General features: G+C 43.7%; 2 protein-coding genes across 2 annotated transcripts; both read right to left on the bottom strand.

The window, feature by feature from the left end:
- Positions 1-5948: 5948 nt before the first annotated feature.
- LOC126282314 (cell surface glycoprotein 1-like) lies at positions 5949-9478 on the bottom strand. The gene is made up of 2 exons (XM_049981971.1): positions 9393-9478; positions 5949-7101 (listed from the first exon to the last, which is right to left on the bottom strand). Exons 1-2 carry the CDS (start codon positions 9476-9478, stop codon positions 5949-5951), a joined length of 1239 nt encoding a protein of 412 aa, XP_049837928.1.
- Positions 9479-28784: 19306 nt separating this feature from the next.
- Positions 28785-118814, bottom strand: LOC126282315 (myogenesis-regulating glycosidase-like). The gene is made up of 7 exons (XM_049981972.1): positions 118490-118814; positions 90278-90388; positions 79993-80978; positions 47556-47990; positions 38172-38328; positions 29197-29388; positions 28785-29088 (listed from the first exon to the last, which is right to left on the bottom strand). Exons 1-7 carry the CDS (start codon positions 118812-118814, stop codon positions 28955-28957), a joined length of 2340 nt encoding a protein of 779 aa, XP_049837929.1. The 3' UTR covers positions 28785-28954.
- Positions 118815-144179: the final 25365 nt, after the last annotated feature.

The following is a 144179-nucleotide window of genomic DNA, read 5'->3' on the forward strand; positions in this document are numbered from 1 at the left end:
TCAATTTTATCCCAGTCTAACTGAGCGTGCTGATTCTGCAGCTCCCCGACTGTCCTATTCTCTGATTCACCGTCTGTCCTATTTTCAGGTTCACCTTCTCTCCTGTTCTCAATAAGCTCGTTTACTTGCTGTCTATCTGGTTGATTCTCCCCCATCTTGTCTACTTGCTGTCTCTCACATAACCTTTTGGCTTGTGCTCTCGTTAACATGGAAATTCTTTCAACACACCACAATCCTATCTACAAAACTGTACGACCACTTACCAGTTGGTTGAACCAACAACAACAACCACATCGTGACTTCTCAGCTAATGTTTGCTCTGCTACAGTCTCCAATCTCTACCTGTGCGCTTGCAAAGGGAGAAAAATGTTATTTCTTAATTCTAATCAATGTGCTGCTGCGTCACACTGCGTCTCTGCATCACTCTGCGTCCGTGCCTATCACCTGAAAATTCTATGCCCTAACAGCTACACAAGATTAGCAAAAAAAAAAAAAAAAAAAAAATATTTGCAAAATTTTCCAACACAATAACACACGCCCTTTTCCCTACAATTCTGCTTTCTTCACTACCTGTATCTATTCTGATCGCAATCTTTGCAAATAGCTATTTAATACATGAAGGAAAGTTCTTCAAAGTGCTGCTACTGCAACGTGCCATACCTAAGTATCCTGACACTTTACCATCATGGTAGCTTACCTATTTTACCTATCCTGTCAATTTACCTATTTTACCTATCCTGGCAGTTTACCTATTTTATCTATCCTGGCTGCGTCGCCATTTTCTGAGTGCATGTGGGGTTGATCTGTTATTATGTTATTCTGCGCAACAGATTAATGTGAGATGTACCCTTTACCCTGTGGCTCCTGCAAGATGCAATTTACACCCTTACACTACTACAGAAGTCAGACAGATGCTCCTAACTTTCTTCTAAAGAGAAATGTCTGAAGAACTTTCAGCAATAAATATCTTCTGGAGTCGTCCGCTGTAAGGAAATGACACAAAAATTCACAAAATTTCTTACGTAACTAGTGGGATACTTGGGTACTGGAGTAGTGCTGGTTAGTGTAAGAAAAAAATCTAACTAGCGAAAGTTATTATTTATTTTGCAAAAATTCTGAGAAATCACAATGGCACTTTTAGTTATGAATTGAATAAATTATATCCTGGTTCTTTTCGGAATGTGAAGTTTCCTTTCAAGGACAGGATTCGCTAACGAAATTTCTATACAAAGTTTAAAATGCTTGTTGCCTTGGCAGAATGGCTGAGAGGCGTGCCTACTCAATTTGAATAATTATCCTCTAGAATGTTGTTAGGTACGGTGGAGGCTGTCGCGTGAGAAATGCAGTGAAGTATACTGTTGTGGAGGAAATATGGGGCTCACAATAGCTTTAGTGCACAATACTGTAAGCTGCGAGGCCGGCCGCGGTGGTCTCGCGGTTCTAGGCGCGCAGTCCGGAACCGTGCGACTGCTACGGTCGCAGGTTCGAATCCTGCCTCGGGCATGGATGTGTGTGATGTCCTTAGGTTAGTTAGGTTTAATTAGTTCTAAGTTCTAGGGGACTGATGACCACAGCAGTTGAGTCCCATAGTGCTCAGAGCCATTTTTTTTTGTAAGCTGCGATGACTGCTGTCTGCGCCGCTCGTTGCTGACAAATAAGGTAACTCTCGTTCTATCTGGATTGACCTTCGCCAATCAAACTCTCCCTATGCCTTGATGAAGTCAAGGATTCCTATTCGCCCCTAGTCTAACTATTGGCGTGGTACACCGGTCAGATAACCAGTCCACCGTGATGCCACTCAAAATTCGCTCGCAGGCGTTTAGCTATAACTCTGTCCGTTCATACCGCACAATAAGTGTGTCAGCCAACACAGTGAACATCACTTAATCGCAAGGACTCAATATAGAGTATCCGATTCGCTCTCTACAGAGGTGCTCTCCCAGTGAAGTACTGAGGAGAGACTTGTTCCTCTATCTTTCGTGTACACGTACGAGCATGCACGCTCTCGTTACATGTTCTCGCTCCAAGGGCGACAACGGAACGGTGCTTCACCACACCAGACGTGAAGCGTTTATCTTTCGGTCTCTTCCATTATTCCTTCATCTGAAGGCGTCAGAATATCGTCCGCCAATCGGCATTGCTCTTCTAAAACGGGAGAATGACGTTTCATTTAAGACGACCAATCCGAAAATTTGTCGCTTAGATGTTTGGCGTTTGCTGTCTCCCTGTGAAAATCTCTGAAACTGCGTGCTATGTGTAAAGAATGCGTAGGCTGGCCGCTTCCACACAATCTAGCGGAATTTGCTTTAAAGCCGAACACGGGGTTGTTCCCCCCTTTCACTCGGACACACACTGTCTGCTACCGACGGTCACCGGCCGACATGGGCTGGGTCGTCCTCTGAAGGGCCTGGCGTCCCGCAGTGCAGCCTCTCTCCCGAACTAAAAGCCTCTGTGACCGTCGTGTCTGGAATGTATGTGTGCACGCCAGCTTCGAGTATTTCAACCATGGTGCACTCACTTGTCAATTGCGTATTGTGTACATGAATTCTTACAACACAGACTTTATCTTATCGAGTTTGGGTTCGAATGAAGCATCTTGATGTGCGGAATATGACTGTGGAGGCGGAACATGTAAGCAATGAAGGAGACCGCGACATCTTACAACAGAAGAATGCTGAAGATTAGATTGGTAGACCACATAACTAATGAGGAGGTATTGTATAGAAATGGGTAGGAGTCTGTGGCACAACTTAACTAGAAGAAGGGATCGGTTGGTAGTACATGTTCTGAGGCATCAAGGAATCACAAATTTAGTATTGGAGAGCAGCGTGGAGGGTAAAAATCCTACAGGGAGACCAAGAGATAAATACACTAAGTAGATCAGAAGGATGTAGGGTACTGTACGTACTGGGAAATGAAGCAGCTTACACAGGATGGAGTAGCATGGAGAGTCGTTTGATGCAGTCGTTTGTTGTGGTCTTCAGTCCTGAGACTCGTTTTATGCAGCAGGACTGAAGACCACAATAACAACATTATTTTTATGTTGTAATTTCATGTACTGACACAATCCATGACCTTGGAGATTTGCTCCTCAATTTGGTCCTATGAAACTTGACGTGTAAATAAAGGAAAAGTAAAATTTTGGAAGACTATTGGTGTTCCAGATATAGCACGCAACATCAAAACAACAGTGGAAAGCCAATTAAGAACTGTTCCTATAACATTGTTTGACATAGCTCAAAATGGTGATTCTACATATAACTAATGTTACAGTAAACGTACTTCACATCCAATAAGCTTGTTATGCGTCATGGATCTAGATTATGGTGAGTTCATCATGACAAGTTTACACCTCAACTGTTCTCTTTAGTCACCCATATATCACTGTCCAAGAGCTGAACCCCGTTCATAACTACACTACTGGCCATTAAAATTGCTACACCAAGAAGAAATGCAGATGATAAAAGGGTATTCATTGGACAAATATATTATACTAGAACTGACATGTGATTACATTTTCACGCATATTGGGTGCATAGATCCTGAGAAATAAGTACCCAGAACAACCACCTCTGGCCGTAACAACGGCCTTGATATGCCTGGGCATTCAGTCAAACAGAGCTTGGATCACGTGTACAGGTACAGCTGCCCATGCAGCTTCAACACGATACCACAGTTCAAGAGTAGTGACTGGCGTATAGTGACGAGCCAGTTGATCGGCCACCATTGACCAGACGTTTTCAATTGGTGAGAGATCTGGAGAATGTTCAAAATGGGTCCCAGCACTATGGGACTTAACTGTTCAAAGTGCCATCAATGCGAACAAGAGGTGACCGAGACGTGTAACCAGTGGAACCACATACCATCTCGTCAGGTGACACGCCAATATGGCGATGAGGAATACACGCTTCCAATGTGCGTTCACCGCGATGTTGCCAAACACGGATGCGATCATCATGATGCTGTAAACAGAGCCTGGATTCATCAGAAAAAATGACGTTTTGCCATTCGTGCACCCAGGTTCGACGTTGAGTACACCATCGCAGCTGCTCCTGTCTGTGACGCAGCGTTAAGGGTAACCGCAGCCGTGGTCTTCGAGCTGATAGTCCATGCTGCTGCAAACGTCGTCGAACTGTTCATGCAGATGGTTGTTGTCTTTTAAACGTCTCCATCTGTTGACTCAGGGATCGAGACTTGGCTGCACGATCCGTTACAGCCGTGCTGATAAGATGCCTGTCATCTCGACTGCTAGTGATACGAGGCCGTTGGGATCCAGCACGGCGTTCCGGATTACGCTCCTGAACTGACCGATTCCATATTCTGCTAACAGTCATTGGATCTCGACCAACGCGAGCAGCAATGTCGCTCTACGGTAAACCGCAATTGCGATAGGCTACAATCCGACCTTTATCAAAGTCGGAAACGTGATGGTACGCATTTCCCCTTCTTACACGAGGCCTCACAACAACGTTTCACCAGGTAACGTCGGTCAACTGCTGTTTGTGTATGAGAAATCGGTTGGAAACTTTCCTCATGTCAGCACGTCGTAGATGTCGCCACCGACGCCAGCCTTGTGTGAACGCTCTAAAAAGCTAATCATTTGCATATCACAGCATCCTCTACCTGTCGGTTAAATTTCGCGTCTGTAGCTTTTCATCTTCGTGGTGTAGCAATTTTAATGACCAGAAGTGTAATTATGCCACGTAACCTCTGTAGCAATTAATTTGCAGCTTAATTACAGGCGCTACAACAAAATGAAAGCCACAATATGCATTTCTTCTCTGACGACCAACATATATGAAGAAATTGCAACCACATAGAGTGAAGAAGACTCGTAAGGTTCATAGTTACAAATTATCTCGTGTTGTCAAATCAACTGCAGAAACAATTGTCAATAAATGTTCTGCCTCTTTCTATAACAAGTCTGTGAAACATTTTCAGCTAACCAGAATGAGACGTGCTAGAGCTTATAGCTATAGCGTACACAGTTTATATGATTCGACAACTGCAGATGACTCAGTTACTCGCTGACGTGAGCGCATGTGGGTAGGCCAGTGCCTTGCACTGCAGTCAGCACTCTCACAATCCTTCCAACACTCACGACTGACTGGCCAATCGCAAGACGTGGCTCTGGGTAACACCCCGCGGCCGCTGGCCCTTTTTGCATGCTCTGACGTCATCGCTGTTAATTTACGCCACTGTCACTCACTCATGAATACCGCATGGGGCGTAGGTGTGTCGCATGTCATGGCTGCTCAGAGGTAGCGGGCATGGATGAATGGTCGGGGCTCCTCGGAGGTAGCGGGTGTCGATGAATGGTCAGTGCTGCTCGGAGGTAGCGGGTGTGGATGAATGGTCGGGGCTGATCGGAGGTAGCAGGTGTCAATGATTGGTCGGGGCAGCTCAGAGGTAGTGGGTGTCGATGAATGGTCGGGGCTGCTTGGAGGTAGCGGGTGTCGATGAATAGTCAGGGCTGCTCGGAGGTAGTGGGTGTCGATGAATGGTCGTGGCTGCTCAGAGGTAGTGGGTGTTGATGAATGGTCAGGGCTGCTCGGAGGTAGCGGGTGTGGATGAATGGTCGGGGCTGCTCGGAGGTAGTGGGTGTCGATGAATGGTCGTGGCTGCTCGGAGGTAGTGGGGGTTGATGAATGGTCAGGGATGCTCGGAGGTAGCGGGTGTGGATGAATGGTTGGGGCTGATCGGAGGTAGCAGGTGTCAATGATTGGTCGGGGCAGCTCAGAGGTAGCGGGTATCGATGAATGGTCGGGGCTGCTTGGAGGTAGCGGGTGTCGATGAATAGTCAGGGCTGCTCGGAGGTAGTGGGTGTCGATGAATGGTCGTGGCTGCTCGGAGGTAGTGGGTGTTGATGAATGGTCAGGGCTGCTCGGAGGTAGCGGGTGTGGATGAATGGTCGGGGCTGATCGGAGGTAGCAGGTGTCAATGATTGGTCAGGGCAGCTCAGAGGTAGCGGGTGTCGATGAATGGTCGGGGCTGCTTGGAGGTAGCGGGTGTCGATGAATAGTCAGGGCTGCTCGGAGGTAGTGGGTGTCGATGAATGGTCGTGGCTGCTCATAGGTAGTGGGTGTTGATGAATGGTCAGGGCTGCTCGGAGGTAGCGGGTGTGGATGAATGGTCGGGGCTGCTCGGAGGTAGCGGGTGTCGATGAATGGTCGTGGCTGCTCGGAGGTAGTGGGGGTTGATGAATGGTCAGGGATGCTCGGAGGTAGCGGGTGTGGATGAATGGTCGGGGCTGATTGGAGGTAGCAGGTGTCAATGATTGGTCGGGGCAGCTCAGAGGTAGCGGGTATCGATGAATGGTCGGGGCTGCTTGGAGGTAGCGGGTGTCGATGAATAGTCAGGGCTGCTCGGAGGTAGTGGGTGTCGATGAATGGTCGTGGCTGCTCGGAGGTAGTGGGTGTTGATGAATGGTCAGGGCTGCTCGGAGGTAGCGGGTGTGGATGAATGGTCGGGGCTGCTCGGAGGTAGCGGGTGTTGATGAATGGTCGTGGCTGCTCGGAGGTAGTGGGGGTTGATGAATGGTCAGGGCTGCTCGGAGGTAGCGGGTGTGGATGAATGGTCGGGGCTGATCGGAGGTAGCAGGTGTCAATGATTGGTCGGGGCAGCTCAGAGGTAGCGGGTGTCGATGAATGGTCGGGGCTGCTTGGAGGTAGCGGGTGTCGATGAATAGTCAGGGCTGCTTGGAGGTAGCGGGTGTCGATGAATGGTCGTGGCTGCTCGGAGGTAGTGAAGGTTGATGAATGGTCAGGACTGCTCGGAGGTAGCGGGTGTGGATGAATGGTCGGGGCTGCTCGTAGGTAGCGGGTGTGGATGAATGGTCGGGGCTGCTTGGAGGTAGCGGGTGTCGATGAATGGTCGGGGCTGCTCGGAGGTAGCAGGTGTGGATGAATGGTCGGGGCTGCTTGGAGGTAGCGGGTGTCGATGAATGGTCGGGGCTGCTCGGAGGTAGCAGGTGTCAATGAATGGTCGGGGCTGCTTGGAGGTAGCGGGTGTCGATGAATGGTCGGGGCTGCTCGGAGGTAGCAGGTGTGGATGAATGGTCGGGGCTGCTTGGAGGTAGCGGGTGTCGATGAATGGTCGGGGCTGCTCGGAGGTAGCAGGTGTCAATGAATGGTCGGGGCTGCTCGGAGGTAGCGGGTGTCGATGAATGGTCAGGGCTGCTCTGAACAGGTAGCACTCCTAAGAGCCGGCGCCCTTCAGCAGCCGCCGTAAGCAGCCTTGTCGTCCCTTATCCCGCATGAGCCTTTCACAACACATACATAGACATCAGGACACAAGCTTAACATGACTTCCTTATGCAAACTCCTGAGTTTTAGTACATACTGAATATTAAAAGTCGTAGCCACTTATCACTGAAGTTTGCAGTGATAACAAAAACATAAACTCAGAAAAGAATCCTAAGCTAGTTTACACGAATGAAAATTAATGACCTCCTGTTAAATGACTTTACAAAACGGGAGGAAACTTAATACTATTAATATAGAAATATTGTAACACAAGATTACCTTAGCTACCTCATTAAATGAATTTACACATGATTGAAGTTTCAAGAAGGAATATACACTATGTGGTCAAAAGTATCCGGACACCCCCAAAAACTTACGTTTTTCATATTAGCCGTATTGTGCTACCACCTACTACCAGGTATTCCACATCAGCGACCTCAGTAGTCATTAGACATCATGAGAGAGCAGAATTTTCACGGAAATCACAGACTTCGAACGTGATCAGGTGTTTGGGTGTCACTTGTGTCATACGTCTGTACGCGAGAATTCCACACTCCTAAATGTCCCTAGGTCCACTGTTTCTGATGTAATAGTGAAGTGGAAACGTGAAGGGACACGTGCAGCACAAAAGCGTACAGACTGACCTCATCTGTTGACTGTCAGTGACCGCCGACAGCTTCAGATGGTCGTAATGTGTAATAGGCAGCAATCTATCTAGATCATCACACAGGAATTGCAAACTGCGTCAGGATACACTGCAAGTACTGTGACATTTAGGCGGGAGGTGGGAAAACTTGGATTTCATGGTCGAACGGCTGCTCATAAACCACACATCATGCCAGTAAATACCAAATGACGCCTCGCTTGTTGCAAGGAACGTAAACATTGAACGATTGAACAGTGGAAAAACGTTGTGTGGAGTGACGAATCGCGTTACACGATGAGGCGATCCGATGGCAGGGTGTGGTTATGGCGAATGCCCGGTGAACATCATCTGCCAGCTTGCGTAGTGCCAGTAGTAAATTTCGTATGCGGTGGTGTTATGGTGGTCGTGATTTTCATGGAGGGGCTTGCACCTCTTGTTGTTTTGCGTGACACTACCACAGCACAGGCCTACACTGATGTTTTAAGCACCTTCTTGCTTCCCGCCATTGGAGAGGAATTCGGATTTGGCGACTGCATCTTTCAACACGCTCGAGCACCTGTTCAATTGCACGGCCTGCGGCCAAGTGGTTACAGGACAATAACATCCCTGGAATGGACTGGCCTACACACGGTCCTGACCTGAATCCTATAGATTACCTTTGGGATGTTTTGGAACGCCGACTTCGTGCCAGGCCTCACAGACCGACATCGACGCCTCTCCTCAGTGCAGCACTCCATAAAGAATGGGCTGCCATTCCCCAAGAAACCTTCCAGCACCTGACTGAACGTACGCCTGCGAGAGTGTAAGCTTTCATCAAGGCCAAGGGTGGGCCAACAACATATTTAATTCAGGCATTACCGATGGAGGGTGCCACAAACTTTCATTTTCAGCAGGGTGTCCGGATACTTTTGATGGCATAGTGTATATAGATACTTTACATAAATAGGTGCCACTAATATGTCACAGACCTTCGTGTTTCCTGCACTAACCTCAAGAGAAGCTCAAACATTACATCAGCAAAAACGTGAGGGGAACCTATATTCTGTGCTCTGGGGCATTCTTGTTCAAGAAATTGGTATTCGCCATCACAACAATTCAGATTACCCTCGTCAGTAACCATCTTATGGTTACGTTCTCAGATATGCATGATAATTAAGAAGTCTGTGAATTATCTTCAGTTAGTGACATTAAAGTTTGCGTAATTGAAATCGTAATTTACAGTTACCTATGTTACGGTGGCTAAACAGAAGTAACACGTGATTCTGTACATAATAACACCATTACAAAAAGATCAAACATTCCAAGTGTCCTTTACTCCTACTACTGATAGGCGTGGAATGTCTTTATGCATCGAAAAATATGACGAAAATATTTGACTTGAAAGAGACACATGATTCCTTCGTCTGAGTAACAAAACAGGAAACAAATTAATGAAACTGCATATTACCTTTCAACATACAAAGACTACACACAAAGTTTTTCTCTATTTTTTTTCTTTTTACCTGCCGGTCATCTGATCTTCCTTTTTGTTACAACAAAGAACTGACTCGCCCATGTTTAGATCAGCTGATTCTTTGGTTGTCAACATCTCTATTCCTGCTCTGTCTTACAAGTAAGATTCTTTACGTTCCTCCAAGGTTCAACGTCTCTAACGTCTTTCAATTACTCTGCTTGGTAACAAGTTATCTCTCAACATGAAAACAACACGTGGATATTTCACACATTACATTCCCATTTATTCTCAACACAGTCAAAATAAGTTCTCTTAGACTTTCCATATACACTCCTGGAAAATGAAATAAGAACACCGTGAATTCATTGTCCCAGGAAGGGGAAACTTTATTGACACATTCCTGGGGTCAGATACATCACATGATCACACTGACAGAACCACAGGCACATAGACACAGGCAACAGAGCATGCACAATGTCGGCACTAGTACAGTGTATATCCACCTTTCGCAGCAATGCAGGCTGCTATTCTCCTATGGAGACGATCGTAGAGATGCTGGATGTAGTCCTGTGGAACGGCTTGCCATGCCATTTCCACCTGGCGCCTCAGTTAGACCAGCGTTCGTGCTGGGCGTGCAGACCGCGTGAGACGACGCTTCATCCAGTCCCAAACATGCTCAATGGGGGACAGATCCGGAGATCTTGATGGCCAAGGTAGTTGACTTACACCTTCTAGAGCACGTTGGGTGGCGCGGGATACATGCGGACGTGCATTGTATTGTTGGAACAGCAAGTTCCCTTACCGGTCTAGGAATGGTAGAACGATGGGTTCGATGACGGTTTGGATGTACCTTGCACTATTTAGTGTCCCCTCGACGATCACCAGGTGTACGGCCAGTGTAGGAGATCGGTCCCCACACCATGATGCCGGGTGTTGGCCCTGTGTGCCTCGGTCGTATGCAGTCCTGATTGTGGCGCTCACCTGCACGGCGCCAAACACGCATACGACCATCATTGGCACCAAGGCAGAAGCGACTCTCATCGCTGAAGACGACACGTCTCCATTCGTCCCTCCATTCACGCCTGTCGCGACACCACTGGTGGCGGGCTGCACGATGTTGGGGCGTGAGCGGAAGACGGCCTAACGGTGTGCGGGACCGTAGCCCAGCTTCATGGAGACGGTTGCGAATGGTCCTCGCCGATACCCCAGGAGCAACAGTGTCCCTAATTTGCTGGGAAGTGGCGGTGCGGTACCCTACGGCACTGCGTAGGATCCTACGGTCTTGGCGTGCATCCGTGCGTCGCTGCGGTCCGGTCCCAGATCGATGGGCACGTGCACCTTTCGCCGACCACTGGCGACAACATCGATGTACTGTGGCGACCTCACGCCCCACGTGTTGAGCAATTCGGCGGTACGTCCACCCGCCCTCCCGCAAGCCCACTATACGCCCTCGCTCAAAGTCCGTCAACTGCACATACGGTTCACGTCCACGCTGTCGCGGCATGCTACCAGTGTTAAAGACTGCGATGGAGCTCCGTATGCCACGGCAAACTGGCTGACACTGACGGCGGCGGTGCACAAATGCTGCACAGCTAGCGCCATTCGACGGCCAACACCGCGGTTCCTGGTGTGTCCGCTGTGCCGTGCGTGTGATCATTGCCCTCTCGCAGTGTCCGGAGCAAGGATGGTGGGTCTGACACACCGGTGTCAATGTGTTCTTTTTTCCATTTCCAGTAGTGTATAAGTTATCATACTGTAGTACAGATAATTTAAGTGACAATTTTTGGATACTCCCTGTATTCACTGCAGATATTTTCTTGTTCCTACTGGATCGATGGACTGTCTATCCTTTAATAATTTCTTTGGCAAGCATCATCTCTGTTGAAATATTTCTTTCTCGGGGCTACTCAGATTCGCCATCATGTAAGTCATCTTCACTTCGCATCGCTAAAACCGCATACAACTAGTGTAACAATAGAAACACAACTTCCCGAACTTTGTCACCGTATGAAGGACCGGGGCAGTAATGACGCGAGTCTGGTTTATAACATGGACACATCTTTGGCGCACCAAAAAGTCTCATAACGGGCTACTTCCCCTGAGTTATTGCAGCTTCAAGTCGCTCCCCTTTCAATCGGCTCTGACTCTATTGAGACATTGCACTTCCAAGATCGGAGTATTCTATTCCGACACATACTCATTCTCTTATATAAGTTGTACAATAACTCTTGATGGAATTAGGAAAATATATACACTTTGTTCTAACGTGCCAACTAAAAGCTTGCTCATGATAAATGAACTGTGTTTTGACAACTTATGGGTCTTGACCAATATTTTGTTTCCTACATTGAGACTTGATCTCTTTATATGACCGCCCTGATTCTTTGCCTTCGCAAGGCCTCCTTTGTGATGCGCTTAGTTGCCCATCGAATTAATTCTTTATGGCACCTTCAGCTACTGGGGGCCAATCCACTCTCCTTAATTCCGTCAAGTGGTGAGTGAAACTTCCTGGCAGATTAAAACAATGTGCCCGACCGAGACTCTAACTCGGGACCTTTGCCTTTCGCGGACAAGTGCTCTACCATCTGAGCTACCGAAGCACGACTCACGCCCGGTACTCACAGCTTTACTTCTGCCACTATCTCGTCTCCTACCTTCCAAACTTTACAGAAGCTCTTCTGCGAACCTAGCAGAACTAGAACTCCTGAAAGAAAGGATATAGCTGAGACATGGCTTAGCCACAGCCTGGGGGATGTTTCCAGAATGAGATTTTCACTCTGCAGCGGAGTGTGCGCTGATATGAAACTTCCTGGCAGATTAAAACTGTGTGCCCGACCGAGACTCGAACTCGGGACCTTTGCCTTTCGCGGGCAAATGCTCTACCATCTGAGTTACCGAAGCACGACTCACGCCCGGTACTCACAGCTTTACTTCTGCCAGTATCTCGTCTCCTACCGAGTTCGAGTCTCGGTCGGGCACACAGTTTCAATCTGCCAGGAAGTTTCATATCAGCGCACACTCCGCTGCAGAGTGAAAATCTCATTCTGGAAGTGGTGAGTGGTTCGACAGTGGCATTTTATCCATGACTTCCTGGAAATCTTTCAGGTAGTGTGCCCAGTTTTAGTGTTGCCGATGGCAGTAAATAAGACATTGTTCTATGTAGCCATCCCACGTCTCATAAGACTGCAACCGTCTGTCCTGTTACACCTCTGAGAGGAGTGAACGTTGTGTACTTTGACACGAGATCTATGACAACGACTACACACTTGCATCCCTCTACCGTTAGGGTGCATGATCTAGAAGGTCGTCTGCTGCGGAAAACCGTTCATAGTGACAGAAGTGCCATCCTTCGCAAATTGCTGCAGACTTCCATGCTGGGCCATAAACAAGCGTCAGCGTTCAAATCATTCAACGAACCATCATCGACATGGGTATCCTTGATGACTGCACAACACAAAGCTTTACGCCTCGTTGGGCCCGTCAACACCGACAATGGATTGTCCACGATTGGAGATGTGTTGCCTGGTCGGAAGAGTCTCATTTCAAATTGTATCGAGCGGATGGACGTGTTCGGGTATGGAGACAACCTCATGAATCCATGGACCCTGTATGCCAACAGGTGACTGTTCAGACTGGTGGAGGCTACGTAATGGTGTGGGACGTGTGCAGTTGGAGTGATATGAGGCCCCTGATACGTCTAGATACGACTCTGACAGGTTTCATGTACGTAAGCATCCTGTCCCATCATCTGCATCCATTCACGTCCTTCGCGCATTCCGACAGACTCGTTCAAATCCAGCAGAACAATGCGACACCCCAAACGCCCAGCATTGCTACAGAGTAGCTCCAGGAACACTCTTCTGAGTTTAAACACTTTCCCTGGGCACCAAACTCTCCATACGTTAACATTATTGAGCATATTTGGGATCCTTTGTAACGTGCCCCCCTCCCCCTCTTCCCCATCGTACTCATACGGATTTATGGACAGCCCTGCAGGATTCATGGTGTCACTTCTCCCCAACACTACTTCAGACATGAGTTGAGTCCATGTCATGTTGTGTTGCGTCACTTTTGCGCGCTCGCGGGGGACTTACACGATATTAGGCAGGTACAGCAGTTTCTTTGGCCCTTCAGTGCATACAGGGTGGTCCACTGATCGTGACCGGGCCAAATATCTCACGAAATAAGCGTCAAACGAAGAAACTACACAGAGCGAAACTTATCTAGCTTGAAGGGGGAAACCAGATGGCGCTATGGTTGGCCCGCTAGATGGCGCTGCCATAGGTCAAACGGATATCAACTGCGTTTTTTTAAAAAAATAGGAACCTCCATTTTTATTACATATTCGTGTAGTACGTAAGGAAATATGAATGTTTTAGTTGGACCACTTTTTTCCTTTGTTATAGATGGCGCTGTAATAGTCACAAACATATGGCTCACAATTTTTTTAAATTAAAATACATAACGTAGGTACGTTTGCACATTTTATTTCGGTTGTTCCAATGTGATACATGTACCTTTGTAAACATATCATTTCTGAGAACGCATGCTGTTACAGCGTGATTACCTGTAAATACCACATTAATGCAATAAATGCTAAAAATGATGTCCGTCAACCCCAATGCATTTGGCAATACATGTGACGACATTCCTCTGAACAGCGAGTAGTTCGCCTTCCGTAATGTTCGCACATGCATTGACAATCTGCTGACGCATGGTGTCAGGCGTTGTTTGTGGATCACGATAGCAAATATCCTTCAACTTTCCCCACAAAAAGAAATCCGGAGACGTCAGATACGGTGAACGCGCGGGCCATGGTATGGTGCTTCGACGACCAATCCATCTGTCATGAAATGTGCTATTCAGTATCGCTTCAACCGCACGCCAGCTGTCTGCCGGACATCCAACATGTTGGAAGTACATCGCCATTCTGTCATGCAGTGAAACGTCTTGTAGTAACATCGGTAGAACATTACATAGAAAATCAGCATACATTGCACCATTTAGACTGCCATCGATAAAATGGGAGCCAATTATCCTTCCTCCCATAACGCCGCACCATATAGTAACCCACCAAGGTCGCTGATGTTCCACTTGTCGCAGCCCTCGTGGATTTTCCGTTGCTCAATAGTGCATATTATGCCGGTTTACGTTAGCGCTGTTGGTGAATGACGTTTCGTCGCTAAATAGAACGCGTGCAAAAATCTGTCATCGTCCCGTAATTTCTCTTGTCCCCAGTGGCAGAACTGTACACGACGTTCAAAGTAGTCGCCATGCAATTCCTGGTGCACAGAAATATGGTACGGGTGCAATCTATGTTGATGTAGCATCCTCAACACCGACGTTTTTGAGATTCCCGATTCTCGCGCAATTTCTCTGCTACTGACGAGCGGATTAGCCGCGACAGCAGCGAAAACACCTACTTGGACCTCATCATTTGTTGCAGGTCGTGGTTGACGTTTCACATGTGGCTGAACGCTTCCTGTTTCCTTAAATAACGTAACTATCCGGCGAACGGTCCGAACACTTGGATGATGTCGTCCAGGATACCGAACAGTATACATAGCACACGCCCGTTGGGCATTTTGATCACAATAGCCATACATCAACACGATATCGACCTTTTCCGCAATTGGTAAACGGTCCATTTTAACACGGGTAATGTATCACGAAGCAAATACCGTCCGCGCTGGCGGAATGTTACTTGATACCCCGTACTTACACGTTTGTGACTATTACAGCGCCATCTATTACAAAGCGAAAAATGTGGCCCCAGTAAAACATTCATATGTCTTTACGTACTACACGAATATGTATTAAAAATAGGGGGTTCCTATTTTTAAAAAAACGCAGTTGATATCCGTTTGACCTATGGCAGCGCCATCTAGCTGGCCAACCGTAGCGCCATCTGGTTTCCCCCTTCAAGCTAGACGAGTTTCGTTCTTTGTAGTTTTTTCGTTTGATACCTATTTCATGAGATATTTGGCCCGGTCACTATCATTGGACCACCCTGTATAATATCACGATAACAGCAATTACGATATATCTCCTTTCTGTGGTGACTGTGAACTAACCTAACCTCCGTTTTTGAGGCAGATGAGATGTGAATTGTTACATTACGCGTAGACGAGCTAATCGGCCACCTAGAACTGCTACGAGGTTGGGTGAATTTGTTTCATGACTGAATGCAAGCGGGCCCGGTTCTCAGGGCGCACCGCAGCAGTTCTGGCCTCCAGCTAGGTGACCGGTACGAGCGAGTCCAGCTACGAAGACTAGCAGCGTCGCCTGAAATGCGAAAATCCAGAAGTTGGGAATTTGGACGGCTGTTACCCGCATGGCCTTTCTACAGGAGACGCTCCAAGAAATGGCGGAGTGTCAGAGAGTCCTAAAGATGACCAAGCTACAGCTCCTGAGATTGGACAATAACTCACTGTCAAATATTAGTGCATATCTGAATACATCCAATGACACAACAATAATTTCAACATCTATAGAACGACAGGAGTTAATATTTCACAGTGTATAAACATTTTCACAATGAACCTCTGAATTACCAAATTTAATAGCTTCATGCGGTTTCAAAGAACGATATCTCAGATGACAGCATTGCACTACAGCCTTCATCTGTGAAAGTTGCATATCTGTATCTACTTTATTTATTGATTAATTACGACTTTAATATCTATCATATTCTGCAATTCTCTGTCAGAACATTGTATCCGCCACAGTCACGCCAAATGAACACAGTGTAAATACCGCTTATTTTGTCAATAATTCTGTATTTGTTTTATAAATAGTTTACTATTTGGCAGTAACTTCGTTTAAATGATGATTGGTAGTGTTATTAAAAAACTGCGCTAATTTAAAAGTGGTCAGTCACATGTGTTAGCGGACACCACAACTGAAAAGAGAACCTGAAAACAGAATCAAGAAAGCATAAATAATTGTTTAGGTGATAATTAATGACAATCTATTGTCATTTATAGCGAGTGCACTTGCGCAAGGGTACTGGCTTATTTATTTATGGACAAATGCCGGCTGGAGTGGCCGTGCGGTTCTAGGCGGTGCAGTCTGGAACCGAGTAACCGCTACCGTCGCAGTTCGAATCCTGCCCCGTGCATGGATGTGTGTGATGTCCTTAGGTTAGTTAGGTTTAAGTAGTTCTAAGTTTTAGGGGACTGATGACCTTAGAAGTTAAGTCCCATAGTGCTCAGAGCCATTTGAACCATTGAACTAATCTTTATTTATATTTATTGTGAATGGTTTGAATTTGACTCAATCAGTATAACATTTCTCTACTTAAATATTCTGGTAATTTATTAGTTTTGTCCTTGAAAGTGGTAATCTTGAGTCAGGTAACTCCTGTAGAACTTAACGACAATGTATTTTTGGTGCGACGACCTTCAGCTAATGGAAAAGCGCACAGTAGCAGAACACTGCGGCAGTCAAGTAGAGACTTAACTTTTGGAGTGCAGAGCTCAAGGGAGCGATTGTAGACACCTTGTGTCGAGTGCTCAGAGGAGTCAGAACTGTCTACTATAACGAGTAGTATTCGTTACTATTCTGGACCGTGAACGGCCGCTACTATGACTTCTGAAGGGATTTTAAATTCCAAGAGGTTTGAATGTGGTCCAGTGTAGGACTCTATTTCTGCTTGATCTACGGAATTTAGAATGGACAATATATCAGTTACTATCCTTTGAATCACGTGTGTTAATTTGTAATTCATCATGTTGAATTATCAACAGTTTTCAGCTGGTGAATATTTCGTGTATTGTTATCACGAAATGGGGTTAGTTTTCACGTATCTTTGATGACTGTTTGGCTTTGAGATTTCGCTACCATTCTCGTAACGCTCTCAACATAACGTTGCTGCATTTGATAAGGGTACTTTTTTGTTTGTACTTTAACTGAATATTGTAGGACCACTTCCCGTTTGTTTGAGATTTCTGTTCTTGAGAAAATAGTGTTCAACATTTCTCTGTTGTCTACAACTAGAGATGTTAGAAAGGAACCCTTGTTATTAAATTATAGATTTAACTTTTATTTTGTAGTTCTGTGTATTTTATTGACTCGCAGTTCTAGCCAATGCATAGGCTATTTGACGGCAGGATCACAGCTCCAGGTTATCATTTGCAGTAAATTAGCTGCGGGTCATGAAAGCTGACGTGCGTGCCTCGATCCTATGACTACATCGAGCCATTCTTATTAAAACAGAGTCGTACAAAGCGCAAGTACTTGACGTACGAGTGACTGCAGGTAAAGACGCAACGGGTTTGCTTGTATGGGATGTTGTTTGGAAAATCAACTACGCAAGCTGTAACCGTTAGGTACTGGGACAGAATTTATCATAAAATCTTCACCAATCGACCATTAAAATCAAATAATTTCTTTTACTAATCGTGTGATTGTAATGTTTCGTTAATAATTTCAGTTAGTTCTGGTTGATAAAGTTATCTTTGGTGAACAAATTTCATTACGCAGAATATTCGATCTAAAATCAAATAAAATGTAAAAAGTTAATTACAGACCACTGGTGATGCTTTACCTCAATAAAGCGAAACGCGTCTGGTGAAACATGGTGCATCGCTACCTCCTCCCCTAAACTAGCTGTTAATGTAGCGCACCATTTCTGAAAGTCGTCTGATTACAAGAGTTCAGTTTATACACCACTAGCGGAACATAACCTCAAGGCTGCCTAAAATCGGACCTAATGAAAGTAAAACAGAAATGTATATTAGCCAGACAGCTACGCAAATTACACATATTGGAAAGATGTGTACTTGTGTTACTATTATTATTATTACTGAAAACTTATTCAGCCTTTAAGAACATATTAGCTACAGTCTATCAGACTGTAACATGCCATAACTTCATTATCATTAGTCTGGGTCTTCCAGCTACAGTTCCCCACGCCCCCTCCTTTCTCTTTCAGAATTACAGACTCGAGTTTACGTTCAAGTTTAAAGAGACGTCGTCTTACAGATACAGGATTACCTACAAGCCTTACCGACACCGTCTAATAGGGGGCTGTGAATATAAAACTGGAAAGTAAGATTCATAGAGTACTGCAAATTCTGTGTGAACATACAAGCTCCATGAATGGACGCTTAACGATATCTCGCATAAATCTAAGTGTTAGAGTGAGAAAACTAGAATCTATACGAGTAAAGTAGGCAGGTTCACGCACAGATCAAGAGGTAAAGAGTTTTATGGATACTAATTGTCCAGCGACTTCCACTGCTGACAGCCCAGCATTATTCAGTATTAACTAATTTTTGTTTCATTATGAAATAGTTATTTTCACTTATTGTTTTACTGATTGAAGTATGTCTTGCCGGATCTATTAATTTCATTTGGTAGTGGTACACGAAATCTTTTTACATAATCCGGTTAATTACCACCTCTGACATGGCGACATGGTTCATCATGAAAAATAGAAAACTATTTGCTAAAATATGCAAAATCCGCGTGTTATCAGTGTATCATTCAATCCTGTTATTTATGAACTACACCATTTCATCACATAACCTTATAAGCCTGTTGACGAAAAAGGATACGATGTAGTTTGATTCAAGGTTCGCGAATTTATCTTAAATCCGAAACGTACTCAAGTAGAGAGAAGTTGTAGACTTCAATATAAGAATGCTTGTAGCCCAATATCTTGGAAGTTTACCTGTAACCTTAGACCATAATCTATTACAGGGAATTGTAAAGAACACAAGATTTTCCTGAACTTCCTAAAAACTAGTTGTTTAGGGTAAAATATCGTTTAGCCCAGTTGGAAAGTGGTGTTTAAAGTCTTCTTGTAATCGCTGTGCTTTTGTATACAAAAACATTTTTACGAACTGCACATAAAGGTAGTTCAAAATTTTCAAAATTTGCTACCTCGTTCCTGTAACATTTTTGAGAAACCATTGAAACGTCTCCTTAGAAAAATTAATGAATTACTGTGCTGATAAACCTCTTACATTCTTTAATTTTCATACAGCTGAGCAGAACTGAACGTACTCAGATATTTCGCTCTTTACCTATTCTGATCAACACTAAACTGACACACAATATATTTAGCGCAACGCAATCTGACTTTCAAAAATCCCTACAAAAGAATGGCCCTGACTAACATTAACCTATACCTTTCACAAATCACTTACCTCAGAAAAATCTTCCTTACTCGATCTACTGCAATACAGCGAGCGCCACTACTGCCAGCTTAATAGTGCTCAAAAGTCATAATATATATAGCAGTCCATGACATCCAGTCTTACAAATTTACTGTCTCTGATGGACACACATCCAGATCATCCGCTCTCAAAACTCCGCCATCTCTCTCCCCACATTCGCCACTGCTGGCAGCTAACCTCCAACCAGTGTTGCCAACTCTAAAAAATCCGAGTCGCTAGATTCAATATCAAAAATCGCCAGAAAGTCGCTAAAACTGATTTTACTAGGAGTAATTTCGTGCTGTGAATGGTGCAATAAGCCAGTGGGAGGGGGGGGGGGTAATAAAATATTAATAAAAATGTCTCATATTGTCTTAATTAAATGACACATCGCTTGCAACAAAATACATATAAAATACGCTAATGTTTAATTAAATATGTTATCATAATTGATGGAACACATAAATTGTTCTTTCAATCACAGTAGTTCAATAATCTAGAAATATACAACTATATTCGTAACAAAAGAAAGCAAGATCTCAAATTAGGTTACAAAATATATGCATACCAGTATGTGAGCTAATCATCGTCGTCACTCAGAAGATCGAAGAACTCTTCTGTTTCATGCTCTGACAGAACTGTAGTTGATGTAGAGGGTTGAACGACTCTCAAAAGATGATGTTGCAGTTCGACTGGTTTTGTCGCAAAAGAGTAATTTTTGTTCATTTCAATAAGCTCCAATACGTCTGACGGTATGTCAAAAGATGCAGAATCTTTATTTTGTTTCTTCAGCTGGGCTCTCAATATGATCAAAGCAGTAATTGTCTTTAACGATAATCTGTTACGTTGTTTAGTTTTTATAATGTTCATAGAACTGAATATTCTTTCCACTTTTGCATTTGAATGCGGTAGGCATAGAACAGTCATTGCTAGCTGTGAAATCAAAGGAAAAGGACTCTCCCCTGCGGTATTTTTATACTGCAAAACCTCACTCCAAAATCGAACAGTGTTAGTAGTGTTATTCCACCTAATGAAGTTGATATTATGCCATTCTTGCAGCTTACCGTCAATGAAATGGCCACTATAACCCAATTCTTTGGCTACATCCGCTACAGCATTATTTTTATTCACTTTCAGTGTTTCTTCAACATTCAGCATTGACATTTTTTTCAGGACGGTAACGTTACTTGGCATTCTTTGTTGAATTTCTTTTATGAGTTTCAGACTAAACTGAATGCATCTCTTCTTCAAATAAACTTTATTTTCTTCAGACAAACTTGACTCAGACAATTTCTGTTGAAACATAAAGCCAAGGTTCGGATTTGCGTACATACATTCGCTTGGAACTGGTGTTGCCAGTAAATTAACAGTTGGAAAAACTATGTTTTGTCCGAGTGACTGCATGAGAAATACAAGTGTATCTAGTAATTTAGTTGGGTCATTGTCTTCTCCTTCAAAAGCTTTTATTGCTATTTGTACGTCTTTTAAAGCATGTTTAAGGTAAAACATGTAAAGATGATTTGAGTCGTCACAATACATCTTGTACAAAATATCGGCAGTGTAACAATTGTCTTGAACCATGGCAAGTGAAAAATGTAGCGTTAGTTCTTCCCATTGCTCCAGAATTCTTCGTATTGATGGTTCAATTGAAAGCCAACGTGTTGCACAGACCTTCAAAATTTTTAGTGGCTGTTTACCACAATTTATTGTCTCATAAACCTTTTTATATTCCTCTTGTCTTTTGAGTGAAATGAAGAACCAATTGTAAGTTTCCCGTACAAGAAACTCTATGTTTCTAGGTATGGTGTTCACTGAGGCGTGCGAAACTGAAAGCTGAAGAGAGTGACAAATGCAACGGATCAGTACCAAATGCTTCAAACCATATTCTCTTTTGAGTTGTTCGAAAAGCCCGTTGTTTATTCCAACCATTGCAGAATCATTATCTGTGCCAATTCCTACCATATTAGCGACTGGAAGTTTGAGATCTTTCAAAAAATTCACAAGCACAGCACCCAGATTTCTTGCATCTGCAGTTTCTACTACAGCGAGTTTGAGAAACGCTGATCTAATCGTTTGGTTGTTTAACTATAGTACAGTACAACGATACCTAGCATTTTAGATATTGATACATCTGTGGATTCATCTATTAATACACTGTATTTTTGGTTACCTATATCTTCAACCAATGATTGTGTAAAATATGGAGCCAGAACTTCAGTTATAATGTTAGTGCACTTTGCACGATGTAATTGCATATTGTTAGCGCCCTCATCATCGGAAAACACCTTCTTACACAGTATTCCTAAATGATCTACAACTAAAATAGAACAATGTTCAGCAATAAATAAGGAAAGGGCGCCTTCCGCTCTGCTTGCTATTCTAACTATAGTTTTCGGAACAATTTTCACAGGTAAGGTGGTTTGTGTTTTTTGTTAAATCAATTTTTTGTTTATGCTTAATAGTTTTCGAATGCTTTCTAATATCACACAATTTAGCATAAAACTATGTTGCACATATCTGACATCTTGCTTTGGATAAATCTCCAACGACTGGTTTCAGTCACCCATTGAATTCAGATTTTGCTTCCCACGCCTCCCGATATTTTTGAGCATACTGCTTCTTCTTCTGAGGTAAATCCATTTTATAAGACACCACAACATAAGTTTCACGAGTTTATAATCACTGAAAATACATTAAAACTCAGGCGAACTAGGTGTCATGAAACAACCTACTCACTCGCTAACTCGATATCAGTCCTATTGTTCATTGTTTAAAACGTAATAATGTCTGAGATACCCCCACCGAATTGTTCTTGCGTTACCATTGTGCATATGGTGATAATTTGACTGCGAGTTAACATTTCGAAAAATTAGAGATTGCTGGACAGAAACATATTTTATAATATTTAATATTACGTATGTTTTTTGTCAATCAGAAAAATGAAGAGAGTTCAAAAGTTGAAGAATTATAGATCGATACGCTATCGACGATAACAGGCTAGTGGGTAATGAATAACGAATTGTTCTATAGTCAAGGTTTTCTTACTCTGTAGGCAGTTCCCACATTCAGGTTTACTAAATGCTGAACAATGCTACATGATCTGCTAAGAACTTAATTTAACTTAGTAAATCTAGAACAAAGTCAGTGTAGTACCCATTCTATAATTAAAATCTTAGTTTTGTTAATGAAAATGCTGACCCGAAATAGTTTTGATTTGTACTTCAAAAGTTGTCAGTACTCCAAAAGTCGCCAGATAAGTCGCTAAGTAATTTTTGTGGCTAAAAGTTTTTTTGTCGCTAAGACGAAGGCAAAAGCCGCCATTTCTAGCAACAAAGTCGCTCAATTGGCAACACTGCCTCCAACTGCGCAACGCTACGCGTTCTTAACAGCCAACTGCCCAACACTACAATAGCCAACAATAAAGCAAACCAGCCACAGACTGCACACAGCACAGCCAGTGATTTTCATACAGAGCGCTACGTGGCGTTACCAATAATGAAAACCTATACAGCCTACTTACACCATGAAGTCAGAATCAGAATCAGAGATAATCGATCTCACAATGTACTACAAATTGTTGACATTTCTTTTCCTTCACTGTAAATTCGAAATATTTCTCGTTGACCTGTAACCAGGGGGGGGGGGGGCAAATGGCCTGCGCAGATCGGCGAATATTTCGTCTTTCAGCGCATGACGTCAGCATAGGAGCACGTTGTGTCGAGGCGCCAAAAGAGCTGTTTTACCGGTGTTGTTGATTTGCTTTAGTTTGTGGTGTTGTTGCGGCGATTTGTAAAAGTGTTGCGTTAAAATGCCTGGGTGTGCTGTAACAGGGTGTCTGTCATACAGCCGAAAGACAAAAGGCACGGATATAATTTATCATTCGTTCCCAAAAGACGTTAAAGTGCAGAAGGCCTGGATTATGAAGTGCCACCGAAAAGATCGCTTCAATGTTGCGACGTCAACTGTTTGTTCATTGCATTTCACATCCGATGATTATCTACGTGACTTGCGAGCAGTACTTCTCAATCTACCGCCGAAGAAAACACTTAAACCAGACGCAGTGCCGAGTGTGAATATACCAGGAAGTGTTCCCAGTGTTAGTGAAAATTCAGGCCCTGATGACACAGTTTCTCCGAATAAGGCAGACAGGTTGCAGGCAAGAAAGACAATGAAAAATGCAATTGAGCACCTGGTTAGTGTGTCTCCGAAAAAAAGAAAAATAGACCAGTCAATAGCGACAGATGACTGTGACACTGATAGTATACAGATCAGCGAACTCTGTAAACTTTAGAAGAATTAGAATACAGGAACCGCAGACAGACAGCTATGTGTGCAAATCTCAGGTGTAGTGAGAAGCTTTTAAAACTCAAAGTAAAAGCTTGTGGTGAGAAAATAAAATATCAACAAAAGTGTCAAAAGAAGTAAGTGCAGGAGAAAGTGACTAAAATATTAGACAAATTGTTCTCAAAAGCACAGATAATCTGCTTGTTGAGTACAAAGAAACGAGCAAAATGGCAAAGGGAAGATATTTGTAAAGCGGTTACACTTCGTGCTGTGTCTAGGAAGTGTTACTTGTTTTTAAGAAATCAGGTCGATTTCCCACTTCCAGGACTGTCAACACTTAAGAGATGGACGTCACGCTCTTTCAGATGCTTTACTGGTGTGCTGATAGACGTTTTGCAACTAATGAAAGCCCACTCATCTGTATTGACAAAAACTGAACGTGTGTGTGCTATCATTCGACGAAATGAATGTAGACAGCAATATTATCTATGATCCTGTTGAAGATCGTGTTGTAGGGCCACACAGTAACGTTCTATTTGTTATGGTACGTGGTTTGCTTTCTGGGTGGAAGCAACCCATTTACTATGATTTTGACACACAAATAACAGCTGATCGGTTAAATAGTATTATCTGCTCTGTACAAGATGTTGGTTACGATGTTGTTGCGGTAGTGTGCGATCTGGGAACAAAAAATCGATCTGTGTTGAAAGATTTTAATGTGACAGAAACAAATTCCTGCTTTTCCAATCCGCAGTATGAAAATAAACGAATCTGGGTGTTTTCAGATGTACCGCATTTGTTTAAATTAATGAGGAACCACTTTCTGGATGACGGACTAAAGCTTCCAAGCGGGAAAATTGTTAATAAATCGATTGTAGAAAGACTGCTCGCATTAGATAGGAGTGAAATGAAGTTGTGTCCTAAACTGTCACAGCTTCATCTCAGTGTCAAGGGGAGAGAGCGTCAAAGGGTTTATTTGGCAATGCAACAGCAAAAGCCATAAAGTACCTAATGCCTGAACAAGAGGAAGCAGCAAATTTTTTTCAGTTAGCAAACGACGCATTTGACATTCTGAATGCTTGGAGGTACAATAAGAATGTGTTATCATGTGGTTATGGAATACATAAGGATGTTCAAGAAAGAATATTGAGAGAACTGTATACGTGTGCCGAAAAAATGCGCGTAGGCAATGCAAATCACTTGCTCCCATTCCAGAAAGGCATTATGACAACTGTTCGGTCATTACTTGGACTGTTTTCAGATCTCCAGTCACTACAAAAAACATATATTTTAACTGCAAGATTGAACCAGGATGCACTGGAAAATTTTTCTCACAGATGAGAGGAATTGGTCATTTCCATTTGAACCCTTCTCCAACAGAAGTAAAATATCAATTACGGCTGTTACTGCTGGGACACAATGCTCGTGACATTCCTCTGTCAAGTGACACATCAGTAGAGGCAGATAAGTGTGATGGATTTTTGCCGTCACATCTGTTCACAGGAATTTTGCCTGACATGAGCGAAGCACTGCAAATGATAGATGGTGGAAAAGAGCTACGAAATACTGACTTTCCTGTTCAACCTGCACCAGAAGAATCTGCTGTCAAAGAGGGATGTGACTGCTCTGAAGAAGGATTCCGTTACCTGGCTGGCTGCATTGCATATCGTGCAAAGAACTGTGACAAGACACTGGGAACGCCGTGTGCTGATATTTTAAGTCCTCCAACAAATGAAAATTATGGTTGGATTGAATTTCTATCTCGCGGTGGGCTTACAGTTCCAACAGATGAGTGGCAACATAAGGTGCCTCAGTTTGAACTAATTTTTAATGAATTTAGTGGATTGGATAGTATTTCCAAGGAAAAAAATATGGTGAGAACAATATGCGCTGCCGTCCAAACTAAATATCCGGAATTTTCGTCACGTTATCAAACTGTATGTCAGAACACGACTTTACATTCGTATGCGGTTCCTCAATACGAAGCATAAAATGCAGAAAGCAGCAGCACAGAAGCGGAAACCAAGACAGTGGCACTCTTCTCCTACTGCAAACATCTAAACAGGTAAATCAACTATTTGAAATCATTTCCTGAGAACTTATTGGTGTTACAAGTAGTTGCTTGTCCTTAGTAAGAGTCGCTTGTTGCGCTAGCCGCTGCCTCGCTTTGCTCCTACAGTGACGTCACTGCGCCAGCCAATCACAGCCGATTTAGCTTCGGGCCCAACCTCCCTTTTAAATAACCTTGACCTGTAACGTACTGGCCGTGTGTAGTAGTAGTGTCACACCTGAAGCCAATCAACCCGCTTTCTCCACGGCAATGGCTGCAGCGGTCGGCCTAGGACGCAGTCGTTTACTCACACCAGCTGCTCGCAACGTCTTGTTATGGGCAAGTACTCTACACAGCTTGAAAGTAGCACCTTGGAAGTGGTACAAATTTGCGTTAATACATATGAAGAACTTAGTAGCTCGTAACAGATCGTGATGACGCATCGTGATAACAAGCAACAAAATTGCTGTTGTTCTACATTACTGTGGTAAAGTGCAATGGAAATACACACATGTGTCTGAAGCAGTTTCGCGATATTATTATCTCGTTGTGCGATAACTTCTACGAGGAAAAGGTTAAGCAGTGCGAAGATGTGGCCCTTTGTATGGAGCTTCAGCTCTGCGTTGGACTCGTTACAAACGTATAAATTCAGGTCACTTTCTGTGAAAATGTCTATGATCATTCAAAAAGATGAATTTTCTTCCGATATGCTCGTGGTAATGCCTGCAGGAAATTCGTAACTGAGTTTGATAAGATTTTTGCACAAAGTTACCTGCTGATAGTGGATCACTAACGCGAAAGAAATCTGTGATTTAAGTCGCTGTATGACATTGAGTGCAGTGATTATTTTAATGAGCTTAATGGCAGAGTTTCCGTCCCTGCAGCACATTGGAATTGTAAACATTAAGTGTCGGCTTCCTCTTGTCAAATTCGTCACATCTTCATCGGACACTAAAGACAGCGCACTGTCATCATAGACTTCCTTCCCTGCTTATCGCCATACTTAGCTTTCGGTTGTAGTTAGTGCAGCTCATTCCATTCTCATCACTTTTTGATGCTAATGTTTTGGGTCTGCCTCTTGATTCTTTCCAATGACTTTTCTTGCTTAGATTAGTAGTCTGCTATATTCTAGGGGAATCAGGTAGCAGACAGTACTCCTAACCTCACTGTCATCTTCTTTCATCATGCTCTTCTTTGTGTCCTTCATACTGACAACTAACAGCCGTCTTCATTTAAAGCTCATCTTTCAAACAAAAATTTGAATTACAGATAAGCGCTCACGACAGTTTTTCCAGCAAGCCCTATCGTAATTTGTGTCGCTACTATATTTAATCTTTGGTAGCGCAACGGAAAACAGACTCGTGAGTTCAAATAAAAATGCTTAGTTACTACTACAAAAAGGGCTAAGTCATCTAGATGTGCACAGATTATGAACCGTTAGTGTGACTGAGGTCGCTTTATAGAGTACCGCCCGTGCAATGCACATGTTTCTGCAGTTTTTATAATATGTAACATCTTTGATCCTTACTGAAATACAAAACGCTAACCTTTGAACACAAAGCGAGAATTTGTCGGAGAATTGAATGTGATCTGAAGTAAGTGCTGACCGTTCTGCTGCCTTTACCAACTGTGAACTGTACGGTTGTTGCTGCCTTCAGTCCCTCCCCACTACTCTAACGTGTGCAAGCCTCTTCATCTCCGACTATCTACTGCAACCCACATCCTTCTGAATCTGCTTGCTGTGTTTATCTCTTGTTCTCCCTTTACGATTTTTACCATCCACATTTCCCTTTAGTTGTAAACTTGTGATCTCTTGATGATGTCTCAGTATGTGTCGTATCAAACGGTCTCTTCTTTTACTCAAGTTAAGCCACAAATTTCTTTTCTTCCCTGTTATGTTGAGTACCTCCTCACCGGTTATGTGATCTATCCATCTAATCACAGCATTGCCTATAGCGTCAAATTTCAAAAGCTCCCACTCTCTCCTTGTATGAACTGTTTATTGTCCACGTTCCAGTTCCATACAAGACTACACTCCAGGGAAATACATTCAGAAAAGACTTTCTAAAACTTAAATTTATATTCGATGTTAATAAATTTCTCCTCTCGCAAACGATTTTCTTACGATAGCCAGTCTATACTTTATGTACTGTTTACTTCGGCCATCATCGGTTATTTGACAGCGATAGCAAAACTCATCTTCTAGTTTTAGCATATCGCCTGATTTAATTCGCCTATGTTCGGCTTCAGTTGATATGCTTTGAGATGTTCGTCTTATATCCTCCTTTCAAGACACTGTCCATTCCGCTCGACTTCTGTTCCAAGTTCTTTGCTGTTTCTGACACAATTACATTGTCATCGGCAAGCCTCAAAGTTTTATTTTTTCTCCCTGAATTTTGATCACCTACCTAAAAATGTAAGTCTAGGCTCAAATGGCTCTGAGCACTATAGTACTTTACATCTGAGGTCATCAGTCCCCTAGAACTTAGAACTACTTAAACCTAACTAACCTAAGGACATCACACACATCCATGCCCGAGGCAGGATTCGAACCAGCGACCGTAGCGGTCACGTGGTTCCAGACTGAAGCGCCTAGAACCGCACGGCCACACCGGCCGGCAGTAAGTCTAGAGACCAATAACGTCATCAGTTTGGTCCCTTGGGAATTCACTCACATTTGAGCATTTAAAGTAGTATTTGCACCTTATCATTTGTTTATGTAATCCAACCGCTGTCTTTCCACACGGTTTTTACCCGCTACTACCATACCATATAAGTTATTCCCTGAAGACACGTATCCTACAATTGCATCCCTTCGTCTTCGCAGTATTTCCCGTTTGTTCTTGTGGCACAGGAAATTGTGAGGGTGGATGGTGGGTACCTCCAAATCCTTGACAATTATTAAATACATTTATTGATTACATTCAATGACTCCAGACTCATACATAAGATAACGTAAGTGAAGTAGTCAGTGGTCAGACTACCAAAATTCAAAACTTAATATCTAACACAATAGAACTCACACAATTTAAAATGATTAAAGCACTCTCAGCATCATTTTAAGGATAAGAGTTGATGCTGATAGCATATTATTGAATGAGACTGACAAGAGAATTATGTAAATAGGTGGTGGAACGTAGGCAAACAAATGTAGAAAACTACAGTGCTGGTGACCCAACTACAAGCTGTTGCAGGAATGAACAGTCGAAGCTGTGAGGAGCCCCCATTGTCAGGGAGATCAGAGTAATCTGTAAAACGGAATGATTTTATGAGAAATGTTGTAGTGTCGTTGCATTTCATAAGAATCTGTATTTCTGACTTGAGGTAGAGGTCTTAAGAGTATGAGTCATGCCTACCGGAGAGTCGGGTGAAGTAAGGCAGGACGGTGAGTGGAGCCGAGTAGTTGGTGAGCCAGACGGGGCCCTCTATGACTGGGTGTTTTGGGTCCGCCTCGTCCCTCCAGATGCCCCTGGGCAGGTAGATGTCACGGCTGGCTGCGCCCTCCTCCAGCACCGGCGCCACCAACAGGTCCTCTCCCAGCAGGAACTCTGCACCGAAGACACGGAACACGTTACAAACGTTGCAAAGTCCAGTCTCTCTAGCATCAAAAGAGCGGCGTAGAAATGTTTGACATAGTGAAGGCACAAAATAACGTATGTCTCCCTCCGGATTTACCAGTCCAGTGTCTCAAACTATGCTGTCCAATATTCTCAAATCCAATTTCTGATGTTCTCTTAGTTGATTACTAATTGTATCTTTAATTTGAGAGGTTGCTTCCTGTGCTGTGCCTACTTCATCACCTTTACATAAGTCACAGGGCGTGGAGAAAGTAGATAATCAGTTTTTAATGTGCTGACAGAAAAAAGTTTTCAGTGAATAGAACAAAATTCAATTAGAATCTGTATTACACTAAGAACCACTTAAATTGTTAGTGAAATAAAACAGTTGGTGCGATGATACATTAAATCTGCAGTAAGGCAAATAGTATCAGCTCTTTACTTAAGTTTATGAATAAGGCGCATCAAGAAATCGAACTATCTAACTGGAACGACATTTACTCGTATAAATGCTACCACGAAGGGCTAAAGTATAATTTGAGTGATATTTCGGCTGAGATGACTATTTTTTATTGATTTGTGATGATGCCTACAACGTGCTCACATGAGGAAAGTTTCCAACGATTTCTCATACACAAACAGCAGTTGACCGGCGTTGCCTGGTGAAACGTTGTTGTGATGCCTCGTGTAAGGAGGAGAAACGCGTACCATCACGTTTCCGACTTTGATACATTGTAGCCTATCGCGATTGCGGTTTATCGTATCGTGACATTGCTGCTCTCGTTGGTCGAGATCTAATGACTGGTAGCAGAATATGGAATCGGTGGGTTCAGGAAGGTAATACGGAACGCCGTGCTGGATCCCAACGGCCTCGTACCACTAGCAGTCGAGATGACAAGCATCTTAACCGCATGGCTGTAACGGATCGTGCAGCCACGTCTCAATCCCTGAGTCAACAGATGGGGACGTCTGCAAGACAACAACCATCTGCGCCAACAGTTCGACGACGTCTGCAGCATCATGGACTATCAGCTCGGAGACCATGGCTGCGGTTACCCTTGACGCTGCATCACAGACAGGAGCACCTGCGATGGTGTACTCAACGACGAACTTGGGTGCACGAATGGCAAAACGTCATTTTTTTCTGATGAATCCAGGTTCTGTTTACAGCATCATGACGGTCACATCCGTGTTTGGCGACGTCGCGGTGTACGCTAATTGAAAGCGTGTATTCGTCATCGCCATACTGGCGTATCACCGGTCGTGATGGGTGCCATTGGTTACACGTCTCGGCAACCTCTTGTTCGCATTGAAGGCATTTTGAACAGTGAACGTTACATTTCAGATACGTTACGACCAGTGGCTCTACCCTTCATTCGATCCCTGCGAAACCCTACATTTCAGCAGGATAATGCACGACCGCATGTTGCAGGTCCTGTACGGGCCTTTCTGGATACAGAAAATGTTCGACTGCTGCCTTGGCCAGCACATTCTCCAGATCTCTCACCAACTGAAAACGTCTGGTCAATGGTGGCCGAGCAACTGGCTCGTCACAATACGCCAGTCACTACTCTTGATGAATTGTGGTATCGTGTTGAAGCTGCATGGGCAGATGTACCTGTACACGCGATCCAAGCTGTGTTTGACTTAATGCCCAGGCGTATCAAGGTCGTTATTACGGCCAAAGGTAGTTGTTCTGGGTGCTGATTTCTCAGGATCTATGCGCACATATTGCGTGAAAATGTAATCACATGTTAGTTCTAGTATAATATCTTTGTCCAATGAATACCTGTTTGTCATCTGCATTTCTTCCTGGTGTAGCAATTTTAATGGCCAGTAGTGTACATGCCACAATTGCAGGAAATGGCACAGACACGAGCCTTGCGCAAGATCACCCTTAACGAAACCTAAAAGAATCCTATTCCTAGATGGAGGTAGGAAAACACATTTCACATGACATTTCCCCAAAACAAGACCAGTCTTACTGGAAATGCTCCGGGCAGAAGACCGACTTCGGTGACAAATCAGTGTATTATAATCACTCACCTGGTGCACGGTTGGTCAATAGCACAACGTACGTCTGATCTACCATTCAGTATATCCATACCGACGAAAGGTGATCTCAAGATGACTCAATTGATGAACTGTCAGGTTCAAATTGGTTCAAATGGCTATGAGCACTATGGGACTTAACATCTGTGGTCATCAGTCCCCTAGAACTTAGAACTACTTAAACCTAACTAACCTAAGGACATCACACACATCCATGCCCGAGGCAGGATTTGAACCTGCGACCGTAGCGGTCACGTGGTTCCAGACTGAAGCGCCTAGAACCGCACTGCCACACCGGCGGGCGAAGAACTGTCAGGATCTGATATGATGTGGGCTTTGCGTACCAGTGTAATAGGGGCCCCTTAGGCTTATTCCGCAGACACAGCTCATTGTGAGTAGGCATCTTGTAAATACCTTGTCCCAACATACTGTCAACCATTCTTCTGACCAACACATCAAGAAAGAGAAGGGAGCCATGGAATGAATTCAGGTGTTCTAAAATGTCGCTCAAATTCTCACAAACATGAGACCAAACAACAAAACCACTTTGGTTTCAAAGCCGAGATCGGGCTTCCCATTGCGACTCCATCTATATGATATTTGTGCTAATCGTTGAATAAAGAATAAGTTAAAGTCAACACAAGTCGAAATTGCTTTAGTAATTCAACATTAAGCCTACCTCTATGAAACGTGACGAATGACAGAGAAACAAGAGTGAAAAGAGATTCCACCTCAAAACTTAACAGAATACTAGAGTTTTTTTATACGCATTGCTTCTAATCAAAGCAAGAAATCCGCCGTATCCTTAACGTAATGCTCACACCGACTAACTTGAGGGCTCAACAGGTTGTTGTTGTTGTTGTGGTCTTCAATCCTGAGAATGGTTTGATGCAGCTCTCCATGCTACTCTATCCTGTGCAAGCTTCTTCATCTCCCAGTACCTACTGCAACCTACATCCTTCTGAATCTGCTTAGTGTATTCATCTCTTGGTCTCCCTCTACGATTATTATCCTCCACGCTGCCCTCCAATGCTAAATTTGTGATCCCTTGATGCCTCACAACATGTCCTACCAACCGATCCCTTCTTCTAGTCAAGTTGTGCCACAAACTTCTCTTCTCCCCAATCCTATTACATATCACCTCATTAGTTACGTGATCTATCCACCTTATCTTCAGCATTCTTCTGTAGCACCACATTTCGAAAGCTTCTATTCTCTTCTTGTCCAAACTAGTTATCGTCCATGTTTCACTTCCATACATGGCTACACTCTCAACAAATACTTTCAGAAACGTACTTCCTTATACATAAATCTATATTCGATGTTAACAAATTTCTCTTCTTCAGATACGCTTTCCTTGCCATTGCCAGTCTACATTTTATATCGTCTCTACTTCGACCATCATCAGTTATTTTACTTCCTAAATAGCAAAACTCCTTTACTACTTTAAGTGTCTCATTTCCTAATCTAATTCCCTCAGCATCACCCGATTTAATTTGACTACATTCCATTACCCTCGTTTTGCTTTTGTTGATGTTCATCTTATATCCTACTTTCAAGACACTGTCCATTCCGTTCAACTGCTCTTCCAAGTCCATTGCCGTCTCTGACAGAATTACAATGTCATCGGCGAACCTCCAAGTTTTTACTTCTTCTCCATGAATTTTAATACCTACTCCAAATTTTTCTTTTGTTTCCTTTACTGCTTGCTCAATATACAGATTGAATAACATCGGGGAGAGGCTACAACCCTGTCTCACTCCTTTCCCAACCACAGCTTCCCTTTCATGCCCCTCGACTCTCATGACTGCCATCTGGTTTCTGTACAAATTGTAAATAGCCTTTCGCTCCCTGTATTTTACCCATGCCACCTTCAGAATTTGAAAGAGAGCATTCCAGTCAACATTGTCAAATGCTTTCTCTAAGTCTATAAATGCTAGAAACGTAGGTTTGCCTTTTCTTAGTCTTTCTTCTGAGATAAGTCGTAAGGTCAGTATTGCCTCACGTGTTCCAACAATTCTACGGAATCCAAACTGATCCTCCCCGAGGTCCGCATCTACCAGTTTTTCCATTCATCTGTAAAGAATTCGCGTTAGTATTTTGCAGCTGTGACTTATTAAACTGATAGTTCGGTAATTTTCACATCTGTCAGCACCTGCTCTCTTTGGGATTGGAATTATTATATTCTTCTTGAAGTCTGAGGGTATTTCGCCTGTCTCATACATCTTGCTCACCAGCTGGTGGAGTTTTGTCATGACCGGCTCTCCCAAGACCGTCAGTAGTTCTAATAGAATGTTGTCTACTCCTGGGGCCTTGTTTCGACTCAGATATTTCAGTGCTCTGTCAAACTCTTCACGCAGTATCTTACCTCCCATTTCGTCTTCATGTACATCCTCTTCCATTTTCATAATATTGTCCTCAAGTACATCGCCCTTGTATATATACCTTCCACCTTTGTGCCTTCCCTTCTTTGCTTAGAACTGGGTTGTCCTCTGAGCTCTTGATATTCATACACGTGGTTCTCTTATCTCCAAAGGTCTCTTTAATTTTCCTGTAGGCAGTATCTATCTTACTCCAAGTGAGATAAGCTTCTACATCCTTACATTTGTCTTCTAGCCATCCCCTGCTTAGCCATTTTGCACTTCCTGTAGATCTCATTTTTAAGACGTTTGTATTCTCTTTTGCCTGCTTCACTTACTGCATTTTTGTATTTTGTCCTTTCATCAATTAAATTCAGTATCTCTTCTGATACCCAAGGATTTCTAGCAGCCCTCGTCTTTTTACCTACTTTATCCTCTGCTGCCTTCACTACTTCATCCCTCAGAGCTACCCATTCTTCTTCTACTGTGTTTCTTTCCCCCATTCCTGTCAGTTGTTCCCTTATGCTCTCCTTGAAACTCTGTACAACCTCTGGTTCTTTCAGCTTATCCAGATCCCATGTCCTTAAATTCCGACCTTCTTGCAGTTTCTTCAGTTTTAACCTACAGGTCATAACGAATAGTTTGTGGTTAGAGTCCACATCTGCCCCTGGAAATGTCCTACAATTTAAAACCTGATTCCTAAATATGTCTTACCATTATACAATCTATCTGATACCTTTTAGTATCTCCAGGGTTCTTCCATGTATACAACCATCTTTTATGATTCTTGAACCAAGTATTAGCTATGATTAAGTTATGCTCTGTACAAAATTCTACCAGACGGCTTCCTCTATCATTTCTTACCCCCAATCCATATTCACCTACTATGTTTCCTTCTCTCCCTTTTCCTACACTCGAATTGCAGTCAGCAATGACTATTAAATTTTCGTCTCGCTTCACTACCTGTACAATTTCTTTTATCTCATCATACATTTCATCAATTTCTTCATCATCTGCAGGGCTAGTTGGCATATAGACTTGTACTACTGTAGTAGGCATGGGCTTTGTGTCTATCTTGGCCACAATATTGCGTTCATTATGCTGTTTGTAGTAGCTTACCCGCACTGCTACTTTTTTTATTCATTATTAAACCTACTCCTGCATTACCCCTATTTGATTTTGTATTTATAACCCTGTATTCGCCTGACCAAAAGTCTTGTTCCTCCTGCCACCGAACTTCACTAATTCCCACTATATCTAACTTTAACCTATCCATTTCCCTTTTTAAATTTTCTAACCTACATGCCCGATTAAGGGATCTGACATTCCTCGCTCCGATCCGTAGAACGCCAGTTTTTTCTCCTGATAACGACGTCTTCCTGAGTAGTTCCCACCCGGAGATCCGAATGGGGGACTATTGTACCTCCGGAATATTTTACCCAAGAGGACGCCATCATCATTTAATCAAACAGTAAAGCTGCATGTCCTCAGGAAAAATTACGGCTGTAGTTTCCCCTTGCTTTCAGCCGTTCGCGGTACCAGCACAGCAAGGCAGTTTTGGTTAATGTTGCAAGGCCAGATCAGTCAATCATCCAGACTGTTGCCCCTGCAACTACTGAAAAGGCTGCTGACCCTCTTCAGGAACCACATGTTGTCTGGCCTCTCAACAGATATCCCTCCGTTGTGGTTGCACCTACGGTACGGCCATCTGTATCGCTGAGGCACGCAAGCCTCCCCACCAACGGCAAGGTCCATGGTTCATGGGGGGGCTCAACAGATTAGCAAGGTGATTTGGTAAACGATATGTCGGAGCATGTTGCTCAGAATCAAATTAAGAGGAACTCGTTGTTTGTGGCTCTTCAGAAGGCCATATAACCAAGGAGCAGTAAGTGTTACGACTGTTGATACCCTCCAGCGACAAGCTATATTCCTTTATTTTAGTCTTTCTCTCAGCTCTTTTCTTGAGCTCAGCACCGATATGCTGAACCAGATAGTAAATACTGGATCTTTTGAACGTACTCAGTGACTGCTGGCATCGGTTATCTTTAGTTTGTATGGTGACGCTAGTGTTTACAGTGTGTGCATGCATGTGTGTGTGTGTGTGTGTGTGTGTGTGTGTGTGTGTGTTATATATGTTATCTTTCCGGAATTTCTCTGCAAACCGAAGTTTGAAATTTCTTGGATAGCGTTTTCCTGTTGAAACTTTACTTTGAAAATGATAGGGTGGCCTCGTGTCCAAATTTCGGCGATTGTCGACGACGTCATCCAGCTACATTCCTGAAAGTTATCTGAAAATGATATACGCCAGGAGAAACTCAAGTCTAACACTGTATTTGTCTGCAAGGGCACAAAACTATGCGTAAGCAGCATGTTCAGAAGTTAAAAGTGATGAGGGGAAATACAATTAAGCAAACAATGCAACAGTAAGTGAAATATAATGTAAATTGAGGGAGTAGGGGGAAGGAAGGAAAGGAAAGGGTAAGAACTATTGGCGTCAGCTTCCTCAGGAATCAATTGTGACGAGTGAAAATGTGTGCCAGACCAGTATTCGAATATGAGATCTCCTGCTTCCTAGGCAATTGCGTCAACACTTTGCCATGCAGACACAGTGTTCGTCCCTATCTCTGCACACCTCCAGGCCGACTCTCATTCCCACTCAGCGCCACCTATAAGCAGTCCCCATGCATGTCTTCCATGCTCGCTACTTTGAGATTTTCACACGAAGTCGAACGTAGTTGGGCAGCGGCACTGAATGTGGTGGTTTCATTGCACATTGAGACAAATCGGTTATATAAAGTCATGGTGTCTGTCCATTCAGACGTGTCCAAAAGGAAACACACCGTGGATTCATATAAATAATTAAAATGTATCCTTTTGAAATATCAACCACTGCAGATTCAATATAAGTCTCTTTCTTTCATTTCCCTGCCGGCCGCGGTGGTCTCGCGGTTCTAGGCGCGCAGTCCGGAACCGTGCGACTGCTACGGTCGCAGATTCGAATCCTGCCTCGGGCATGGATGTGTGTGATGTCCTTATGTTAGTTAGGTTTAAGTAGTTCTAAGTTCTAGGGGACTGATGACCACAGCAGTTGAGTCCCATAGTGCTCAGAGCAATTTTTTTTCATTTCCCTCAAACGTCCCCACTCTTTCCCCGCCCCCCCCCCCTCTAGCACCACCCCTTCCTCCCCTTTCTTCGCTTCTCCCTCTTGTCCCTACCCTTATCAAATCCTCCCAGTTTGTTATTCGTCATCAGTGTGCTACATCAGTGTTGAGTTCGGTGCCGTTCTACAGTGACGTCAAGTGCTGTGGTTTTAATTGTGTCCCTGACTGGTACATAGTGTTGCTTTCCGTGATCGTTTTGTGCTATGCCACCCATAGCAACTTTTATGCTCCGGCCGTACATCGCCTTGCAGTGTGTTTTTTTGTGTAATTAACTTTTTTGGATTTTTATCTCCGCCGGCCGCGGTGGTCTCGCGGTTCTAGGCGCGCAGTCCGGAACCGTGCGACTGCTACGGTCGCAGGTTCGAATCCTGCCTCGGGCATGGATGTGTGTGATGTCCTTAGGTTAGTTAGGTTTAAGTAGTTCTAAGTTCTAGGGGACTAATAACCACAGCAGTTGAGTCCCATAGTGCTCAGAGCCATTTGAACCATTTTTATCTCCATTTTTACATTCACCCCCCTTCTTGTATGCTCTCTTCCATTTGTTACCCCCTTTTTATCTATATATAGCCATATTTTTCTCTTTTATATCGTTTTAAATGTCTTCTGTTATATATTTGATGTCTTACAGTTGCAGAGCAGCGCCTACGCTGCTGCCAACCGGTCCCAGATGGGGAACTGAACTACAATAACAAAAAACCACTCCGTCTTCAGGCCACGAGTGGCCTACCGGAACCATCCGACCGCCGTGTCATCCTCAGTAGAGAATGCGGATAGGACGGGCGTGGGATCAGCACACCGCTCTCTGTCGTTATGATGGTATACTTGACCGAAGCCGCTACTCTTCGGTCGAGTAGCTCGTCAATTGTCATCACGAGGCTGAGTGCACCGTGAAAAATGGCAACAGCGCATCGGGGCCTGGATGGTCACACACCCATCCAAGTGCCGATCACGCCCAACAGCGCTCAACTTCGGTGATCTCACGGGAACCGGTGTAGCCACTGCGGCAAGTCCGTTGCCGAACTACAATAAAGGAAACAAAAATTCCTTCAAAATTGTGGATCATACTGTCGCACCTTAAAATTTAGTCATTTCCTTTCAGACTCAAGAGGTGTGGTAGTGTATAGTCGACGCAGGATGCTAGATAGGAAAGTGTAGCAGTGAGCCACAAAGTTTAAAGACAGAGACGCCTCTCTCGCCATACCTGAGTTTATGCCGAGGGCCGTGTCGTCGGTGGGGGCGATCCACCAGACTGGGGGGTTGACGGGGCTGCCGTCCCTCACTGCCTTCTTCATCAGGTCTGTGATGCGCGGAGCGTGGCGGGCGTGAAGCGCAGTCAGATGCCGGCTCAGACCCACCGTCTGGAACAGAACGAACACTGCCAGCACTGGCTGTCCCGTCCACCCACACTTCACAGAGGAGGAATAACTACAGTCCTGTACGATCTAATTCTTCAGTTGAATGGAACATGAATACAAACTATGCATAATAAAGCTATTTGGTACAATGCTATGTCCTCTTGAAGAAATTGTGGAACTGTGATAGATCCTATTTTCTTCAGTTACTTTCCACTCACATATCACTTTCACTTTTGTCGGTACAGTATAGTTGGTCTGAAAAGCATTCAATTCTCTTCTATTAGACCCTTAAAATGCTCTCTATAAATGTGATATGATGCATTATCTTGCTGAAATGCTGCTACTTTCTCTGGGAAGGCAACTGTGAGATGAACATAATCTCTATTTGAGTATTTTTCTCTCACATCACGTCCGTGATCGTCATAACAGCTATTAAGTAAAAGGAATGACTTACTAGAGAATGGTGGTGGCTTCAAGTATGCAGTAGAATAGCTTCGGACCTGTCATGCTTTTCAGCCCTTGTGGTTCGCACCATCCTTCAGTGTGATCACAGAAAGGTGGAACACTGACATGTCCTTGAATAAAACGGTAGAGGGTCGGTCTATGACACCTGCTCAGCAACACCCTCAGTGCCACGCACAAACCTTCGTTGAGCATTTAAAAAATCTACCTGTCAGGAACTTCGACACCTATTCAACTGAAAGATGCTTAACAGTCTCTCTGTTCTTTATCAAGAACAACACCAAGAATTTTTACAAAATTTTCAAAGAAAGCCTAACAGGGTATCAACCACCTAATCTGTGCTTTCGCCCGTCCGATGGATCACTGGAAACCAGCCCTAAAAAGAACTGTCAAATTTTAGATAAATACACTCCTGGAAATGGAAAAAAGAACACATTGACACCGGTGTGTCAGACCCACCATACTTGCTCCGGACACTGCGAGAGGTCTGTAAAAGCAATGATCACACGCACGGCACAGCGGACATACCAGGAACCGCGGTGTTGGCCGTCGAATGGCGTTAGCTGCGCAGCATTTGTGCACCGCCGCCGTCAGTGTCAGCCAGTTTGCCGTGGCATACGGAGCTCCATCGCAGTCTTTAACACTGGTAGCATGCCGCGACAGTGTGGACGTGAACCGTATGTGCAGTTGACGGACTTTGAGCGAGGGCGTATAGTGGGCATGCGGGAGGCCGGGTGGACGTACCGCCGAATTGCTCAACACGTGGGGCGTGAGGTCTCCACATTACATCGATGTTATCGCCAGTGGTCGGCGGAAGGTGCACGTGCCCGTCGACCTGGGACCGGACCGCAGCGACGCACGGATGCATGCCAAGACCGTAGGATTCTACGCAGTGCTGTAGGGGACCGCACCGCCACTTCCAAGCAAATTAGGGACACTGTTGCTCCTGGGGTATCGGCGAGGACCATTCGCAACCGTCTCCATGAAGCTGGGCTACGGTCCCGCACACCGTTAGGCCGTCTTCCGCTCACGCCCCAACATCGTGCAGCCCGCCTCCAGTGGTGTCGCGACAGGCGTGAATGGAGGGACGAATGGAGACGTTTCGTCTTCATCGATGAGAGTCGCTTCTGCCTTGGTGCCAATTATGGTCGTATGCGTGTTTGGCGCCGAGCAGGTGAGCGCCACAATCAGGACTGCATATGACCGAGGCACACAGGGCCAACACCCGGCATCATGGTGTGGGGAGCGATCTCCTACACTGGCCGTACACCTCTGGTGATCGTCGAGGGGACACTGAATAGTGCACGGTACATTCAAACCGTCATCGATCCCATCGTTCTACCATTCCTAGACCGGCAAGGGAACTTGCTGTTCCAACAGGACAATACACGTCCGCATGTATCCCATGCCACCCAACGTGCTCTAGAAGGTGTAAGTCAACTACCCTGGCCAGCAAGATCTCCGGATCTGTCCCCCATTGAGCATGTTTGGGACTGGATGAAGCGTCGTCTCACGCGGTCTGCTCGTCCAGCACGAACGCTGGTCCAACTGAGGCGCCAGGTGGAAATGGCATGGCAAGCCGTTCCACAGGACTACATCCAGCATCTCTACGATCGTCTCCATGGGAGAATAGCAGCCTGCATTGCTGCAAAAGGTGGATATACACTGTACTAGTGCCGACATTGTGCATGCTCTGTTGTCTGTGTCTATGTGCCTGTGGTTCTGTCAGTGTGATCATGTGATGTATCTGACCCCAGGAATGTGTCAATAAAGTTTCCCCTTCCTGGGACAATGAATTCACGGTGTTCTTATTTCTATTTCCAGGAGTGTATTTTCACTCACTTCTCAACTGTGAGCCTCCGACAAGAACAACTAGATTTCGAAAAACCCACATCCAATCCCGATTCAAATCCACCATCACTTAAAGAGGTAAAGAAAATAATCTATTCTTTGAAGAACAAAAAGTTTCCATGGGAAGACGGAATCATAGCAGAAGTAAGGAAATTAAATGACAATAATCTCACACAAGCAACCCACAGAATTATATCAAATATTTGGGAAACTGAACAAATACCTGCAGAGTGTAAATGTGCATTAATTCATCCTCTCAACAAAAAAGGTGCAAAAACCGATCCAAATAACTGCAGGCGAATTTCACTGCTCCCTGCAATATACAAAATTCTTTCAAAGGACCTGTTGAACAGACTAGAGGAACAAGTGGACCAGTTAATAGGGGAGTATCAGACAGGGTTTCGCAAAGGTTGATCTTGCATCGAACAGATGTGGAACTTAAAAACAATTTTGTAAATGAAAAAAATGTAGGAATACTGTGGTAACTTTTGTCGATTTTAAAAAGGCATACGATTCAAAAGATAGACAAACCTTATTTCATACCTTAGAGGAGTTCAGGATTGACAGGGAAACAAAGTTATTCAACAGGCATTAACAGATACAACCTCCAAAGTTAAATTCATGGAAGAAACATCACAAGCATTTCATATCCATACCGGTGTTCGCCAGGGAGATGGAATGTCCCCACTTCTGTTTAACATGGTTCTTGAAAAATTGTGAGGATATGGGAAAAGGAAATAAAAGAAATTCAGCTTGGAATTAAAAAGAACAGAGAACTAGGGTGAAGTGTCTGGCTTTCGCGGACGACCTTGCCAATCTAACGAACAATAGAGAGGAAGACAAAGTAGCATTGGAAAAACTACACGAAATCTCTCAGAAACGTGGGATAAAAATCTCCTACGAGAAAACACAGTATATGGAAAACAACCTACAGATAATCTCCCCATTACTACTCAAAACGGCAAAGTTACCCACTTCAGATATCTGGGAGAGATAATCCAACCATCAGAACTGAACGCAATAGCCAATAAAAATAGAATCTCCAGATTACAAAACGCAAATAAGCTCACTTGGAATCACTTTAATAAGAAATCTATTTCTGTCAATGCGAAATAAAGGAATTGCAACACAGTAATCCTACCAGAAGCACTTTTACTGCAGAAACTACAATGATTCATGGTCATACTAAGATCGGAGAGATTGAAAAGCAGGAAAGAAAAGTTTTGTGGAAAATTTTTGGACCAGTATTACGGGAAGGAATTTGGGTGAAGAGACCAACTAGAGAGATTTACAAAGACATAGAAACAATAACAGACACCACTGAAAAGAGAAGGATGAAATTTTACGTATATATCAGCAGGATGAACAAAAGCAGGCTCACAAGACAAATCTTTGAGATAGTAAAAAAGAGCAAAAACAAGACATAGTGGATCACTGAAGCAGAAGAAGAACTGGGGATCACACAAGACAACATAAACCATAGAGAATAGTTTAGAAACATCGTACAGAAACAAACACTTAAACAAGAACATACGGAGAACAGAATGGAGAAAAGGTGGTAGGAAGAACGCAAGAGATAACACAGTGAACGTATGGAGAGAATTTGGGAAGAAAGAAAAAGAAATAATGACTACTTAAGTTCAATCGCTCTCTCATAAGGGAATAATCGAAGAAAATAATAATAATATATGGGTGTAGGTGGTGCGTAGCGCAACAGGCATAACAGTATAACAAAATGTGTGTCAAAAGTGTGGGAGGGCCTAAAGTTCCAACAAAGGGTTTGGTTGACCACCATTAGGCGTAAGAGAAAGGTGCCCTGGCATATGACAGTTAACTAGGTACATTGCAAAAGAAAGTATTTGGAGTGGCAGCAGAATCCGCTCGTAATTGCAAGTGAGACTAATGGGATCTCGTGTTTGTGTGTAAGTTTTGGCTATAATTCATTCAGGTGTACTACACCGATGGTATGCACAATAGAGTGACCACTTCAGTGTAGCTTCGTCGGAACTTCCTCTTCGCATTCGAACAGGCTGTGTACAACTGAGCGCAATACAGTGGTAGCACGCAAGATTCTGTTCTTCGCCATATAGTCCCAGCACGGGTGATAAAGGGTAGTCTACAGAACCTGACCTCTCACAACTACGAGAATCTTCCGTGAACCCGCAAATCAGTGGCATCGCCCAAAGACCGCGGTGCCACACCGATATCAAAGACATTAGCTATGTCTCGCTGCTAATTGCAACGGCGAATGGGAAAGGCTGAAGAAGATGAATCCTCTCTGTGCACTGAGGCGCCCTCACAAGGAGGCAAATATAAAGCAGAAATTTGGTGTGCTCTGCCCAGCTGAAGCAGTGAATATCATCGACTAGGTGTGACGGTACGTCACACAAATATTGACATTTGTATCGCTTGTAAACCGTAGTTAACGTATTTTATGAATATAATTAGTATAAAAGATACAGTTAATGCTCTTGAATCATCTGACATGCAGCGATGATTTAAAAGTAACCATCTTTATTTAAAACATGTCTACGAAAATAAAAAAGGATCGTAAGGAGACGCGATTGTAGAGCAGAGGAGGAACGACGTGTTTTATGGTACACACACTGTTTTGTTTCGCGATACGGAAGACAGCCATGGAGCGGCTACACATAATTTAAATAAGTTATTCGGTATTCTGCTAAAATAAACTAATTATTGTTATCACAAAATGAATTTCTTTGTAATAGTTGCCACCTCAAATGGTCGCAGCGGCTAATTAGTTTTAATAAGCATTTTTTCAGTAATTTGTGCTGCGGGAAGCTCATCTTCCGATGCAGCCTCTGGTCGGCTATTACGCGCCAAAGTATTAATTTATTTTTCAAAGTGTTAACAGTAAATGTAAATTCAAGAGATATCGTTGTAAGAACCTTTCGAAATTGCAACAGATAATTAATTTACGTTAAAGTTCATGTTTTAAATTATAAAGATTCCATAATTTCATAAGTTCACTAAGTTTTATCTTGGCCGCTCCACGACAACAATCGAAATTCTCTCGAGCCTTTCTTTGCAATCAATAAATAGAAATTAACGAAATTATGTTCAATTCAGTTAACGGCAACTATATTTTAGTCATCACATTCAAAATCTAAAGTTGGTACATCAATAACTGCGGCCCTTCAATAACCCGTTTCATATTTCCTTATGTACGTAAGTAAAAGTGATAAGAAAAGATAACATCCGCGAGAGAAAGAATCAAATAATCATGCACTAACAAAAGAAAAATTCGTGCTGATAAATTAAATGGCCAAACTTTCAGGAAACATTCTTCACACACAATTAAAGAAAAGATATTATGTGGACAGGTGTCAGGAAACGCTTAATTTCCATGTTAAAGCTCATTTTAGTTTCGTCAGTATGTACTGTACTTCCTCGATTCATCACCAGTTGGCACAATTCAAGAAAGGTAATGTTGACTTTGTTGCTGGTGTTGACATGCGACTGATTGCTCTACAGTACTAGCATCAAGCACATCAGTACATAACATCAACAGGTTAGTGTTCATCACGCACGTGGTTTTGAAGTCAGTGCAATGTTTACAAATGCGGAGTTGGCAGATGCCCATTTGATGTATGGATTAGCACGGGACAATAGCCGTGGCGCGGTACGTTTTTATCGAGACAGATTTCCAGAACGAAGGTGTCCGACAGGAAGACGTTCGAAGAAATTTATCGGCGTCTTAGGGAGCACGGAACATTACAGCCTATGACTCACGACTGGGAAAGACCTACAACGACGAGGACACCTGCAATGGATGAGGCAATTCTTTGTGCAGTTGACGATGACCCTAATGTCAGCGTCAGAGAAGTTGCTGCTGTACAAAGTAACGTTGACCACGTCACTGTATGGAGAGTGCTACGGGAGAACCAGCTGTTTCCGTACCATGTTCAACGTGTGCAGGCACTATCAGCAGCTTATTGGCCTCCACGGGTACACTTCTGCGAATGGTTCATCCAACAGTGTGTCAATCCTCATTTCAGTGCAAATGTTCTCTTTACGGATGAGGCTTCATTCCAATGTGATCAAATTGTAAATTTTCACAATCAACATGTGTGGGCTGACACACGTCATTACCACAGATTTTCTGCGAACGTTTGGGCAAGCATTGTTGGTGATGTCTTGATTGGGCCCCATGTTCTTCCACCTACGCTCAATGGAGAACGTTATCATGATTTCATACGGGATACTCTACCTGTGCTGCTAGAACATGTGCCTTTACAAGTACGACACAACATGTGGTACATGCACGATGGAGCTCCTGCACAGTTCAGTCGAAGTGTTCGTACGCTTCTCAACAACAAATTCGGTGACCGATGGATTGGTAGAGGCGGACCGATTCCATGGCCTCCACGCTCTCCTGACCTCAACCCCCTTGACTTTCATTTGTGGGGGTATTTGAAAACTCTTGTCTAGGCAACCCCGGTACCAAATGTAGGGACTCTTCGTGCTCGTATTGTGGACGGCTGTGACACAATACGCCGTTTTCCAGGGCTGCATCAGCGCATCAGGGATTCCATGCGACGGAGGGTGGATGCTTGTATCCTCGCTAACGGAGAACATTTTGAACATTTCCTGTAACAAAGTGTTTGAAGTCACGCTGGTACGTTCTGTGTTTCCATTCCATGATTAATGTGATTTGAAGAGAAGTAATAAAATGAGCTCTAACGTGGAAAGTAAGCGTTTCCGTACACATGTCCAAATAACATATTTTCTTTCTTTGTGTGTGAGGAATGTTTCCTGAAAGTTTGGCTGTACCTTTTTGTAACACCATATATATATATATATATATATATATATATATATATATATATATATATATATATCAAATGGCAACGTAACATAGGTGCAGTATTATTACTCACGTCTCAGGTGGGCAAGTACTGTTGTAAATCTTGAACAGAGTACTTCAAGAGAAGTGTTTGTGACTGTATAACTCAAGCGACGCTTTAATAGATAATTACAGGGTAGATATTCAAGTAATCCTGTGACAAAGGATGGCATCAAGTTAGGTAACTCTATTACAGAAGATAAACTACTTTTCCAAGTTCGCTAATAATAACCTTTATTGTCGATAACCGGTTTCGGCAATTACTGTTACCATCTTTAGATATCGACAGAAATGTTTTTGCATATTTCTTAAAATAGTAGCAACGGCACCCTTTCTTATGAGTGTGTCCCTTAGCATTGACTTCCAAAATGTGCGGATTATTAAGTGTCGCTCGACCATTGTACGAAATTAAAACTCCTTACGCACAGTTCCTGAGCTAGCTGGACTGCTGGAAGCACTCAGGAACCTTAGAGTGATTTATCTTGCAGATTTCATATCAGTTTTACAACTACTCTCGATAATGTTCGAAGATTTCTGTTCACCAGTACAGGAGAATTGCCTGGTCTCGGTTTATCTTTGGTTGTGCCTTTATGTCTCCAATTCATGGTAACGTCATTAACAGAAAGGAAGGAAGGAAGATTGGTTTCTTGTACCGTCGTCTTCGAAGTCATTAGAGACGGAGCGCACGCTTGGATTGCGTCAAGGATGGGGAAGGAAATCGGCCGTGTCCTTTCATTCCAGCAGTTTCCTGGAGCCACTTAGTGGTCACGGAAAATCTAGGTCTGGATGCAGGTCTGAACCGTCTTCCTACAGAATGCGAGTCCAGTGTGCTAACCAATGCACCAACTCGCTCGTTGGTTAAATTGTCTTTGAGGGATTTGTTACCCTTATAAATCCTATGATTAGCCTTCGAACTCACTGCGGTGTCCTGTTGTTACTGCACCTATAATGACAATACAATACTCCCCGTCTTCTTTTATTCTGGTGTGTCTGCCTCTGGCCACACATAGTTGTCAATTCCGCATTATTTTAGCGGGGTAGGACGTCAAACGGGCCGACTTGGAGCAGGAGAGGCACCATAGGACATTTTAATTTCCACTGTCTATATACTTTTACAAGTAAATAAATAAAACTTTGTCAGAATGACCAGGAAGAATTCAGGATTCACACTTGTAGCAGCGGAAATTCAAAAGCATAACAAAATAACTTTTTTTTTACATGAGAAATTTCATTATTTTTTCACTTACTATTGGCTGCATTTGTTGCTATAGGTACACTTTTCTTCATAAGTAAGAGAGACTGTTCGATGAATTTTGCACAGCATACCAACCATACTTACAGGTGACTGAAATTCTACAATATTTAATTTATGAAACAATGAATGAGATGTTACGTTTTAAACTTTATGTTTAGAAAAAAATCAAATTTTGTAGTTTATTATCTCAATTTTTACCAAAGGTTTTAATAGATTTGGAAAATTCTAGAGTTTCATACACCTGTAAGTATGGTTTGCATGCTGTGCAAAATTCATCAAAGGATCTCTCTCACTGGTGAAGAAAAATGTACCTATAGCAACAAATGCAGCAATAGTAAGCGAAAAAATGATGAAATTTCACATGTAAAAAAAATTATTTTGTTATGTTTTTGAACTTCTACTGCTATGAGTGTGAATCCCGAATCCTTCCTGGTCATGCTGACAAAGTTTTATGAATTTGTTTGTAAAGTAGAAAATAAAATGTCCTGTGATGCCTCTCCTGCTCCAAGTCGGCCCGTTTGACGTCCTACCCCCTTAAGGGTGATCGGATATTTATCGTTTGATAGCATACAGTCAGCCTGTGTTTTTCTACTTTGCTGTGTAGGATTTGAGCCCACTGTGTCAACATAACGCAAATATTTTCAGTAAAATTCACACACTGCTGTTAAATTTCCTGGAGAATAAATCTACCTCCAGCTCTGACCAAGTTTCTCCCGTCATAATGTATGTCGAAAGTAATGTAGGACGATTTTCGTGAACTCTGCCAGACAGACACAGAGACAGAGAGTTATGTACCTCGCCGTCAAAGTCCCACGGCACGTAGGAGAACTGAATGGCCGGCATGAAGACGTTGGCCTGCAGCCAGCGTATGAAGAGCTCCTTGGTGAGGACGTCGCTGCCGTAGCCGTTGCCGCCCACCATGTCTGGCAGGACGAAGGGGTAGCCCACCATGTTCATCTGCAGCAGCGTCGTCACCAGCGAAGCCAGGCCGTTGTCGAAGCCCCACCTGCTGTCCTTGTCGAGCATGCGGATGTAGATCGGAAACTGCTGGCTTTGTTGGCCGACGCGAGCCTCTACCATCGGCCCGAACTGGGCGGCGATCTTCAGGTAGTCCAGTGTGTACTGCACCGGGTTCATATCGTCCGTTCTCAGAACGGGAGGCTGTGGAAGCCAGCTGGTCTCCCCGGCGTCGAATTTGAACGAGTCGATTCCCGTCTCAGTCTTGATTTTCTGAATATTTTAAGAATAGAAAAATGTTTAGATATTATTATGAAAGACCTCAAACTAATGACACATTTTGTAGTGTGATGACTGCTGTCTAATAGGTCATCACGAAAATTTCGTCACACACTTGAGGGGAATCCTCAGTCCAATTGCACTATGGTTTTTCCTAGCCTAGCCAACAATGCGCTCGTGTACAAGGAACGCGTCCTATTTCTGGGAATTTTCACCAAAAACTTGACTTGGCGCTTTCTATCACACCTGTCGACGCTGACACTGCGTCTTATACCCGACTTCCTGTAAGGCTTTAGAGGGCACTACCCCACAAAACAAGCACCTCAGTAGATTGTAGTTACCAAGGGGCTACGCCATTCTCTCACCCAAAGTATAGGTGGGTTTAAGACATTATGAATCTAACGCATTACATTTCTTTATTATCGCTCTTATAGTAGACGTAAACGAACGTATACTGATAACACAAACGGTTACGTGAGGAAAAAAGGAATAAATAAGTTGTTAGTAATGGATCTTTGTGACAGGTTGGCACTCAGTCAGGTTCGCTGCTTTTCCTGAGCCTTCGCCTCAACCACCGGGCATTTAAACTTGATGGAGATGAATCGAGCTGATAGGGATAAAGTGAAACTCGTAAGGGCCGTGGAGACTAATGTACTCAAAACCTCTTAATGAATTAGACAGGTCTGAAACTTTAAGACCCACAGGAAGATCCTTGCTGTATGTCCGTCTGTCCCACGATCATTATCTGAACGACAGCCTCAGATGTCTTTCATAAGCGACAGAAAGGTACGTGCAGTTGCCATAGAAAATAGAACATTATGAATATGGTCCATGCAAAATTACACTCTACACAAAAATTGTTCTAGAAAAGTAATGTTTTCGGATTACAGAAATGTCGAAATAGTATAATTTACAGCGAGATGAGTCATGCAACAACGAAAGAGAAATTTGTAGAATTTTGGAACACGTATTATGTTCGAGTATGTCTTTTCTGGAGACTAGAAATCTACTCTGTAGGAATCAGCATGTGTTTCGAAAAAGACGGTCGTGTGAAACCCAGCTCGCGCTATTCGTCCACGAGACTCAGAGGGCCTTAGACACGGGTTCACAGGTAGATGCCGTGTTTCTTGACTTCCGCAAGGCGTTTGACACAGTTCCCCACAGTCGTTTAATGAACAAAGTAAGAGCATACGGACTATCAGATCAATTGTGTGATTGGATTGAGGAGTTCCTAGATAACAGAACGGAGCATGTCATTATCAATGGAGAGAAGTCTTCCGAAGTAAGAGTGATTTCAGGTGTGCCGCAGGGGAGTGCCATAGGACCGTTGCTATTCACAATATACATAAATGACCTGGTGGATGACATCGGAAGTTCACTGAGGCTTTTTGCAGATGATGCTGTGGTGTATCGAGAGGTTGCAACAATGGAAAATTGTACTGAAATGCAGGAGGATCTGCAGCGAATTGACACATGGTGCAGGGAATGGCAACTGAATCTCAATGTAGACAAGTGTAATGTGATGCGAATACATAGAAAGATAGGTCCCTTATCATTTAGCTACAAAATAGCACGTCAGCAACTGGAAGAAGTTAATTCCATAAATTATCTGGGAGTACGCATTAGGAGTGATTTAAAATGGAATGATCATATAAAGTTGATCGTCGGTAAAGCAGATGCCAGACTGAGATTCATTGGAAGAATCCTAAGGAAATGCAATCCGACAACAAAGGAAGTAGGTTACAGTACGCTTGTTCGCCCAATGCTTGAATACTGCTCAGCAGTGTGGGATCCTCACCAATTAGGGTTGATAGAAGAGATAGAGAAGATCCAACGGAGAGCAGCGCGCTTCGTTACAGGATCATTTAGTAATTGCGAAAGCGTTACGGAGATGATACATGAACTCCAGTGGAAGACTCTGCAGGAGAGACGCTCAGTAGCTCGGTACGGGCTTTTGTTGAAGTTTCGGGAACATACCTTCACCGAAGAGTCAAGCAGTATATTGCTCCCTCCTACGTATATCTCGCGAAGAGACCATGAGGATAAAATCAGAGAGATTAGAGCCCACACAGAAGCATACCGACAATCCTTCTTTCCACGTACAATACGAGACTGGAATAGAAGGGAGAACCGATAGAGGCACTCAGGGTACCCTCCGCCACACACCGTCAGGTGGCTTACGGAGTATGGATGTAGATGTAGATATCATAGTTCTGCCTGAATATTGCTCCTACTGGACGATAATACATAAATCAAAGTATCTACTCCTTTTTTTCACAGATAAGCTGCATATATTTGACAACAGAACTAAAATTTTAATCAAAGGAAGTGCTTGAAGTACTGACTTAATTTCATTTGCTGTCCTTTTGTCGGCCCTGCTGCAGTTACACGAAACTCGTATAAAAATCTGAAAAAGTGTTTCTTGAGTATCTCGTAATTAGAATGAGATTTCCACTCTGCAGCGGAGTGTGCGCTGATGTGAAACTTCCTGGCAGATTAAACCTGTGTGCCGGACCGTGATTCGAAATCGGGACCTTTGCCTTTCGCGGGCAAGTGCTCTACCAACTAAGCTACCCAAGCACGACTCACGCCCCGCCCTCACAGCTTTACTTCTGCCAGTACCTCGTCTCCTACACTCAAAACTTAACAGAAGTTCTCCTGCGAACCTTGCAGAACTAGCTCTCCTGAAAGAAAGGATATTACGGAGACCTGGGGGTTGGTGGAGCACTTGCCCCCGAAAGGCACACAGTTTTAATCTACCTCGTAATTGTTTCTTATTCTGTATTATGAATGAACTAATACATATTTATCTGAATATCGTCACTGTGGATTGCTCTGTGAGTACCAGGAAGTCGAATTCGCTTTCTGACCAGCAATCAGAATATTCTTAGAACGGATTAAATGCTACTCGATTCAATTTGCTGCCCTGTAGGGCACTTCATTTCCAAGAAAGTGGAAGAGCAGTCAATAATGAATTAGCTACACGATCGGTTGAGAGAGATAAAGATTCTTTGTCCTAGCATTTCATTTGACTGTAGTTTGGTTTTGATCACGGTATTTACGTATCGATCGCTGTTTTTCATACGCATAATTCATGTGAAGGCAATTACAATAATTAATACAGCAAAGGCAGTAAAAGAAATGATAAACATAGTTATAGGTTGTACAGAGTTTCAGGGAGAGCATAAGCGAACAATTGACAGGAATGGGGAAAAGAAATGCAATAGAAGAAGAATGGGTAGCTTTGAGGGATGAAGTAGTAAAGGCAGCAGAGGTTAAAGTAGGTAACAAGACGAGGGCTAATAGAAAGCCTTGGGTAACAGAAGAAATATTGAATTTAACTGACGAAACTAGAACATTTAAAAATACGGTAAATGAAGCAGGCAAAAAGGAATACGAACGTCTCAAAAATGAGATCGACGGGAAGAATGGCTAAGCCAGGATGTAGAGGCTTATCTCACTAGTAGTAAGATAGATACTGCCTGCAGGAAAATTAAAGAGACCTTTGGAGAAAAGAGTACCACTTGTATGCACATCAAGAGCTCAGATGGAAACCCAGTTCTAAGCAAAGAAGGGAAAGCAGAAAGGTGGAAGGAGTATATAAGGAGTCTATACAAGGGCGATGTTCTTGAGGACAATATTATGGAAATGGAAGAGTATGTAGATGAAGATGAAGTGGGGGGATATCATACTGCGTGAAGAGTTTGACAGAGCACTGAAAGACCTAAGTCGAAACAAGGCCATGGGAGTAGACAACATTCCATTAGAACTACTGATAGCCTTGGGAGAGCCAGTCCTGACAAAACTCTAAGATCTGGTGAGCAAGATGTACGAGACAGGCGAAATACCCTCAGACTTCAAGAAGACTATAATAATTCCAATCCCAAACGAAGCAGGTGTTGACAGATGTGAAAATTACCGAACTATCAGTTTAACTGCAAAATACTAACATGAATTCTTTACAGACGAATGGAAAAATTGGTAGAAGCCGACCTCGAGGAAGATCAGTCTGGATTCCGTAGAAATGGTGGAACATGTGAGGCAATACTGACCCTACGACTTATCTTAGAAGAAAGATTAAGGAATGGCAAACCTACGTTTATAGCATTTGTAGACTTAGAGGAACCTTTTGACGTTGTTGTCTGGAATAATCTCTTTCAAATTCTGAAGGTGGCAGGAGTAAAATACAGGGAGCGAAAGGCTATTTACAATTTGTACAGAAAGCATAGGCAGTTATAAAAGTCGAGGAGTATGAAAGGGAAGCAGTGGTTGGGGAGTGAGACAGGGTTGCAGCCTATCCCCGATGTCATTCAATCTGTATACTGGGCAGTCAGTAAAGGAAACAAAAGAAAAATTCGGAGTAGGTGTTAAAATCCACGGAGAAGAAATCAGAACTAAGAGGTTCGCCGATGACATTGTAATTCTGTCAGAGACAGCAAGGACCTGGAAGAGCAGCTGAACGGAATGGACAGACTCTTAAAAGGAGGTTATAAGATGAACATGAACAGAAGCAAAACGAGGACAATGTAATGTGCTCGAATTAAATCGGGTGATGCTGTGGGAATCAGAGTAGGAAAAGAGAGGCTTAAAGTAGTAAATGAGTTTTGTTATTTGGGGAGCAAAATAACTGATGGTCGAAGTAGAGAGGATATAAAATGTAGACTGGAAATGGCAAGGAAAGCGTTTCTAAAGGAGAGAAATTTAACATCGAGCATAAATTTAAATGTATGGAAGCTTTATCTGAAAGTATTTGTATGGAGTATAGCCATGTATGGAAGTGAAACATGGATAATAAATAGTTTAGACAAGAAGAAAATAGAAGCTTTCGAGATGTGGTGCTACAGAAGAATGCTGAAGATTAGATGGGTAGATCACATAACTAATGAGGAGGTATTGAATAGAATTGGGGAGAAGAGAAATTTGTGGCACAACGTGACTGGAAGAAGAGATCGGTTGGTAGGACATATTCTGAGGCATCAAGGGAACACCAATTTAGTACTGGAGGACAGCGTGGAGGATAAAAATCGTAGAGGAAGACCAAGAGATGAATACACTAAACAGATTCATAGGGATGTAGATTGCAGTAGGTACTAGGAGATGAAGCTTGCACAGGATAGAGTAGCATGGAGAGCTGCATCAAACCAGTCTTTGCCCCGAAGAACACAACAACAACAATGACGGGAACCTAGGGAGGATGGAGGCATTAGAGAGACTGGGTTGTAACATAAGTATTTCGCTCAAGATTTACAGTGCTTCTCTGCAGCTCAAAAGTCAGCTGAATACCTGGTTAAGTACAGAACGCAGAAAAAAAAGAAACAAGAAGAGAGGCCTTGAAGAGAAAGGGGCCATCTGTAGAGGTGACATAAGGAAAGACGTTCAATTGAATATTAAGTTGCGTTTCCTGGAAGTTATATTTTGTAAAGTTTATGTGCCTTTTTCTCAGGATCTATGAAGGCTATAATTATGTAATTTTGTACGCGTATTACTACAAACCCAATAAATGTTGTCTCAAATTATGAGTGTGAGATGTGATATGTGGAAAAGTGCTTGGAATTCCGCCTGAATTTTATATTATGCTCACAGAATTATAATTAAAAATTATTAAAATTATCATATTAGATATATCCAAAAAACTGGTAAGAGAAGCTTACTACATGCAAAGATCTCAAATACAAAAAAAATTTGCTGAAGTCTCTTAAGCAGTTTCTGGGACAATGGTTTATACTATATTTTTTCAAAATAAAATTTTTAAATTTGATAAAAAATTAAATATTTATAATACAAGGAACAGTAAATGTATTAATTTTGTGTAAAGCATGGTACACAGTGTGATTGCCATATCTTCAAAACTGTGTATTTGGTGCATCTTTTAAATGTTGTTTCTTTTTCATGAATGTCCACCTTTAGTTCACAAATTCTTCGAATTTTTTATGTAAATTGTCTCTTACTGGCTGGCGATATTTGCAGAAATGAGAGGTTATTAATATTAATTACTATGACATATTTTCTCTATCGAAATACCCGTACAATAACCAGTTTTGCGTCGATTGTTCTACATTCAAACGAGTAATGATGGCTAGATAATGTCGCTGCCATAGTGCGTTGCCGGCCGGGGTGGCCGAGCGGATCTAGGCGCTACAGTCTGGACCGCGCGACTTAATGTATGTGATATCCTTAGGTTAGGTAGGTTTGAGTAGTTCTAAGTTCTAGGGGAATGATGACCTTAGCGGTTAAGTCCCATAGTGCTCAGAGCTATTTTTTTGCAAGTGCGTTTCACACTGCCAGGGTCATGGGTCTCGACATGGACGCTAGCTTGGCCTCCTTCCGCTGGTTAAATATATAATTTATTATCCCAAAGCGTCAAGAACAAGTTATTTTGTAAATAGTTGCATTACTTAGATTTCGTATAATTTTTTATGTCTTTATTCAAATATAAATGTGGGACATTTTCTTGCACTAATACTTTAGCTTAATTCTGTTACGCGTTATATTTAAGCTTTACTTAATCCCTTATACTAAATATGGGAAACAGCTTTCTCTCGTTTGAATACCGTAATGCTAACACTATTGGGGCTATCCGGCGATTTGTAGCTGTAGTCAGCTGACAGAATTACTGCTCATCGCGTCTCTAATGCGCCTCCCAGTATCGATGGGAAGCGTCGGTTTGTTACATGTTCAGAACAAAATGAGTTTTAAATGTCTATCCGATAGCGAAGTCCCAAATTTGACTATCTTGATTTTCCTTTAGTCGGTGTCAACAGTGACACGAAACACAGAGAAGAAGCGGTACTACGTCAGAACAAATCACAGCACACCGGTGGTGTATCCTTGTTGGCTAAGTATCATATGAGATGAGATGCACGACACAAAACTCAGCCATTCAGTTAATAACATATCCAATGTCTGGTCAAGAGTATCTAGGCAACTCATAATGGATATGCAACAGTAAATCACTGCTTTATGCCTACCACCTCTCATCTAGCGTCTACATTATGGTTTGTTTAACGTCTTGTACCAGTTAAACAATACCGTAAAACACGTATCAGTCTCGTCTACATTTTCTGTTAAGCTGATATGGTAAGAGACCCAGACTGACAGGCAATGCTTAAAAATCGGCCGAATAAGTGTTTTGTGAAACGCAGCTCATTTGCTGATGAATTACATGTGCTTTAGCTTTTCTTGCACATTCCACTTCAAATTGATTACTCTTAGGTATTATATCGTAATTGAAGTTTCCAGTTATACTGTAACAGAAGAGCAGATGGTTTCTCCTCCTATGTAATGACAGTATGTTAAGATCTGTGGAATTGCAGCATCTGGGCATGAGTGGAAACAGTAACAGCTTATGAAGCTTTTTTTAAGAGCTGTAGAATAACAGGATGTACAATCTTCCATATATTCTCCGACGTAGTTGGGAATTGGCTGCCAATACAGTTATTTAAGCAACTGGTGCGCTAAACTAAATTCACGAACACTGTAGCTTTATTGAGACATTTGCTAATGGCGAAATATAGAAAATGTGAATTAATAGTTCTCCAGAGCAACGATCAACTGGGGCTTGCTGCTGCACCCATTAATTATGTATCGCTTACACATCTTTCAGAATATAATTTTGTAGCGTCTCATACCTGGAAATATCTGTAACGTATTAAAAAACTAGAAACCCGCTTCGATTCGCAATCGAGGCGGGCTTCTAGTTTTTTAATATATTAATCAACGATTGCTGACGCGCTGCGATCTTGAAGGATCTTAAATATCTGTAACGCCTGAGACACAAGCTACAGCTACATCTACATCTACACTTTGCAAGCCAGCCTCCTCCACACGCCGTTGGGTGGCTTGCGGAGGGCACTTTACGAGCCACTGTCATTACCTCCCTTTCCTGTTCCAGTCGCCGGCCGGCGTGGCCGAGCGTTTCTAGGCGCTACAGTCTGGAACCGCGTGACCGCTACGGTCACAGGTTCGAATCCTGCCTCAGGCATGGATGTGTGTGATGTCCTTAGGTTAGTTAGGTTTAAGTAGTTCTAAGTTCTAGGGGACTGATGATCTCAGAAGTTAAGTCCCATAGGGCTCAGACCCGTTCGAACCATTTGTTCCAGTCGCGTACGGTTGGCGGGAAGAACGACTGCCGGAAAGCCTCCGGGCGCGCTCGAATCTCACTAATTTTACATTGTGATCTCCTCGGGAGGTATAAGTAGGGGGAAGCAATATATTCCATACCTCATCCAGAAACGCACCCTCTCGAATCCTGGACAGCAAGTTACACCGGGATGCAGAGCTTTCGCCTCTCTTGCAGATTCTGCCACTTCAGTTTGCTACACATCTCCGTAACGCTATCACGCTTACCAAATAGCCCTGTGACGAAACGCGCCGCTCATCTTGGGATCTTCTCTATCTCCTCTGTCAACCCGACCTGGTACGTGTCCCACACTGATGAGTATGTATATTGAGATTGGTGGCGCTTACTGGTCCCTGCACTGAGCTGTGGGTTGCGCGATGACTCAAAACAGAAAACCATTGAGTGTGACGTTGATGTGCGAGTGAGTAGAAATATTTGCTTATCCACTTGGACAGGCACGCACACGCTGGAGCAAGAGTTGCGACTGTCGCAGAGAGGGTGGCTTGGTGGAAATCTCTTGGGGTAATATGCGTCGAATGCAGGTCGCACGACTAACAACAAGGAGGGAAGATAATTCACACACCTACCCTGCTGGTATTAGATTAACAACTGAACACAGTTTTGCTTGGATTTGTATGTATTGTTCTTGGGGAATTAGCGTACGTTTTAGGACTGGCGGTCCCTGTGAAACCTCGCGGCCTACACCGCGACTGGAAGGAGCGAGCCACTGCTCTGCCCAAGGAGCATAGAATAAAGCTCTGCCCATTCAAACTACTGTATACTATTATTTAAACTACACTCCTGGAAATTGAAATAAGAACACCGTGAATTCATTGTCCCAGGAAGGGGAAACTTTATTGACACATTCCTGGGGTCAGATACATCACATGATCACACTGACAGAACCACAGGCACATAGACACAGGCAACAGAGCATGCACAATGTCGGCACTAGTACAGTGTATATCCACCTTTCGCAGCAATGCAGGCTGCTATTCTCCCATGGAGACGATCGTAGAGATGCTGGATGTAGTCCTGTGGAACGGCTTGCCATGCCATTTCCACCTGGCGCCTCAGTTGGACCAGCGTTCGTGCTGGACGCGCAGACCACGTGAGACGACGCTTCATCCAGTCCCAAACATGCTCAATGGGGGACAGATCCGGAGATCTTGCTGGCCAGGGTAGTTGACTTACACCTTCTAGAGCATGCGGACGTGCATTGTCCTGTTGGAACAGCAAGTTCCCTTGCCGGTCTAGGAATGGTAGAACGATGGGTCCTTGACGGTTTGGATGTACCGTGCACTATTCAGTGTACCCTCGACGATCACCAGAGGTGTACGGCCAGTGTAAGAGATCGCTAGCCCACACCATGATGCCGGGTGTTGGCCCTGTGTGCCTCGGTCGTATGCAGTCCTGATTGTGGCACTCACCTGCACGGCGCCAAACACGCATACGACCATCATTGGCACCAAGGCAGAAGCGACTCTCATCGCTGAAGACGACACGTCTCCATTCGTCCCTCCATTCACGCCTGTCGCGACACCACTGGAGGCGGGCTGCACGATGTTGGGGCGTGAGCGGAAGACGGCCTAACGGTGTGCGGGACCGTAGCCCAGCTTCATGGAGACGGTTGCGAATGGTCCTCGCCGATATCCCAGGAGCAACAGTGTCCCTAATTTGCTGGGAAGTGGCGGTGCGGTTCCCTACGGCACTGCGTAGGATCCTACGGTCTTGGCGTGCATCCGTGCGTCGCTGCGGTCCGGTCCCAGGTCGACGGGCACGTGCACCTTCCGCCGACCACTGGCGACAACATCGATGTACTGTGGAGACCTCACGCCCCACGTGTTGAGCAATTCGGCGGTACGTCCACCCATCCTCCCGCATGCCCACTATACGCCCTTGCTCAAAGTCCGTCAACTGCACATACGGTTCACGTCTACGCTGTCGCGGCATGCTACCAGTGTTAAAGACTGCGATGGAGCTCGGTATGCCACGGCAAACTGGCTGACACTGACGGCGGCGGTGCACAAATGCTGCGCAGCTAGCGCCATTCGACGGCCAACACCGCGGTTCCTGGTGTGTCGGCTGTGCCGTGCGTGTGATCATTGCTTGTACAGCCCTCTCGCAGTGTCTGGAGCAAGTATGGTGGGTCTGACACTCCGGTGTCAGTGTGTTCTTTTTTTTCCATTTCCAGGAGTGTAGTTGTCACTTGACAGGCAACGCGCTCCAGGGCTCCCGCCACCAATAAACCAATGGCAACCGGCGCTGTCAGCTGCACTGCATTGCCACTTCGCTCTGCTGAGCTAACCAAGGCATTGTGCCAGCCAGTTCTCGGAGAGCCGTTGTAGACGTGCGGGTGAGAGATTTGAGTGACTTGTAGCTTCGCGTGTTTACGATGTCTGATGAAAGCAGTCGCAAGAGAGGGAGGCCGAGGCTGCACACTCCTCGGAAACCTCCAAAAAGTGGCGGATATGGTGTCGTCGCACGCAGTCAGGCGCGTGAATACGAGTGTTCCGTAAGGGAGTATTTTGGGAGAGAGAGGGATGCAGGAGGCCTCTCGTGCCTTTGGATAAGGTGGTGGAGCGAACTGCAGCTGCTCTGCAAGTTAGCGAACGATCAGCAATAAGAATCTGCAAGGAGAAATTCACGAAAGAAGGCTCAAGTGAATCATCTAAATTGGAGACACCTGGGAAAAAGAGGCGACTAGAGGAGGTCACAAAACTTGACTCTTTTCAGGCAGATGCCATTCGTCCTCAAATATACGCATTTTATTCGGGGAAGGAGTATCCAACACTCAAAAACCTAGACGCTACCCTCACAGCGGTTGACCTGTTCCAGGGTAGTAAATCGTCTTTGTTAAGAGTCGTGAAAATGTTAAGATTCCGCTATAAATCCATCTCTGGCAGAAAGCTACTAATGGAACGCCAAGATATTGCAGCCTGGCGATGCCGCTTTCTTAAAGTATTAGTGGGGACAAATTTTGATGATATCGTTTGGCCTGATGAAACGTAGGTGCATGCAGGACACAGTTTAAAAAAAGGCTGGACAGACGGTACCATTAGCGATAGTATGGCAGCTCCGATCAGCAGAGGAAAAAGGATAATTGTAGCACATGCCGGAAACTCAAAAGGTTTCATTCCAAATTGTCTGCCGACATTCAGTTCAAATAAGACCTCCGACTACCACGGAGAGATGAACCACAATACTTTTGTGAAATGGTTTGAAAACTGTGTGCTCCAGAACTTAACAGAAAACTCTATCATTATTATGGATAACGCTCCTTATCATTCAGTAATACAAGATAAAGCACCCACAAAGGAACGAGTAAAAACGACATTGTTAGCTGGTTACAGAAACATTAGGTACAGTTCGACAGAAATTTGACAAGGGCAGAATTATTAGAAATTGTATAGCAACACAAGCCAAAGAACCCGATTTACATTGTGGATGAAGTAGCAAAATAATACGGGTATAAAGTGCTCAGATTGCCTCCTTACCATTGCCATTTCAACGCAATATAACTGATTTGGGTTCAGGTTAAACAGCATATTGCTGCAGAAAATAAGAAATTCACATTAACCAAAGTGGGACGCCTTTTGAAAGAGGCATTGAAATTGTGACATCGGAACACAGTCAGAAGGTAGTGCATCACGTGAAAGGAGTGGTACAGGACGCATGGAACAATGAAGGTATTTTACAACAAAGTGTCGAAGACTTGATTATATCTGCCAGTACTAGCAGCGACACGGATAGTTCCACTGACTGAATTAAGCGGTGTTTTCGTATTGTCTGATTAGTGTGTAGTGTACTTACTGCCATTAAATATTGTGTTTGTGAATTTATTTCGATTAATTCTTATTCTTGTTGTGAGACTAAGAAATAGTGTTTGGCCAGCTCTCGTCATCTCCTTACGGTAAGTTAGACCGAATTTTAATTCTATTTCATTTTGTATATACACCAAGATATTGTTCAATGTGCGTAATAGTTTTCGAGATTTGCAATCTGAAGCAGAAAAATTTTCCGCACGCGAAAATTTCTCACACTTCAATAGTTAATGTAACAACGGCCCTGATTAAAATTAAGTAAAGATATTTGATATGCTTATAGATACCACTGAGACCGATACTGTACATAAATTTCAAAATGTTGTTGTTGTTGTATTCAGTCCTGAGACTGGTTTGATGCAGCTCTCCATGCTACCCTATCCTGTGCAAGTTTCTTCATCTCCCAGTACCTAATGCAACCTACATCCTTCTGAATCTGCTTAGTGTATTCATCTCTTCGTCTCCCTCTACGATTTTTACCCTCCACGTTGCCCTCCAATGCTAAATTTGTGATCCCTTGATGCCTCAGAACATGTCCTACCAACCGGTCCCTTCTCGTCAAGTTGTGCCACAAACTTCTCTTCTCCCCAATCCTATTACATATCACCTCATTAGTTACTGATCTATCCACCTTATCTTCAGCATTCTTCTGTAGCACCACATTTCGAAAGCTTCTATTCTCATCCTGTCCATACTGTTTAATGTCTACGTTTCACTTCCATACACGGCTACACTCCATACAAATACTTTAAGAAAAGACTTCCTGACACTTAAATCTATACTCGATGTTAACAAATTTCTCTTCATCAGAAACGATTTCCTTGCCATTGCCAGTCTACATTTTACATCTTCTCTACTTCGTCCATCATCAGTTATTTTCCTCACCAAATAGCAAAACTCCTTTACTACTTTAAGTGTCTCATTTCCTAATCTAATTCCCTCAGCATCACCCGACTTATTTCGACTACATTGCATTACCCTCGTTTAGCTTTTGTCGATGTTCATCTTATATCCTCCCTTCAAGACACTGTCTATTCCATTCAACTGCTCTTCCAAGTCCTTTACTGTCTCTGACAGAATTACATTGTCATCGGCGAACCTCAAAGTTTTTACTTCTCCTCCATGGATTTTAATTCCTAGTCCGAATTTTTCTTCTGTTTCCTTCACTGCTTGCCCAATATACAGATTGAATAACATTGGGGATAGGCTACAACCCTGTCTCACTCTCTTCACAACCACTGCTTCCCTTTCATGCCCCTCGATTCTTATAACTGGTTTCTGTATAAATCGTAAATAGCCTTTCGCTCCCTGTATTTTACCCCTGCCACCTTTGGAATTTGGAAGGGAGTATTCCAGTCAACGTTGTCAAAAGCTTTCTCCAAGTCTACAAATGCTAGAAAAGTAGGTTTGCCTTTCATTAATCTTTCTTCTAAGATAAGTCGTAGGGTCAGTATTGCCTCACGTGTTCCAACAATTCTACGGAATCCAAACTGATCTTCCTCGAGGTCGGATTCTAAAAGTTTTTCCATTCGTCTGTAAAGTATTCACGTTAGTATTTCGCAGCTGTGACTTATTAAACTGATAGTTCGGTAATTTCCACATTTGTCAACACCTGCTCTCTTTGGCATAGGAGTTATTATATTCTTCTTGAAGTCTGAGGGCACTTCGCCTGCCTCATGCATCTTGCTCACCAGATGGTAGAGTTTTGTCAGGACTGGCTCTCCCAAGGCCAAGGTCTAATAGAATGTTGTCTACTCCTGGGCCTTGTTTCGGCTCAGGTCTTTCAGTGCTCTGTCAAACTCTTCCCGTAGTATCGTATCTCCCATTTCATCTTCATCTACATTCTCTTCCATTTCTTTAATTTTGTCCTCAAGTACATCGCCCTTGTATAGACCCTCTATATACTCCTCCCCCCTTTCTGCTTTCCCTTCTTTGGTTAGGACTGGGTTTCCATCTGAGCTCTTAATATTCATACAAGTGGTTCTCTTTTCCCCAAAGCTCTCTATATTTTTCTGTAGGCAGTATCTATCTTACCCCTAGTGAGATAAGCCTCTACATCGTTACATTTGTTCTCTAGCCATCCCTGCTTAGCCATTTTGCACTTCCGGTCGATCTCATTTTTGAGACGTTTGTATTCCTTTTTGCCTGCTTCACTTACTGCATTATTGTATTTTCTCCTTTCATCAATTAAATTCAGTATGTCTTCTGTTACCTAAGGATTTCTACTAGCCCTCGTCTTTTTACCTACTTGATCCTCTGCTGCCTTCACTATTTCATTCCTCAAAGCTGCCCATTCTTCTTCTACTGTAATTCTTTCCCCCATTCCTGTCAATTGTTGCCTTATGCTCTCCCTGAAACACTGCACAACCTCTGGTTTACTCAGTTTATCCAGGTCCCATCTCCTTAAATTCCCACCTTTTTGCAGTTTCTTCAATTTTAATCTGCAGTTCATAACCAATAGATTGTGGTCAGAGACCACATCTGTCCCTGGAAATGTCTTACAGTTGTAATAAGTATAGTGATCGTACGTGTAAATATTAGTTATAAAATTAAGTAAAGACTTGGTGAAGGAAGTAACAGGGACTCAAGAACGCTAGCAGATACACGGAAGTGGAGCAGGACCGCGGAGAGGTAAACGTCCGATCGAGTATGCGAACCAAGCAGTCAGCGGTCTACTGGAAGCGTCGTCTGGAGGACATTACCCGCCCCGCTGGAAAGCAGGGCAGACGGATCAGGAGCCAGCATAAGTCACGTGTACGATACACGAGGGAACCTTCTAGCATCGAACCACAGAGGTCAGTCACTGTGCTACAAACGTCACGCCGTCAGCAGGAACACGAAATAAATACCCCGGAAAGAGGCAGCTCCCTCTCGAAGTTTACAGCTTCTTCTAAAGTCTGCTGGGAGTCTGCTCGAAGTCTGCTGGAAGTGCTGGTCAACTTATGGAGTACGCTTGTCATGTTCCGGAAGCCTCGTGACGTTTGCTGGGCGTGCTGATGTACTCCCGACGATACGCATGAAGAAGAAGCGGCAGCTATGGAGGTCATAGGACAGCATCAAAGCTGATAGCAGCGTCTAGTTAACACGACTTACGAAGAAAGATGATGTCGTCCCTTCGCCAGTAAGTCACAGAAGTCGAGTCTTCGTTCTGAGTCAAGTCATTAAAGTCGAAGTCTCACTAATAGCAACGGAGGAAGACGTATAGTGAATAACCCGGGTGACTGGTTCGGACGAAGGGATGCGGCCGAACCAGTGAAGTCACCCGTGAATTGGGAAGAACTCCAGTTCAATGGACGCCGCCCAGAGCCGCCGAATCTGAGGACACGGGTTCGCTCCTAGCACGGGGCAACTTTCGTCATAGCAGTGACCGGCCAGCCGCCCGCAATTGCAAGCCACTACACTCGCCGGAACACAGTCTTGCCGCGTAAGCAGCGCTCGCCACGTGCGGCCGTCGTCAGCTGCTGTTTCTGGGGCATTCCTTGCAGCCGACATTAGCATCTCTCGCCGCCGCCAGCACCGAGGCCACTACGCCATGTTGCTACGGAAGCACTGAACCAAGCGAGTAAAGTCAACCAGTTGAAGTCCGCTGAATGCACTGTTGTCAGGGAAATGTTTGTCAATAAATAACTCTTGTGAGTAAGGGATGTATTATTGTACCTCATCCTCTGAGCCAATGGAAGAACCAATGTAGCCCAGCTCTCCATGCCTAACAAATTATAACAAGAAAGAAATAAAAAAGAGACCCTACATTTTTGGTGTCAGAATACCTTCTCTCTTTCGGGTGTAGGACATAAATAAATTGGCAGAAAGAACTTGGATCTATCCGGTAACGAAACGTCGGTAGTGGCTACATTGATTCGAGGACCACGGTGCAAGAAGTCATCAACACCAGTATCAGCCACAGGCACAAGATAGCTAGCAACCATCTACAATCAACAGACGTTAATTCAGTTTTTGATGAGTGCAAAATGGCTAACGATATTTCTTTTGCTGTTTCGTTATTTTTGTTTTCAGCGAAACTCATGTGAGTCACTATTATTGATTGATATTGTATTTTGTTTTTCCCTCTTGGTAATGACATAAAGTACTCATTATTTCTGGCATTAAATCAAATACTTGGTAGTGATTTCTGTAGTAAAGTTAAATATTGGTTTGTGTTGTACTTGCTACCGCTTTCGAGGAAATCGATGTCGTGACAAAATACAAAGAAAAGAAAAATGTATTCGCCACAGGAGTTCGTTGTTTTCGATGCTACAGACAGGGACACATTGCAAAAAATTGCAGGTAGCCACAGTGCACAGTTTTCCACAGATTAGGTCACACATTTGGGGAATGTAGAAGTGTAAGAAAATCAGAGAATAGGGGACAGTTAAACGAATCAGGGAACCCTGGAACCGCCGCCCGGCGTTCCCAGTAAAATTCCATGCTATTAAAGCGCATGCAAAGGCGGAATGCTGGTTATCTGGCATTATTAATGGTAAAGAAAGTGGGCTATTGGTGGACACCGGAGCTTTTGTGTCAGTTGTTAGTAAGAAGTGAACAGTAAATAAGAAATACGACCCTCCAAGGTATAAGTTGAGTAGTATTGGCGGAAGCGACATACGTTCAGCAGGCTGTACGTCACTGTCCTTTCACATAAATTGAGTAAAATTCCAAGAAGTTATGGAGGTAGTATCGAGAGTGAGCGACGAGTACGATGCTATTCTAGGGATAGATTTCCTGCACATACATCACGCCATAATCAACCTCGGGCAACAAACTGTGGAACTTAGTGGAACCGTGTTTCGACTATGTGAAACCGTTGCCAAGGACATTCAGCTGCAAGATCCCTTACCCCGGAATGAGGAATCACCAAAACTGCACGCTATTTCCTTGAAGGTAGATTCGCGGGATACAATACGGGTCGGTACGGGAAAAATACTTTGGGTAGACATTTCTACTGCTGCACCCACAAACGCACTATGCATAGTGGAACCTTTGGAAGAAAATGACGAATTAGACGCAGCACATTGTTTTGTGCGCAGGACTGTAGTTCATGTTACAGAAATTGACGGAGTACAGAAGGTACCGATACATGTAGATAATTTTGGGTCTGAGGATAAAGGATTAAAGGAAGGGAATGCTAATAGCTAATATAAGTACACTGGAAGCGGATGACTTTGATGGGTCAGATTCAAGTAGTGAGCCAGCCGCCACCAGCACTGTATTGCGCCAAAAGATTTTTCATTTGAAAGGAAGCGAACGAGAGGCTATAGAAACAGTGTTAAACGAATTTCAAGATATTTTTAATTCACAAGGACCACTACCAGCTACAAATATAACCCAACACCGAATTCCTACAGGAAATAGTGCCCCAGTATACAAAAAACCGTACAGAGTTCCACATAAATTACAGCCATTACTCGATGAGTTCATAGATCAACAGCTAAAAGACGGTATCATAGAATATTCGGACTCCCCGTATAACACGAACATTGTCATTGTTCGGAAAAAAATCGGCTGACGGCACGAAGCGATACAGATTCTGCTGCGATTACAGGCACCTAAATAGCAAAACCATTTCAGACGTTTACCCATTACCAAACATTACTGACACAATTGACCATCTCGGTAACAGTAGGTATTTTTCCACCATCAATCTACGCAGTGGTTACCATCACATAGAAGTAGGCCCAGAGGATAGACACAAAACCGCGTTCTCTACCCCTAGTGGACATTGGCAATTTAAAAGAATGCCTTTTGGCCTCAAAAATGCCCCTGCAACATTTCAAAGATTGTTAGATGGTGTGGTACGTGGATTAAAACCTCGACACTGTCTCGTGTATTTACATGACGTAATTATTTTCTCGAAGGATAACAACGAGCATGCGATTCGTTTGCGATCCTTTTCCAACGCCTGAGGGATGCCAAGCTCACGGTAAATTTAGAAAAATGTCAATTCGCTCTGAAAGAAGTTACATATTTAGGCCACGTTATCAGTGAAGGAGTAAAAACAGAGCCTCGATTAATATCAGCAGTCAGAGATTTCCCAAATCCCCAATCAGTTAGAGAAGTTCAACAATTACTGGGACTCTCGAATTATTATCGTAGATATGTAAAGGATTATGCAGAAATAGCACGACCACTCACACCGTTACTAAAGAAAGGTAGTAAATTTCAATGGACTACGGAATGCGAGGAATCTTTTCAAACTTTAAAGAACAAATTAACACACAGCCCAGTACTGATCTATCCGGACTTCAGTAAAGAGTTCATTCTATCGTGCGATGCATCTGGTCACGCGATTGGTGTGGAGTTGAGTCAAAACATTAACGGTGCAGAACATCCAGTAGCGTATGCGTCAAGACAGTTGAATACAGCAGAAAAGAATTATTCAACCACAGAAAAGGAATTACTAAGTGTCATTTACGGTATCAAATATTTCAGGTGTTACTTATATGGTAATAAATTCAAAGTAATAACAGATCATGCAGCCCTTAAATGGCTACTTGGATTAAAAGACCCTTCGAGACAGTTAACGCGCTGGTCCCTGTGCTTATCAGAAATCGACTTTGAAGTCATTCACAAACCAGGCAGAAATCATTTAAATGCTGACTGTCTTAATCGAAAGATTGCACTAATAGAAGCCGTAGGTCGGAATGCAGAAGAATGGCAAAGAGCTCAGTTATAAGACGCTGAATGTAAAAAAATATGCTAAACAAAGACAATTTTGCGTAGAGGATAGAGTCCTTTGTCGAATGACGAGACTCGGACCGAGAATAGTAGTGCCCGAACACCTTAGACAGGAAGTCATGCGGGAGGCGCATGAACACATTCTATCAGGACATGGAGGTCAGAGACCTACGGAACGACGAGAAGCCGAACGTTTTTGGTGGCAGACGAGAAAGTTGGACGTCGCGCACTACGTACGTAATTGCATACCTTGAGCACAACGAGCGGATGTTTGCCGTCAACGTATACCTCTACAAAGACTCCCTGAAGCTTCAAAACCCTTCCAAATCGTCGGCACAGACGTCTATGGCCCTTTTAACAAAACAGCAGCAGGAAATAAATACGTATTAACTATTTTGGACCATTTTTCAAGATATCTCACGATGGTCGCTCTACCTGATCAGCTGGCGAACACTATTGCGCAGGCTCCAGTAAATTATTGGCTTTTGAAGATCGGTGTGCCGGAAGCTACCATAACTGACCAGGGGCGGAACTTCATGTCTGATATCATGCAGCAACTTTGTCACCTCTTAAGAGTACGGAAGTTACGAACCACTCCTTTACACCCACAGGCTAACGGACGAACGGAGAGAGTACACCGCTCTATAGGGAAAATGCTTAGTCACTATATAAATAAGGAACACACAAACTGGGACGTCTATTTACCCTACTGCACTTCCGCGTACAACACCAAAATTCACGAAGGAACGGGCATGTCTCCTTATGAAGTAGTCTTCGGTCGAAAGATGCTATCACCTTTCGACGTCATTAAGCCCAAAGAAGGAAAGAATAGAGAAGCAGTTAGGAAGTTTGCTAGAATAATTAAAGATGTATGGAGAAAAGTGCAAAAATCGAACACAAAAGCTTTGGAACGACAGGAAAAGGCAACCAACGTACACGCCAAGTATCCGAATTTTAAAACTGGACAAGGGGTTCTGCTATCAACACCTTACGTTCCGAAAGGAAAAACTAAGAAGTTCGTTACAAATTACCAGGGTCCGTACCAAGTAGTAGAAATAACATCACCAGTGAATGTTAAGTTCCAATTACCAACTAAAACAACTGTAGTACATGCCAGCAGAGTAAAACCCTACAAAGGAGATATGACACCTCCACCAATACAACATAAACGTGCAGCACCAAGACAACGACAAACAACAGACACATCTGCACAACAAATACATACAGCACCATATCGTCTTCGACCGCGCACGGTGAAATAAGCATCCACTGCACAAGCCATCCGACTGTTGATGAAACTGTATATAGGTTTTGTAGCGATAAGGGTCTTATAGCAAGAAAGGAAGAGTGTAAATACAATACTAAACACTAATTAATTGTTATGGATTATTGGTATAGCAATAGATAATATGTATTAGACTGGAAGTAGGTAAGCCTGAAGGTTACTCACGGATACGAAGGTTTTACAACCTTGAGAACCATTGATTTATTATTATTATTCTCTTTCTTCTTTCTTCTCATGGTCTCCACATACATTAATCACTTACTTATAGCAATTTACTTAGTAATCATATTTTTACAGGTATCACCTTCCACTACAATGGAATACTACCATGCAGCAATACTACTATTACTCGTAACATGCATGACCGATGGGTTGCAGGTTCATCAGTTGTTCACCAAGTTCCGGTAATATTAACCAATCACCAGTGGACGACAGTGTTAGAATATAATCTATGGCAAATACGCAATGAATTAAGGAAGCTAGATGTAAAGTTCAGTACATTAAACACAACGGCACGAAAAGCATGGCGTGGCATACCACAAGGCTGAACGATTTAGAACGATCAATACTTAATAACAAAGATCATTCGAAATGTCACGCAAGAATTAAATAAATGCATCCAAACTACCTCAGCGGTACTAAATATGGATTTACGGAAAATTACCGGAAAATTTTAGTAGCAAAGTTACTTCGGTTACTCACAGATAAGTTAATAGATGCGCGGTTAGCAATAGGAGATCTCAAAGAAGCTGTACAACATGCAATACAAAGTAACCTTGATCCAGATTCGTAAACAACTACCAAATTCACTCCAATTAATTTTTCCTCCACGCAAGGAATATTTACCGCAATATTACCACTTAGCAAAAATCTTTGTCGATACGGACGATGAACAATTAAGAATCCATATTTCCTTCCCATTAACTGGTAAAACTGATACATTTGATTGTTACACAATACACCCATTTCCAGTTAAGTGGAGTAAAATCAATAAATTTGTACAATTTCGCACAAACCAGGTATTGTTAGTTTCGAAAGCATCGAACTCAACCGCAGTAATGACTACTGCAGAATTGAATAATTGCATACATGAGGAATTCATCATATGCCCATCACGTGCCACAGAAGTGAACGCCAAGAATTGTGGATCTCAGTTATTCTTCCAACGAAGTAACGCCTCAAATTGCGCACGCGATGTACTAACTAATACACCGTTCTTTTTCGAACAAATAGGAAATCATTGGCTTTGTGCAGTACACCATCCAACCAGCGTGGTTACGCAATGTTACAATAACGGAGTAGTTACTGTAAGTCAGCACATTGAACTTCGAGATAGCGGATTGTTGGTAAATGGTACCTTTTGTTCCTTCTCCAGCTCAAAATTTTGTTTACCAGCAACTGTAACCGGTTAAACTATTGTTTCCTCAAACTTCTCACTAATCTATTGGCCAGAAACAACAATGCAACTATTGCCTCCTCAAAACCTGTCATATCTAAATAATTCCCTAGATACTTTTATCTTACAATCCCTAGACGTTTTCATTAATGCACAACAAGGCAAAATTAACACCAATGCTATAATGCAGCATGTGATAGAATTACAGCAGCAACATAAAATACGACTTATCACTGTAAGCACAGGTATTTCTGAAAGCTTCTTGGTTATAGTTATACTTTGTATTATTTTCCTGTACGTCAAATGTAAAATTAAAACAAACCCTAATGTAGTCCTACATCAAATACCAGCAGAATGGCTGAAACCTACACAATGCCCACAATTGTAATTTTTCTTACCCTTTTACTTACATTCCGTTAGAACAAAAATGTATTACATGACATTATTATATTATAGTATTATAGTAAGGTTACCATTATCTACTTCTATTTGTAATTTCCTCTTTTGTTGTGCTAGCTAAGCGTAAAAATTCGGGACGAATTTCGTGGAGAGGGAGGAATGTCATAGGTACAGTAGTGACAGTATTGTGAAAATCTATTGCGGAAATAATAACCAAGAACAAAGTGTTGTGAGTAAATAGATGTGTTGTGGAGGATGAATTTCCCAAACAGTGGACATAGTGTACATTCGAGGACGAATTTTTACGAACGGTGGAGGAGTGTAATAGGTGTAGTGATCGTATGTGTAAATATTAGTTATAAAATTAAGTAAAGACTTGGTGAAGGAAGTAACAGGGACTCAAGCACGCTAGCAGATACACGGAAGTGGAGCAGGACCGCGGAGAGGTAATCGTCCGATCGAGTATGCGAACCAAGCAGTCAGCAGTCTACTGGGGGCGTCGTCCGGAGGACATTACCCGCCCCGCTGGAAAGCAGGGCAGACGGATCAGGAGCCAGCGTTAGTCACGTGTACGATACACGAGGGAACCTTCTAGCATCGAACCACAGAGGTCAGTCACTGTGCTACAAACGTCACGCCGTCAGCAGGAACACGAAATAAATACCCCGGAAAGAGGCAGCTCCCTCTCGAAGTTTGCAGCTTCTTCTGAAGTCTGCTGGGAGTCTGCTCGCAGTCTGATGGAAGTGCTGGTCAACTTATGGAGTACGCTTGTCATGTTCCGGAAGCCTCGTGACGTTTGCTGGGCGTGCTGATGCACTCCCGACGGTACGCATGAAGAAGAAGCGGCAGCTATGGAGGTCATAGGACAGCATCGAACCTGATAGCAGCGTCTAGTTACCACGACTTACGAAGAAAGAAGATGTCGTCCCTTCGCCAGTAAGTCACAGAAGTCGAGTCTTCGTTCTGAGTCAAGTCATTAAAGTCGAAGTATCACCAATAGCAACGGAGGAAGACGTATAGTGAATAACCCGGGTGACTGGTTCGGACGAAGGGATGCGGCCGAACCAGTCAAGTCACCCGCGAATTGGGAAGAACTCCAGTTCAATGGACGCCGCCCAGAGCCGCCGAATCTGAGGACACGGGTTCGCTCCTAGCACGGGGCAACTTTCGTCATAGCAGTGGCCGGCCAGCCGCCCGGCATTGCAAGCCAGTACACTCGCCGGAACACAGTCTTGCCGCGTAAGCAGCGCTCGCCACATGCGGCCGTCGTCAGCTGCTGTTTCTGGGGCATTCCTTGCAGCCGACATTAGCATCTCTCGCCGCCGCCAGCACCGAGGCCACTACGCCATGTTGCTACGGAAGCACTGAACCAAGCGAGTAAAGTCAACCAGTTGAAGTCCGCTGAATGCACTGTTGTCAGGGAAATGTTTGCAAATAAATAACTCTTGTGAGTAAGGGATGTATTATTGTACCTCATCCTCTGAGCCAAGGGAAGAACCAATGTAGCCCAGCTCTCCATACCTGACAAATAATAAGAATAACAAGAAAGAAATAAAAAAAGAGACAATACACTGTTTAAAACCTGGTTCCTAAATCTCTGTCTTACCGTTATATAATCTATCTGATACCTTTTAGTATCTCCAGGGTTCTTCCATGTATATAACCTTCTTTTATGATTCTTGAACCGAGTGATAGCTATTATTAAGTTATGCTCTGTACAAAATTCTACTAGGCGGCTTCCTCTTTCATTTCTTACCCCCAATCCATATTCACCTACTATGTTTCCTTCTCTCCCTTTTCCTACACTCTAATTGCAGTCACCGATGACTATTAAATTTTCGTCTCCATGTTCTGTCTGAATAATTTCTTTTATGGCATCATACATTTCATCAATTTCTTCATCTGCAGAGCTAGTTGGCATATAAACTTGTACTACTGTAGTAGGCGTGGGCTTCGTGTCTATCTTGGCCACTATAATACGTTCACTATGCCGTTTGTAGTATCTTACCCGCACTGCTATTTTTTTTATTCATTATTAAACCTACTCCTGCATTACCCCTATTTGATTTTGTATTTATAACCCTGTATTCACCTTACCAAAAGTTTTGTTCCTCCTGCCACCGAACTTCACTAATTCCCACTATATCTAACTTTAACCTATCCATTCCCCTTTTTAAATTTTCTAACCTACCTGCCCGATTATGGGATCTGACATTCCACGCTCCGATCCGTAGAACGCCAGTTTTCTTTCTCCTGAGAACAACGTCCTCTTGAGTAGTCCCCGCCCGGAGATCCGAATGGGGGACTATTTTACCTCCGGAATATGTACATAATATTTATAGGAGATAGAGATTTTAAACGTCATACTTGTTTCGAGTTCAGTACTGATAGGGTTGCTTAAAAACGCTGTTTTTAGAAATGTATATACAGGAAACATAATACACTACGAAAACTTTTAAGGATTCTTTGCTGAGTGCATTATTTTGGTAATGAATGGAAAAAAAAAATTTTCTGTGTCACCAATAGTTTTTCAGTAATGATGTGATAAATTAGAAGCTGTTTGCCAAATCGAGAAATTAAATGGTTTCAAACAAATTAATGTAACTCTTGTCTTAATTAAAATTAAGAATAGATTTTTGACAGATTGAGAGACATTGTAGAGATATACATCATGTGTGGCTTTGAAATTTTGACTTACTTTTTGTAGAAGATACAGGCTTTAAAACGATTTTCCATCGCCGGGGGTAGCGATGCGCTGAGGCGGCTGCCTCCAGCCAGTGCTTGACGTGAAAACCCCGCAACTTCGCATCGCAAACGTCAAGTGACAACTACTTTAAATCAGACTGTAGTTAGGGTTTACACACACGCCCGGCCCATGCGCATGCTGTACAGCAGTAGTACAGTGGAGTGGCAGCTGTCGTGTGACTCATAGCAGAGACCGGGAGGAGTATGAGGGACCACTGCACAGTGTGGTCTTTGTTTGAATATACACTCCTGGAAATTGAAATAAGAACACCGTGAATTCATTGTCCCAGGAAGGGGAAACTTTATTGACACATTCCTGGGGTCAGATACATCACATGATCACACTGACAGAACCACAGGCACATAGACACAGGCAACATAGCATGCACGATGTCGGCACTAGTACAGTGTATATCCACCTTTCGCAGCAATGCAGGCTGCTATTCTCCCATGAAGACGATCGTAGAGATGCTGGACGTAGTCCTGTGGAACGGCTTGCCATGCCATTTCCACCTGGCGCCTCAGTTGGACCAGCGTTCGTCCTGGACGTGCAGACCGCGTGAGACGACGCTTCATCCAGTCCCAAACATGCTCAATGGGGGACAGATCCGGAGATCTTGCTGGCCGGGGTAGTTGACTTACACCTTCTAGAGCACGTTGGGTGGCACGGAATCCATGCGGACGTGCATTGTCCTGTTGGAACAGCAAGTTCCCTTGCCGGTCTAGGAATGGTAGAACGATGGGTTCGATGACGGTTTGGATGTACGGTGCACTATTCAGTGTCCCCTCGACGATCACCAGAGGTGTACGGCCAGTGTAGGAGATCGCTCCCCACACCATGATGCCGGGTGTTGGCCCTGTGTGCCTCGGTCGTATGCAGTCCTGATTGTGGCGCTCACCTGCACGGCGCCAAACACGCATAAGACCATCATTGGCACCAAGGCAGAAGCGACTCTCATCGCTGAAGACGACACGTCTCCATTCGTCCCTCCATTCACGCCTGTCGCGCCACCACTGGAGGCGGGCTGCACGATGTTGGGGCGTGAGCGGAAGACGGCCTAAGACCGTAGCCCAGCTTCATGGAGACGGTTGCGAATGGTCCTCGCCGATATCCCAGGAGCAACAGTGTCCCTAACTTGCTGGGAAGTGGCGGTGCGGTTCCCTACGGCACTGCGTAGGATCCTAGGGTCTTGGCGTGCATCCGTGCGTCGCTGCGGTCCGGTCCCAGGTCGACGGGCACGTGCACCTTCCGCCGACCACTGGCGACAACATCGATGTACTGTGGAGACCTCACGCCCCACGTGTTGAGCAATTCGGCGGTACGTCCACCCATCCTCCCGCATGCCCACTATACGCCCTTGCTCAAAGTCCGTCAACTGCACATACGGTTCACGTCCACACTGTCGCGGCATGCTACCAGTGTTAAAGACTGCGATGGAGCTCCGTATGCCACGGCAAACTGGCTGACACTGACGGCGGCGGTGCACAAATGCTGCGCAGCTAGCGCCATTCGACGGCCAACACCGCGGTTCCTGGTGTGTCCGCTGTGCCGTGCGTGTGATCATTGCTTGTACAGCCCTCTCGCAGTGTCTGGAGCAAGTATGGTGGGTCTGACATACCGGTGTCAATATGTTCTTTTTTCCATTTCCAGGAGTGTAGATGAAGCACGTGCTCATGTACTGGCCCAGCAGTGGTGGCTGCTGTTTAAACATTTAACTTGGATATCACTTTTGCTGATGATGTTGTTGGCACATCAGAGAACATTATTCTTTTATTTGCTTGTTTTAAATAGTCAAACCTCTATAATTACAGTCGAATCCTGAGTGGCGGGAAATGTTTTACATGTTTATTTAGCGGTGTTTGGATATCACGTTATTATTTATAAGTCAACAGTAAAGTGACGAGGTTGGGATGCTTTTACGTGACCTGACAGTGACGTCATTGTTTTAACGCACTGATAACGCAAGGGCGAGTTCTTCACTGCGCAATATAGACTGTGCACGTAGCAAGAGCGTGTTGGTCCCATTGTGCTAGTTTTCAGTGTGTTCCATTAAATATTGCATTGTTCTAACAGATTAACGTGAGGTATCTTTGTATTTGTTGAAATATCACGTGATGCAAATTGTTAACGTGGGATATCGGTATATTTCTTAAATTACCAAACTGTGGAAATTGTTTTACATTGGAAGTCTCGTATTAACGAGTGTATTAGTATGTCGATCTTGAAAAGTGAAAGAAAATTGATAAAATAGCAAAAAAAAAAAAAATGGTAAATGGCGTAACACGTTGGGTTGCTTGCATGGAAAACCGTTGAGCTGCTGACTGCAGAATCGAAGTTTCACATATCATCAGAATTTGTTGGTGCTGCTGCAGATGTTGGAAGAGTGCGGAAGTTCCGAGACATTAAAACCAGGAGTACGCACGAATTTCCGAGGCTGAAGTTTCTGCTCTCTTGATGATGTATGTGAATCAGTAAACGTATACACTTATCGCGTTATTGAAAATGGCTCTGAGCACTATGGGACTCAACTGCTGTGGTCATCAGTCCCCTAGAACTTAGAACTACTTAAACCTAACTAACCTAAGGACATCACACACATCCATGCCCGAGGCATGCTTCGAACCTGCGACCGTAGCAGTCGCACGGTTCCGGACTGCGCGCCTAGAACCGCGAGACCACCGCGGCCGGCGGTGGGATCAAGAGGTGACTTTCCTCACATAAGGCAAACAACAGCCAATTAATCCAGAACCAGCACTGATTCATTACTGCTATTTCAAGTGAAATTCGTTTACTGTATCTGGAGTGAAGGAGAAATGTGAAATTAGAATGTCTAAGTGGAATGCGTATGTAGATTGTTTCGTTCCAGAGATTTATCTGGCGTCTGATTTTTTTCCCCATTGATAGGGGCACGTTCTACCAAACGGCTGCAATTGCAGACCTCAGCAGTAAGAATTTTGTTACATTCCCATTTTGAAACATCCGTATATCAAATAGAAAATTGTAAAACCAGCATTATCGGGCGTAAAAATCGGCACGACTCATTACCCCCCATAACCGGGTGCCAAATGTAGAAGCGTAATGCAAGGCCCCACCCTGTAGTTCATGCTACAAATGTTTTGACGAGAGTACGGATCCTTAACTGCCCTACCTGGGCCACTGATTTGTCCGCCGTAATGTGTGGGATGCGACAGGAAGACGTACATTTTCATATCGGCATCCTGACAGCTATGAGGTTGGAATGACATTCGCAGGCAGTTTGTTTCCATGCCACAGTAAATAACACTGGTTATCGTGCGGTTACACATAATGTCGATCTTGATTATAGACATCATTTCTGAATCGAATGATTGTTTAATCCTTTTATACCCGTTATGGGATGAACATATCCACAGAGCTTGATAAATATCGAACAGGTGTTTCATGATTCTGTCAGAGTAGGGTGTTTAGACAATACAAACTTGACGTCTTCCTTTTGAACCAACGAATCAATACAAAATCATCTTGTGACCCTATATCCTGCCCTTATGAATGAGATGGAAAAAAAAGAAATGTGTGTGAAAGTTTATGGGAGTCAGCTGATAAAGTCATCAGTCCCTAAGCTTACACACTACTTAACCTAAATTATCCTAAGGACAAACACACACACCCATGCCCGAGGGAGGACTCGAACCTCCGCCGGGCCATCCACACAGCCCATGACTGCAGCGCCTTAGACCGCACGGCTAATCCCTCGCGGCAATGAGATTATACTTACTTTTAATTTAGCCCGTTCTACGTATTTTTACTCCAGTTTGGCTACACTTATTTTGTGGTATTCAATCAGTTTGCTCTTTGCAAAGCTATCAATTAGAGAAGTAACTTTTATGAGAAGTGAAAATAGTTTCATACATCTTTGCACGCAGTCGTCGGTTTCCACTCGTTGATGTGGGTGGGTGCTCGCTCCCATTGTCTCACTGTGCATATACAGCAGTTGCTCGGTTCACAAAAACCAATAGGTTTTTTAATTATCCAGACATACATTTCCATTTTCCATAAGATCAGTTTCAACAAACGTGGCAGCGAAATGTTTTCTATATACAGTGAACTAATTTCCCATTTTGGTATCCCTGTGGCACAGATAGTTCACATAGTTCTCTTCTGGATGTAATAGCCACATGTAGCACTTTTCGGATGTACTCGACATGGATCAGTCTAAACGAACTTTTTGCGCCAGGGATCCATGCCTTTTTTTTTTGTGGTCTTCAGCCCTTAGACTGGTTTGATGCAGCTCTCCATGCTACTATATCCTCTGCAAGCTTCATCTCCCAGTACCTACTGCAACCTACATCCTTCTGAATCTGTTTAGTGTATTCATCTCTTGATCTCCCTCTACGATTTTTACCCTTCCCACTGCCCTCCAATACTGAATTGGTGATCCCTTGAGGCCTCAGAATATGCCCCTAGTCAAGTTGTGCCACAAATTTCTCTTCTCTCCAGTTCTATTCAATAACTCCTCATTAGGTATGTGATCTAACTATCTAATCTTAAGCATTCTTCTGTAGCACCACGTTTCGTAAGCTTCTATTCTCTTCTTGTCTAAACTATTTATCGTCCACGTTTCACGTCCACACATGGCTACACTCCATACAAATACTTTCAGAAACGACTTCCTGACACTTAAATCTATACATTTCTCTTCTTCAGAAACGCTTTCCTTGCCATTGCCAGTCTACATTTTATATCCTCTCTACTTGGACCATCATCCGTTATTTTGCTCCCCAAATAGCAAAACTCATTTACTACTTTAAGCCTCTCATTTCCCACCAGGCCGTAATCAGAAGACGTTAAAGATTTATACCTTGTCTCCATGATTTTATAATTACATAGTAGCCAACGAAGATGATATAAACCTTTAACGTCTTCTGATTACGGCCTGGTCGGCCGCTTAGTATTATGGCGATGTAGCGACCATGGTTGTTTCTGCTGCAGATATTATTAGTGCGGTCTTATCCGTTAACAATAACGTCCTTAGCATAGCTATCTGTTTAGTTTAGTTGTAATTTCTACCTGATTCTAGGGCCTCCATATTAGCTTGGGGCTGATTTACCATCCGTGCATAAAGTTTGTCGTGCGTTGCTATTAAATATGTTTTAATTCCCGCACCGTCACTTTTATCATTTGCTCAATTTGCTATTTGTGTGACAACTTTTGGAAGTCAGTTAGGTCCCGATCCGTGTTAACTTGGTAATCCCGCTCTCATGCATAAGGAGAGCGGAGAGCGTTTCCTGGCCGCGCGCATGCGCAGTGATTTCGATAGCCGTGCATGTTAGCAGCCTGCGGTGCCTCTGTTCGGTGGAGAGCCTGTGACCATCGTACGTTGGCTGGGGCGAGCCAGCACACACAGGGCTGAGATAAGTAATATTATTGACTTGGTACATATGTACTGTGCATTTGTAAAAAAAAAAAAAAAAAAAAAAAAAAATGATGGGGTCTTGCCGCTGTAGATGTTGATTTTAGCCTTTGAATATGCCTGTTTAGGCAAGCTGTTTTATGTTTGTTCTGAAGAAGGCGTGGTTACCCACGCTGGAACCGAGGTAAACACCAGGTAGTTTGTGCAATCGAGACAGGTTTTTCATAATTATTTCAGTACTCAACTTCCTAAAATTCTTCGTACAAGCCGAAGTCGACTATTCACGTACGCTACTACAAGTCTTTACACGCTCGTTTCGTTTCACGGCGATACGCCTGAAGTTACAGCTGTGTCCTCCCTACCGATCAGCATTAACTTAAACTTTTATACATTTAGAGCTAGCTGCCATTCATCGCACTAACAAAAAATTTGGTCCAAGTCATCTTTTATCTTCGTACAGCCACTCAACTTCGACATCTTCCCGCACACCGCAGCATCACCAGCAAACTGCCGCAGACTGCTGATCACCCTGTCTATACGCCAGATCATTTACGTACACAGAAGATAACAGCGGTCCTCTGACACCTCCCTGAGGCACTGCTGACGATACCCCTGTCTATGATGAACACTCGCCCCAGAGTACAACGTACTGTGATCTCCAACTTAACAAGTCTGCGAGCCACTCATATACCTGGGAACTTACTCCGTCAGCTCGTACAATCGTTAACAGTTTGCACTGGGGCAATGTGCAAAATGATTTTCAGAAATCTAGGAATAAGGGATCCACCAATTGCCTTTCATCAATGGATCGCTGCATACAATGTGAGAAAAGGATAATCTCAGTTCCGCAAGAGCGATGTTCTCTGATCTGTGCTGACTCCTGGGCAGGAGCTCTGTCTCAAGGAAATTTATTGTATTCGAACTGAGAATAGCCCGTACCGACAGATTTCTACTACATCTACATCCATACTCCGCAAGACACCTGAAGGTGTGTGGCGGAGGGTATTTTGAGTACCTCTATCGGTTCTCTCTTCTGTTCCAGTCTCGTATTATTCGTGGAAAGAAAGATTGTCGGTATGCATCTCTGTAGGCTCTAATCTCTCTGATTTTATCCTCTTGGTCTCTTCGCGAGATATACGTAGGAGGGAGCAATATACTGCTTGACTGCTCGGTGAAGGTATGTTCTCGAAGCTTCAACAAAAGCCCGTACCGAGCTACTGAGAGTCTCTCCTGCAGAGTCTTCCACTGGAGTTTATCTATCATCTCCGTAACGCTTTCTCGATTAGTAAATGATCCTGTAACGAAGCGCGCTGCTCTCCGTTGGATCTTCTCTATCTCTTCTATCAACCCTATCTGGTACGGATCCCACACTGGTGAGCAATATTCAAGCAGTGGGTGAACAAGTCTGCTGTAACCTACTTCCTTTTGTTTTCGGATTTCATTTCCTTAGGATTCTTCCAATGAATCTCAGTCTGGCATCTGCTTTACCGACGATCAACTTTATATGATCATTCCATTTTAAATCACTCCTAATGCCTACTCCCAGATAATTTATGGAATTAACTTCTTCCAGTTGCTGACGTGCTATTTTGTAGCTAAATGATAAGGGACCTATCTTTCTATGTATTCGCATCACATTACACTTGTCTACATTGAGATTCAGTTGCCATTCCCTGCACCATGCGTCAATTCGCTGCAGATCCTTCTGCATTTCAGTACAATTTTCAATTGTTACAACTTCGCGATATACCACAGCATCATCCGCAAAAAGCCTCAGTGAACTTCCGATGTCATCCACAAGGTCATTTACGTATACTGTGAATAGCAACGGTCCTACGACACTCCCCTGCGGCACACCTGAAATCACTCTTATTTCGGAAGACTTCTCTCCATTGAGAATGACATGGTTCGTTCTGTTATCTAGGAACTCTTCAATCCAATCACACAATTGGTTTGGTAGTCCATATGCTCTTACTTTGTTCATTAGTCGCGCACTGCGGCATATAAAATACTATATCACATTCATAGCGAAAAAACAAGCAGTTTATTGCCATACGTACCACCTTTATGACAGACTAAAAACAATCCACCACCCACTGGAAAAGGTAGGAGTCACAGCAAGCCAGTAGGGCACAGAAACTAAAAGCTCGTATCGGCGCTACTTACCCACAGCTGGCTCGACCATTCGCCTGCAGTCGTAGCGTTGGTGAAGTCGACGATGCCGCCTCGGCCGTTCCACCAGCTGATGATGGTGCTGCCCTCGGTGTTGGTGACGAACCAGCCCCTCTGCAGCGCCCTCGAGTAATGCGGTTCGCAGTCAGAGTTGATGAACGGGTGCACCCACAGCGTGACACGGAACCCCATCGAGTGCAGGTCGTCTACGAGCGCTCTGACGTCAGGGAACTTGTTGGGATCGAACGTGAGGCTGCCGTAACAAGTCTCCCACTTGTCATCTATCTCAATCTGGCTGTTGCTGAAGCCGTGTTCGACTATCTCGCTGGCGAACTGCCTCACTTTTGCGTCGTTGATACCTCTTTTGTAACGCGCCCACGTAGACCATATGGGATGCGTGGTCATGCGCTCGTCTGGAATGTCTAAGGGTTTGTCGAAGTATTCTGCAATGGCATTCTCGTGTGCTTCTCTCGCATTATCAAAGTGGCAGTCAGTATACCTCAAAGTAACTTCTGTCAAATTGACCGGGTATGGTTGCCTGTTCTCCGCAATGAAACACAGTTGATCCTTCGATTTATTTGTATTTTGTTCGATAAAAAGCGGCACGTATGGAGGAACGTAAAGGTATCGGCCATCGGAGAACAGCCAATAACGCTCGGCCACGCCCATGTTGTCTTGCTGCTTGCTGACGTACGAGTAATTGCTGTACACGTTGTGCTCTGTGAGCCAGTTCTGGTTGTACTGCTCGGGTCCTCCATAGATATGGCTACGCGAATGACTGAGACAAGTGCGCTGACCCGTAACATCCTCAGATGTGATGTCTATTGTCGGGCAATACGATGCTCCACGTTGGCGACGGTGAGCGATTTTTGTCGCAAATAATGAGGGGGCATCTGCGAAAAATCCAGAGTCAGAGCGCACTCTGGAAGGGCCCGTAGGGTTTTCAAGTGTAACGTAGCCAGCTTCAATATTCTGGCCATCTGAAACATTAAAGAAGATACATATTCAGAATTTATTGCATCCACTCACTAGACAATTGGCTGTTAAATTTGCAAGTTGCAGTATTCAATTTTACTGCTTTACAGTTCTCACATTTGGGCATACTAGTCAATGCTGAGTTGCTGCAAAGATGTTAAATTAGGAACGCTTTAGTTATCTCTGAGCTCAGGCTGTGAGATACCCTGGAAGTAAGTTTTCGATTTTCGGGAGTGCGGGCGAAAGAGATCGCTGCCCGCTGGTATTGACTGCTTGGAGCTTGTGTTTCGTTGCGCTCAGGACAGAGGAGTCTATGCTGTCAAACGCTGCTGATCACTAAGTTCGTATACGATGAGACGGTAACATGTAGTTGGGTTGAGTGAAAGCAACGCATTCTTCCACAGCGATGAGTCTCACAAGTGCTTTTTAAAGCCGCTGTGCTCTAGGCTTGGCGCGCGGGATTAGCCGAGCGGTCTGCGGCGCTGCAGTCGTGGACCTTGCGGCTGGTCCTGGCGGAGGTTCGAGTCCTCCCTCGGGCATGGGTGTGTATGTGTTTGTCCTTAGGATAATTTAGGTTAAGTAGTGGGTAATCTTAGGGACTGATGACATTAGCAGTTAAGTCCCATAAGACTTCACACACATTTGAACATTTTTTTCTAGGCTTAGTACAGAATCTGTTTGCTGTCAGTCGATCCAAATAGTAGTATAGGCAGCTTAGTTGACCTCTATTAATGAATTTTCGCAAATGTTTCACAAATTACATTCGACCATACTTAGGTGAATTTTCTTACACTACGGTTACATGTTCGCTTCGTATTCTTTCGACCCGAGTAATGTCTATGCCGTTGTGGCTTTCCTAGTTTTGAGATCAGTCAGACGAATTTACAATTATTCTCCTCGCCATATATTTCGTTGTTTAAGTGTATTTGCTCGATTATCGTGTGATAATCTGATTCAACACGTGTTGCATAGCTGTCTCTAGAGATAGAAGTCTCCGATTTTTTTCATGGCAGTTGACGTCAGCAACAGCAGTAACCATTACGAAAAGCATACTTCATATTTCTCTGGATGTTTCAGACAAATAAGGGGTGTTCTGGAGCCGACACTGGCCGCAGAGATGTTATGATTTTCTACAAGTACACGAGTGTTGGAACCTTAATAGTGGCAACTATTTATTTACAGCTCGTACAAAATAGATACGTGTTTCGAAGTTTTGCTGACCTTCAAGGTAGTCACCAGCTTTGTGTACAGCCCGTTCCCAGCGATGTGGAAGTCGTGGGATACTCTTATCGGTGCCAGTTGTATTGATAGTACGATCGGCGCGGTCTATTGCCGGACGAATTTGTAGCATTTCTGAAGCGGATACCGTTGTTTCCTTCAGTTTAGAAATAGAGTTGAACTCACGAGGGCTTAAGTCAGAGTACTGCAGTAGGTGGTATAGCACTTAATAGCCCCATCAGTGAAACAAGTCAGTAACAGCTTGCACTGTACGTGCTTGAGCATTGTCTTGCAAAATGATAGTCAGTTCCTGCAGAAAGTGTCATCAGTTCTGAATCTATGCTGTCCATTTCTGGAACACAACCAACGACCAGCTTAAAGACAAAAGTGATGACACCTTCTGCAGGACCTGACCATGATTTTGCAGGACAATGCTCAAGCACGTACAGTGCTAGCTGTTACTGATGTGTTTGATGGGTTCGTTCAAATGGTACTGAGCACTATGGGACTTAACTTCTGAGGTCATCAGTCACCTATAACTTAGAACTACTTAAAACTAACTAACCTAAGGACTTCACACACCTCCATGCCTGAGGCAGGATTCGAACCTGCCACCGTAGTGGTCGCGCGGTTCCCGACTGTAGCGCCTAGAACCGCTCGGCCACTCCGGGCGGCTCTTTGACTGATGGGGCTCGTAAGTGCTGTACCACCTACTGCACTCCCCTGAGTTCAAATACATTACTAAACTGAATGAATCACTTCACGGCATTCGCTTCAAAACTGCTACAAATTCGTCGGCCAATAGACCGCGCCGCTCGAACTGTCAACAGAGCTGGCACTGCGAAACGGCTTAAACACAATGCTGGTGACTACTTTGAACGTAACGTATCTATTCTGTACGAGTTGTAAATAAATAGTTACCACTATTAAAGTTCCAACCCTCGTATGCTTATTCGTATTTTGTGTATCATTACAACAAATAGGGAAGACATTTCCATGGCAAAGAAAATGTCTATAAGCCACGTCGCTTAAACGCTTTTATGCTGCGTGGAATACTAGATACGACTTCCTAGATTTATTTCATTTCAATTTCCCAAGTCTATTATAAACCGTTGTGCTCATAAAGCTTTCGTGACTTAGTTTAACATTTTTGCGATTAAATAGTGTTGCTAAATGTAATGCATTGGCAAAAGCTTGGTACATGAGAGAGCATAATTTTTTTAAATCAGGGCATTTGAGGATATACTTTTATATGTAATCCGAACTAACAACCTGGTAGTAACCTTACACGCTGAAGGAGGAACTTAATTTATGAGCAGTACGAATGCACTTAGTGATGACTGTGAATGAAATAATTTTAGAGTAGGAAAAAAATGAACATAATAATGGTGTGTGCCAACTTTTAATTACACCAATACAGTGCAGTTTCCTGAACGCGACATTTAAAACGTGATAATTACTAGATTGCCGTTTATGTAAGGAAAAAAGTAATATATTCAACAAACACGTTTACAAATATGTATATGAAATGGATAATCTTTTTCAACTAGTTTTCCATACCCACCTGGCACAGTAAGACACTGTAAACAGGATTCCTGAAATCTGTCCTGGCAACGGTTTGTGGTTAGTGGTATTGTGTAGTAAGTATCGTCAGCTGTAGAGGACCTAGGCTGTAGAAAGAATGGAGCAGTAGAGCTAGTTATATCGTAACCGCTGCATAAAATTATTTTATACGAACAATGGTAGTGCTTAAGACCCATAAAAGGAACTGATAAGTTCTCAGTTTTTTTTTTAAGACCTGATAATTACTATCTCCATGACTTCGCTACACTGGAGACAAAATCAACAAAATTTGAACTCTCTGGATCAGCTCAAGGAAAAAATAATCCCACAATACTCAGTTTCATTTGTCAAGTCCCTTTATCATTAAGAATCATCAAGATAACGACCACAACGCAGGTCCATTTAAATAGTTGCAAGTTGACAACGTTACGTGCAGTATCGACTCAAGTATTCAACTAAACTTTCTAGTAAATACTGGATTTGGATGTCGAGATGCTGCACTGGCTTTTTCAACTCAACTTCACAAATTCTAATTGAGATACAAGAGCATCGATATTTCTGGTGTTACGGGTTAGTTACACTTCGTTCGTAGGGTCAGTTTTATGGTAAAGCATACCGTCTCAGAGATTGAAAAAGCACAAGTGGTTGGTCTTAGAACTCGTTTTGGTAATGCTGAGCGAAGGCAGATGATATGAATTAAAAAGAAAGAACATATCCGGACACTCAGCTGGCACAAGATCACATGAGGACTTTATGTTTTGATGAACGGCGTATTTGAGAACAATTTGATATTCATATTGTCTTGTTAAACAGACTTCAGTTCTAGGGTAATGTAATGAAATAACAAATGTATAAATTACCACTACATACATCAACATGTGTAGCTAATGTCGCAGGAAACTTATTTGTGAATCCTTATACTGTATACATGTCTTCCTGCAACGCTCAGTCGCTCATCGATATGTAAGTCAAGGTAATGACTTAGCGCTGTAAAAAATGCATTGCATTATTGCGACGAAGAACGTATTGATAAAAGTTTAGACTGGATTCGCAGAGCTTCGATGTCGTATGTCGTATGTAAAGTACACAAGCGGCAAGACGCAGTCAATACCTTCGCTGCGCAGTGCCGATGGTACTGGTACCGACGACTGTACCGTTAAAGCAGAGTTACTGAACGCAGTTTTCCGAAATTCCTTCACCAGGGAAGACGAATGGAATATTCCAGAATTTGAAACACGAACAGCTGCTAGCATGAGTTTCTTAGAAGTAGACATCTTAGGAGTTGCGAAGCAACTCAAATCGCTTGATACGAGCAAGTCTTCAGGTCCAGATTGTATACCGATTAGGTTCCTTTCAGATTACGCTGATACAATAGCTCACTACTTAGCAATCTTATACAACCGCTCGCTCACCGATAGATCTGTACCTACAGATTGGAAAATTGCGCAGGTCGCACCAGTGTTTAAGAAGGGTAGTAGGAGTAATCCATCGAACTACAGACCTATATCATTGACGTCAGTTTGCAGTAGGGTTTTGGAGCATATACTGTATTCAAACATTATGTATGAATCGCCTCGAACGATCTATTGCCGGCCGGAGTGGCCGTGCGGTTCTAGGCGCTACAGTCTGGAGCCGAGCGACCGCTCCGGTCGCAGGTTCGAATCCTGCCTCGGGCATGTATGTGTGTGATGTACTTAGGTTAGTTAGGTTTAATTAGTTCTAAGTTCTAGGCGACTGATGACCTCAGAAGTTAAGTCGCATAGTGCTCAGAGCGATTTTTTTTGTGTGATCTCCTTAGGTTAGTTAGGTTTAATTAGTTTTAAGTTCTAGGGGATTGATGACCTTAGAAGTTAAGTCCCGCAGTGCTCAGAGTCATTTGAACCATGTGAACGATCTATTGATACGTAATCAGCATGGTTTCAGAAAACAGCGTTCTTGTGCAACGCAGCTAGCTCTTTATTCGCCCGAAGTAATGGCCGCTATCGACAGGGGATTCCGTATTTCTGGATCTCAGGAAAGCATTTGACACCGTTCCCCACAAGCGACTTCAAATCAAGTATCGTCCCAGTTGTGCGACTGGATTCGTGATTTCCTGTCAGGAAGGTCGCAGTTCGTAGTAATAGACGGCAAATCATCGAGTAAAACTGAAGTGATATCAGGTGTTCCCCAGGGAAGCGTCCTGGGACCTCTGCTGTTCCTGATCTATATAAATGACCTGGGTGACAATCTGAGCAGTTCTCTTAAGTTGTTCGCAGATGATGCTGTAATTTACCGTCTAGTAAGGTCATCAGAAGACCAGTACCAGTTGCAAAGCGATTTAGAAAAGATTGCTATATGGTGTGGCAGGTAGCAGTTGACGCTAAATAACGAAAAGTGTGAGGTGATCCACATGAGTTCCAAAAGAAATCCGTTGGAATTCGATTACTCGATAAATATTACAATTCTCAAGGCTGTCAATTCAACTAAGTACCTGGGTGTTAAAATTACGAACAAATTCAGTTGGAAAGACCACATAGATAATATTGTGGGGAAGGCGAGCCAAAGGTTGCGTTTCATTGGCAGGACAGTTAGAAGATGCAAGTCCACTAAAGAGACAACTTACACTACACTCGTTAGTCCTCTGTTAGAATATTGCTGCGCGGTGTGGAATCCTTACCAGGTGGGATTGACGGAGGACATAGAAAGGGTGCAAAAAAAGGGCAGCTCGTTTTGTATTATCACGTAGTAGGGGAGAGAGTGTAGCAGATATGATACGCGAGTTGGGATGGAAGTCATTAAAGGAAAGACGTTTTTCGTCGCGGCGAGATCTATTTACGAAGTTCGTCACCAACTTTCCGAATGCGAAAATATTTTGTTGAGCCCAATCTGCATAGGTAGGAATGATCATCAAAATAAAATAAGAGAAATAAGAGCTCGGACAGAAAGGTTTAGGTGTTCGTTTTTCCCGTGCGCTGTTCGGAAGTGGAATGGTAGAGAGATAGTGAGATTGTGGCTCGATGGACCCTCTGCCAAGGACTTAAATGTGAATTGCAGAGTAGTCATGTAGATTTAGATGTAGATATAGATGTAAGCATCATAATGTAGCAACAGGTAACAACAGATAGCAACAGAAAAATGTATTTGTGATATTTTATTTTTCTCTTAGAATGGTAAAAATTTTAACTATTTTCAGTTACTAAATACAGCGACTCTACTTGTCGTGACTGTGAATAATGACGAAAGGCGAATACCTTTAACAACAGTGAGGACCCATTCGGGAGGACGACGGTTCAATTCCGCGTCCGGCCATCCTGATTTAGGTTTTCCGTGGTTTCCCTAAATCGCTCCCGACAAATGCCGGAATGTTTCCTTTGGAAGGGCACAGTCGACTTCCTTCCCCATCCTTGTGTAATCCTTCTGTAATCTGATGAGATTGATGACCTACCTGTTTGGTCTCTTCCCCCTAACAACTCAACAGTGAGGACTTTATAAGTACCAGGAATCTTGTGAGATTATACCACTAAACCCATGTAGTCTGGTACTACGAAAATTTCCCCCTTTTTGAATTACAGTTTTACTGAGATAACAAAATATTCTAGCAAGTAATTAGAACGTCAAAAGTTAGTTGAGATGACTAAATACGTTTAAATAAATGTCGAGTATATTATCGCAGCTGAACAAGGAAGGTACAAGAGTTGATTAAAAAACGTCTGCTTTGTTTGGTTTAAATTATATACACATCAAAAAACCTTTTGCATCACCCCGGTTCCAATGTAAGTAGGCTGTTGAGGTTTTTATGTTGGTAACGCCATATAGCCCTCTATACGAAAATCACAGACTGTGCTGTGTGGAGTCTGTGGCTGGTTTGCATTGTTGGAATTTGCTATTGTAGTGTTGGGCAGTTGGCTGTTAACAGCGCGTAGCGTTGCGCACTTGGAGGTGAGCCGCCAGCAGTGGTGGATGTGGGGAGAGAAATGGCGGAGTTTTGAAAGCGGATGATCTGGACGTGTGTCCATCAGAGACAGTAAATTTGCAAGACTGGATGTCATGAACTGCTATATATATATTATGACTTTTGATCACCATTAAGGTAAATACATTGTTTGTTCTCTTTCAAAATCTTTCATTTGCTAACTATGCCTATCAGTAGTTAGTGCCTCCAGTAGTTTGAAACTTCTATTTAGCTGGCAGTAGTGGCGCTCGCTGTATTGCAGTAGTTCTAGTAATGAAGATTTTTGTGAGGTAAGTGATTTGTGGCAGGTATAGGTTAATGTTAGTCAGGGCCTTTATTTTGTAGGGATTACTGAAAGTAAGATTGCGTTGCGCTAAAAAATATTGCGTGTCAGTTTAGTGTTGATCAGAATAGGTAAAGAGCGAAATGTCTGAGTACGTTCAGTTCTGCTCAGCTGTTTGAAAATCAAATAATGTAAGAGGTTTATCAGCACAGTAATTCATCAATTTTTCTAAGGGGACGTTCCACCCAAAACGCCTGAAGACAGACGTTGGCTGTGGATATTGTATCACAGACACAGTTCCTTTCACTGCTCAGATGTCACTAAGCCCGCCCAAAGATGTAAACAACCATGCATGAGCAGCGACTGTTACACGGAGGGGTTCCGACAGCCGATCAGTTCCAGTCATTCTTCCAGGAAGGAGGTACACGGCTTGTCTTGTCTGTAGTTCACCCAAGCCACCGCGGTTCGATCGCGTCCGCATTTTTACTTAGTGCCAGGAAGGGCTCTCAACAAGGGATGTGTTCAGGCGTCACGGAGTGAACCAAAGCGATGTTTTTCGGACATGAAGGAGATACAGAGAGACAGGAATTGTTGATGACATGCATCGCTCAGGCCGCCCAAGGGCTACTACTGCAGTGGATGACCGCTACCTACAGATTATGGCTCGGAGGAACCTTGACAACAATTTTCGTTCAGCCACACGATTCAAACTCTGCGCAATAGGCTGCATAATGGACCGCTCCGGATTGGCATCACGATCTATTTACCGATGAATGTCGCATATGCCTTCAACCACACAGTAGTCGGAGACGTGTTTGGAAGCAGCTCGGTCCGGCTGAACGCCTTAGACACACTGTCCAGCGATTGTAGCAAAGTGGAGGTTGCCTGCTGTTTTGGGATGGCATTATGTGGGTGCCGACGTACGCGGAAGGTGGTCATGGAAGGCGCCGTAACGGCTGTACGATACGTGAATGCCATCCTCCGACTGATAGTGCTACCATATCGGCAGCATATTGGCGAGGCATTCGTCTTTTTGAACGAAAATTAGCTGCCCCATCGTGCACATCTTGTGAATGACTTCCTTCAGGACGACGTCATCGTTCCACTATAGTGGCCAGCTTGTTCTCCAGACAAGAACCCTAATGGAACATGCCTGATATAATTTGAAAAGGGCTGTTTAAGGACGAAGTGACCCACCAAGCACTCTAAGGGATCTACGCCAAATCGCCGTTGAGGAGTGGGACAATCTGGACCAACAGTGCCTTGATGAACTAGTGGATAGTGTCCCACGACGAATACAGGCATGCTTCAATGCATGAGGACGTGCTAATGGGTATTAGAGGTACCGGTGTGTACAGCTATCTGGACCACCACCTCTGAATGTCTCGCTGTATAGTGGTACAGCATGCAATGTGTGGTTTTCATGATCAATAAAAAGGGCGGAAGTGATGTTTATGTTGATCTCTGTTCCAATTTTCCGTACAGGTTCCGGAACTGTTGGGAACGAGGTGATGCTAACTTTTTTTTTGATGTGTGTATTTCAAATTTCAAGAATGGTTCAAATGGCTCTGAGCACTATGCGACTTAACTTCTGAGGTCATCAGTCGCCTAGAACTGAGAACTAATTAAACCTAACTAACCTAAGGACATCACACACATCCATGCCATAGGCAAGATTTGAACCTACGATCGTAGCGGTCGCGCGGTTCCAGACTGAAGCGTCTAGAACCGCTCGGCTGCTTCGACCGGCTAGTGTGTTAGTGAACTTGACCCAGTATACAGATATTAGGCAGTTTCTAGCTCCACGTCGAATCGCTTACCCGTGGTGAACCGCAGCACAGATTTCGAAGCAATCTGTCTGGTTGGGTTCTCCCTGTTTGTTAGATCGTGTTAATATATTGGAGTAAGGGTGGCACTGTCAGATTTGTTACTGTTCATGATGGACAGACATATTTTTAGACTGTAAATTATCCTTTATAGTTGAGTTTTCTACTCGAAAGCAATGTTTTAGGGTCCTTAAAGTGCACCTGGCACCAAAAAATTACCACATCTTACAGCAACTTGAGTTTTTGTGATATACTTTCCTACTAATATTTATGAGTGAAGCGGATTTTAGTACTTAATTTTTCTAATCAAATATTGGAACATTGTCTCAACATTTTAGGGTTTGTAATTGTTCTTTAGGTTTTTCACCTAAACATAGAAACTATTTCCTGCATAGCCCAACCACAGTTACTTACTCTAACGTTTAACTGTTTCTCATTTCTACAGATACGGATGAACTCTGTGACGCTGGCCAGAGCACTCACCCTTTCTCGGTGTGATCACAAGGCGGTTGCTATCCTCATCGAGTTGAGTCTGGAGGTCAGCGACTGCTGACGTCACCACCAACATCAACAGCAGCGTTGTTAGCCAGGCCACTGTAACACGGAGCAAGCAATGTGAGGTCTCTTCCAAAAATATAACCCACTATACAGTACACAATGTTTACTGGTACCTATTATACACTCTGAAGCACTCTGAAAAGCTTGTAAAAGTGTTTCTGGGCAGATTGTGTTGTTAAATAACTGTTGCAGGAAAGACTTGATACGTTTTTAATAGCATTTAAGTTAACCAATCAAGTTCTTGCACGTGCGCAGATACAGGCGCCCCGCCAGATACAGTTAATGACAGTTGTTCTCATAGTGCATATGACACTGCACAAGACTCCTTAGCCTTTGGCTCAGGTTCGATCCTTACTATCGTCCCATGTCCCATTTTGGCATCGCTCTCTTGTCGTTTGGCGACACCGTTCTGGTCGGATTAAAAATGGCCTGATGGGGTAACTTCGACGCTAGTTAACTCGCAATCAGCGCAAGGTATAAACTTTTTTTTCTTTTTAATTATTAATGAGACACTTAAAGTAGTAAAGGAGTTTTGCGATTTGGGGAGCAAAATAACTGATGATGGTCGAAGTAGAGACGATATAAAATGTAGACTGGCAATGGCAAGGAAAGCGTTTCTGGAGAAGAGAAATTTGTTAACATCGAGTATAGATCTAAGTGTCAGGAAGTCATTTCTGAAAGTATTTGTATGGAGTGTAGCCATGTATGGAAGTGAAACACGGACGATAAATAGTTTGGACAAGAAGAGAATAGAAGCTTTCGAAATGTGGTGTTACAGAAGAATGCTGAAGATTAGATGGGTAGATCACATAACTCATGAGGAAGTATTGAATAGGATTGGGGAGAAGAGAAGTTTGTAGCACAACTTGACCAGAAGAAGGGATCGGTTGGTAGGACATGTTCTGAGGCATCAAGGGGTCACCAATTTAGTATTGGAGGGCAGCGTGGAGGGTAAAAATCGTAAAGGGAGACCAAGAGATGAATACACTAAGCAGATTCAGAAGGATGTAGGTTGCAGTAGGTACTGGGAGATGAAGCTTGCACAAGATAGAGTAGCATGGAGAGCTGCATCAAACCCGTCTCAGGACTGAAGACCACAACAGCATTTATTTCTTGGCACAACATACGTTGCAACATCCTTACAAGCTTTTCAGACCGTTTCTGACCTCTCTGTATAGTTCTCTAATTAATTTTTCTTTTACATAATTTTTATTTGAATAATTATTTTAGATATGAGCCACAAGACACCTTATTGACCCTCGTTATAGGCTCTGCATTAATTCTCTTAAAACAAATTTTAATTTTATATACTCAATAGTACAACGAGAAAGTTACTATTTGACAAAATCTAGAGGCCAGATCTTATGCTAAGAATAGAACAGCAATAACAAAATACAAACAAAGACAGTAAATTAAGGAGTTAGGAGAGTTGATGACACGACTAATTTGGTAGTAACTATTTGCAGCAACAGATATCCGTGGAAATTTTTGACTTTGATAGAACAGTCTTGGAAGTGTATGGCGTATTTTGCCTCATATTTCAGCTGCTTTCTTCCATGGAAGAGCAAGCAAGATTTGGTCCACCACACTGATAAACTGTGCAGTAGTTATGGTCATCAGCGTCAGTGTGAAATTTATCTCCTTCCTTAGGACAGACAAGATAGCATTGTCAATTATTTTCTCTGCACAATTGATGACAATCCGCTGTAGTTCTTCTTGTGGTCGTTTAGCCACAATGTGTTTATATTTAGCAGCCTGTGTGCAAGTAGGTGACAACCACGCCCATTTGCCTTGAGACCAGGTTATCGATTTAGCCACTACCACGAATTAGGGGAGAGCGACGGTGCCAACTGCAGGTGGAGTGCGATGAGTCCTCTTGAGGTTTCGTCATGTCCGTGTCGGTCGTAGCGGATGCACTCCCTGAGCCGGACGAGGCTGGCTCTTCTGGTGATCTTGCAGGTGGCTGGGGTCTGATGACGGGAAAGACCTTCACAAGAGATGGTACGGTTTGGATCTCTCAGCATTTCCACAGGTAGACAAGTGTGGCCAAAAAGTACTCATTCTTAATGCTGCTGATCATCACATGGAGATGCCTGATTCTAGGTTCACCCAGCCTAGGAACATCTGGAAAGTTTCTCGAGTTTTCAGGTGGGTTTTGTCATCTAGAGGGCGTGACACTTCTTCAAGCTAACAGGCAGTCCTGGTAACGGATTTCCACCTTTATGCCCTCTTCCCCTCCCCCCAGCCTCCCACCCGTATCAGGGCCATTTCTGGGCGCAGACCTACGGCGGTGGCGGGTGCAGCATAGTGCTTGGGTTCCACAAATGCACTCAGTAGCGGATCTCTGCCAGCATTATGACAATACGTCCTTGTCTCCTCCAGTTCTTGTTGTGGGAGCAGCTTTCCTTGTAGACAGTCATTATGCTTTGATGATTCTCATGGGTGGGTCCCTATCGTTGGCCAAGGATGACCTAGGAGTCTACCGTATATGCCTTGCCTGTTTGCGAAAATGTATGTGGGCCAGGCTATCAGGACGGTACAGAATAGACTCACAACATAAACGCCACAGACACGACGAACAGCCGACAAACTCCACTGTGGAAGAACACTGCGTCTCCCAAGGACATACAACGAATTGAGACAACACCAAGTTGATGCACTAAGCAAAAACCTTTTGGGATTGTATTCAAAACGACGCTGTAGGGATCTACACACTACGTAATGGACTACTAAATAAAAGAAGCAGCTGTCAATTAAGCAAGACTTGGGATCCGCCTTGAGAATGATCAAAGTACAGCGACAATCTACATGAAAATCTGCTCCTGCCATAAAAACTGAAAAAATGAAGAGGTATTGTCGCCGAGCCAGCAGAGATACGCATCTGACACCGGACACAGCTCTACTGACGAGCATGTGTCGCCCCTATCTCCCACTTACCCCACCACTGCACCAGATCCACAGCTAAAGTTGGCTGACTTGAGGTTGCAGAAGGGGAGACAGAATGTAATGGCGGCATCCAGCAGAAATCAGCTAGACATAAGGAACGCCTTAAGGTGGCAAGAAGATTGCTTGCTCAAATACTGCATCATCTGTATGGTGCCATCTGTCTGACTGCCCGATAAATATTCACCATTTCATGCGCAGGGTAAACATAAAACCAACATCAAGTACCACTACAGGGAAGAGATGCACAGCAAAATTAACGAGCTCGATAAACTCCAGAATGGGAACGAGCGTCTTTTCGTCTCCAGTGTTTTTCCGCTGAGATGCCGAGAGGACCGAATTGTACCAGTATTCATAAAGGTCGTTTGTCGTATCAAAGTGGCAGCCATCAACTGGGTCACGAAGAGTCAATCAGACCCTGGTGAGTGGATGGATCCGCTACATTCGACATGGACTTGATGAGACCTCAAGAGAAATCATTTAACACCACCTGAAGAAGTTGTCTACACTCTCCCCTGATTCACGGGAGTGGACTGGTGCAGATAACTGGTCTCAAGCCAACAGGGAACTGCATACTACTGAATATGAATTCACGGCATCTGAAACACAAGAAGAACCTCAGAGAACTGTCATCAGCAGTATGGAGAAAATAGTTGGTGATACTACATTGTCTGTATTGAGGAAAAGACTACATTTCACACTGACACCATTGATCCTACGAACAGCAGAGCAGTGGCTGAATTCGCTCTTGCTCTTCAGTAGGGTTTCTCAGGGGAAATACGATGTGACTGTACACTCACAACGACTGTTCCAACACAGCTAATCATCTCGAGGGAAACGAGGAAGCTTCCCAGTGCACCATCTTGCCACCACTTCATTTTTTTTTATCATCAGTCTTCTGACTGAATTGATTTGACCCATCATGAATTCCTATCCTGTGCCAACCTTTTCATCTCAGAGTAGCACTTACTACCTTTGTCCTCAATTATTTGCTGCATGCATTCCAGTAGCTGTCTTTGTCTACAGTTTTTGTCCCCTACAGCTTCTTGTAGCACCGAGGAAGCCATTCCCTGATGTCGTAACAGCTGTCCTACCGTCCAGTCCCTTCTCCTTGCCAGAGTTTTCCACATATATCTTTCCTCTCCTATTTTGCGAAGGACTTCCTCATTCCTTACCTTTCCAGTTTGCCCTAATTTTCAACATTCGTCTGTAGCACAACATCTCAAATTCTTCGATTCTCTTCTGTTCCGATGTTCCCACAGTCTATATTTCACTACCATACAATTCTGTGCTCCAAACGTACATTCTCAGAAATTTTTTCCTCAAATTAAGACCTATTTTTGATAGTAGTAGAATTCTCTTGGCCAGGAATTCGCTTTTTGCAGTGCAAGTTTGTTTTTGATGTTCTCTTTGCTCTGACCATCATTGATTACTTTGCTGTATAGGTAGCAGAATTCCTTAACTTCATACACGTCATGACCATCAATCCTGACGTTAAGTTTCTCGCTGTTCTCATTTCTACTACTTCTCATGACTCTCCTCTTTCTTCGATTTATTCTCAGTCCATATTCTGTGCTTATTAAGTTTTATTTCCACTCCTGAATTGTTTTTTTATTTACGTCATTGCTTCTTTGATGTGAAGATTAAACAGTAAGGGCAAAAGACAACATACCTGAAACTTTCTGGCTGATTAAAGCTTTGTGCCGGACGGGACTTTTGCCTTTCGCGGGCACAAGCTCTACCGACAGTTTTTGTTGATCTCATTTTGTTCGTTATACACCAACTGCGACATGGTCGCGTATACAAACAGTGATCCAATACTGTCAAATGTTTTTTATTCCAGTCTTTGATCACAATATGCATTCTTTAGATGATGACCGGTTTCAGTCCGTAATGACTATCCTCAGATCTATAATACACAAATATATACACCTAGTGAGCAGTGTCTTTCAACATAATAGTTATCAATTTTAAAAGTTTGCTACATGTATTTTACATAATGTGTTTGTATCAGATTATGTCTTCTGCGTAAATGATGACTACATCTAAGCCGACAACAGCGAAATCTAGGGATGATGTAGGCACACAGATTTCTGGTAGCTGTTGTTGTTGTGGTCTTCAGTCCTGAGACTGGTTTGATGCAGCTCTCCATGCTACTCTATCCTGTGCAAGCTTCTTCATCTCCCAGTACCTACTGCAACCTACATCCTTCTGAATCTGCTTAGTGTATTCATCTCTTGGTCTCCCTCTACGATTTTTACCCTCCACGCTGCCCTCCAGTACTAAATTGGTGATCCCTTGATGCCTCAGAACATGTCCTACCAACCATTCCCTTCTTCTGGTCAAGTTGTGCCACAAACTTCTCTTCTCCCCAATCCTATTCAATACTTCCTCATTAGTTACGTGATCTACCCATCTAATTTTCAGCATTCTTCTGTAGCACCACATTTCGAAAGCTACTATTCTCTTCTTGTCCAAACTATTTATCGTCCACGTTTCACTTCCATACATGGCTACACTCCAAACAATTACTTTCAAAAAAGACTTCCTGACACTTAAATCTATACTCGATGTTAACAAATTTCTCTTCTTCAGAAACGCATTCCTTGCCATTGCCAGTCTACATTTTACATCTTCTCTACTTCGTCCATCATCAGTTATTTTGCTCTGCAAATAGCAAAACTCATCTACTACTTTAAGTGTCTCAGTTCCTAATCTAATTCCCTCAGCATCACCCCACTTAATTCGACTACATTCCATTATCCTCGTTTTGCTTTTGTTGTTGTTTATCTTATATCCTCCTTTCAAGACACTGTCCATTCCATTCAACTGCTCTTCCAAGTCCTTTGCAGTCTCTGACAGAATTACAATGTCTTCAGTGAACCTCAAAATTATTCTTTGTTCTCCATGGATTTTAATACCTACTCCGCACTTTACTTTGTTTCCTTTACTGCTTGCTCAAAATACAGATTGAATAGCATCGGGGAGAGGCTACAACGCTGTCCCACGCCCTCCTCAACCATTGCTTCCCTTTCATGTCCCTCGACTCTTACAACTGCCATCTGGTTTCTGTACAAATTGTAAATAGCCCTTCGCTCCCTGTATTTTACCCCTGACACCTTTAGAATTTGAAAGAGAGTATTCCAGTCAACATTATCAAAATCTTTCTCTAAGTCTACAAATGCTAGAAACGTAGGTTTGCCTTTCCTTAATCTTTTTTCTAAGATAAGTCGTAAGGTCAGTATTGCCTCATGTGTTCCAGTATTTCTACGGAATCCAAACTGATCTTCCCCAAGGTCGGCTTGTACTAGTTTTTCCATTCGTCTGTAAAGAATTCGTGTTAGTATTTTGCAGCTGTGGCTTATTAAACTGATTGTTCGCTAATTTTCACATGTGTCAACACCTGCTTTCCTTGGGATTGGAATTATTATATTCTTCTTTTAGTCTGAGGGTATTTCGCCTGTCTCATACATCTTGCTCACCAGATGGTAGAGTTTTGTCAGGACTGGCTCTCCCAAGGCCGTCAGTAGTTCTAATGGAATGTTGTCTACTCCCGGGGCCTTGTTTCGACTCAGGTCTTTCAGTGCTCTGTCAAACTCTTCACTCAGTATCGTATCTCCCATTTCATCTTCATCTACATCCTATTCCATTTCCATAATATTGTCCTCAAGTGCATCGCCCTTGTATAGACCCTCTATATACTCCTTCCACCTTCCTGCTTTCCCTTCTTTGCTTAAAACTGGGTTTCCATCTGAGCTCTTGATGATCATACAAGTGGTTCTCTTGTCTCCAAAGGTCTCTTTATTTTTTCCTGTAGGCAGTATCTTTCTTACTCCTAGTGAGATAAGCCTCTACATCCTTACATTTGTCCTCTAGCCATCCCTGCTTAGCCATTTTGCACTTCCTGTCGATCTCATTTTTGAGATGTTTGTATTCCTTTTTGCCTGCTTCATTTACTGCATTTTTATATTTTCTCCTTTCATCAATTAAATTCAATTTTTCGACTGTTACCCAAGGATTTCTACTAGCCCTCGTCTTTTTACTTACTTGATCCTCTGCTGCCTTCTCTACTTCATCCCTCAAAGCTACCCATTCTTCTCCTACTGTATTTCTTTCCCCCATTCCTGTCAATTGTTCCCTTATGCTCTCCCTAAAACTCTGTACAACCACAGGTTCTTTCAGTTTATCCAGGTCCCATCTCCTTAATATCCCACCTTTTTGCAGTTTCTTCAGTTTTAATGTACAGGTCATAACCAATAGATTGTGATCAGAGTCCACATCTGCCCCTGAAAATGTCTTACAATTTAAAACCTGGTTCCTAAATCTCTATCTTACCATTATATAAGCTATCAGATACCTTTAGTATCTCCAGGGTACTTCCATGTATACAACCTTCTTTCATGGTTCTTAAACTAGGTGTTAGCTATGATTAAGTTGTGCTCTGTGCAAAATTCTACCAAGCGGCTTCCTCTTTCATATCTTAGCCCCAATCCATATTCACCTACTACCTTTCCTTCTCTCCCTTTTCCTACACTCGAATTCCAGTCACCCATGACTATTAAATTTTCGTCTCCCTTCACTATCTGAATAATTTCTTTTATTTCATCATACATTTCTTTAATTTCTTCGTCATCTGCAGAGCTAGTTGGCATATAAACTTGTACTACTGTAGTAGGTGTGGGCTTCGTATCTATCTTGGCCACAATAATACGTTCACTATGCTGTTTGTAGTAGCTTACCCGCATCCCTATTTTCCTATTCATTATTAAACCTACTCCTGCGCTACCCCTATTTGATTTTGTGTTTATAACCCTGTATTTACCTGACCAGAAGTCTTGTTCCTCCTGGCACCGAACTTCACTAATTCCCACTATATCTAACTTTAACCTATCCATTTCCCCTTTTAAATTTTTTAACCTACCTGCCCGATTCAGGAAACTGACATTCCACGCTCCGATCCGTAGAACGCCAGTTTTCTTTCTCCTGACAACGACATACTCTTGAGTAGTCCCCGCCCGGAGATCCGAATGAGGGACTATTTTACCTCCGGAATATTTTACCCAAGAGGACGCCATCATCATGTAATCATACAGTGAAGCTGCATGCCCTCGGGAAAAATTACGGCCGTAGTTTCCCCTTGCTTTCAGCCGTTCGCACTACCAACACAGCAAGGCCGTTTTGGTTATTGTTACAAGGGCAGATCAGTCAATCATCTAGACTGTTGTCCTTGCAACTACTGAAAAGGCTGCTGCCCCTCTTCAGGAACCACACATTTGTCTGGCCTCTCAACAGATACGCCTCCGTTGTGGTTGCACCTACAGTACAGCTACCTATATCGCTGAGGCATGCAAGCCTCCCCACCAACGGCAAGGTCCATGGTTCATGGGGGGGGGGGTCTGGTAGCTACTGTACTTAAGCAGCCAGTTGCAATAATGACTGTGGACGATGTGGCCTATTCTACACCTTACTTTAGATCTATGTGATGATGCTATGCTGATTATATTTATTGGTTTTGACGATGCCATTATGGCCTTATCACTTTAGGATGTGTTGAAAAAAGGTACGTTTCACCCTATTTTCTGTACATCTCCCTGGTTGTATGATAGTATATTGTGATACGTATTGCTGTATAATGTTGAAAGATACTCTGCTCACTAGGTGTATATATTTGTATATTATAGATGTGAGGATGTTCATTACGGACTGAAACCGGTCATCGTCTAAAGAATTCATATTGTGATCAAAGCCTGAAACAAAAAACCATTGTTCCTTCTATTTGTTCGGGGGAGGACGTCCCATACCGCTTGTTCATGTTCATCGCTGGTCCATGAACTCAGTTTCCCTTATTGCAGAGGGCAGCTAGGCCTCTGACGGAACACGCTTAGGTACCGTGATGGCGGTCGACTGAACTACTCAAGCACGACTGGCGACCCATCCTCACAGCTACAATTCTGCCAGTACCTCATCTCCAACCTTCCAGACTTTACAGAAGCTCTTCTGCGAACCTAGCAGAACTAGCACTCCTGGAAGAAAGGATAATGCAGAGACGTGGCTTAGCCACAGCCTGGGAGTGTGTTCCTGGAAACACGTCCCAGACTGCGGCTAACGGAATGTTAGCCATTACGAGCTGAAATTTACTACAGACTTTCTCCTCTCTCATTGCTTCTCTTAAGCTCCTATAACCTCTTCTCCTAATCCTTCCCCTACAACTGCATACAGTCCCCCATAACTATCAGAATTTCATCTCCCTCTATGTACAGTATTACCATTTGAGTATAGTCTACCTCTTAATCTTCAACTTCGGATGTCGGCATCTACACCTAACCTATCGTTGTCCGTGTTGGTTTCCTGTCGATTCTGACTGTTCACAGTGACACAATCCTGCCCTACCTACATATTCATAGCGAATCCTACTCCCGTTATACCATTTTCTTCTGTTGTTGATATTACTCTATGCTCATCTCATCAGAAATCCTTGTCTTCTTTCCATTTCACTTCACTGACTCCTACTATATCTAGATTGAGCCTTTGCGTTTCCCTTTTCAGATTTTCTAATTTCCCTACCACGTTTAGGGTTCTGACATTTCACGCCCCTATTCATACGTCGTTATCCTTTCGTTGATTACTCAATCTTTTTCCAATTGTCACCTCCCCCTTGGCAGTCCCCTCCCGCACATCTGAATGGTGGTATATTCCGAATCTTTTACCAATGGAGGGATCACCATGACACTTTTTCAATTACAGGCAAAATGTCCTGTGGATACACGTAATGTGTCTTTAATGTAGTGGTTTCCACTGCCTTCTAATTCCTCATGCCGTTTATCATTGGTCCTTCTTCCGCCATTAGTGACAGTTTCCCACCCCAAGGACAAGAGAGTGCCCTGAACTTCTGTTCGCTCTTCCGCGCCCCCTTTGACAAGGCCGTTGGCAGAATGAGAGTGGCTTCTTTTGCCGCAAGTCTTCGGCCCCGAATGCTTTTTATTAATCCGAACCCTTAAAGTGATTACTAATCTAAGACGCTGCACCGAGACCAAATTATTTTTTTCTATTTATTATTAGAGTTACTTGGTACTATACCGAGCGAGGTGGCGCAGTGGTTAGCACACTGGACTCGCATTCGGAATGACGACGGTTCAATCCCGCGTCCGGCCATCCTGATTTAGGTTTTCCGTGATTTCCCTAAATCGCTCCAGGCAAATGCCGAGATGGTTCCTTTGAAAGGGCACGGCCGACTTCCTTCCCCATCCTTCCCTAACCCTATGAGACCGATAACCTCGCTGTTTGGTCTCTTCCCCCAAACAACCAACCAACCAACCAACTTGGTACTATTATAAACCTTCAGTAGACCATAGTCAAATCATCATGTAATATAATCTCCAAATGGGAAAGTTAATTATGATAAAAGAATAATAAATAAAAAGAGAAAGGAAAAAAATCCGAAAAAGTAGCCACCAACCACAAGCAAGGTCTCATGATGTGAATCATCATTTTTTTAAATTTTTAAAATTTTTATTTATTTAATATTATGTGTATTTATTTTTTTAAATATAGGATCTAAACCAGAAAGACAAAGAAATCAGATCATATTCTAAGTAGCAAACTCATGTGTAAATATAATTCATCTCTATACATTTTATAATAGAACTAGAGTGATATTGCGTCAGAACACAGAACAAAAAACAGGGAAACTAGGGGAGAACAAGCAGAAACGAATCAGATGAGAATATAAACATCAACAAAAAAATCACCTATCATCAGAAAAATGAAATTGAGAAACACCTTGCCGACGGAAAATGAGATTCATCATGTTGGCGAAGATGTCTCGATATCGGGGCATTCGCAAGCATGTCCAATAAGCCGTAATCATGTACTGCATGAAGTTCATCTGATCTTCCCCCTCGCCTTCTACGACATAATGAACGAAGTGTCCCAGCAACCGCATAGCGGTATGCGTTTTTGGCCGTGAAATAAAGGAAGAATCTGAGCACAATGTGATGTCCGTAGTGTATACAATCTCGGAAGATGGAGTAAAAAAGGCCAGTTATTTTTTAATCCAAGACAAATTTGTCATATGGCCGCCACAACGATGCCGTATCATATCTGTCGACGTTCAACGATTACATAAATCCACGTCGCTAAGAACAAAACGAGAAGTAGCTCGTTCGTTGGCATCGAGTTATTTACTACCTTATACCACGAGGATGCTACGCGCATCGCAAAATCGGAAGACTAATATTGAACCAAACTGTAGTCCAGGTTGTTTGCGGCGATTCTCTTTCAGCGAGGTTCGGTTCAAATGGCTCTGAGCACTGTGGGACTCAACTGCTGTGGTCATTAGTCCCCTAGAACTTAGAACTACTTAAACCTAACTAACCTAAGGAAATCACACACATCCATGCCCGAGGCAGGATTCGAACCTGCGACCGTAGCAGTCGCACGGTTCTGGACTGCGCGCCTAGAACCGCGAGACCACCGTGGCCGGCAGCGAGGTTCGGGCAAGGGACTGCTTTCCGACGAGTCTAGGAATTTCGTGGTGAGGACTGGTCACCATAAAATATCAGCCCCTAAATAGCTCAACACAAGATAGAAGTCACTCGTATGTTTTAACTTATAATTTATGAGACCAACGTCAATAGGAGGTTCAAACTAGCAGGACGGACACAGAGAAATAAACTAGACGTGAATGTGTGAATTTCTTGAGTTATCGCCAAAACATGAATTTGCACACATAGCATCTGCTTCTTCCTTCGTATATCGGCCAAGCCCCGCCCCCCAAAGGAACGAGGCTTCGTGGCCACCTCTACTGTGGGCGAAATATATGTCTTTTTCCATAAGAAACGACCAGACAATTGTTGTGGTTTCTTCGCCATCATCGACGGAAGCGGATAAAATTGGGCCACTTAATAACTTTTCATATGCACTTTCCGGAGCAGAGTATGAGAACGCCTGTTAGTATCGCTCCCTGAATTTTTTCCGTAACGGACGTCCGGTTGTGTGTCGCCATCTTGAGTGGACAACGATCAATAGTGATGCCGAGAGACGTATGCCGATCCACTACAGTAGCCATGGAACAACCGCGTCATCAAAACCTCGCAAAGTAAGAAACTTGCATTTACCTTCATTAAGTAGTGCACCTGAACTCCCACAATAACATCGATTACAGCTATTAGTCGAGGTATCTCCGCAGGATTGCGGAGTAGAACCATCACGTCATCCGCGTATGCACTGACAGCTATAATACCTCCAAAAAGCGTCCAACCTTTCAGATGGGATGCTAGCATCCAAAGTAGGGGTTCCACAGACAAAACAAACAAAGTCATTGATAGCGGTCTTCGTTGAGGCACTCCCCGACGGATATTTATCGGGGACGTGAGTTGATCATTAACAACCATCGAAGCTGAAATACCCATAAACAGATTTAATAGCACTTATCGTGTGCCTTCAGAATCCGAAGCAAAAAGTTGTGACTAACATGATCAAAGGCCTTACCAAAGTCTAAAAGGGCAAGGGCACAAGGGACGGACGTTACAGCGACAACCGAAACCACGTCACACTCGACGATAGGAGTAAGAATGATACGACCAGGTTCGCATCTCTGACGTTTTGCGACAGTCGTCTTCATGAGAGTCCTCGTCACAGTCTTGTAAAGTAAGTGGGCGAAAGCTGTCAGGGGCATTCGGTCCAGGGCATTTCGGGATTAAAACAATTTTTCCCACTTTGAACGAGGTCGGCACTACTCTGCCCTGTAACACTTCATTCATAAAGGACGTAAAGGTAGCACCCAAGAACGGCCAAAAGCGCACGTAAAATTCCTTGGCAAGTCCATCCAGACCCGGGGACTATTGAGAAGATGGCCCCACAATATGTAAACTTCCTCAGGCTGAAAGGCAGCTAAGAACGTTTCATTATGTTCAGGTGCAATTGTCGTATCCAGCGTGCTGACTAGTGGGTCGTAAAAGGTTTCATTGGACTCATCGATGTTGTAGATGTCTGATAGTGATGGTGTAAGACACGCACTATATCAGCTTGCGCCATTACGATACGTCCATTATTTGCTCAGAGAGAATTAATACAAACACGACGGCGACGGACTTGATGCCGAAGCAAATGATATAAGGAAGTCAGTTCTTCCGTCACCAATGAAGGTGGCTTGGATCGCATTTTCAAACATTCCATTTTTACTTCCCTCAAGGTCAACAGTTTTGCCTTTACAGCCATAATTCTCAGAGGGGCCTGATCCGCAGGAGCGTAGGGATGGAATAGCAGTATTCGGATGTTCTCCGAAAGTCTCGCACTTTGGCAGCACATAAAAGTATCAAAGTCTGCCTGAGCCTTGGTTTTCCCGGCTATGTTCACCAGTCAAGGATGGAAGAGTACTTTCTGGTGGACCGTGGAGTACGCCCCCACACGGCTTGCATCACGTCATAAAGAGAGGGGTCAGCTAGGTGAGCAACGTTTAACATCCCCGGAGTGTGAAACAATTTGACGGGTTGCCGTTTGAGACAGAGAGCTGTAGTCACCGCACAGTAATCCGTAGAGGAAGCTGGGACGACTTTAATACACTACAGGCCATTAAAATTGCTACACCACTAAGATGAAGTGCAACAGACGTGAAATTTAACCGACAGGTAGAAGATGCTGTGATATGCAAATAAATAGCTTTTCAGAGCATTCACACAAAGTTGGCGCCGGTGGCGATACCTACAACGTGCTGCATGAGGAAAGTTTCCAACCGATTTCTCATACACAAACAGCAATTGATCGGCGTTGCCTGGTGAAACGTTGTTGTGATGCCTCGCGTAAGGAGGAGAAATGCCTACCATCAGGTTTCCGACTTTGATAAAGGTCGGATTGTAGCCTATCGCGATTGCGGTCTATCGCATCGCGACGCTGCTGCTCGCGTTGGTAGAGATTCAATGACTGTTAGCAGAATATGGAATCGGTGAGTTCAGGAAGCTAATATGAAATGCCGTGCTGGATCTCAACGCCCTCGTATCACTTATCACTAGCAGTCGACAGGCATCTTATCCGCATGGCTGCAACGGATCGTGCAGCTACGTCTCCCTGAGTCAACAGGTGGGGACGTGTGCAAGACAACAACCATCTGCACGAACAGTTCGCCGACGTTTGCAGCAGCATGGACTATCAGCTCGGAGACCATGGCTGCGGTTACCCTTGACGCTGCATCACAGACAGAAGCGCCTGCGATGGTGTACTCAACGACGAACCTGGGTGCACGAATGGCAAAACGTCATTTTTCGGGTGAATCCAGGTTCTGTTAACAGCATCATGATGGTCGCATCCGTGTTTGGAGACATCGCGGTGAACGCACATTGGAAGCGTGTATTCGTCATCGCCATACTGGCGTATCACCTGGCGCGATGGTATCGGGTGCCATTGGTTACCTCCTGTTCGCATTGACAGCACTTTGAACAGCGGACGTTACATTTCAGATGTGTTACGTCCCGTGGCTCTACCCTTCATTCTATCCCTGCGAAATGCACGACCGCATGTTGCAGGACCTGTAAGGGACTTTCTGGATACAGAAAATAATAGACTGCTGCCCTGGCCAGCACATTCTTCAGATCTCTCACCAATTGAAAACGTTTGATCAATGGTGGCCGAGCAACTGGCTCGTCACAATACGCAAGTCACTACTCTTGATGAACTGTGGTATCGTGTTGAAGCTGCATGGGCAGCTGTACCTGTACACGGCATCTAAGCTCTGTTTAACTCAATGCCCAGGCGTATCAAGGCCGTTATTAGGGCCAGAGGTGGTTGTTCTGGGTACTAATTTCTCAGGATCGATGCACCCAAATTGCGTGAAAATGTAATCACATGTCAGTTCTGGTATAATATATTTGTCCAATGAATACCCGTTTATCATCTGCATTTCTTCACGGTGTAGCAATTTTAATGGCCAGTAGTGTATTATCGCGCATGCACTGTGATAAGCAAAACCTATCTAACCTGTTAGTAGCAGTCGCACTAAAGTGGATAAATTTAGTTAACGTCGGATATTTACGTATCCAGATGTCTTTGAGGCGTAAGGAGGACCAATTCATGTAATTCGCGAAACGAATTAAAATTTGCAGATTGATCTGCAAGACGGAAGACAATCACCACGCAACAGAATACCCGGAGGACTCTTACGCAACAGATAAACAATTTCCTCTTTATAAAAATTCCAACGATCCACTGTGTGACCATTGCCAGACGGGGCCTATGAAAGAACCTAGGTAAGACAAAAAAGTTGACAACCTATACCCCTGCCAGAATCCAATATTTCCATCTCAGCAACAGGAATGCCTTTTCTTAGATTTCTTACGTGCCACCCCACGGTCAGGTTGTATGCGCTGTTTCTGTCGGCTACGTGGAATGCTAGCAGGAGGACATTGAATCGTCTCGGACTGTAACAGAGGACATAAAGACGAAGTGGGGGACTCCGCTCCCTCTCCAAACACAGCCAGCTCAGAAGGAGCCACTTCGCGAGCGGGAGGGATGCTGGACAAAGAATGGTTCAAATGGCTCTGAGCACTATGGGACTTACCTGCTGAGGTTGTCAGTCCCCTAGAGCTTAGAACTACTTAAACCTAACTAACCTAAGGACATCACACACAGCCATGCCCGACGCAGGATTCGAACCTGCGACCGTAGCGGCCGCGCGGTTCCAGACTCTAGCATCTAGAACCGCTTGGCCGGCGCTGGACGAAACTTCTTCACTACTCAGCGTACCACGGACGGGAGGTATCGTAGCATCGAGAGGAGCAGGGGACGCAATCTATGCGGAAGAGGTTGGGGCAGAAGGCACAGTCAAATCCTCGCCTTCACCATCTCAAGTGGGACGTAACTTGCATGTCACTGTTACAGGTTCTATCCTAGGACTAAAAGAATTCTGAACCTGTTGCGGAGGTGAAGGCGGAAATTCATTAACACTATTATTAGAACTGAGTTTTTGTTCATTATGATCCGAAGCAGAAGTAGGTCCGACGTCGGGCGTGGAAAGAACAAGATGAGCAACCGTCAATTTGCGACGCTGCATTAATGGTGGATTTAACACAATAAGCCTCCGCGGGCAATTAGACCGAACATGTGCACTTTCATTACATACGAAGCAGCTTCCCTCTTGGCCAGTATACATGACATGAACGCGGTAACCACATACTTGTAAATGTGATGGAGTATAGCGTTTGACATGCATTTTCGCGGAACGAATTCCTCTACAACACTGTAATCTGTTTTGAGTAGACCAACGTTGACAGACGTTTTCACGTTACCATAAGGTGTCAATATGCCCCTTGGAAAGTTGTCGTCAATCTCTCGAACAATGCCATAGTCAATTTCAGCATCTCCGAGTGACACCATACTAACGGAAGTTTCGCGATGCTTGAACGGGACTCGAGAAGCATGTCGCGACAGTAATCATTCAACGTCAAGGGGATCCGTAAATTTCAAATAAAACACGTGCTCGTCTGCGTCAAAGTAGGTGGTGTGGACCTAATCAGAATTGACATGAATTTTATCGACAGGCCAATCGTGAATTTCTACAGACCCGGGCTGCACGTGTCACGTTGTTTTATCTTAAGTGAAGCTCACAGTACCTTTTCGTGGAATTTACGTGAAAACCATGGTAGCCGTAGCAGAGCGGCAGACGCCGCTGCAAGTAGACGAAGGTAACATACAGTAAGGCGGAGCGGAGGTGCTACGACTCACTCGGTAGACAGAACAACACTAACGAGGAAAACTTCACACGAGCGACGCTCCGGCAAGTGAAATGAACGAACATCTTTCCGCTCGGCACTCGAAATGGAACTGTCATAGGGAGTATACAAGCAAAAAATATTCGACTTATTAGAGGACGACACTTAAAGGAAAAATAGATGACATTCCTCCTAACCGATTCAAGAGAAAGGCCACTGAGCTTCTCCACTTCTCCAGTACAGATGCCCAGATAAGACGACGTTAAAGGAACTTCGTCTATGAGCAGCTGCGCTACCTAAACTTGTTGTTGTTGTTGTTGTTGTGGTGGTCTTCAGTCCTGAGACTGGTTTGGTGCAGCTCTCCATGCTACTCTGTCCTGTGCAAGCTTCTTCATCTCCCAGTACCTACTGCAACCTACACCATTCTGAAACTGCCTGGTGTATTCATCTCTTGGTCTCCCTCTACGATTTTTAACCTACACGCTGCCCTCCAATACTAAATTGGTGATCCCTTGATGCCTCAGAATATGCCCTACCAACCGATCCCTTCTTCTAATCAAGTTGTGCCACAAACTTCTCTTCTTCCCAATCGTATTCAGTACCTCCTCATTAGTTATGTGATCTACCCATCTAATCTTCAGCATTCTTCTGTAGCACCACATTGCGAAAGCTTCTATTCTCTTCTTGTCTAAACTATTTATCGTCTACGTTTCACTTCCATACGTGGCCACACTCTATACAAATACTTTCAGGAACGACTTCCTGACACTTAAATCTACACTCGATGTTTACACATTTCTCTTCTTCAGAAACTTTGCTCCCCAAATAGCAAAACTCTTTTACTACTTTAAGCGTCTCATTTCCTAATCTAATTCGCGGAGCATGAACAGCTTCAATTCGACTACACTGCATTATCCTCATTTTGCTTTTGTTGATGTTCATCTTATATCCTCCTTTTAAGACACTGTCCATTCCGTTCAGCTGTTCCTCCAGGTTCTCCGCTGTCTCTGACAGAATTACCTAAACTTTACAGACTAAATAAAGTCCACGAGGAAGGGATTCCACTCTGTCCAGTTGCTGGTAACATTTTGGCACCAACATATGAATCAACAAAACATCTAGAAGTGATGGTCAGACCCTTTGCGGGAAACTGCCGTCATCAGTTAAATTCGGCTTACGTCATCCACCAGCTCCAAAACTTGCGACTGTGCCAAGAGACCTTATGATGAACTTCGATCTGATACATCTCTACAAGGTTGCAGCTAAAAGACTCTATAAACCTCACCTAAATACGCTTGGGCCAGTACTAACGAAACTGCTATGATTTGTTCTCATGTCAAACTATTTTCCACTCGATGGAAATTACCGTGAACAAACACATGGAATAGTGATGGGCTGATAGCTATTATTAGTGGTGGCAAATATGTTTGGGGAGGCATCTGAAGAAGGAGCCGTGCAGTCATCAGTGTGCAAGGCCTCGTGCTTTTATTCGGTACGCAAATGATTTTTTTCGTAATTCTATAACACAGACGACATGATTTACAAGACTTCTGGCAACGACTGAGTTCTCTGCGCCAGAATATCTAATTCAGAATGGAAATACTGCAGAAGAAAACATGCAACTTCCATTTTGGGGCGTGAACGTCAAGAGTAGACCAGATGACGTACTAGGACACAGTGGCGACCGTAAATCGGCACATACAGTTTTGTACTTTCATGTCTCCAGCTGTCATGGCTCTTCACACTGAGAATGTGCACACAGCACATTAGTGCACACAGCACATCAAATTTACAACAGTGACAGTCTAGCAGCAAAAACTGAAAAATAAAAAAAAATGTTCAAATTTGTGTGAAATGGTATGGGACTTAACTGCTTACACACTACGTAACCTAAATTATCCTAAGGACAAACACACCCATGCCCGAGGGAGGACTCGAATCTCCGCCGGGACCAGCCGCACAGTCCATGTCTACAGCGTCCTAGACCGCTCTGCAGTCTAGCAGCAGGTCTGCAATACTGGCAGCCGATGTTCTCCAGGAACAATTAGAGCAGCTGCGATATAAAACCTACCTTAATGGGCCGAGCGAGGTGGTGCAGTGGTTAGCACACTGGACTCGTATTCGGGAGGACGACGCTTCAATCCCGCGTCCGTCCATCCTGATTTAGGTTTTCCGTGATTTCCCTAAATCACTCCAGGCAAATGCGAGGATGGCTCCTTTGAAAGGGCACGGCCGACTTCCTGCCCTGTCCTTCCCTACTCCGATGAGACCGACGACATCACTGTTTGGTCTCCTCCCCCTTAACAATCAAATCCAATCCTACCTTAAGACCGAAGAAGCCGAAACCATAGTCTGCTGAACAAGAAGAGAAGACTATTACAACGGCGATTACCTCGCACGTTGAGAACTCCTCAGAAAAATCAGAAGAACACTTTGGAAACAAAACTTTGAGTGCTTCTTCGAACACCAGCAAAAGAAGAAATCCTTATTGGGTGAAATCAAAGGATGAGCTAGGACTCCGCAAACCGGAAGCCTACAGCATGCCTTGCCTGTGTGAGATAGTCTGGCGGATATGGGTGGTACAGGAGATATGCACTGAGTGTAGACGTGACACAAACGCGTAGCCGACGATGTCTGTTTTGCCAGAGCACTTCATCTCTCTTGAATACCCATGAATTACGACTGAACTAAGTCACTGGAACAGTTCAGCACCTTTTAGGATTGCACTTCAAAAGAGGCTCTAGAATCTGACTATGTGACGTATCAAGAATAATGGCAGCGGATTTCAATTAAGCAAGGCCTGGGACCTAGTTGCGAGTGTGATAAAAGCACAGTGGAAATTTAGGTGGAAATCGGCTCTCGTCGCAAGGCAGGGTCGACGCAGGCCGCAACGCTATTAAGGAGCCCCCACGTCGCGCTTACCCTACCACACTATCTCCACCCGAGGTCCGCGCCCAGAGGGAGCATACTGGTTGGTGGCTGCGAGAGGGAGGCAAAAGACGTGAAAGCAGCCCCCAGCACGAATGAGTCATGAGGAACTCCTGCAGATGGCAAGTGGTTGGCTTGCCGAAATATCATGGCGTCTGCACGGTACCACCAGGCTTAATACCCGAGAAATACACGGGGGGTAGGATGTCAAACGGGCCGACTTGCAGCAGGAGAGGCACCACAGGACATTTTAATTTCCACTGTCTATACTTTTACAAATAAATTCATAAAACTTTATTAGCATGAACAGGAAGGATTGAGGACTCACTCATCGCAGTGGAAGTTCAAAAACGTAGCAAAATACCTTTTTTTTTACATGTGAAATTTCATCATTTTTTCACTTACTACTGTCTGCATTTGTTGCTATAGGTACACTTTCCTTCATAAGGAAGAGAGATTCTTCGATGACTTTTGCACAGCATACAAACCACAGTTACAGGTGTATGACACTCTAGAACTTATTTAATTTATGAAAAAATGAATGAACTGTTACATTTTAAACTTTATGTTTAGAAAAAACTCAAGTTTTGTAGTTAATTATCTCAATTTTTTCACAGTTTTTAATAGATTTGGAAAATTCTAGAGTTTCATACACCTGTAACTACTGTTTGTACGCTATGAAAAATTAATCGAAGAATCTCTTTCACTTAGGAAGAAAAGTGTACCTATACCAACAAATGCAGCCAGTAATAAGTGAAAAAATGATGAAATTTCACATTTAAAAAAACGGTATTTTGCTACGTTTTTGAACTTCCACTGCGATGAGTGTGAGTGCTCAATCCTTCCTGGTCATGCTGACAAAGTTTTATGAATTTATTTGTAAAAGTATAGACAGTAGAAATTAAAATGTCCTGTGGTGACTCTTGCTCCAAGTCAGCCCGTTTGACGTCCTATCCCCTTAATACCCGAGAAATACACGAGATTTTCCTAAGGCAGAATTCTTAGAATCACACAATGGAAATTTGTCGAATAGTTATTGTATACATGTACAAAAAAGAAAAAAAAAACAGGGGAAACTGCCAGGAAGCTTAAGTGTGAAGAAATGAGAAATTTGGATGGTATTGTACTTTGACATATCGGAAGTGCAAGTAAGCTTTGAGAGATGACATAGTGAAGGCAACGGAGAATCAAATAGGCAAAAAAGACAAGCTCAAGTAGAAATACTTAGATAACACAGGAGATACTGAATTTAACTGATGAAAGCAGGAAATATAAATGTAGTAAATAAAGCAAGCGAAATGGAATATAAACGTCTAAAAATGGGATTAAAGGGAATATAAACGTCTAAGAGATAATACTTACAGAAAGTGCAAAATGGCTAAGCGAGAAAGTTTCGAGAAGAAATGTAAGCATTTAGAAGCAAAATTACTAGAGGAAAGATAGATGCCACGTACAGGAATACTAAAGACGCCTTTGGACAAAAAAAAAAAAAAAAAAAAAAAAAAAAAAAAAAAAAAAACAGTTGTATGAACATCAAGAACTCAGATGAAAAATCAGTGGTAAGTGAAGGAGAGAAAGCGGAAAGGTGAAAGAGTATATAGAGGGTCTACACAAGGGAAATTAACTCGCAGGCAATACTATAGAAGCGTAAGAGGACGTACATGAAGATGAGATGGCAGATATGATACTGCAAGAAGAATTTGACAGAGCACTGAAACAAGGCTCCGGGACCAGACGACATTTCGTCAAAACTACCAACAGCCTTTGGAGAACCAGGCATGATAACTCTTGGATTTCCTGTGCAAGATGTACTAGACGGCGAAATACCTTCAAACTTCAAGCAGAATATAATAATTCCGATTCAAAAGATAACAGGAACTTACAGGTGTGAATATCAGTTAATATGTCATGGTTGCAAAATACTATCATCATTTTTTTTTTTTTTTTTTTTTTTTTTTTTTTTTTTTTTTTTTTTTACAGAAGAAGCAGGGAAGCAGTTGTTGAGATGGGAGTGAGACAGGGACGTGGCCTATTAGCGTTGTTCGCTGGACACACAGTAAAGGAAATCAAAGAACATTTATAGTAGCATTTAAAGTCCAGGGAAAAGAAATAATAGCTTTGACGTTTGCCAGTGACATTGTAACTCTGTCAGAGACAGCAAAGGACTTCGGAGAGCAGTTCAGTAGAATAGACAGTGTTTTGAAAGGAGTCTATATGACGAACAAAAAAAAAAATAGAAAAACAAGATTGAACTTTCTCATTTTGAGAGTATTGAAGAGAGGTCTGTTTTAATTGATAATAACATTTAAAAGCCAAGATCGCACAAAATATTTTTTACTCAAGACAACCGGCTTCAATAGTCTGAGTTGTCGAATGGTTCAAATGGCTCTGAGCACTATGGGACTTAACTTCTGAGGTCATCAGTCCCCTAGAACTACTTAAACCTACCTAACCTAAGGACATCAGACACATCCATACCCGAGGCAGGATTCGAACCTGCGACCGTAGCGGTCGTGTGGCTCCAGACTGTAGCGACTAGAACCGCTCGGCCACTCCGGTCAGCTCTTACTTGTCATCTTTACGTCTGAAACATTCTTTTGTAGTAAAATATATTAAATTTACGCTGAATCTCATGCACAAGATGACAAGTTGATACAACTCAGCACATTATAAAAGTTTATCACCACTAAAATACACCATGTCCAAAAGGGCCATGTCCATATAAATATTGCTCACAATTATTGCTCAATATTACAAGACACAATGCGGTAGACAATAGCACATTTGTTTACATACGCTGCACACACACACACTAAAGAGTGCGAATCCACTTTAAATGGCGTATAAGGTACAACTAGTTATACATTTAAGGCAAGAAGGGAACAAGATCCTTTGAAATGCGGTGCTACAAAGAATGCTGAAGATTAAATAGACAAATAACGTAACTAATTAAAAGTACTAATAGAATTGGGGAGAAAAAAACTGACAATAAGGAGGGATAGCTTGATAAGACTCTTCTGAGACAACAAGGGATCAACGGTTTAGTACTGGAGCGAAGTGTGGGCGATATAAGTTGTAGAGCGAAACCAAGAGATGAATACAGAAATCAGATTCAGAAGGATATAGGCTTGCGAAGAACAGAGTAGCGCGGACAGCTGCATCAAACCAGCCCTCGCACTGAAGACCAAAACGGCGACAAGACGACAGGCGCTTGGTCCTCTAATTTTCCCCTGTATTCCACAGCAGTTCCCTGGTTGACATTAAATAATGCTTCTCTGCAGCCAGTGCGTACTGATTGTTGTTGTATGACCATTTCGATACATTGTCTCGTATTAATGATGGTAAATTTAATATATACATATATCGGATAGATGAAATGCAAGAATAAATGTTACTAAGTATTCAGTTTCCATGCACCAAGAAATGGAGACGACAAGAAAAACCGAGACAAAGTAGAAAACGTGTGGGGCGATCTGAAAAAGTCTGCCGAAACTTCCGAAAAATAACATAATACTCGTGGTGTGAGACTTCAATGTTTAGACGAGTAAGGGGATATCATTCCGAAAAGTTATTGGAAACTGTTCAGCTCATAAGGGAACTTACAGAAGTGGCTCAAGATTGCCAATTACAGGCAAGTATTTCGGCCCTAAAACCGCTTCAAAAATCTACCTAGAAAGCAGCTTGGATATCATCAAATCCCGACTTGGGAGAGTTTCAGATTGATCATGAAGCCATTTTCAGATATAACTTCCAAGAAATCAATAGTATTAGAGTAAAGAGACGAAATTAAGTTGATTTAGATCCGCACCAAACTGAGATCCACATGAGATTTATTCCAAAACATGACATCATGAAAGCTACCAGTACGACTGTTATTCGCCCTTGTTAATAATGAAACCTTGAAGTAAAACGAATGCGATTTTGAAAAGCTACTGAAAAAGTCAATACTGATGCTAAAAACTCTAAAAAAATAATTAAAGTGACAGCATCTGCAATAGCTTCAGAGAACGAGCAAAGAAAACAGAAATGGTGGAACACTAAATGTGAAGAAGCAGTGAAGTAAAAGAAGAAAGCTTCGAACAACTGGTATATTGGGAAGATAAGCGGTGGCTGGAAAATCTACGAGTTTGAAAAGAAGTGCACAAATAAAATTATTAGGACATAAAAGAGGTGGTCTGATGAGCAATTTACATGATAGAAGAACACTTTGAAAAAGTGTAATACAAAAGCCTGTTAGAAATCACCCAAGAATTCTTTGTCTATGTGCACTCTGCAATCACTGTGCATCAGGGAAGAAAATGGAAACAAGCATTCAAAACATCGAAGAAAAGTATGAGTTACTGGCAGGATATTCGGAAAAGCTATCTATGAAAAGTCGAGCAAACAACGACTATTCCACGACAGTATTTTAAATGAATATTCAAAACCCACAAGCATCGATACGATTAAAGTTTACATCGAACAGTTATAACACAAGAAAGACGCACGGGAAGATGGCCTCACAGTGCAAATTCAAAAAAACTAGTGGAGGTTTAGGTGTCACCATTACAAAATAAAAAGTAAGTGAGGTCTGGAATACTGAAACAATTCCAGAAAACTGCAGTGTTGCATTATTTCACTAGTTCCACAAAAGGGGACAAAACAGATATCAATAATTACAGAAGAATTTCGTTACTAACCTTAATCTTCTGGACATATTGAATCCTCAATCCTAGAATATCAAGCTCGATTTGGGGATAACAGAGTCTGTCCAGAGCAATATCTGAAACTTAAACAAATAGTTACGTTACGAAAATATAAAGTAAAGAGATATTGGTAACATATGTTGATTTAAAGGGCATATGATTCAATAGACAGAGAATGTCTCCTTAAAAGCCTAAAGGAATCTGCAGTAGATAGCGAAACTGTGGAATATCTAAGCAAACTCTTACAGACACATTATCTAGAGCTAATTTTCTTGGAACAATTTGTGGCCCTTCCACATCGTATCAGGAGGCAGATAAGGAGGCGGTTGGTCGCCATTGTTATTCAACTGCGAGCTGGTAAATGTTATAAGAGAATGGAAAACGCAGTGGTTAGCACACTGTACTCGCATTCGGAAGGACGACGGTTCAATCCTGCGTCTGGCCATCCTGATTTCCCTAAATCGCTGCAGGTAAATGCCGGGATGGTTCCTTTGAAAGGGCACGGCCGACTTCCTTCCCCGTCCTTGCCTGATCCGACGAGACCAATGACCTCGCAGTTTGGTCTCTTCCCACAAAACAACCCAACCCCAAGATTGTAAAATGGAGAAAGAAAAAAAAAGTTAATGAGTGAGTGAATTTGGGTAAATCGAAAAACAACATGCTGCTTGACCATTGCAGACGATTTCGTGACAACAGGTGAAACCTCAGAGAATGTAAAGTAATGAGTAGAACTTCTGAAGGAAATAGCTGAGCAGCCAGGTTTACAAATATCGTTTGAAAAGACAGAATATATGACCAATGGAAGTAACTCACTAAGAATTTTAAAATGTACGTTTGGCAACGCCAGACTCCAAATTAGTTAAAATTAAACATCTGGGTGAAAATATAAAAATAAAATCGAAATGGCAACCAATTAAAATTAGGTGTGAAAAAGAGTAGAGATTCTACATGAACGCGAGAAATCTGCACAATTAAAAATGTTTCTATAATAGGCTATTATAATACAGTTGTGGAACCAGAGGTCCTCTATGCGTCAGACACACTACTTTTACTTCGATGTAAAAGGGCATCAAAGGATTTGGAAAAGAATCCGGCGAAAAATATTATGTCCAATCGAGAACAATGACTGCCATGGGTATTACGCATTCTGCCGTAAGTAACAAATGAGCTTAGAGAAAGGTGCAGTACAATCTATGTACGTCAAGAGATAATGAAAGAACACCGATTAATACAGAAGATCCATACATTCCTCCAACAGAGGAAAACAGACAAAGAAAATGGATGGGAAGGCAAGACAAAAAAGATATAGAAAAATTTCAGATTGAACAGGGGGTCTTACTCCAAAAATTCAAAAGTAAGTTTTCAACATACTTAAACCATCAAAAAAACAAATTATGTCAAAGAGTGAAATGAGGAGAAAGGCGCTCGTTCTGAGAACATTAAAGAGGTTTTGCGGAAGAGAAATAAATATTTATCTTGACAGGTCCTTCTTTGGCCTGTAATGTTGTTGTTGTTGTTGTTGTTGTTGTTGTTGTTGTTGTCTTCAGTCCAGAGACTGGTTTGATGCACCTCTCCATGCTACTCTACCCTGTGCAAGCTAGAGTAGTATAATTTTACCACACTCTCAGTATTTAATATACGCTTGCTACACGCTTAATTTCTCTCTTGATCCACATGTTTACCTTGTGGCCCCTCCTTCTTTTGCTGGCCGTTGTGGGCGAGCGGTTCTAGGCACTTAGGTCTGGAACCGCGAGACCGCAACGGTCACAGGTTCGAATTTTGCCTCAGGTATGGATGTGTCTGATGTCCTTAGGTTAGTTAGGTTTAAGTAGTTCTAAATTCTAGGGGCTGATGACCTGACATGTTAAGTCCCATAGTGCTCAGAGTCATTTGAACCATTTGAGCTCTCCTTGTTTTCAGAGTAATACAGATGACCCGTGCGGAGCAAACAATGTACAGAAACAACTTGTTGGAGCGTAAACTAATCGTCTATAATCAATGTGAACCATCATTATATTATGTACACATACACGCAGTCATTTTTCAATTCTGATCACGCAGTGCAGTCCTGAACAACAGCCTATAACTGATCTATTCGGAGTACCATTCATATACTGCATAATTGTAGACAACATAACATTGTGATGTAGGTGACGTCGAGGTGAATGAGTTGATAATTTGGAAACATCCTCAAATTGGCCCACAGAAACCACTTAAGCCGTATGACATCGCTGTCGCGGAAAACATGAAGCATGAGTGGATGCCGGTGGTTCGCAGCTGGTATCGTGTCTTCGATTACTACCACAGATCCCATGAAAGCTCAGGAGATTGTCTCCGGCAGCATAAGACTGCTTCCACCAGCCCGCGTCCGTGGCTCACTACACGTTTCGACCCCCTTTAACCCCGATGGAGGCTTTTGTGGAGACGACCATCGACCTAATGTAGCAAAAATGTGATTCATTCGAAGAGCCGACCCGTTTCCGTTGTTCAATCGTCGAATACTGACTGCCCCGCGCCAACTACAATCGTAATTGGGTCGACATGAGAACAAATGAGGGTGGTCAGCTGCAGAGCTCCATGTTCAACAATGTACGATGAACCGTGTCTTTGTGAGTACAAAAACACTGTGCTCTTTTGGCAGAGATGCGACAGACCACCATGTATCCTACGTTACATAGCAGACAAGCTTCCTAACTCCACGTACTGTGAAGGATCGTGGACGTGCAACCATTTACCGCCAAGTGGTAGTTTCACTGTCATTCTACCTTTTCCTGTAGATGCTCACGACAGCAGCACGTGAAGATTCGACCAGCTTCACCGTTTTCGAGATAGACGTGCAAATCCTCTGATTAATACACCACTGGCCATTAAAATTTCTACCCAAAGAAGAAATGCAGATGATAAACGGGTATTCATTGGACAAATATATAATACTAGAACTGACATGTGATTACATTTTCACGCAATTGGGGCGCATAGAGTCAAACAGAGCTTGGATGGCGTGTACAGGTGCAGTTGCCCATGCAGCTTCAACACGATACCACAGTTCATCGAGAGTAGTGACTGGCGCATTGTGACGAGCCATTTGTCAGCTACCATTGAACAGACTTTTTCAATGGGGGAGAGATTTGAAGAATGTGCTGGCCAGGGCAGCAGTCCAACATTTTCTTTATCCAGAAAGTCCCGTACAGGACCTCCAACATGCGGTCGTGCATCATCCTGCTGAAATGTAGAGTTTCGCAGGGATCGAATGAAGGGTCATAACGCATCTTAAATGTAACGTCCACTGTTCAAAGTACCGTCACTGCGAACACAAGGTGACTGAGACGTGTAACCAATGGCACCCCATACCATCACGACCGGTGATAAGCCACTATGGCGGCGACGAATACACGCTTTCAATGAACGTACACCGCGATGTCGCCAAACACTGATGTGACCATCATGATGCTTTAAACAGAACTTGGATTCATCCAAAAAAATTACGTTTTGCCATTCGTGCACCCAGGTTCGTCTTTGAGTACACCATCACAGGCATTCCTGTCTGTGATGCAGCGTCAAGGATAACCGCAGCCATAGTCTCCAGGCTGATAGTCCATGCTGCTGCAAACGTCGTCCAACTGTTCGTGCAGATTTTTGTTGTTTTGCAAACGTACCCATCTGTTGACTCAGGGATGGAGATGTAGCTGCACGAACCGTTACAGCCAATGCGGATAAGATTTCTGTCGTCTTGACTGCTACTGATACGAGGCTTTTGGGATCCAACACGGCATTCCGTATTACCCTCCTGGACCCACTGATTCCATATTCTGCTAACAGTCAATGGATCTCGACCAACACATGCAGCAATGTCGCGATAAACCTCAATCGCGATAGGCTACAATCCTGAGACTGCCGTATTGGAGGATCTTGTCCAGTATTTATGGCCAGTGGACGCTGGGTGCTCTCTCTGCCGTCCGCGCCCGCCTGGCGCTGCCTGTAATGTGTTGTCTCTTCCCCGGTGTTCCCTCGGACGTCCGCGACCGACTTGGTTGCCATCTGTGGCAGCTGTCTGAGGCCCGTCCTTTGTCGAGCGTTCCGTTCGCGGTCCACGCCCACCTTGTGCTGCTCCTGAGGTTTTGGCCCTGCCCTGGTGCTCCCAAGGACGTCCGCGCCCGGCTCCCCCACCATCTGTGGTCGTGGCAGCTGTCTGCGCTGGACTCGCATTTGGCGTTCCGCTCGTGGTTCGCGGTCCGCGCAGATGGTGGACGAGGCGGGCGCTGACGTCCGTGGGAGTACCAGGGAAGAGTCAACAGATTACAGGCAGCGCCAGGCGGGCGCGGACGGCAGAGAGAGCACCCAGCGCCCACTGTCCATAAATACTGGACAAGATCCTCCAATACGGCTCCTGACAACCTCAGAAAGGCTAACCATTTTGCTTCCCACCTATTCGAGGTCTTCTCCTTTCCTGACGATCCCCATTGTGATTACTCCCTCTTCCCCACCGTCCCTGACTGCACTGACACCTTTGTCCCCCCACTCGAGTCTAGCTTCCAGTACTTGGATCGGTTACCTCCCTCAGACATCAACACTCCCATCGCCACAGAAGACATCACACTCATCCTCCACTCCAAACGCAACACCGCCCCTGGTCATGATCGCGTCACCTACCGTCACCTCAAGGAATCCCCTCCATCCTTCCTCTCTGTCCTTGCTACCCTGTACAATGTCCTCCTCTCCACTGGATTTTACCCCGATCTATGGAAGACTTCCCATGTCTTGCTGTTCCCTAAACCTGACAAACCCCCCTCTGATACCTCTTCCTATCGTCCAATCTGCCTCACCTCCATGTTCAGTAAGGTCTTTGAGGCCATCCTCTCTTGCCGTATTCACCGCCACCTTAACCAGCACCGCTTCCTTCCTCTTACCCGATGTGGCTTCCGGCCTTCCTTCTTAGCCGACGACCAGCTCCTTAACCTTACCAGTCTTCTTTCCCTCCAACTTAACTCCCGTCGCTCTGCTATCTTTGTTTCCCTTGATCTCCAGAACGCCTATGACCGTGTCTGGCATCCTTGCTCCTCTTCAGACCTATGCTCTCCCCATCAACTTCATCTGTCTCGTTGCTTCCTTCCTCTCCCATCGTCCCTCCTATGTGACTATCCACAATTCCAACTCCTGTACTTTCTACCCCTCTGCAGACATGCCCCAAGGTTCTGTCCTTTCCCATCTCCTCTATCTCCTGTACACTGCTGATATGCCCAAACCTCCCCCTCCTGTTCATCTTCTCCAGTTCGCTTATGACACCGCCTTCCTAGCCCTTTATCCTACCCTTCAATGGTCCCAACGTACCCTCCAAACCCACCTTCACCAATTCACTGCTTGGTGCAACCAGTGGTTCCTCCATGTTAATCCCTCCAGGCGATCATCATAGGCCGCACCACCCGCTTTTCCGCCTCCATGATTACTACCTCACTACTTATGGCCGTCCTATCCACATCACTCCTACCCTCAAATACCTTGGCCTCACACTCGACTGCCACCTCTCCTGGACTCCCCATCTCCTTACCATCCGAAACAAAGCTAACAACTGCCTCTGCCTCCTGAAACTCCTGTCCGGCTGGATGTGGGGTCTGCATCCTTCCACCATCTTTCACACCTACAAATCCTTGATCCACCCCATCCTTTATTATGCCAGCATCGCCGGGATTTCCGCCCCTCCTCGGTTCTATGTAGCCCTCCAAATCCTCAAACGCCATGCGCTCCACCTTGCCTTCCACATCCGCCTTCCATTCCCCACCCGCATTCTCTAAGACTTCATCCTCTTCCCCCACCTTCTCATTTTCCTTGAACACATCCGCACACTATATATTATCACCTGCCTTGATCCCCCTCACCCCCTGGTATCTCCCTTCCTCTCCACACCTAACCAGTTGCCGCGCCTTTACTGTTGTGTCCCACCCTCTCTCCATCTCCACACCATCTCCTTTCCCAACACAACTTCCACCGTCTACCCCTCCAGGATGATGAGCTTCGCCCTGACATCTAACCCTTCCTACCAACTCTAACCCCTCTTCCTGCCTCCTCCTTGGGGCTCCCTCTCCTCCCCCTCCCTCCTCCTGAGCGGCTTCCCCCTCCCACTCCCCCTCCATCTCTTGTGCCTCATTTCAGTGTCTCAGCGCTCCCTCCTGCCCTGTCTTCCCTCTTCCTCTCCCGCCCCACCATGTATCCTGTCTCTTTGTAAACCCACTGATGCCCCTCCTCTCTTCATCCCGCCGCTTCCCCAGCTGCCCCATGCTCTCCTTTTACATCCTCTCTGACCTTTCCCTCAGCAGGTCCCACCTGGTAATTTTATTCTTCGACGAGTGTGCTCGAAGTGGGTTTTAAGTGTGTTGTTCCGAAGTGATTTTAATACTGTGGCCGACTCCAATACGGCAGTCTCAGGTAGCACCTGAAGAAGGCAACGAGTTACGTGGCCGAAATATTGTGCCAGAGCGACACAAACATCCGGCAGTAGACCCGATTATTCCACATGTCATATTTAACGTGTCATGTGCAGAGCATGCATTATTGTTTAAATGGCCACTGTAGGCAATTTGACGCTTTTTTCGACTTCACAGAGCCCAAGTGTCCCACATCAAATTCATTTCGGTATCTCCTGCAGCAGTGTCATACGTCATAATGAATCATCGTTTCTGCGCTTACATAGGGACGTCTCATGACCCGAACACTTCTTTATTACGTTTTGCTTCCTGGCTGATATGTCACACGTAGAGTACAGATGACTAATTACTCAAATCTCATCACCTGAACTTCATCGAAGAGGCGTAGTCTTATGTCTTTACGAAATAAACTCGAAGGACTTGGAGTAAGGTCGTTCCTTACAACACGTGCAGCACTCAGAAATCCATCCTGAACTCGCTGACCTCCAAAGTAAGGCACAGAATTTTCGGTTCAGACTGAATCTATCACTCAGCAGCGGAGAGTGTGCTGTTTCGATACAGGCTAGGCTGTGAGTGGGCCATTTCTATGCAATATTCGTTCTTGCAGCAGCGCTATAACTACGACATGAGGGGAAAACTTCTGTGAAGTTTGGAAAGTAGGAGACAAGGTACTGGCGGAAGTAAATCCGAGGAGGCGGGTCGTGAATCGCATCTGGATAGCTCAGCAAGTAAGAGCACTGCCCGCAGCAGATGATGCACACGGTTGTCCCTGCTGTTCGAGTTGTGCATCGAAGAAACAATGATGAAAATAAAAGATGGCAGTAAAATGAACCGCAAGACAGCTGTAGTTTGTGATTTCTTTATTTCACAACCGGTTCCGCTGCATTAAAAACGACATCCTCAGGTGAACTACATAAGAAGGGAAGGATCCCATCTAATACATATGATCAAAATGCTGAAGGAATCTTTTAAAAAAATTTAAAAATGTCTTAAATTATTTTTATATATTCTTAAACAGGCAAAAAAATCAGAATTAAAACTCACCTAGAACAGTGTCATATTAGTGCACCAAGGCGCCCCCAACGTTCGTAGTCAAAAATTAAACCCCTGAACAGGGGAAGTCGCCATAATAAAGAAAACAGAACATCGGGCAGAATAGTGCGAAGGCGCACTGCGAGGGAAAAAAAGCCATATATAAACACAGTCAGTGAAAACGAATGATGTAGTTAGGGCAAGATGAAAATTGGTGCCTCCAACCGACTAAATAATCAACCCCCCTCCCCATGCTTTCTCACACCCTGACGCTTTCAATCACCAACACGGATTGAACAACAAGATCTCTGTGGAATCCATGAAGTTTAGGACACTAAATTAAAACTGCAACAGCCGGCCGTTGTGACCGAGCGGTTCTAGGCTCTTCAATCTGGAACCGCGCGACCGCTACGGTCGCAGGTTCGAATCCTGCACCGGGTGTCCTTAGGTTAGTTAGGTTTAAGTTGTTATAAGTTCTAGGGGACAGATGACCTTAGATGTTAAGTCCCATAGTGCTCAAAGACATTTGAACAAATTTTGAAAACCGCAGCATAATGACGTAGTCACTGGCACGTTAATTTTTTTTTCTGGCAGAGTATATCAACTGAAAGGACACCATGAAAAAAAATTTAATCAGACAACAAAGCACTAAATATCTCGAAGTAACATATAACGAGAATCTGTACATACCCGTTAGGAGCATCGTAGCAGGCGGTCAGGTGAGTACGATCACGGAAAAATGAGAAACGACTGGAGACGATATTGGGCGTCTGTAAGATCGTAACATGAGGTAAACAAGGCGGGACTTTGAATTCGGAAGTTTGGGGAGCGTCCGGCGAGTGAAAGAATGTATACAAAGATCGAATAAAAAAAAGGTAAAGATAACAATTCCTGTTCAGGGAATAATACACGTAAAATAAGTAGAATGACGAAGTAGAAAAAAATTAAAATCGACTTTACAGACAAATGAATTGCTCATTTAGGAAAGATTGCTCATTGAAGTAAAGACAAATATAATGACGAAATATGCAACATATCTACAAATAAGTAGAAACACAAAGTAGATTAAATTAAAATCCACATTTTAGACAATCAAAGTGATTCAAAATACTACAGTGCCTTAGTTCCATCTGGTTACTCAGCGTGTGCAATGAGAGCGTGTTCTTACAGCGCATTTCCTCCATCTCCTCAAGGACGTTGAGAATTTTCTTCACAATGTAAAAGAGATAGACTGGAGTGTAGATTACCAACTGCTTGTCCCGTTTCACGCAGGTGTGCACTTGACGGCATGCTTGGAACTGGCCAAGTTAAATGCACACGTAGACGTGCAGTAAAAGGTCTGTCAGACTCGACAATACATCTCAGCGAACAGTTCCCACGTTAAACACTGTAAACACCAGACATGTCGAACTTACGAACGGAAGATCATTCCCTATGCCTGTACATCTGGCCGTTGATCTGGGGAATAAAATGTGGTGCAGACATATTTTTTGTCGTAAGACCATCATCAATACTCCCCGAAAGGACGCCGTTTTAATGTACCGAAATCGGTTGCGGCTGCAAATAAATCACCAATTACAGCTCTCTTGCTGTTCATTTTTCTCTCACTCATTAATTTTAACGGCTGTGGTTGCCCACGCTTTTAATAAAAGGTGGGTTTAGGTGTGGGATTAAATATGTGGATGAAAGCATATCAAGATTTGCTGACGGAATTACTGCGTTCCGTGAAAGCGAGGAAGAAAATTGGATCTGATGAAGGCAGTAATGGTGTAATGAATACAGAATACGGATCGAGAAGAAAGACGAAAGCAGCGAGGACTAGCGGAAAGGATTCAAGCGATAAACTTAAGATCAAAGCTGTGGACCAAGGAATAGATGAAATGAAGGTACTCTGCTACGTTAGAAGCAAAATAACGACTAATGGACTAGGCAAGGAAGCATAAGAAGATGGTCTAGCACGTACGAAAAAGGGGCATTCTTCGCTAATGGATGTTTACTGCTATCGAAAGTAGTATAACGGATAAAACTATAGGAGAACTTGGAGTAGAAATCATAGCCCAGGACTGCAGCCTTCTCAATGAACAACGTGATCAGCTCCTGTATCGTCAGGGCCCATCACCGAAATCGGGGCACAAGGCATGGACATCGACCGCAGCTGGTCGTTGCTCTTGCTTCATTAGCACCCTTGCAGCAATAAGGTTTCCTTGATACCGTTCCTGCTGTCGATTCCCGGTGGCGACAGCCTTCGAGAAAACACTCCAGCGTGACTAACTTCTAAGAAGGGTCGTTCCAAAAGAAATGCACACAATTTTTAAAAAAATACAGTTTTCATTCTGCATATGTGAAAGTTTTACAGTGTGTAGATACATCCTTCCTGCTTGTTTTCAAACTTAGCTCAACCTGTTCCCGTGAGTTGCGCCTTCACAGCATGCCTTCAAGATGGCTGCTACACTTCCACGTTCGTCAGAAGCAACGTGCTGTCATAGAATTCCTGTGCTGTGAAAACGAGACAGTGGGAAACATCCACAAGAGGTTGAAAAAGGTGTATGGAGGTGCTGCTGTCGATCGCAGTACAGTTAGTCGGTGGGCAAGCAGGTTACGTGGGCACGGTAAAATTGAGAATTGTACTCGCAGCGGCAGGCCTCATACTGCACTCACTCTAGACCATGTGCAGACAGTTAACGAATTGGTGACTGATGACAGACGCGTCACAGTGAACGAATTGTCACGATACGTTGGGATAGGGGAAGGAAGTGTTTGCAGAATACTGAAAGTGTTGTCGTTAAAAAAGGTTTTTGCCAGGTGGGTTGCCCGGATGTTGACAGTGGGTCACAAAGAAACAAGAAAAACATTATACAGCGAGCTTCCGAAGGACTCTTGCTTGTGGACATAATGCCAAGCGGAACCACTATAAATTCTGATGCATATGTGACGACACTGAAGAAACTTCAAGCTCGACTGAGTCGCGTTCGACCACATCGGCAAAAGCAGGATGTTTTGCTGTTGCACGACAATGCACGGCCACATGTCAGTCAAAAAACCATGGAAGCGATCATAAACCTCGGATGGACAACACTGCAAAACCCTCCTTACAGTCCTGACATGGCTCGATGTGACTTATCATCTCTTTGGGAAACTGAAAGACTCTCTTCGTGGAACAAGGTTTGAAGATGATGACTCCCTTGTACACTCTGCCAAACAGTGGCTCCAACAGGTTGGTCCAGAATTTTACCGTGCGGGTATACAGGCTCTGGTTCCAAGATGGCGTAAGGCAGTTGAGAGGGATGTAAATTGTGTGGAGAAATGAAAATATTGTTCCTAAAGGATGTATCTACACACTGTAAAACTTTCAAACATGTAGAATAAAAGACGGATTTTTAAAAAAAAGTAGTGTGCATTTCCTTTGGAGTGACCCTCGTACGTCATCGACGCACGCTGCCGACTACGCCAGAACCCGGTCATTGCCTTCTTCCATACGGTTTCGAGTGGTACAGACGCGTCACGCCTTCCGCAACTGTCAGAGCATGGAAGCAGTATATAACCACGGTCTCTAACAATACCACCACTTGCAAAGTAGGTTAGAAATCAGATTAATAATGTTGCTCACGCAGCATACGTTCGCTATATCAGGCAACAACAAAGTTATTGACTGTGGGTGGTATCGTCAGAATGGAAATAATGAAGTCACTGTAAGAAAGTCATTAATTTTGGCACTTTTCTTGAATGGATTCCCACGTAGATTTCGTCGAAGTTGTTATGGCTCATCTTGTTGATTCTAGGGTGATTCCACTTTGACTGCTAGAAGGTCCAGATCTGTATTTTAGCAATATTTGAAGACCTAGCAGATGCGTTTTTCAGGAAATTCTTAATGATCAAACAATCCCAGATCAGAACAATGGTATGATAGAAATGATTTTTTGACTTGGTGTTACGATCCACATTTTTATTAAACTTCTTGTAAATTCACATATACTTCTTCTTAATTGTCACATCACCAAGAAAACTGTTTTGTATCAATCTTCACATATTTAATATGAGGGTATCAGACGGAGGCCATATTCCTTGACTTCCCGAAAGCGTTTGACTCGGTGCCCCACTGCAGACTCGTAACAAAGGTACGAGCATGTGGGATTGGTTCCCAAGTATGTGAGTGGCTCGAAGATTTCTTAAGTAATAGAACCCAGTACGTTGTCCTCGATGGTGAGTGTTCATCGGGTGTGAGGGTATCATCTGGATTGCCCCAGGGAAGTGTGGTAGGTCCGCTATTGTTTTCTATCTACATAAATGATCTTTTGGATAGGGTGGATAACTATGTGCGGCTGTTTGCTGATGATGCTGTGGTGTACGGGAAGGTGTCGTCGTTGAGTGACTGTAGGAGGATACAAGATGACTTGGGCAGGATTTGTGATTGGTGTAAAGAATGGCAGCTAACTCTAAATGTAGATAAATGTAAATTAATGCAGATGAATAGGAAAAAGATTCCTTAAATGTCTGAATACTCCATTAATAGTGTAGCGCTTGACACAGTCACGTCGATTAAATATTTGGGCGTAATATTGCAGAGCGATATGAAGTGGGACAAGCATGTAATGGCAGTTCTGGGGAAGGCGGATAGTCGTCTTCGATTCATTGGTAGAATTTTGGGAAGATGTGGCTTATCTGTAAAGGAGACCGCTTATAAGACACTAATACGACCTATTCTTGAGTATTGCTTTAGCATTTGGGATCCCTGTCAGGTCGGATTGAGGTGGGCTGCTAGATTTGTTACTGGTAGGTTTGATCATCACGCGAGTATTACGGAAATGCTTCAGGAACTCGGGTGGGAGTTTCTGGAGGAAAGGAGGCGTTCTTTTCGTGAATCGCTACTGAGGAAATGTAGAGAACCAGGATTTGAGGCTGCAGTACAATTTTACTGCCGCCAACTTACATTTCGCGGAAAGACCACAAATATAAGAGAGATTAGGGCTTGTACAGAGGCATATAGGCAGTCATTTTTCCCTCGTTCTGTTTGGGAGTGGAACAGGGAGAGAAGATGCTAGTTGTGGTACGAGGTACCCTCCGCCACGCACCGTATGGTGGATTGCGGCGTATGTATGTAGTAAATGTAGATGTAGAATTTCCACTTTAACCACACACAAGACTTGACTGTTCTTTTACAAAGCGAAATAACAACTTACTCAAAGTGAAACAAAGACTGCTGTGTGCGCATTTGCGCCAAAACGGTTATAAGTAAGTCAAAGATTATGACAGTCTCACAGAAATGAATACACACAAGAACCATATCACTGTAATATATCGATACATCGGAGTACCTATACATTAATAAAACCAAATGTGAATATTGTCACAAAAATATGTCTGTTACTTCGCAGAGAAGTAGTACGTTATCGAGAACTGGGGTTGGAGTGCCGTAATGGTCACCTAAATAAAGAACCATTACAGGCCGTACACGCCCTTCAGTGTATTGGGCCAGCTGGTCAGTGAGTGCCACGCTGTCTCGTGCGTCTGCCGCCACTGGGCCGGGGAAGAGGGGGACCTGCATGTCCGACAGCCAGGGCAGCCCACAGCGCTCCAGTCAGATCCGGCACCGTGACCTTCCACTACACCGACCTACGTCACGGGCTACCTGGTTGGCGCCGCAGGCGGGCCACTTGTGACGTCCGAACAGTCGCCGAGTCTGTGCGATATGTCAGCCCTCCACCGAGTAAGCAGAAGGAAGAATGAAGGAAGATTGGGTTTCACGTCCCATCGACATCGGATTGTGTCAAGAACCTGGAAGGAAATTTCAAAGCGAAGCCTGGGGGATTTAGGAAAAACACGGATAACCCAAATCGGGATTTGAACCGTCGTCCTCCCTAATGCGAGTCCAGAGTGCTAACCACTGCACCACCCCGTTCGGTACTGAGTAAGCAGCTGTCTGTCAGTCCAACCATTACCACGCCGGCCATTACGATGCCGAATATTACATGAAGCAGAAAATGTGCTTGGGTGACTGTACCAGCCTGATGGGATAATTGAAGGCTCTTTGTGTTCCTTCCTGTCCATGCCTTCTGACTCGTTTCCTGGTGCGAACCACGTTGCATACATTAGTGAAGAAGCAATCAAGAGGCACTGTATCCTCACATGGACCCGACTCTGCTGTTGTCCACATCCCCCATCTTCGGCACAGCACCCAGCCCAGCCGACCAGTCACTTGTATTTCTCCTATTACAGTAGATTTTAATTTAGGGAAGAAATTTCTGAGAATGTAGGCGTGGAGCACGGTAGGTGGGAAAACCGAAAAGCAAGAGAATCTAAGCCTTTAATTTATAGTGTGACAAAAGTATGCAGAATGGAATGGTAAGACGGTAAATGAAGAATTACTTAACAGAATAGACGAAGAAAAGAATATATAAAAAACACTTATCAGAAAAATTGACAAAATAGTGAAGCACGAATTAAGATATAAGGGAGCAATTTCTATTGTACCAGAGGGCGCTGTGGTGGGCAGGAACTATAGGGGAAGACAGAGATTGGAACATGTGCAACCAATAATCGAGGATGTTGCATGTAGGTGTGTGTAGCAGATGAAGAGGTTGGTGCAGGAAAGAAAGTGGCGACGCACGGCAACAAATCAGTCATAAGACTGACCACACAAGTAAAAAAAAAAAAAAAAAAAAAAAATGGAAGGCAGTAGTCTCCATCTACGATTTTTACCACCGACACTTCCCTAAAATACCAAGCTGGTGAACCCTTGGTATCTAACAATGTGGTCTTTCAAGCGGTGCCTTCTGTTGGTGAAGTTTTGCAACAAATTTCTTGTCTTCCTAGTCCACCCTCATTAGTTACATAACCGATCCATCCAAAGTTCAATATTCTTCTGTAGCCCCAAATTTATAAAGTTTCTATTCTCTTTTTATCCAAACTGTTTATCGTCCATATTTAACTTCCATACACTCTGGACAAACATCTTCAGAAAAGTTTTCCTAACACTTAAATCTATATTTGACATTAACAAATTCCTCTTCTTCAGAAATGCTTTTCTTCCATTTCCAGTCCACATTTTATACCCTTTGTTTGCTTTGTGCCTATGTTGCCTACAATAATGCGTTCACTCTGCTGTTAATACTAGCTTACTTGTGCTCCTACTTTCTTATTCAGTATTACACCCACACCTTCAATATCCCTGGCTGACCTGTATTCACCTACCCCGAAGTCCTGTTCCTCTAGACATCGAATTTACTAATTCCCACTGTACACAATTTCAACTAATCCATTTTGGTTTTTAATTTTTCTGATCTACCAGCCCAATTAAGGGATCCAACATACCACATTCTGATCCATAGAGTATTAGTTTTGTTTCTTCTGGTGATGACATCCTCTTAATACTTCTCACCTGGAGACCCGAATAGGAGACTATTTTACGTTCTGAATATTTTACCAAAGTCGACGCCATCGTTATTTAACCATACAGTAGAGCTGTATGCCCTCAGAAGGTGTTATTCACTATTGGCCATTAAAATTGCTACACCATTGAGTCAAACAGCTTGGATTGCGTGTACCGGTACAGCTGCCCATACAGCTTCAACACGATACCACAGTTCATCAAGAGTAGTTACTGGCGTGTTGTGACGAGGCAGTTGCTCGACCACCATTGACCAGACATTTTCAGTTGGTGAGAGATCTGGAGAATGTGCTGGCCAGGGCAGCAGTCGAACATTTTCTGTATCCAGAAAGGCCGTACAGGACCTGCAACATGCGGTCGTTCATTATCCTGCTGAAATGTAGGGTTTCGCAGGGATCGAATGAAGGGTACAGCCACGGGTCATAACACATCTGAAATGTAACGTCCACAGTTCAAAGTGCCGTCAATGCAACCAAGAGGAGATAGAGACATGTAACCAATGCCACCCCATACCATCACGCCGGGTGATACGCCAGTATGGCGACGACGAATAGACGCTTCCAATGTGCATTCACCATGATGTCCCCAAACACGGTTGCGACCATCATGATGCTGTAAACAAAACCTGGATTCGTCCGAAAAAATGACGTTTTGCCATTCTTACAGACGTCCCCATCTGTCGAATCAGGAATCGGGACGTGGCTGCACGATCCGTTACAGCCATGCGGATAAGATGCCTGTCATCTCGACTGGTAGTGATACGAGGCCGTTGGGGTCCAGCATGGCGATCCGTATTACACACCTGAACCCACCGATTCCATATTCTGCTAACAGTCATCGAATCTCGACCAACGATAGCAGCAGTGTCGCGATGCGATGAACCACAATCCGACCTTTATCAAAGTCGGAAACGTGATGGTACGCATTTCTCCTCCTGACGCGAGGCATCACAACAACGTTTCACCAGGCAACGCCTATCAACTGCTGTTTGTGTATGAGAAATCGTTTGGAAATTTTCCTCATGTCAGCACGTTGGAAGTGTCACCACTGGCTCCAACCTTGTGCGAATGCTCTGAAAAGCTAATCATTTGCACATCACAGCATCTTCTTCATGTCGGTTAAATTTCGCGTCTGTAGCACGTCATCTTCGTGGTTGTGCAATTTTAATGGCCACTAGTGTATTTACGCTCCATGTCATGTTGTTAAAGATTGTAGTACTGAGATGCAAGAGCGAGTAAATCTTATGTTTTGTGTGTCCAGTTTCGTAAATAATAGCACGTGTCGTGAATTTGTTGCCTGCTCTTAGCTCAACAGCCCTTTTCTTAGAGGCAAGCGTTATCGTCGAGAGTGTCCCAGTAAGTGTTACAGGACCGTTCCTATTCTTAGTACACGTACATCGTCTGACGTATATGGTAAGTCTTTCAGGCTGTTTGTTGACGAAGCTGTAGTGCACGGAAACGTTTCGTCGTTGAGTGACTGTAGGAGGCTACCTGATGGCACAGGCAAAATTTACTTTTTGTGTGACGATTGGAACCTTGCTGTAAGTGTAGAGAATGTAATTTAATGCCGATGAACAGGACAACAATCCTGTACTGTACAAATAAAAAAATAGTATTGTGTTTGTTGACGCAATTACTTCTACTGAATATCTAGGGGTAAAGTCGCGAAGTGATACGAAACGAAATGAGCACGTGAGGACGGTAGTAGCAAGGCTAACATCGACTTCGATTTATTGAGCGAAGTTTAGAAAAATGTTATTTATCTGTGAAGGAGATGGCGTATGGAACACTAGTGTGATACGCTCCTGAGTACTGCTCGAAGGCCGACCGGAGTGGCGGAGCGGTTCTAGGCGCTACAGTCTGGAGCCGCGCGACCGCTACGGTCGCAGGTTCGAATCCTGCCTCGGGCATGGATGTGTGTGATGTCCTTAGGTTAGTTAGGTTTAAGTAGTTCTAAGTTCTAGGGGACTGATGGCCTCAGAAGTTAAGTTCCATAGTGCTCAGAGCCATTTTGAACTGCTCGAGGGATTGGAATTCACGCCAGGTCGGATGAAAGAAAGATATGGAAGCAATCCCGAAGTGCGCTGCCACGTTCCTTACCTGTAGATTTGATCATCACGCCAATATTGTAGAGATGCTACGTGGTCTCAATTTGGAATGCCTGGTGGAAGACGGCATGCTTTTCGCCGAACAATACTGATACATCCGTCTTTTGATTTGCATATCCTTGTATTGGGCGTGTTTGCAGTTAAAATTTTTAGGTTTTGAGGTCCGCCAGTTACGCAAAACACCGTATTTCTCAGTACCCAAACACGTTTCTGCACCACTGTGCCATCATCAGTGGGTTTTCGTTTTTATTTATTCTGCAATGTGAACATTTTTGTTACATGATTATAAAATTATGTGTATTTCAGTTCAAATAACAGATCGTTTGTTTTTGTAAATACCTTTAAATTTGGTGAGCATGAATTTTCTGGACCACTTTTGTGTTAATTATTACAGGTAGCTTCTCATCTGCAAGCAAACGAAGTCGATGAGAATGTTTTTTTTTTATCTTATAGAGTGTAATTTAATTTTTCACGATATTTTCGCGCCTATTTTCGTATTTAATTACGTTTCGTGTGGCAAGCGCTTCCATTCTCCGCATCATGCTGAGATGTTGTGATGCATACGTAGCTATAACAAGTAAAAAAATGTTCACATTGCAGAATAAACGAAAACGAAAACCCACTGATATTGGCATAGTGGTGCCGAAACATGTTTGGGTACTGAGAAAAACGGTGTTTTGCGTAACAGGCGGACCTCAAACCCCCCCCCCCCAAAAAAAAAAAAAAAAAAAATTGATAAAATTTAGAGAACCAGCATCTGAAGCTGAGTGCAGGGTGATTATATGGCCGCCAACGTACATTTCGCGTAAAGACCACGAAGATATGGGCAGAGAAATTAGGTCTCACGCGGAGGCATGTAATCGTTTTTCCCCCTTACTATTTGCGAGTGGAACACTAAGGGAAATTACTAGCACTGGTACAAAGTATCCTCCGCCATTCTCCATACGATGGCTTGCGGATTGTAGATGTAGAAGTAGATTTAGATTTTCACTTTTGTTATCACTACTTACGTTGGACTCGACTGCCCCTTCATTTCTCGACAGAGAGCTTATTTTTGGACCCCAGTTTCTTTTGCTGTAACTGATGTAGCTAGGCTCCTTGGATGTGGCTGTTCTAGTCTTACTTGTGCCAAGGCAGTACCGCAGTGGAAACAACGGTCCCCGTCAGCTCACCGGAGTTAAGCGAGGCCGGGCTGGTAGCTGAGGACCTACTTGATTGCGAAGTAGCGGCTGCGACCTCGTAAACTGACATACGGCCGGGAGAGCGATGTGCTGACCATATGCCCCTACATATCCGCATCCAGTGACGCCTGTGTACTCAGTACCGTTGAGATTCATGGCATGTTAGTTTAACGTCGTACATGTGATACATTTAACGAGAATGTTTTTAAGACGGCCGGAGTGGCCGAGCGGTTCTAGGAGCTTCAGTCTGGAACCGCACGACCGCTACGGTCGCAGGTTTGAATCCTACTTCGGGCATGGATGTGTGTGATGTCCTTAGGTTAGTTAGGTTTAAGTAGTTCTAAGCTATAGGGGACTGATGGCCTCAGCTGTCAAGTCCCATAGTGCTCAGAGCCAATGTTTTTAAAGAAACACGAGGCATCAATATTTTGATCAGTTTTAAATATAATTAGTGAAACAGGAGGTTAAATTGAACAACATGTGCCTTCTTAGCAAAAGTAATTTCTCGCCCATGTGTCAGACACTGGCCTTGTATGTGAAACGCGGGAAATGGGAAGAGGAGGAATTCATCCGCTGGAGAGCTGTCCTTCTTGGTGTTTTCTACTCTTTCATAAATGATTTAAGAACGTTTTCACGATAGTCACTTCATAGAATCCTATCCTTTGCCTTTATCCATTTTGGTCGATTTTTCAGTCAGAGTGCCATCGCTAATGACGTCCGAGCAGGTTCGGTAGCGACAGCAATGGTTTTGTTCTGACAAATTTCACACGACGTCTGGAAAGTTCTTAGATCATTTTCCCCCGATTAATTATGATTTCCAGATGAAGGTTCATTCAGACATCTATTCTTCTCACTATCGCTCAAAACTGCAGATTACATGGTATCTGAATTTGTGATACCGTCATTTGCGCAGACATTAACGTTTTTCTTGAATGGACGCAGTACGTCATTGTGATAAGAATATCGGGAGGCGTATTTCGCGGTAAAAGAATTGTCTCTTGAATGGATTCGGTACGTGACTGTGATAATATCGGCACGCTTAGTGATAAGGCCTATCGACAGGTAAACGTTATCAGCACAATTTTAGAATAGATGTGACAATCTGAAAATGTGTAGCTTCAAATGGTTCAAATGGCTCTGAGCACTATGGGACTCAACTGCTGTGGTTATCAGTCCCCTAGAACTCAGAACTACTTAAACCTAACTAACCTAAGGACATCACACACATCCATGCCCGAGGCAGGATTGGAACCTGCGACCGTAGCAGTCGCACGGTTCCGGAGTGCGCGCCTAGAACCGCGAGACCACCGCGGCCGGCAAAATGTGTAGCTAAGCTCTGGGAGTGTATTCAACAAACGCCGTATTTACAAGGTGGCTGACCAAATAAATTCAAACTAAAAACTCTGTACACGTAACTATCTCAGAGACCTACTTGAACCAGTTTTATTGACCATGTCAGTTAGGCGAGGTTTTTGCTTAATCATGGCCGGCGCGTGTGACCGAGCGGTTCTAGGCGCTTTAGTCCCTAACCGCGCTGCTGCTGCGGTCTCAGGTTCGAATCCTGCCTCGGGCATGGCGTTGTATGATGTCCTTAGGTTAGTTAGGTTTAACTACTTCTAAGTTTAGGAGACTGATGACCTCAGATGTTAAGTCCCATAGTGCTTAGAGCCATTTGAACATTTTTTGCTTAATCATGAATTTCATTTGTCTGATCTACTAAATTTCGTTACCCAATTTATGAAGGAAATAAAGTCAAGCATTTGGAGAAAGTCTCACTATCGTATTCTTTTCCAGATTACCTAATTAAGAGTTATGACGTAACTGTTTACACTTCAGTAGTTACAGAATTTTAGTTCATTTGCAGCTGCAAAAAACTTAGCACACCTACACTTCTTTCATAACAGCCATTACAGTGTGATAATAGGTCGCATCGTTGTTTCTCATCAAAGTTAAGGAATAATACACTGAAGCACCAAAGAAACGAGCATAGGCATGAATATTCAAATACAGAGATAACTAAACGGCCGGAATATGGCGCTGCAGTCACCAACGCTTGTATAAGACAACAAGTGTCTGACGCAGTTGTTAGATCGGTTGCTGTTGCTTCAATGATAAGTTTCAAGATTTAATTGAGTTTGAACGTGGTGTTACAGCCGGTGCACGAGCGTTGGGATACAGACTGTCCGAGGTAGCAATGAAGTGGGGATTTTCCTGTGTGACCATTTCACGAGTGTATCGTGAATATCAGGAATCCGGTAAAACATCTAATCTCCGACATCACTGAGGCCGGAAAAAGATCCTGCAAGAATGAGACTAACGACCACTGAGGACACAGAGTACGCGAAAGAGCTTGCCCTCCTTCTAGCAGCCGTGTACCGCAAGTCTCTAGAGGAACGAAAAGTTCTAAATGATTGGAAAAGAGCACAGGCAATTCCAATCTTCAAGAAGGGTCGTCGAGCAGAAGCGCAAAACTATAGACCTATATCTCTGACGTCGATCTGTTGTAGAATCTTATAACATATTTTTTGCTCGCATATCATGTCGTTTCTGGAAACCCTGAATCTACTCTGTACGAATCAACATGGATTCCGGAAACACTGATCGTGTGAGACCCAACTCGCTTTATTTGTTCATGAGGCCCAGAAAATATTAGTTACAGACTCCCAGGTAGATTCTATTTTCCTTGACTTCCGGAGGACGTTCGATACAGTTCCGCACTGTCGCCTAACAAACAAAGTAAGAGCCTACGGAATATCAGACCAGCTGTGCGGCTGGATTGAAGAGTTTTTAACGAATAGAACACAGCAAGCTGTTCTCAATGGAGAGACGTCTAGGGACGTTAAGGTAACCTCTGGCGTGCCACAGAGTAGTGTTATGGGACCATTGCTTTTCACAATATATATAAATGACCTAGTAGATAGTGTCAGAAGTTCCATGCGGCTTTTCGCGGATGATGCTGTAGTATACAGAGAAGTTGCAGCATTAGAAAATTGCAGCGAAATGCAGGAAGATCTGCAGCGGATAGGCACTTGGTGCAGGAAGTGGCAACTGACCCTTAACATAGACAAATGTAATGTATTGCGAATACATAGAAAGAAGGATCATTTATTGTATGATTATATGATAGTGGAAGAAACACTGGTAGCAGTCACTTCTGTAAAATATCTGGGAGAATGCGTGGGAACGATTTGAAATGGAATGATCATATAAAATTAATTGTTGGTAAGGCGGGTACCAGGTTGAAATTCATTGGGAGAGTCCTTAGAAAATGTAGTCCATCAACAAAGGAGGTGGCTTACAAAATACTTGTTCGACCTATACTTGAGTATTGCTCATCAGTGTGGGATCTGTACCAGGTCGGGTTGACGGAGGAGATAGAGAAGATCCAAAGAAGTGCGGCGCGTTTCGTCACAGGGTTATTTGGTAAGCGTGATAGCGTTACGGAGATGTTTAGCAAACTAAAGTGGCAGACTCTGCAAGAAAGGCGCTCTGCATTGCGGTGTAGCTTGCTGTCCAGGTTTCGAGAGGGGGCGTTTCTGGATGAGGTATCGAATATATTGCTTCCCCCTACTTATACCTCCCGAGGAGATCACGAATGTAAAATTAGAGAGATTCGAGCGCGCACGGCGGCTTTCCAGCAGTCATTCTTCCCACGAACCATACACGACTGGATCAGGAAAGGGAGGTAATGACAGTGGCATTTAAAGTACCCTCCGCCACACAGCGTTGGGTGGCTTGCGGAGTATAAATATAGATGTAGATGTAGGTGTAGAAGACCATCATTGCACGTGACAGAAGTGCAACCCTTCCGTAAATTGCCGCAGATTTAAATGCTGGGCCGTCAATAAGTGTCAGCATGCGAATTATTCTGTGAAACATCATCGATAGTAGTGGGACAACCTATGTACGGGCGCACTCTGCATTGTTGCCATATTTATTCAAGATGGCGGTGATGACGTCATCCAAGATGACGGGGTGTAGATTTGGCAACAGCGCTTGATGTCATTCAATATGGCGGATTGTGGCTGGAAAATAGGTCAATTGGGCTATGCCCACTAATCTAACCCCAGAAAAATGGTGAGAAGTTTGAATTTTGGTGAGAAAATAGGTCAATTGGGCTATGCCCACTAGCCTAACCCTCCAGAAAAAATTGGCACTAAATTCAAATTCCAACATGATAATGGATGCAAAACCATACTTGTCTTTATTATTATTCATTATTATTTATTATCATTCAGTATCATTTGTTATCATTTATTATTATCATGCATGTGTGTACGCAGTCCAACTAGCTTAGTTCATATCTCAGCCGCCAGGGAGCGCCACCATGAAGTCAACCAAAATGGCAGATTTTGGCGGGAAGCATGCCAATTGGGCAACATCCACTCAACTACCGTTATGACCTTAGATGCTCCTGCACATTGTCTTTGCTGAGCTGTCGTTATCAAACCATCGCCATGTGTTCGATCATCGAGATGAATGTGGGTGATAGAGCAGCTTTCAATAGCTGATTTACATGTAGACATTCGAGGGAGGACTGTACCCACAGTTCACTACATGAAGTATGGAAGTGAATGATAATGGAGGAGTGTCAGAGGAATAAGTACAAGAATTCTGTTCAGCAGATTTCGGCAATGCAGAGGGATGGAGCCAGGATGCATCCCATAACCAGCATATGCTCATGCGCATGCGCAAACCACAGAGATATTAACCATCAAGAATTCACTCTCCCAAAACGCAAGAGACGTCCAGTTGAAGTCAATTCACTTCGGTTTAAACATATTCATACGCTCCATATATACCACTGAAGACCATACTGCAGAATGTGTTCTACCGATGAGTTATTGGTGTTTGACCATAATGAGTTTATCAGCTGTGTAGTTCGCAAGCATACAGCTGAGGACTACCTCCATAGCCTCCTACATTTTGAATAGAAGTGCTCATTAATGCTCGAACATATGAACAAAAGTACTGTCCCCCAAATAAATTCTTTGCAGCGAGATGCTTTAAAAATGCATTGTCCATCTCATGGAAACATCTGCTACTGTTGGAACTGCTTACCTTTTCTAAAGTCTACATATAAGCTCCCAGCCCAGATGAGACGACTGCCTGTCATCCAGCAGAGCGAACAACTGATCTAGTTCACGAGTTCACTGCTAGACTATACTTCGATAGGTCATGTGGTCACATCATTCAGGCAATAGGAGCACAGCATTATAATTATGTAGGTGGCTTGTACATAAGGAGGACTCAGCAGTTCCCCAATCTCTGTTCCAGTCAGTCAAGATTAAGCGTCACTCGCCACAGCAGAATAGAAGGAAGAAGCAGCAGAAAAATAAGTCCCAAATTTATTATTATTATTATTATTATTATTACTATTATTATTATTATTATTATTATTATTATTATTTCTGTGCCAGCAGCATATTATGCTTATGAGTATTCGTCTTTGTCCTGTAGCTGCACCCATGACATCAGCATCAGCAAGTTCCAACCTGCCCCGGTCCACCCACGTGATGACCTCGGACTCGTCCACACAGAATCCTGTAGTGCAGCTTCTGAGCATGCAGGAGCGGGATAACGAGGTGTTAATGTCGGTGCCAGAGGCTACACTTGATGGAGCTTCACAGTACTGGGATCCTTCGTATGCACCATCCTTTGATCATCGCCCAAGACACTTGCCGCCATCAGTGCAAGAACAGCAGGCTAACCGCGGTGGTTGAGATGTCGGCAATGAGAAGATACCGACCGCTAGTGCACCTCAACCTTTACTATTCGCCTCAAGCTATGTGTTAACAGTTAGTGCTTCAAAACGTCTTCATGTAGGACTTGAAGTTTTACAATACAGTAGCCTGTCAACTGTTTTAGTGCTGGAAAATGTGCTCAATAATACACTCCTGGAAATGGAAAAAAGAACACATTGACACCGGTGTGTCAGACCCACCATACTTGCTACGGACACTGCGAGAGGGCTGTACAAGCAATGATCACACGCACGGCACAGCGGACACACCAGGAACCGCGGTGTTGGCCGTCGAATGGCGCTAGCTGCACAGCATTTGTGCACCGCCGCCGTCAGTGTCAGCCCGTTTGCCGTGGCATACGGAGCTCCATCGCAGTCTTTAACACTGGTAGCATGCCGCGACAGCGTGGACGTGAACCGTATATGCAGTTGACGGACTTTGAGCGAGGGCATATAGTGGGCATGCCGGAGGCCGGGTGGACATACCGCCGAATTGCTCAACACGTGGGGCGTGAGGTCTCCACAGTACATCGATGTTGTCGCCAGTAGTCGGCGGAAGGAGCACGTGCCCGTCGACCTGGGACCGGACCGCAGCGACGCACGGATGCACGCCAAGACCGTAGGATCCTACGCAGTGCCGTAGGGGACCGCACCGCCACTTCCCAGCAAATTAGGGATACTGTTGCTCCTGGGGTATCGGCGAGGACCATTCGCAACCGTCTCAATGAAGCTGGGCTACGGTCCCGCACACCGTTAGGCCGTCTTCCGCTCACGCCCCAACATCGTGCAGCCCGCCTCCAGTGGTGTCGCGACAGGCGTGAATGGAGGGACGAATGGAAATGGAGACGTGTCGTCTTCAGCGATGAGAGTCGCTTCTGCCTTGGTGCCAATGATGGTCGTATGCGTGTTTGGCGCCGTGCAGGTGAGCGCCACAATCAGGACTGCATACGACCGAGGCACACAGGGCCAACACCCGGCATCATGGCGTGGGGAGCGATCTCCTACACTGGCCGTACGCCTCTTGTGATCGTGGAGGGGACACAGAATAGTGCATGGTACATCCAAACCGTCATCGAACCCATCGTTCTACCATTCCTAGACCGGAAAGGGAACAAGCTGTTCCACCAGCACAATGCACGTCCGCATGTATCCCGTGCCACCCAACGTGCTCTAGAAGATGTAAGTCAACTACCCTGGCCAGCAAGATCTCCGGATCTGTCCCCCATTGAGCATGTTTGGGACTGGATGAAGCGTCGTCTCACGCGGTCTGCACGTCCAGCACGAACGCTGGTCCAACTGAGGCGCCAGGTGGAAATGGCATGGCAAGCCGTTCCACAGGACTACATCCAGTATCTCTACGATCGTCTCCATGGGAGAATAGCAGCCTGCATTGCTGCGAAAGGTGGATATACACTGTAGTACTGCCGACATTGTGCATGCTCTGTTGCCTGTGTCTATATCCCTGTGGTTCTGTCAGTGTGATCATGTGATGTATCTGACCCCAGGAATGTGTCAATAAAGTTTCCCCTTCCTGGGACAATGAATTCACGGTGTTCTTATTTCAATTTCCAGGAGTGTATTAAAGTGAAATTTTCTTACTATGAGTGGCATGAACTATGTCGTGTAAAAACACAGATCAAGAGACATATGACTACTGAATATTATCTATCCCAATCCTACCAGGACATGTAGTGTGGCACTATAACTGTGAGTATTCTATCAATGTATGATGATGCTACACTAAGAATTAAAAGTGCAGACGGTTATAGTATTTTCACGCAGCACTCGACTGTTGATAACTTGTTCAATGTAGACATGGCTGTAACTAGTACGAAAGAGAGACTAGATAGATGGTGTCCATATGTTCAAGCAGTATATAGTGATATCATTAACTGGCTTCACACATGTAGCATCCAGACAGAAGTACCTGTATAACACCAGTTCCCAAGTGTTGTGCTATTCCTCGAATAGGTGTTCAAAATGTTGAAGTCAAATTTACTGATAGAATACCAGACTATTGCAATGCATCAATAATATTATGAGATATACCTGCTGAATTTGAAGCGTACAAAAAGCAGCTATTTTCCAAATACTGTACTTCTGCTGCGCCGTTTAAAAAAGAATGAAGTAATTTTTTCTCATGCTGATCATATTTGTAAATATTTTAATAAATAAATATATTATTTTAGAATATTAAATTTGAGTTTGTGTTTTTATTTGTCAAGACAAAATGTCACCTACGTTAATCTATATGACAGCCTTCCCTTTAAATATACCACTTGGAGTTCATTCTATCGTGTAGCCGTTGTAGCTCAGTTGGTAAGGTGACTACACTATAGTGGCTACACACACATATATTGTTTATCATATAAAAGCCTATTGTATGCCAGGACCTGGCAGACTAGGTATCATGGCAGACTGGGTGAAACAACCTCGCCCCAAGGACTTCGTTGTAGGTGATTGGTCCTGTGATGATGACTAACAAGGGGAGGCCGCCAATTGTGAAATTCAGATTCGATTCATACTGCGTATAATAAAAGCTCATGGCCAGAGGTGTAATGGGGCAAAGCACCAAGATGCACTTCTCAGCCGTTGTCGAGATAATCGACAGTTGAAAGAAACCGCTGCAGCGAAATACTGTCTACGATTAATAATATTCTACAGCGTCGTAGCGCAGAGGTAAGCGCTCGGGTTCGTGGTCGCCGGATCGGATCTCGAGCCATGCAATTTTTTTATTAGTTTTTTGTAATTCAATATTAATGAATTGCTTTTGCATGTTGGTGAAGGTTGATCGCTCTCCAGTTGTACCGCCTCCATTTTTCCATTTGTTTAACAGGGTGTACCAAAACTCTGACGTCCGCACCGATTTTCGACGATGTTATAAGTTGCGCTAAGGACCGCACCTACCTTCTTTCGAAGTTAGCAGGTAACTACGCTGTTTTGCGGCGGCTCGTTTCGGCCCATTCAACATATGTCCTTCAAGCGTAACGAGAGAGTAACTGAGTTTATATTTCATACCTGCCACAGCAAATTTGTGTTCGTGGGGTCTCTATTCTAATTCGAACGTTTGACTTACGCTATACGTATTCGTCTCGGAATATCGTTTCCACGTCTTCCGTTAACTATACGTGGTTAACATTCTGAGGACAATTAATAACGTTTATGAAATACAACTTTGTTTGCGGAAAACATAATGATGTTCGAAGTCGCCAGTTTTTCCACGACAAACGACTTTCAGTAACTTATTATATGCATAATTGTTGCAACAGATTGCCGGAAATATATATGTATAATTTCCGGCAATATATATATATATATATATATATATATATATATGTGTGTGTGTGTGTGTGTATACACACATCTGCATTACAAATATTTAAAAAAAAGTCGCATGGCGCGAGATTCGATCCGGTGACCTTCGGATTACGAACCCGAGCGCTTACCGCTGCTCCACAACGCTCTAGATATTTATTAATCGTAGAGAATATTTCACTGCAGCGGTTTCTTGTAACTGCCGATTTTCTCGACAGCGGCTGAGAAGTGCATCTTGGTGCTTTGCCACATTACACCTCTAGCCATGAGCTTTTATTATGCGCAGTATTAATCGAATCTGATTTTCACATTGGCGGCCTCCCCTTGTAAGACCAGAAAGACAATAAGAATGGGCCACTCCTTCCTGACAGCAATCGAGCGATAATTCTAGGCCCTTCAAACTGTGGCAAGACAAATGTCCTCATGGCTCCGTTAATGCACATAGACGAGTCCGCTTCGAGTACCTTTTCCTCTTCTCCAAAACACTCTTTCAGCCCAAGTACCAGTTACTGAAGAAAATATTAGATGGAGCAGATGGTGTAACGTACAGAGCATTCAGTGAAAGCGACGACATCCCCCTACCTGAAGAGGTAAAGCCTAACACTGTCTTCATGTTTGACGATGTCGCTGTTGAAAAGCAAGATCAAATCCGTAAATATTTCTACTTTGGCCGTCATATGGGTGTTGATGTATTTTATCTGAGTCAGACGTATTCCAGGATCCCGAAACAGTTGGTGAGGGTTGACACCAACCTCATTATAGCATTAAAACAAGACAATCTCAATTCAAAGCACATTTACCATGCTCACGTAGGAACCGACATATCATACAATGAATCTGTAAAGATATGCCCTGATTGTTGGAACCACTCACAATACAAGTTTATCGTCATTGATAAAACTCGCAAACTGAATGATGGTAGGTATAGCCGGAACTTCCAAGACTTTCTCCCGATATAAACGTGCAAAATAGCTTAGTGCGTCAGTTGACACTACAGCATGGACAAATTCGCACGCACGGCTCACGCTGTCTGAGAGGTGAGGTGTGCAGAGACAGAATGCTCGCATGTACACCGATATAAAATTTAACAATCTTGAGGCGAGACTCGTTAAGGTTGTAAGGGAATTAAAAGACACTCATAAACTTCTTGTGATTAACCAAAACTGGATAGAGTATAGAATTAGCGCAATTGAGCGGCAGATAGAAGCTGAGGCTGTTGTTATTGTAGAAGGTAGTGTAGGAAACAAGAAAAAGAAGAACAACAAAGCATACATAAAACCACGTGATATTCAGATTTCTTCGAGATCTCGACAAAGCATAAAGTCATTCAGGCGCGCGGAGCAGTTCGACATAAATTACGTTGGCTTAAGTTGGGACATATCGATCACGAGCAAATACTAAACGAAACTTTTAAACCTGTTACCGAGTCTATGACCAAGATGGCTTCGCGTGATAATGATCCAATAGCAAAATTCACCAACCAGTATCCACCCGTACATGCTAGGCTCTCAAACTATAAGTTTATCCGATAGCACAATACGTATAGGGGATATAGAGTATAAAAGAACGCCTAGCTTAATGAACCTAATCTTCCTAAGGCCGTCAAAAAACTAAATAAAAATCTGTCAGTGATCGCAAAGTCTGTCGTGAAATACTTCACTTGACTGATCTGTATAAAAATCCTGACGGAACACTGAGAAACCCGCAAAACTCTAAATACACAACCATTATACAACCTTTACTGATTGAGCAACCTAAAAGCATTGGTGAGGGTGTAGGCTTTCAGCATAAAGGTGTTAGCAATCAACTCCCGCAGTATATATATTACGATGACCCGGATGAACTAACAGACAGACTTCGACTGACGGTGGCTTCAGCTGCTGCGGGCATTACAGATCATTTGAATGACGTTGTTTCGATAGTCTCTAAGCTTCGAGAGATTGGTATCATCGAATAAGTATGGAGACAGTAGTTCGAGAATTGCACAAGCCAGCACGCAAAACATACTCTCGCAGGTGTGTTATGATTAAAGGGCTGGATGACTTGTGGCAAGCTGTTCTTGTAGATATGAGTCAATATTCACATGATAGTAATGGGTTCAAATATATTTTAATGGTTATTGACACATACTCTAAATTCGCATGGGCATTACCTGCGAAAACTAAAGTTGGCAGAGATGTTGCTTTGGCGTTTGAACGTTTTCTGCAGACAGGAAAGGATCGATGCCCGGACAATCTTCAAACCGATCACGGTTCGCATGGGCATTACCTGCGAAAACTAAAGTTGGCAGAGATGTTGCTTTGGCGTTTGAACGTTTTATGCAGACAGGAAAGGATCGATGCCCGGACAATCTTCAAACCGATCACGGTTCGCATGGGCATTGCCTGCGA

This window comes from Schistocerca gregaria, chromosome 7 (assembly GCF_023897955.1).
Source record: "Schistocerca gregaria isolate iqSchGreg1 chromosome 7, iqSchGreg1.2, whole genome shotgun sequence".
NCBI classification, from domain to species: Eukaryota; Metazoa; Arthropoda; class Insecta; order Orthoptera; family Acrididae; genus Schistocerca; species Schistocerca gregaria.

Bases quoted from the DNA above. Each gene is read 5' to 3' on its own strand.
- LOC126282314 (XM_049981971.1), bottom strand. From the start codon at position 9,478: ATGTTGACAACCAAAGAATCAGCTGATCTAAACATGGGCGAGTCAGTT. The intron at 7,102-9,392 runs GTAAAAAGAAAA...ACCTCCGAGCAG, and splicing joins GAAGATCAGATGACCGGCAG to CCCCGACCATTCATCGACAC.
- LOC126282315 (XM_049981972.1), bottom strand. From the start codon at position 118,814: ATGCGAGTCCAGCGCAGACAGCTGCCACGACCACAGATGGTGGGGGAG. The intron at 90,389-118,489 runs GTAGCCTATCGC...TCCGTGTTACAG, and splicing joins AATACGGCAGTCTCAGGATT to TGGCCTGGCTAACAACGCTG. The intron at 29,089-29,196 runs GTAGGCATGACT...TCCGTTTTACAG, and splicing joins TTACTTCACCCGACTCTCCG to ATTACTCTGATCTCCCTGAC.